At 42.5% G+C, this 101,207-nt stretch overlaps 2 protein-coding genes and 2 long non-coding RNA genes across 6 annotated transcripts; 2 read left to right on the forward strand and 2 right to left on the reverse strand.

Moving 5' to 3' along the window:
- Nucleotides 1-31,717: 31,717 nt before the first annotated feature.
- On the forward strand, nucleotides 31,718-32,340 carry LOC133538335 (uncharacterized). Its single transcript, XR_009802971.1, has 2 exons — nucleotides 31,718-31,961; nucleotides 32,204-32,340. It is a non-coding gene; the product is annotated as an uncharacterized LOC133538335 (long non-coding RNA).
- A 14,263-nt stretch (nucleotides 32,341-46,603) lies between these two features.
- LOC133537789 (uncharacterized) lies at nucleotides 46,604-49,108 on the reverse strand. Its single transcript, XM_061878863.1, has 2 exons — nucleotides 48,178-49,108; nucleotides 46,604-46,926 (listed from the first exon to the last, which is right to left on the reverse strand). The coding sequence occupies exons 1-2, from the start codon at nucleotides 48,958-48,960 to the stop codon at nucleotides 46,897-46,899; spliced, it is 813 nt and encodes a 270-aa protein (XP_061734847.1). The 5' UTR covers nucleotides 48,961-49,108; the 3' UTR covers nucleotides 46,604-46,896.
- A 1,605-nt stretch (nucleotides 49,109-50,713) lies between these two features.
- LOC133538337 (uncharacterized) lies at nucleotides 50,714-75,451 on the forward strand. Of its 3 annotated transcripts, XM_061879890.1 has the most exons (12): nucleotides 50,714-50,874; nucleotides 53,935-54,225; nucleotides 58,741-58,989; nucleotides 59,094-59,192; nucleotides 59,422-59,454; nucleotides 60,357-60,386; nucleotides 60,846-60,875; nucleotides 61,792-61,824; nucleotides 62,500-62,532; nucleotides 65,698-65,727; nucleotides 68,406-68,902; nucleotides 74,400-75,451. In XM_061879890.1, exons 1-12 carry the CDS (start codon nucleotides 50,832-50,834, stop codon nucleotides 74,748-74,750), a joined length of 1,719 nt encoding a protein of 572 aa, XP_061735874.1. In that variant the 5' UTR covers nucleotides 50,714-50,831; the 3' UTR covers nucleotides 74,751-75,451. The 3 variants fall into 3 exon arrangements, with proteins under 3 accessions (XP_061735874.1, XP_061735875.1, XP_061735876.1); XM_061879891.1 differs by lacking the exon at nucleotides 65,698-65,727; XM_061879892.1 differs by lacking the exon at nucleotides 62,500-62,532.
- A 20,481-nt stretch (nucleotides 75,452-95,932) lies between these two features.
- Nucleotides 95,933-96,865, reverse strand: LOC133537790 (uncharacterized). The gene is made up of 2 exons (XR_009802843.1): nucleotides 96,833-96,865; nucleotides 95,933-96,387 (listed from the first exon to the last, which is right to left on the reverse strand). It is a non-coding gene; the product is annotated as an uncharacterized LOC133537790 (long non-coding RNA).
- Nucleotides 96,866-101,207: the final 4,342 nt, after the last annotated feature.

Raw genomic sequence — 101,207 nt, forward strand, 5'->3', positions numbered from 1 at the left:
TCCACCAACGGGTTCTGGGATTACCGCCACGACAGGCACCAACAACCTTGCGGCCACAGCTCCGATCAGCCGCCTCGACAATAGAGGTTCGGAACATGGTCCACTCGGACTCAATGTCCCGCACCTCCCTCGTGACATGTTCAAAGTTCTCCCGGAGGTGTGAATTGAAACTCTCTCTGACAGGAGACTCTGCCAGACGTTCCCAGCAGACCCTCACAATGCGCTTGGGCCTGCCAGGTCTGTCCGGCATCCTCCCCCACCATCGCAGCCAACTCACCACCAGATGGTGATCGGTAGAAAGCTCCGCCCCTCTCTTCACCCGAGTGTCCAAAACATAAGGCCGCAAATCCGATGACACAACTACAAAGTCGATCATGGAACTGCGGCCTAGGGTGTCCTGGTGCCAAGTGCACATATGGACACCCTTATGTTTGAACATGGTGTTTGTTATGGACAACCCGTGACGAGCACAAAAGTCCAATAACAAAACACCACTCGGGTTTAGATCCGGGCGACCATTCTTCCCAATCACGCCTCTCCAGGTTTCACTGTCGTTGCCAACATGAGCGTTGAAGTCCCCCAGTAGGACAAGGGAATCACCCGGGGGAGCACTTTCCAGTACTCCCTCGAGTGTACCCAAAAAGGGTGGGTATTCTGAACTGCTGTTTGGTGCGTAAGCACAAACAACAGTCAGGACCCGTCCCCCCACCCGAAGGCGAAGGGAAGCTACCCTCTCGTCCACTGGGTTGAACTCAAACGTGCAGGCTTTGAACCGGGGGGCAACGAGAATTGCCACCCCAGCCCGTCGCCTCTCACTGCCGGCAACGCCAGAGTGGAAGAGGGTCCAGTCCCTCTCGAGAGAAGTGGTTCCAGAGCCCTTGCTGTGCGTCGAAGTGAGTCCGACTATATCCAGCCGGAACTTCTCTACCTCGCGGATTAGCTCAGGCTCCTCCCCCCCCCAGTGAGGTGACGTTCCACGTCCCAAGAGCTAGCTTCTGTAGCCGAGGATCGAACCGCCAAGTGCCCTGCCTTCGGCTGACGCCCAGCTCACATTGCACCCGACCTCTATGACACAGTATTATAATGATAGTAATAATATGTATTGTTACAATAAAAAAATAATATTATTCTTTATTATTATTCTTTATTGTTATTATACAATATTACTAGAAATAGTAATAATAATTATAATAATATTATTATTAGTGATAATAATAATATGTATTATTATACAATCAAATACTAACAAGATTTATAATGATGATAATGAAAACATTAATAATAACATAAAAATAAGATGCATTATCATAATAAAAATAAATATTATTATTTTTATTATTATTGTATATCATAATTATTATATAATATTAGTTGTATTGTAATAAGTATTATAATGATAATAATTATTATTATTAAAAATACCAATAATGATTATTATGTTGATAATAATAATAATTATTCAGATTATTATAAAACACTAATTATCATAAACATAATTAAAATAACATTAATAATAACATTATTAATAATACATAGTATAATAATAATAATAATAATAATAATTATATGTATTATTAAAATAATAATAATAATATTAATGATTACTATTATTATTTGTAATTATTATTATGAAATATTTGTAGGGATTGTAATAATAATAATTACAATATTATAATAAGTGATAATGCTAATTATTATTATTATAAAATACTAAGATGAATACATTGATAATAATAATATTAATATTAACATAAAAATGAGACATATTAATATAATGATAATTATTATTCTAATTATTATTTATTAATAGTGTGTATTATCATTATTATATAATATTAGTAGTCGTGGTAATAATAATTATAATAATAATACTTTATATTTCAGTGATAATAATAATAATGATCATAAATTACTAACAGTAATTATTAAATTGATAATAATAACATTACTAATAACATAATTATATGTATTATTATAATAATACAAATCATTATTATTAGTAGTATTTATTATGATTGTGTATTATTATTATACAATATTCGTATTAGTAATAATAATAATACTGATATAATAATAATATTATTGATAATAATTATTATTATAAAATACTAATAATTATTATTATTAAGATAGTAATAATAACAATAATACTATTAATAATAACCATGATAATATACTTTTTAAAATGTTCTTGTAATCCGACCAAATTTTCAGTATATTAGATAGAATCTTTAAGTGACATGTTGAATAATAATTCTTATTATTGTTGTAATAATAATAATAATTACTATTATTATTGTAATAATAATTATTATTATTTTTATTATAATAATTATAAAGATTATTATTATATTTAAAAATATAAATAATAAGACATGTAGGTGTTTTGTTGTAGTTCCAAATGCATTTGTCAATAAAGATTGTAAAGGGTTTAATTTTTTTCAATAAGTATTTAAAGACAAAACAGATCAATATCGTTGGCACGTTACCTAAAACAAAATGACTACCACACAGACAAAATAACTTCGGACATTTAGATGTATTTTAGTACATTCAGTATATTTTAGATCAGTGCTTCTCAAATGGGGGTGCGCGTACCCCTGGAGGTACATGAAGGTATGCCAAGGGGTATGTGAGATTTTTTGAACATATTCTAAAAATAGCAACAATTCAAAAATCATTTATAGATATATTTAATGAATAATACTTCAACAAAATATGAATATGAGTTCATAAACTGTGAAAAGAAATGCAACAATGCAATATTCAGTGTTGACAGTTAGATTTTTTGTGGACATGTTCCATAAATATTGATGTTAAAGATATCTTTTTTGTGAAGAAATGTTTAGAATTAAGTTGATGAATCCGGATGGATCTCTATTACAATCCCCCAAAAGAGCACTTTAAGTTGATGATTACTTCTATGTGTAGAAATCTTTATTTATAATTTAATCACTTGTTTATTTTTCAACAAGTTTTTAGTTATTTTTCTATCTTTTTTTCCAAATAGTTCAAGAAAGACCACTACAAATGAGAAATATTTTGCACTGTTATACAATTTAATAAATCAGAAACTGATGACATAGTGCTGTATTTTACTTCTTTATCTCTTTTTTTTCAACCAAAAATGCTTTGCTCTGATTAGGGGGTACTTGAATTAAAAAAATTTTCACAGGGGGTACATCACTGAAAAAAGTTTGAGAACCACTGTTTTAGATAATTTTAACCCACTGATCCCCTTCAATTACTGACCTTAATACCTTTTTAGAAATTATTTCTGTATATATTCTCCTCTACTTGTGTAAATATCATCGTAACATCCTCTCAGTTGTTTCATTTACTTGCATTATCCATGTCCAAAATGATAGGGGTAGCTTTTTTTTGTTTGCTTTATTGATAGAAACAACATCTAAAGCAGGGGTGTCGAACTCAAATACAGAGCGGGCCAAAATTTAAAACTGAACAAAGCCGTGGGCCAAAGTTGAACAAATGAACCTTTTAATAGAGACCCAAACAAGTTTTGCATTGAATATTGAACAAGCAAGGCTTATATAACTTTATAGTGACATGCAAAATCGAGTTTCAAATAATATTAATAATAATTAATAAATAACGGCATATCAAATACAATTTAAATAAACATTGAATGCCTCTTTTGTATTTTCAGCCCTCTGAGGCAAATATCAAAACAAACATTTTCCACAGGCTAATAATACATTTGGAAATAAAAAAACAATAATGAATGAATCAAACATTTAAGTCTTGAAGGAGCAATTATCGCTCAGTTTGCAACACTGATTTACTGTAACACTGAATATGGAACAAGCAACGCTTATATAACTTAATAGTGCAAAATCAACTTTCGAAAAACACACAAAAAAACATCAATGGTATGTTAAATAAAATGTAAATAAAAAATGTAAAGCCTCTTTTCTATTTGTAGCCTTCTGAGGTTAATATCAACATTAACTTTTTCCACAGGCTAAAAAAATTGAAAATGAAATAACAATGAAGTGGGCGGAGGGTAGCCGGGGCCGTATATTGTAGCATCCCAGAAGGGTTAGTGCTGCAAGCGGGGTCTGGGTATTTTTTCTGTTCTGTTTATTTTGTGTTACGGTGCGGATGTGCTCCTGAAATGTGTTTGTCATTCTTGTTTGGTGTGGGTTCGCAGTGTGGCGCATATTTGCAACATTGTTAAAGTTGTTTATACGGCCACCCTCAGTGTGACCTGTATGGCTGTTGACCAAGTATGACTTGCATTCACTTGTGTGTGTGTGTGTGTGTGTGTGTGTGTATGTGTGTGTGTGTGTGTGTGTGTGTGTGTGTGTGTGTGTGCAAGCCACTTATATTATGTGACTTGGCCGGCACGCTGTTTGTATAGAGGAAAAGCGGATGTGACGACAGGTTGTAGAGAACGCTAAAGCCAGTGTTGTTGTCCGGGTGGAAATCGGGAGAAGTTCGGAAGAATGGTTGCCCCGGGAGATTTTCGGGAGAGGCACTGCACTTCGGGAGTCTCCCGGGAAAATCGTGAGGGTTGGCAAGTATGAGTATTAGCGGTGCATGCGGTGTTACAGCAGCACCGCCGCTGTATAATACCGGCGGGCCAGCTCTAATGTTAATTTAGTATTGCCTCAAGGGCCAAATGAAATTACACAGCGGGCTAAATTTGGCCCGCGGGCCAGAGTTTGGCACCTATGATCTAAAGAAATAAGACCAAAACAATTGAAAAATAGAGTAAAAAGAAGGAGGATAACATTTATTTTTTGATACAAATAACGATAACAAATAATGGCACAAAATATATGTATATTAATCCCGATTCTAAAGAAATATTTTAAATTCCAATAACCAATTTAAAAAAAAATTAAATAAAAAAATAGTAATAAATTAAATACATTTTTAGTTAGATGGAGAATGAACTTTTCTAACCTGTAACCTGTTTCATAACATTTTTACACCATACATTTTGAGAATCGGTGTGAATTGAAACTGGATTCAGAATCCAATCATCAACCCAGGAATCGGATCGAATCATTAGAGATTCACAGCCTTACTAATATTTCATACTAACACAAAATATCCATCCATTTTCTACCGCTTATTCCCTTTCGGGGTCGCGGGGGGCGCTGGCGCCTATCTCAGCTACAATCGGGCGGAAGGCAGGGTACACCCTGGACCCAAAATATATTATATAAATATACAATGATTGTTTAGTCATACAAAAATTTCAATTTTACCTGCTTTGTGGAAATGCTTAAAAAATGATGAGACATCATTTATTTTATGTTTATAACAAATACCAATAATTCAAAATGAACAAGACATTTGAGACAGGAAATCAATGATTTATGTCTTAACGAAGACAAATATAAAACATAGAAGTCTGGATTGTTCATACTTAACATCATATGTTTGATTGTTGCAGCAAGACTACATTTAGTTAGACCCCCCCTTGGCTCAAGTGCAGCTGGGATAGGCTCCAGCACCCCCGAAAGGACAAGCGATAAAAAAATGGATGGATGGATAGACATTTAACGAGTCAGGATAGTTGCTGTTTGAAATTAAAATCCATAAATAATTGGCTCACTCAATAGTTTAGCTCTTGAGACTTGGACTGCGGGTCAAGAAGACTCAATCTGGACCTGAAAGAGTGTGAGCCACTTCATTTTACCAGGACAGATGATCAGGTCCTGTCTGCCATCTGCCATGTTGTTTTCTCCAGCTGCTGTCAAGGTCATCAGAAAGTGATGCGCAATAAATGTTAAACATCCCCGTCACTAATTCCACCCAACATTCAAGATTCAAGATTGTTTTACTGTCATATGCACAGTTAAACAGACAGTTTGCCGTACAATGAAAATCTTACTTTACCAGTCTACCCTTCAACAAGTCACATGGCACTTAGCTAAAAATAAAAAGTACAAATAAATATATATACAAGGCACAGTAAGTAACATAACATTATTGCACATTTGACAGTCAACAGTATAAATATGGAGGGGACCTTGCACCTCAGTAGAAGCATTTAAGTCTCACCTTAAGACTCATTTGTTTACTCTAGTCTTTAAATAGACTCCTTTTTAGACCAGTTGATCTGCCGTTTCTTTTTTTTTTCTCCTATGTCCCACTCTCCCTTGTGGAGGGGGTCCGGTCCGATCCGGTGGCCATGTACTGCTCGCCTGTGGACATCTCTGCGCTGCTGATCCGCCTCTGCTTGGGATGGTTTCCTGCTGGCTCCGCTGTGAACGGGACTCTCGCTGCTGTGTTGGATCCGCTTTGGACTGGACTCTTGCGACTGTGTTGGATCCATTATGGATTGAACTTTCACAGTATCATGTTAGACCCGCTCGACATCCATTGCTTTCCTCCTCTCAAAGGTTCTCATAGTCATCATTGTCACCGACGTCCCACTGGGTGTGAGTTTTCCTTGCCCTTATGTGGGCCTACCGAGGATGTCGTAGTGGTTTGTGCAGCCCTTTGAGACACTAGTGATTTAGGGCTATATAAGTAAACATTGATTGATGGATTGATTTAATGATCAAAGGTGAAAGGTGTCTACAGTGATGGTTCACAGTTCGGGGGTGGTCATGGTAGCTGTCTTTTGTTCAAAAGATAAAACTAAAACAGGGGGGCAGGGGGGGGGTAGCTAGCATTCACAAGTTAACATTCACAAGCCTGATAACCTGTGGGTAGAAACTGTTTTTCAGTCTCGTAGTCCTGGATTTCAGGCTCTGTACTGTCCTTTATGATGTTGTGTGCTCTCCTGGTGGCCCTGGTAGAGTACATGTCCTGTAGTGAGGGGAAAGCTGCTCCTGATATGTGCTGAGCAGTTTTAATCACTTGCTGGAGTGCCTTCCTGTCCTTAGCTGTGCAGTTTCCATACCAGACCGTGATTGAGCTGGTAAGGACACTCTCAACCGTACTTTTATAGACTTTGCCGAGAGTTTTTGGTGGCATGCCAAAGTTTCTCAGCCTTCTTAGGAAGAACAGTCGCTGCTGGGCTTTCTTTATGGTTTGTTGGGTGTTGTGATCCCAGGTGAGGTCCTCGCTGATGAGGGTCCCGAGGAATTTAAAAGTTTTCACCCTTTCCACCTCTGTCCCCTCTATGTACAGAGGTGTGTGTACTGTGCACTCCTTCTCCGTGGGTCAATAATCATCTCCTTGGTCTTGTCTGTGTTCAAGGAGAGATTATTATCCTGACACCAGGCCACCAGTTCCGCTACCTCCCTTCTGTACGCTGCCTCAGCTCCCCCAGTGGCAAGTCCGACAACCGTAGTATCATCCGGAAACTTGATGATACTGGTGTTGTTCTGGGAGGGGTCCCTGTGCTTAGAACATTTGTGCCTGATGTCTGGTTGCCAATTCTGACTGATTGGGGCCGGTTTGTGAGAAAGTTCAGGACCCAGTCACAGAGAGACCAACCGTGAGGAGTTTAGCAGTGAGTTTTTGTGGTATGACTGTATTAAAAGCAGAGCTGTGGTCAATGAATAATAGCCTGGCATAGGTGTCCTTGCCCTCCAAGTGGGTGAGGGTGGTGTGGATGGCGGCGTTGACTGCATCCTCAGTGGACCGGTTGTGCCAGTAGGCAAACTGTAGAGGGTCCAGTGTGTCTGGGATGGTCTTCTTGATATGTGACATGACTATCGTCTCGAAGCACTTCATCACTATTGGGGTGAGTGCAACAGGGCGATAGTCATGCAGACAGGTCACAGTGTTTTTCTTTGGCAGGGGCACGATGGTGGTGGTCTTGAAGCAGGTGGGCACAACAGCTTGTGCTAGTGACAAGATGTATACTGTATATCAGCAAGTACGTCAGCCAGATCTGATAAACAGACCCTGAGGGCCTGGCCAGGGAAGTTGTCTGGGCCGTCTGACTTCCGTGTGTTTGTTCTCCTCAGAACTGTACGTACCTCTGCTGTTGTCATAGTGAGTGGTGGGTCCTGCGTGCGCTCAGTGGTCAGAACCCCTCTCTGTTGGTTGGTGTTGAGGACCTCGAAGCGGGCGTAGAACTCATTCAGCTCATCTGGCAGTGAGCGTTGGCTTTTTGTGACCCCCCTGCTTCCCTGCTTGTAGTCTGTGATGTGTTGCAGGCCTTGAAACATGCGCCAGGAATCTGTGGTGGAGTAGAATTCCTCCAGCTTGTGTCTGTATTGTCCCTTGGCTTTGTTGATGGATTTACGCAGGTCATATCTGGCCTTCTTGTAGTCCTCAGCATTGCCTGAGACAAATGCAGTGGAGCGGGCATGTAGCTTGGACCGAACATCTTAGTTAATCCAGGGTCTTTGGTTTGGGTATATCTTGTATTGTTTTATGGGAACAATGTTTTCCACACATGTGCTGATGTAGCCAGTGACACTGGAAGCATATTCCTCTATGTCCACAGTACCATCGTCTCTCTGAGCAGCAGTGTTGAACATGTACCAGTCTGTACTCCCAAAGCAGTCCTGAAGCACTAGTTCAGTGTCTTAATTCCACTCTTTAACAGTTTTACTCACTGGGAGGGGCTTGCTTGAGACGCTGTCTGTACGCTGGATATAGAAAAGCTGAGATGTGGTCAGATAGTCCAAAGTGTGGTCTGGGTACAGACCATGAGGCTCCCCTTATGTTGCAGTACACCTAGTCCAGGGTGTTTTTCACCCTCGTAGGAAAGTTCACATCCTGATGGTATTTCGGGATGACACTCTTTAGGTTGCGGTGGTTAAAATCCCCAGCTACCGTGAACACAGCATCGGGGTGTGCGGTCTCTTGTTTACTGATGACATCATGCAGCAGCATTCAGCGCTGTAGTGGAGTCCGCCCGCGGAGGGATGTAAACAGACAGTATGAACAATGCACTGAACTCTCTTGGCAGGTCTGCATTTCACCATCAAAAACTCAATGTTGTCCGAGCATTGGTCATTGGTCCTCCCACAATTCAATCAATCAATCAATGTTTACTTATATAGCCCTAAATCACTAGTGTCTCAAAGGGCTGCACAAACCACCACGACATCCTCGGTAGGCCCACATAAGGGCAAGGAAAACTCACACCCAGTGGGACGTCGGTGACAATAATGACCCAGTGGGACGTCGGGGACAATAATGACTATGAGAACCTTAGAGAGGAGGAAAGCAATGGATGTCGAGCGGGTCTAACATGATACTGTGAAAGTTCAATCCACAATGGATCCAACACAGTCGCGAGAGTCCAGTCCAAAGCGGATCCAACACAGCAGCGAGAGTCCCGTTCACAGCGGAGCCAGCAGGAAACCATCCCAAGCGGAGGCGGATCAGCAGCGCAGAGATGTCCCCAGCCGATACACAGGCAAGCAATACATGGCCACCGGATCGGACCGGACCCCCTCCACAAGGGAGAGTGGGACATAGAAGAAAAAGAAAAGAAACGGCAGATCAACTGGTCTAAAAAGGGAATCTATTTAAAGGCTAGAGTATACAAATGAGTTTTAAGGTGAGACTTAAATGCTTCTACTGAGGTGGCATCTCGAACTGTTACCGGGAGGGCATTCCAGAGTACTGGAGCCCGAACGGAAAACGCTCTATAGCCCGCAGACTTTTTTTGGGCTTTGGGAATCACTAACAAGCCGGAGTCCTTTGAACGCAGATTTCTTGCCGTGACATATGGTGCAATACAATCGGCAAGATAGGATGGAGCTAGACCGTGTAGTATTTTATACGTAAGTAGTAAAACCTTAAAGTCACATCTTAAGTGCACAGGAAGCCAGTGCAGGTGAGCCAGTACAGGCGTAATATGATCAAACTTTCTTGTTCTTGTCAAAAGTCTAGCAGCCGCATTTTGTACCAACTGTAATCTTTTAATGCTAGACATGGGGAGACCCGAAAATAATACGTTACAGTAGTCGAGGCGAGACGTAACAAACGCATGGATAATGATCTCAGCGTCTTTAGTGGACAGAATGGAGCGAATTTTAGCGATATTACGGAGATGAAAGAAGGCCGTTTTAGTAACGCTTTTAATGTGTGCCTCAAAGGAGAGAGTTGGGTCGAAGATAACACCCAGATTCTTTACCGTGTCGCCTTGTTTAATTGTTTGGTTGTCAAATGTTAGAGTTGTATTATTAAATAGAGTTCGGTGTCTAGCAGGACCGATAATCAGCATTTCCGTTTTTTTGGCATTGAGTTGCAAAAAGTTAGCGGACATCCATTGTTTAATTTCATTAAGACACGCCTCCAGCTGACTACAATCCGGCGTGTTGGTCAGCTTTAGGGGCATGTAGAGTTGGGTGTCATCAGCATAACAGTGAAAGCTAATACCGTATTTGCGTATGATGTCACCTAGCGTCAGCATGTAGATGCTGAAGAGTGCAGGGCCAAAGACCGAACCCTGGGGAACTCCACACGTTACCTTAACGTAGTCCGAGGTCACATTGTTATGGGAGACACACTGCATCCTATCAGTAAGATAAGAGTTAAACCAAGACAGGGCTGAGTCTGACATACCAATTCGTGTTTTGATACGTTCTAATAAAATATTATGATCGACGGTATCGAAAGCAGCGCTAAGATCGAGGAGCAGCAACATAGATGACGCATCAGAATCCATCGTTAGCAATAGATCATTAGTCATTTTTGCGAGGGCTGTCTCCGTGGAGTGATTTGCCCTGAAACCGGATTGAAAGGTTTCACATAGATTGTTAGACGCTAAGTGTTCATTTAACTGCTCCGCAACAATTTTTTCAAGGATTTTTGAAATAAAGGGAAGGTGAGACACCGGTCGGTAGTTTACCATGAGGTCAGGATAGAGGTTAGGTCTTTTAAGAAGAGGATGAATAACCGCTTTTTTGAATGCTAGGGGAACAGTGCCCGAGGAGAGTGATAAGTTTATAATATTTAGCACTGATGGACCTAATAATACAAAGAGCTCCTTGATCAGTTTCCCAGGGAGAGAGTCAAGTAAACATGTTGTCTGTTTTATTCCATTTACACGTTGTAACAATTCCTTTAATGTTATTTCCTCAAAACGAGAGAAACTATTTTGGAGGGCAGTATCCGCCGTATATACCATCGTATCAGTGTTAATAGAACCCCGTTGTAGCTGGGACGCATTGTCTTTAATCTCCTTTCTAATGAGTTCAATTTTCTTACTAAAGAATTGCATAAAATCATCAGCTGAGTGGGTTGAGCTACTGGAAGGGGTCCCTTGTTGGGTTAGCGATGCTACCGTACTAAACACAAATTTAGGATCGTTTTTATTACGGTGGATGAGATTTGAGTAATATTTAGCATTAGCTAAGGTAAGCATGCGTTTATAAGTTATTAAACCATCACTCCATGCTTGATGGTGCACCTCAAGTTTAGCGTAGGTCACTAAGTACTTAGTGGTCCATCCATCCATATTCTTCCACTGATCCAAAGTTAGGTTGCAGGGGCAGCAGCCTAAGCAGAGAAGCCTGGACTTCCCTCTCCCCAGCTACTTAGTCTAGCTCCTCCCGGGGATTTTGAGGCGAAACAGACTTTCCAACTTGTCCTAGGTCGACTGGTCGGACATGCCCTGAACACCTCTCCAGAGAGGCGTTTGGAGGACATCCTGACCAGATGACCAAACCACCTCATGTAGCTCCTCTCTTTACTCTGAGCTCCTCCCAACTTCTCACCCTAACTCTAAGGGAGAGCCCCACCCCCGACGGAGGAAACTCAATTCAGCCCCTTGAACCCGTGATCTTGTCCTTTCAGTCATAACCCAAGAGGGGAGGATAGGAACGTGGATTGATCGGTAGATTGAGAGCTTTGTCTTTCGGTTCAGCTCCTCTATCACCACGGCGGACCGATACAGGGTCGGCATCACTGAAGACGCCGCACCTGTCGATCTCACAATCCACTCTTTCCTCAGTCGAGAAGAAGACTCTGAAGTACTTGAACTCCTCCACTTGGGGCAAGATCTCCTCTCCATCCCAGAGTCGGCACACCAATCTTTTCCAGTAAGCCAAATGGGTTCATTTGGTCTTTCAAAAATTATGCGATTGTTATTCTTATTGCCAGACCTGTGTTTATTTCCGTACCCGACTGTTTCAGACACAACTGTTGCCTTCCTCAGAGGTTGTTTGGTCAGCTGATATAAACAGTTTTTGGCGCTGTCTTCTTGCTTGTAGTAGCCTGCTGACAGCGCCACCTGCAGAGTCCGACCGCTTCAGGACTGTGTTCCAGGCGCGGGGAAGTTGGTGCGCCCCCTCATCCCGGTTCACAGTCTGGGCGGCACGCTTCCGGATCTAGATGGCTTCTCTGATCCAACGATGGTCTTTGTTGCTCTAAGTCCCAATCCATGAGCTGGTTCTCCCTCTTGCAGTGGTCTGATATGGCAGACTTCAGTTCTGGTGGCTCGTGTGCTTGGTTCTCATGTTTCCTTTTCACATTCTTTTCTATGCTCTTTCTTCCTGATGTTAGAGGCTCTGCCACTTTCTCCAACGTGTGATTTATGGCACCGTCAGCTTGTTGCTACGAGCAAGAAGACAGCGCCAAAAACTGTATAAATCAGCCGACCAGATACGTCACAACTTCGGAGGAAGGCAACTGTCAGTTAGGAAAATAAACACAGGTCTGGCTATGAGAAATACAAAATCGCACCACCCTTTTCCAGGCGAGAACCACAGACTCAGACTTAGAGGTGCTGATTCTCGTCCCAGTTGCTTCACACTCGGCTGAGAACCGATCCAGGCCAGATGAAGCCATTAGTGTGATGATCCGTTGCCCAGATCATGTTTTGTTTTGTTTACCAAATCTCTGCGGGGTTCCTATTTGGCTCGAGGATTGTTTGCTGTCCCCGGTTATCCTGGTATCCTATCTCCTGTTTCCTGTTATCCTGTCTGCAGGTATTCTATTATAGTCACGTTTTCCTGCAACACGCCAGCCATCTCTGCATCTTGGGGTTCACCACCAACAAATCATGACAATCAGGACCACATCATCTGCAGAGAGCAGAGACCGAGTCCTACAGCCGGATTCCCTCAACGCCCTGACTGCGCCTAAAAATTCTGTCCATAAAAGTTGTAAACAGAACCGGTGACAAATTGCAGCCCTGGCGGAGTCAGCTGGAAAATCTGATTTAAAAAAAAATCTGATTTGGGCCAACAGTCTGAGAGTCAACAACCTTAAAGTCCCCTGCAGTGATCATGAATCTTCAAAACAGTTTCATAGGGGTGTAACGGTACGTGTATTTGTTTGGAACCGTTTCGGTATGGGGGTTTCGGTTTGGTTCGGAGGTGACCAAACAAGTACACTTGCTAGTAGCGACCGGGCTAGGACAACATGTAAAAGCCACAGCTGGAAGACCCTCCTGTCTCTTTAAGATCTCCCGTTTGGGAACACTTTGGCTGCGCGATACAACAACGGAGGACGGAGGTTTGCCGAGATTGTTCAGCAGCTGCTTCTGACAACACGTCAAACATGTGTTGCACCTTTCCTGCTTCCGGCTCCCAGAGACACTCCTCCAGGGCTGATGTATTCTCGGAGGCAAGACCCTTCACTCTACCTGGCAGTGAGTCTCCACAGCTCCGGACTCCAGGGTAAATGAAGAGTCCGGCGATTAGTTGCAAAACATGGCTTTATTGAGGTCTTGCACACAGCCAATCCAACAAAACACAAGCCACTCCCACACTCACCTACCGCTCCCACAACTCCCTTCCTCACACACTCACCTCAATGCTGTCACATATTAAAGGGCCACACACACAAATACGCTATTCTCATAACACATGATAACCCATTTGAGGCATCACCACCACATTCAAGCAGCCTCTCCTCGGCGTGTCAGGCAGGGCTAAAGCAATTTACAAATGTTTTTATAGCAGCAGAATTAAGTCCAAATTGCATTAAAAACTAGATTTTGACCCACTTCTATGGTGGAAGAACAATGAGCCCACATATCCTCTTACTGCCAAGTTAGCCCGGCTAACTTGGCAGTAAGGCTAACTCAGCCTCAGATGAAAAGTTCATCTGAGGCTGAGTTGACTTGAAACTGTTTAATGTTGCACTTTCTATATGTAGAATAAAAGTTTTGTCATTTTATGTAATCTCAGCAACAACTTAAGGCAGTTTAATGTTGATTGACGTGGACCCCGACTTAAACAAGTTGAAAGACTTATTGGGGTGTTACCATTTAGTGGTCAATTGTACGGAATATGTACTGTACTGTGCAATCTACTAATAAAAGTCTCAATCAATCAATAAAAAAAAACACTTTAGACGTAGAAAGGCTTTGTTAAGAAACCAATTCTGAGCCTTATCTTATTTAGTTTTTATCTTATATATGTTGACCACATTAACCCTGGCAATGGACCCTGTGTTATGCCATTGTTTAGAAATTTGGTAAATAAATAACCCAAAAATGTATCCATCCATCCATCCATCTTCTACCGCTTATTCCCTTTTGGGGTCGCAGGGGGCGCTGGCGCCTATCTCAGCTACAATCTATATTTTGTACTTTTCTTATTGTACAGAACATGAACCGAACCGTGGCCTCTAAACCGAGGTACGCACCGAACAGAAATTTTTGTGTACCGTTACACCCCTACAGTTTCATGATCTTTTCACAAGTTGAAGAATCCTGGCTTGGGTTCTGCTTAACTGGTCCGTTGCCAGCTTCATACAGTTTAGAACTGTGCAGAGGATGTGAATCCATCCATTTTTGACAGCTTGTCCCTTTCAGGGGAGACGGGGGGTGCTGGAGCCTATCTCAGCTGCATTCTTGTGGAAGGCGGTGTACACCCTGGACAAGTCTCCACCTCATCGCAGGATCCAGAGGATCTAAAAGTACAAACCCCGTTTCCATATGAGTTGGGAAATTGTGTTAGATGTAAATATAAACAGAATACAATGATTTGCAAATCCTTTTCAACTCATATTCAGTTGAATGCACTACAAAGACAAGATATTTGATGTTTAAACTCATGAACCTAATTTTTTTCTTTGCAAATAATAATTAACTTAGAATTTCATGGCTGCAACACGTGCCAAAGTAGTTGGGAAAGGGCATGTTCACCACTGTGTTACATCACCTTTTCCTTTAACAACACTCAATAAACGTTTGGGAACTGATAAAACTAATTGTTGAAGCTTTGAAAATGGAATTCTTTCCCATTCTGGTTTTATGTAGAGCTTCAGTTGTTCAACAGTTCGTGGTATTTTACGCTTCATAATGCGCCACACATTTTTTGATGGGAGACAGGTCTGGACTGCAGGTGGCCCAGGAAGGTACCCGTACTCTTTTTTTACGAAACCACGGGGCGTCCATGAAAAAGACGGTGCTTAGATGGCAGCATATGTTGTTCCAAAACCTGTTAGTGCCTTTCAGCATTAATGGTGCCTTCACAGATGTGTAAGTTACCCATGCCTTGGGCACTATTGCACCCCCATACCATCACAGATGCTGGCTTTTGAACTTTGCGTCGATAACATTCTGGATGGTTTGCTCCCCCTTTGGTCCGGATGACACGATGTCGAATATTTCCAAAAACAATTTGAAATGTGGACTCGTCAGACCACAGAACACTTTTCCACTTTGCATCAGTCCATCTTAGATGATCTCGGGCCCAGGAAAGCCGACGGCGTTTCTGGATGTTGTTGATAAATGGCGTTCGCTTTGCATAGTAGAGCTTTAACTTGCACTTACAGATGTAACGACGAACTGTATTTAGTGACAGTGGTTTTCTGAAGTGTTCCTGAGCCCATGTGGTGATATCCTTTAGAGATTGATGTCGGTTTTTGATACAGTGCCGTCTGAAGGATCGAAGGTCACGGCCATTCAATGTTGGTTTCCGGCCATGCCGCATACGTGGAGTGATTTCTCCAGATTCTCTGAACCTTTTGATGATATTATGGAACGTAGATGTTGAAATCCCTAAATGTCTTGCAATTGCACTTTGAGAAACGTTGTTCTTAAACTGTTTGACTATTTGCTCACGCAGTTGTGGACAAAGGGGTGTACCTCGCCCCATCCTTTCTTGTGAAAAACTGAGTATTTTTTGGGAAGATGTTTTTATACCCAATCATGGCACCCACCTGTTCCCAATTAGCCTGCACACCTGTGGGATGTTCCACATAAGTGTTTGATGAGCATTCCTCAACTTTATCAGTATTTATTACCACCTTTTCCAACTTCTTTGTCCCGTGTTGCTAGCATGAAATTCTAAAGCTAATGATTTTTTGCAACAAAACAAAAAAAATGCTCATGTTTGTACATCAAATATGTTGTCTTTGTAGCATATTCAACTGAATATGGGTTGAAAATGATTTGCAAATCATTGTATTCTGTTTATATTTACATCTAACACAATTTCTCTACTCATATTAAACAGGGTTCGTATAATCGAAACAATTTTCTAACAGTCGTGAACGATGATGACATTTATTCAACCGACACAACATTCAACTAGCGTGAAACCACACCGCATTGTGAACAAGACTCCGAGGTACTTGAACTCCTCCACTTGGGGCAGGGTCACCTTCCAGACCCGGAGATGGCACTCCACCCTTTTCCGGGCGAGAACCACGGCCTCGGACTTGGAGGTGCTGATTCTCATCCCAGTCGCTTCACACTCGGCTGCGAACCGATCCAGTAAGAGCTGAAGATCCTGGCCAGATGAAGCCATCAGGACCACATCATCTGAAAAAACCAGAGACCTAATCCTGCGGCCACCAAACCGGATCCCCTCAACGCCCTGACTGCGCCTTGAAAGTCTGTCCATAAAAGTTATGAACAGAATCGGTGACAAAGAGCAGCCTTGGTTGGACTCCCACCGGAAGTGCGGCACCCAAAACAATCTAGTATAACATCCCTGATTTAGAATCACAAAAACAAACAGTTTTAAATGATATAAATATACAATGGAGATAAATAGACATCAAATAATTAACACATGCGTCCACGCTCAGGCACAGCGGGGAGTTGTAATGTCGGTATTTGGCCACTAGAGGGAACCAGATCTCCATGTTGTCGTCAAGCAGGGCTGAACCTTATTGACCTCCAATCCCAACTCTGAATTAGTCTTCTTACCCTTGATTTGAATCCTAGTAAGAATATCCAACCTACTTACAGTTTCTACCCTTGTCACGTGACATGAAAGCATGTGTGACCACAAATATTAATATTTTTTGGAACACATAAACCTTTGTCTGAGGTCAGAAAAATACGTACTAATCAGATAGGACTTATAAATAACTGACAAATTGTAGATTTGTATAGAAATAAAATAGAATATTGAAATACATCAATTAATAAGATTAATAATGAATATTTTTTTAACTAAACTCTCAATAAATATAATGTTTACATGTATTATTACATCTAGTATTAAATGCAATAAGACATGTATACATGTAATTATCCATGTATACATGCATTATTACATGTATCCAGTATTATTACATGTAGTAACATATTACATGGAACTATACATTTATGCGGGTGGAGACTTGTTCAGGGTGTACACCGCCTTCCGCCCGAATGCAGCTGAAATAGGCGCCAGATAGGCTCCAAAATATGTAAATATTACATGTTATTATGAATGTTAATGGATACTACATATACACTTCAAGCATAATGAAAAATGTAAATATTACATGTTATTATGAATGTTGATAGATACTACATATATACTTCAAGCATAATGAAAATATGTAAATATTACATGTTATGGGACGGCGTGGCGCAGTGGGAGAGTGGCCGTGCGCAACCCGAGGGGCCCTGGTTCAAATCCCACCTAGTACCAACCTCGTCACGTCCGTTGTGTCCTGAGCAAGACACTTCACCCTTGCTCCTGATGGTTGCTGGTTGGCGCCTTGCATGGCAGCTCCCTCCATCAGTGTGTGAATGTGTGTGTGAATGGGTAAATGTGGAAGTAGTGTCAAAGCGCTTTGAGTACCTTGAAGGTAGAAAAGCGCTATACAAGCACAACCCATTTATTTATTTATTTATTATGAATGTTAATAGATACTACATATATACTTCAAGCATAATGAAAATATGTAAATATTACATGTTATTATGAATGTTAATGGATACTTCAAGCATAATGAAAATATGTAAATATTACATGTTATTATGAATGTTAATAGATACTACATATATACTTCAAGCATAATGAAAATATGTAAATATCACATGTTATTATGAATGTTAATAGATACTACATATATACTTCAAGCATAATGAAAATATGTAAATATTACATGTAATTATGAATGTTAATAGATACTACATATATATGCACAGCATAATGAAAATATGTAAATATTACATGTTATGAATGTTAATAGATACTACATATATACATACAGCATAATGAAAATATGTAAATATTACATGTTATTATGAATGTCACCACATTACATGTATACTCACAACACGTACAGTTAAAATATCAAAATATATAAATATTACATTTTATTATGAATGTCACTACATAACATATATACTTAAAGCGTGTACAGATAGAATATCAAAATATGTAAATATTACATGTTATTATGAATGTCACTACATTCCATATGAGTTGGGAAATTGTGTTAGATTTCAATATAAACGGAATACAATGATTTGCAAATCATTTTCAACCCATATTCAGTTGAATGCACTACAAAGACAACATATTTGATGTTCAAACTCATAAACTTTTTTCCATCCATCCATCCATTTTCTACCGCTTATTCCCTTTCGGGGTCACGGGGGGCGCTGGCGCCTATCCCAGCTACAATCGGGCGGAAGGCAGGGTACACCCTGGACAAGTCGCCACCTCATCGCAGGGCCAACACAGATAGACCGACAACATTCACACTTACATTCACACATTATTTTTTTTTGCAAATAATAATTAACTTAGAATTTCATGGCTGCAACACGTACCAAAGTAGTTGGGAAAGGGCATGTTCACCACTGTGTTACATCACCTTTTCTTTTAACAACACTCAATAAACATTTGGGAACTGAGGAAACTAATTGTTGAAGCTTTGAAAGTGGAATTCTTTCCCATTCTTGTTTTATGTCGGGCTTCAGTCGTTCAACAGTCCGGGGTCTCCGCTGTCCTAGTTTACGCTTCATAATGCACCACACATTTTCGATGGGAGAGAGGTCTGCAGGTGGGCCAGGAAAGTACCCGCACTCTTTTACTACAAAACCACGCTGTTCTAACACGTGGCTTGGCATTGTCTTGCTGAAATAAGCAGGGGCGTCCATGATAACGTTGCTTGGATGACAACATATGTTGCTCCAAAACCTGTATGGACCTTTCAGCATTAATGGTGCCTTCACAGATGTGTAAGTTACCCATGCCTTGGGCACTAATACACCCCCATACCATCACAGATGCTGGCTTTTGAACTTTGCGCCTATAACAATCCGTTCGGTTATTTTCCTCTTTGTTCCGGAGGACACCACGTCGTCTGTTTCCAAATATAATTTGAATTTCGGACTCGTCAGACCACAGAACACTTTTCCACTTTGCATCAGTCCATCTTGGATGAACTCGGGTCCAGCGAGGTTGCAACATATATATATATATATATATATATATATATATATATATATATATATATATATATATATATATATATATATATATATATATATATATATATATATATATATATATAATGTATATATATATATATATATATATATATATATATACATATATACGTATATATATATATATATATATATATGTATATATATATATATATATATATATATATATATATATATATATATATATATATATATATATATATATATATATATATATATGTATATATATACATATATATATATATATATAGATGAGTGGGTGGCACCAGTGTCAATCACGAACTGATAACATTGTCTGTTGACACTTATGTCCAGCATGGGTCTGTTTGTATCCCCTTCTGGGCGTCCAGCTGTGGGCGTCCTTTGCCATGCCTTAGTGTTTGTCCGGCAGCATGACGGGACCTTTCCAGTTCGGAAATGTTGAGATAGTCCTGAACCCAGCGACCAAGTTGTTCACAGGCGAAACAGTTTCAGCTGACCTTGAGGCACCGCGCTGTCCACCACCCGAGTCCATCCGTCTGGTCTCTCATCTGTTGCGGATTCTCTTCTCCACCTGCTGGAGCTCAAAAGGAAGGTCACCCACTGCTGAATATACTTTAGTCGATTTTTGACCTTTTGGTTCTTTTCACATTTTGGCTTCAGAATTTGTAAATGAAGGAGTTGCTTCCTTGTTACTCTATCCCAGCCTTTGTCCTTGTCTTACTTGCTTAGTCCAATTCTGCTTATCACGTTTAAAATCAGAGCATTAATTGTCCCATTCTATGTTAAAGAAATGTTAAATCAACTAAAGATGAGATAGGCGCCAGCGCCCCCCGCGACCCCGAAAGGGAATAAGCGGTAGAAAATGGATGGATGGATGGAAGATGATCTATAAATTAATGAGACTGTCATTTGTGTCTATCAGTTGGTTAGTTGTGCACTCTGACTTCCTGACGTGCGTGATATTCTACAAAACAAAAGCATGCATTTATTCTCGTCCCTCCAGATTCCATTCCACCATTATTTTGATAGCGCGGTCCACACACACACCCAAGGTCGTGTGCTAAGTGATAAGATGACCAACACTTCTGTCCTTTGTGACACTTTACATATCGACTCTTATTATAGTTATTAATCTAGGCTTTTATTTGTAATTATCATTCAACACTATTCAAAGCAAACGGTTGTAAAGGTTAGAGTCAGGCACGTGCACACATGATTATAGAGGGGCAGGGGCTCAAAATCAGGAAAGGGCAGGAATTTTTTTTTGGGTCCTTTACACAATATGGAAATGATAAGCTAGCTCACTTTTCTCACCATGTTAGCTCAAGAAAACTCTGGATTTTTACATTTTACTGCTATATTAGTTAAATAATCAATCCAGACAAACATTTATCAAGCTGTTCTTATTCAATAATAGTTGATCTCCCCTCTGTCAAAATGATGCCTCATTCTGAACAGAATCAACTGCCCCTGAATCAGCCCCAGTGCCCCCACATGAGGAAGGAGGTGAGCACCTGTGTGTTGAAATAATAATAATAATAATATAATACAAAATATAATACATTTTACTACAGTCTCAAAACAATACAAAGATGAAGGTAATTAATTAATTTAAATTAATTAAATAAAAGTAATTTTGAACAATTTTAATGGTTTATTAAGCATAAACCCTTTAGTATGTAAAATAGCATCAAAAAATGTGGCCGCTGTGTTGGGAGCCCTGTAAAGATTCTTTTCATGGGGCCCAAAATCCCTAGTGGCGCCCCTGATTATTCCATTATTCAATGTGTCCGCTTCTGTTTTTGCCGGACGTCGGAGCACAGCGCATCAATTGAGCACAGAGCAGAGCGGATCGTGCGGGACAGGAAGTAGTGTACAAAATACAAAATAAAACACCGGGTTAATTTTCAAAATAAAATGCACTGTGTTTACGGCGGATGACATTTCTCTCACAGTATAGGTTTAGATATAAAGTTGTATTGCGTTTCAGTTGTTTAGTCTGAGCATTAAGTGAGAAACACCAGAAGTTACAACTTGATAGTGTTTTCATCAAGTAAAGGGAAGAAGGACAGATTTTTACATTGAAGTTATTTCCATTTGGGTATTTATTTTTGTATTTTTTTTTCGAAGTTCATGTTGCACTGTTCAATGTTCAATATTAAAGTGCTTATCTTTAACCATAAATAGCCTAATAATAAACCAGTTTTTTGTTGCTTTTCATGTCTTCCAAGCCTATGATAATGTGAATTAACTAATCATGACAATAATTTGTTGACACAAAAGAAATGGCAATCACTTTTACCTACAAAGGACACACAGCTAAGTAGTTAGCTTCCTATTAGCAAATTTAATCCATCCATCCATCCATCTTCTTCCGCTTATCCGAGGTCGGGTCGCGGGGGCAACAGCCTAAGCAGGGAAACCCAGACTTCCCTCTCCCCAGCCACTTCGTCCAGCTCTTCCCGGGGGATCCCGAGGCGTTCCCAGGCCAGCCGGGAGACATAGTCTTCCCAACGTGTCCTGGGTCTTCCCCGTGGCCTCCTACCGGTTGGACGTGCCCTAAACACCTCCTTAGGGAGGCGTTCGGGTGGCATCCTGACCAGATGCCCGAACCACCTCATCTGGCTCCTCTCGATGTGAAGGAGCAGCGGCTTTACTTTGAGTTCCTCCCGGATGGCAGAGCTTCTCACCCTATCTCTAAGGGAGAGCCCCGCCACACGGCGGAGGAAACTCATTTCAGCCGCTTGTACCCGTGATCTTATCCTTTTGGTCATGACCCAAAGCTCATGACCATGGGTGAGGATGGGAACGTAGATCGACCGGTAAATTGAGAGCTTTGCCTTCCGGCTCAGCTCCTTCTTCACCACAACGGATCGGTACAACGTCCGCATTACTGAAGACGCCGCACCGATCCGCCTGTCATCTCACGATCCACTCTTCCCCCACTCGTGAACAAGACTCCTAGGTACTTGAAGTCCTCCACTTGGGGCAGGGTCTCCTCCCCAACCCGGAGATGGCATTCCACCCTTTTCCGGGCGAGAACCATGGACTCAGACTTGGAGGTGCTGATTCTCATTCCGGTCGCTTCACACTCGGCTGCAAACCGCTCCAGCGAGAGCTGAAGATCCCGGTCAGATGAAGCCATCAGGACCACATCATCTGCAAAAAGCAGAGACCTAATCCTGCGGTCACCAAACCGGAACCCCTCAACGCCTTGACTGCGCCTAGAAATTCTGTCCATAAAAGTTATGAACAGAATCGGTGACAAAGGACAGCCTTGGCGGAGTCCAACCCTCACTGGAAACGTGTTCGACTTACTGCCGGCGATGCGGACCAAACTCTGGCACTGATCGTACAGGGAGCGGACCGCCACAATAAGACAGTCCGATACCCCATACTCTCTGAGCACTCCCCACAGGACTTCCCGAGGGACACGGTCGAATGCCTTCTCCAAGTCCACGAAGCACATGGACTTGGAGAAGTCCATGCACCCTCAAGAACCCTGCGGAGAGTATAGAGCTGGTCCACAGTTCCACGACCAGGACGAAAACCACACTGTTCCTCCTGAATCCGAGGTTCGACTATCCGGCGTAGCAAATTTAATTTTACCTTAATTTCCATATTGTGTAAAAGACCCCCCCAAAAGAATTCCTGCCCTTTTCTGACTTTGAGCCCCTGCCCCTCTTTAATCATGTGCACGTCCCTGGTTATAGTTATTCACATTATACTATCAAAAGTCTATAGCTAACTGAAAGCTGTTGAGATTTTAGTGTGCCACCTTATTTATCCTATCTTAGCTCTCCACCCAGGTGTATGGTGTAATGCAATGTCTACATAAAAATAAAATACTCCAACCTAAAAATGTTAGTCCACACTTTAAAGTTAAACGACTTAAAACATACTTTTATTATATTCATTTTCAAACTCACCTCCACCCCAGCAGACATTTTCCTCACAATCCTATCCCAATACCCCAAAAATTGCAAAAATATGGCATAAGAGGTGTTTCACAACAGTGGTTAAATAGTTATTTAATTTAGTTCTCAATATGTGGAAATTAATAAGACTAGATCACAGCCAAAAAGAGTAACTTATTAGTGTTGTGTCGTTCGTGAACCATTCATTCGAACGAACACATTTTTTGAGTGAACGTACTGAACCGAATCACTTCATGAACTGATCCGTTCCTTTCTCAGTTCAGTTGAGCCCCGCCGCGACCACGCCGGTATGAGTGGAACTGGCGCATTCTGTGACTCACTGCCCCTTTTGCACCTCCTGGTACCCCAGCACCTCCAAAACCCTCAAATCTAGACTCCAAACATCCCAGAATAAGCTAATCCGGTTACTTTTAGACCTCCACCCCAGATCACACCTCAATCCAACCCACTTCTCCAAAGTGGGCTGGCTCAGGGTGGAGGACAGAGTAAAACAACTTGCACTGAGCCTGGTCTATAAAATCCGCTACCCCTCCTTGATACCGAAGTACATGTCAAATTACTTCCTTAACGTAAATGACCGCCATAACCACAACACCAGGGGGAGCTCCACAAACCACGTTAAACCCAGATTTCGATCTAACAAAGGTCTTAACTCATTCTCTTTCTATGCCACATCAATGTGGAATGCACTCCCAACAGGTATAAAAGTAAGTGCATCTCTATATTGCTTCAAAACCGCTCTAAAACAACACCTCCAGGCAACTTCAACACTTTACTAATACCCTCCTCCATTCACATCCCATCTCCCCGGATTATAAACAACTCAAATGTACTTCTAATGTATATACTTGTTCTTATGCTATGTGAACTCACTATGTTCTCTGCTGGCTGTACATATCCTACTAAATAAGACCTACACCGTTTCAATGTCCACATTTCTCTGTTGATGCAATTGTTGATGACTGAAGTTCTGATATCAACCAAAGCTCCTCATCCCACCCCCCGGATTGTAAATAATGTAAATAATTCAATGTACATACTATGATGATTAACTTGTGTGATGACTGTATTATGTTGATAGTATATATTTGTACCATGAATTGATTAACGTGGACCCCGACTTAAACAAGTTGAAAAACTTATTGGGGTGTTACCATTTAGTGGTCAATTGTACGGAATATGTACTGTACTGTGCAATCTACTAATAAAAGTAGCAATCAATCAATCAATCGACGTCGGTGTCATCATGGGGGCGGAGGGAGGGACCGAGCGAACGATTCGTTCACCGCGGATTAACGACATGAATCACTCAGTGAACGACAACGCTCTAGTGATATTTTGATATTTTCTTTGTTATATTTCTAAACGTAGGCAACAGAACATTTAGCTTTTATGTTGGCATTTCTGGCTCTTAATTTATTTGTTTTATTTTGAAGGTATTTATTTTAAGTTTACATTTTCTTTGCTACAAAACATTTAGTTTTTACGTTGGCATTTGTTAAGGGTTTCTTAATTTAATATTTGTTTTTGCACTAAAAACAAACGAGGCCTATTTATTTTCTTTTTGTTTGCACATTTAAGTTAATATTTTCTTTGTTATCTTTTTAAACGCAGGCTACAGAACATTTAGTTTTTATGTTGGCATTTCTGGCCCTTAATTTATTTGTTTTATTTTGAAAGTATTTGTTTTCTTTTTGTTTGCATATTTAAGTTTACATTTTCTTTGCTACAAAACATTTAGTTTTATGTTGGCATTTGTTAAGGGTTTCTTAATTTAATATTTGTTTTTGCACTAAAAACAAACGAGGCCTATTTATTTAACCGTTGATTGCAAGCATTTTAGTGGGCTATTACTATTTGTTTTTTTTCCCAATTTTATTTATCCCGTCGCGGGGATATACATATATGTTTCATGCCATTGGCATCCGTTCTCCATTCATTCTCTAAGCTAACGGCTAATGTTGACTCAAGCCACATGAAAACAAACACACACACAGTTATCTCAACACATAACATTTTTTATTGCATATTTAAGTTGATATTTCCAGTCAGCCATTTAGCGTGCTATACGCTCACCATCATCATTTTAAATGTAAGCTACAGAAATTTTTGTTTTTATGTTGGCATTTCTGGCACTTGGTTTAATATTTATTTTGTTTTATTTAAGGTAGCCTATTTATTTTATTTTTGTTTGCACATTTAAGTTGATATTTTCTTTGTTATCTTTTTAAACGTAGGCTACAGAACATTTACTTTTTATGTTGGCATTTCTGGCTCTTAACTTATTTGTTTTATTTTGAAGGTATTTGTTTTCTTTTTGTTTGCATATTTAAGTTTACATTTTCTTTGCTACAAAACATTTAGTTTTTATGTTGGCATTTGTTAAGGGTTTCTTAATTTAATATTTGTTTTTGCACTAAAAACAAACGAGGCCTATTTATTTAACCGTTGATTGCAAGCATTTTAGTGGGCTATTACTATTTGTTTTTTTTCCCAATTTTATTTATCCCGTCGCGGGGATATACATATATGTTTCATGCCATTGGCATCCGTTCTCCATTCATTCTCCAAGCTAACGGCTAATGTTGACTCAAGCTACATGAAAACAAACACACACACACTTATCTCAACACATAACATTTCTATTGCGTATATAAGTTGATATTTCCAGTCAGCCATTTAGCCTGCTATACGCTCACCATCATCATTTTAAATGTAAGCTACAGAAATTTTTGTTTTTATGTTGGCATTTCTGGCACTTGGTTTAATATTTCTTTTGTTTTATTTAAGGTAGCCTATTTATTTTCTTTTTGTTTGCACATTTAAGTTGATATTTTCTTTGTTATCTTTTTAAACGTAGGCTACAGAACATTTACTTTTTATGTTGGCATTTCTGGCTCTTAACTTATTTGTTTTATTTTGAAGGTATTTGTTTTCTTTTTGTTTGCATATTTAAGTTTACATTTTCTTTGCTACAAAACTTTTAGTTTTTATGTTGGCATTTGTTATGGGTTTCTTAATTTAATATTTGTTTTTCCACTAAAAACAAACGAGGCCTATTTATTTAACTGTTGCTTGCAAGCATTTTAGTGGGCTATTACTATTTGTTTTATTTCCCACTTTTATTTATCCTGTCGCGGGGATATACATATATGTTTCATGCCATTGGCATCCGTTCTCCATTCATTCTCCAAGCTAACGGCTAATGTTGACTCAAGCCACATGAAAACAAACACACACACACTTATCTCAACACATAACATTTCTATTGCATCTTTAAGTTGATATTTCCAGTCAGCCATTTAGCGTGCTATACGCTCACCATCATCATTTTAAATGTAAGCTACAGAAATTTTAGTTTTTATGTTGGCATTTCTGGCACTTGGTTTAATATTTGTTTAGTTTTATTTAAGGTAGCCTATTTATCTTCTTTTTGTTTGCACATTCAGGTTGATATTTTCTTTCTTATCTTTTTAAACGTAGGCTACAGAACATTTAGTTTTTATGTTGGCATTTCTGGCTCTTAATTTATTTGTTTTATTTTGAAGGTATGTATTTTCTTTTTGTTTACATTTTCTTTGCTACAGAAGATTTAGTTTTTACGTTGACATTTGTTAAGGGTTTCTTAATTTAATATTTGTTTTTGCAGAGAGCGATTCACGTCTGTCGCCCTCTGGCCCACAGAACTGTAGCTGAGTGATTCACGGACCTACAAGAACTGACTGACTGTCGCTGAGGACGTGAATCACGTTTGCGCTGCACTCACTCACTCATTCAGAATCAGGATTCGCGATTCGCGATTCGCGAACCTACTGAAACAGAGAAGTGACTGTGTCGCGGAGAATGACGTCACATTGAGGATCTCGTTCAGTCACTGTGCGCGTCGTTCATTGGGTGCTGAGGGCTTGTGTCGTTCGCCAACTGACAACAACCGAGATCTGCCGCTGTGGAAGCTGTTACTGACTGCAGAATTGTGAGTCGCCGACCTGCACACAGAACTGCTGCTGCAGAAGTGATTCGGTGAACGAATCTTTTGAACGAATCAATTTAAGGAACTGATTCTAGTGATTCAGTACAGTCAAAAGAACTGCCGATCCCATCATTATTATTTATCCATCCATCCATCATCTTCCGCTTATCCGAGGTCGGGTCGTGGGGGCAACAGCCTAAACAGGGAAACCCAGACTTCCCTCTCCCCAGCCACTTCGTCTAGCTCTTCCCGGGGGATCCCGAGGCGTTCCCAGGCCAGCCGGGAGACATAGTCTTCCCAACGTGTCCTGGGTCTTACCCGTGGCCTCCTACCGGTTGGACGTGCCCTAAACACCTCCCTAGGGAGGCGTTCGGGTGGCATCCTGACCTGATGCCCGAACCACCTCATCTGGCTCCTCTCGATGTGAAGGAGCAGCGGCTTTACTTTGAGTTCCTCCCGGATGGCAGAGCTTCTCACCCTATCTCTAAGGGAGAGCCCCGCCACACGGCGGAGGAAACTCATTTCGGCCGCTTGTACCCGTGATCTTATCCTTTCGGTCATGACCCAAAGCTCATGACCATAGGTGAGGATGGGAACGAAGATCGACCGGTAAATTGAGAGCTTTGCCTTCCGGCTCAGCTCCTTCTTCACCACAACAGATCGGTACAACGTCCGCATTACTGAAGACGCCGCACCGATCCGCCTGTGGATCTCACGATCCACTCTTCCCTCACTCGTGAACAAGACTGCTAGGTATTTGAACTCCTCCACTTGGGGCAGGGTCTCCTCCCCAACCCGGAGATGGCATTCCACCCTTTTCCGGGCGAGAACCATGGACTCGGACTTGGAGGTGCTGATTCTCATTCCGGTCGCTTCACACTCGGCTGCAAACCGATCCAGCGAGAGCTGAAGAACCCGGTCAGATGAAGCCATCAGGACCACATCATCTGCAAAAAGCAGAGACCTAATCCTGCGGTTACCAAACCGGAACCCCTCAACGCCTTGACTGCGCCTAGAAATTCTGTCCATAAAAGTTATGAACAGAATCGGTGACAAAGGACAGCCTTGGCGGAGTCCAACCCTCACTGGAAATGTGTTCGACTTACTGCCGACAATGCGGACCAAGCTCTGGCACTGATCGTACAGGGAACGGACCGCCACAATAAGACAGTCCGATTATTATTTATACTTAATTTAAATGATATTTGTTCAGTATCCAATAAATTAAAATGTATCACGTTTGCAGAAGATACAAATGTATATTGTTCCGGAGAGGACTTGAAACCGCATATTGAATATATAAAGGGAAAAATATCCAAATCCGTTTGCTATTTTTTGTCTAAAGTGAGACACATGCTGAATAAGAAATGTCTGCACATGTTATATTATTCTTTTATTTTTCCATATTTAACATATTGTTTTTGGGGAAATGTTTATGGAACAAATATAGACCCAATACTTAAACTTAAAAAAACAATAATTAGAATAATTCACAAAGCGTGCTACTATGAACATACCAATCCATTATTTATTAGTTGTAATATGCTAAAATGGTCAGATTTTATTTTATTATTTTATTTGTTTTAAACAATGTTTCGAGTAAAGAACAACAACCCTTCCAGCTTGTATTCTTAGCTTATTTACATCAAGAGGAGATATTGATTTCTGAAATAGGTAAAATAATCAATCAATCAATCAATCAATGTTTACTTATATACCCCTAAATCACTAGTGTCTCAAAGGGCTGCACAAACCACTACGACATCCTCGGTAGGCCCACATAAGGGCAAGGAAATCTCACACCCAGTGGGATGTCGGTGACAATGATGACTATGAGAACCTTGGAGAGGAGGAAAGCAATGGATGTCGAGCGGGTCTAACATGATACTGTGAAAGTTCAATCCATGATGGATCCAACACAGCAGCGAGAGTCCCGTTCACAGCGGAGCCAGCAGGAAACCATCCCAAGCGGAGGCGGATCAGCAGCGCAGAGATGTCCCCAGCCGATACACAGGCGAGCAGTACATGGCCACCGGATCGGACCGGACCCCCTCCACAAGGGAGAGTGGGACATAGAAGAAAAAGAAAAGAAACAGCAGATCAACTGGTCTAAAAAGGGAGTCTATTTAAAGGCTAGAGTATACAAATGAGTTTTAAGGTGAGACTTAAATGCTTCTACTGAGGTGGCATCTCGAACTGTTACCGGGAGGGCATTCCAGAGTACTGGAGCCCGAACGGAAAACGCTCTATAGCCCGCAGACTTTTTTTGGGCTTTGGGAATCACTAACAAGCCGGAGTCCTTTGAACGCAGATTTCTTGCCGGGACATATGGTACAATACAATCGGCGAGATAGGATGGAGCTAGACCGTGTAGTATTTTATACGTAAGTAGTAAAACCTTAAAGTCACATCTTAAGTGCACAGGAAGCCAGTGCAGGTGAGCCAGTACAGGCGTAATGTGATCAAACTTTCTTGTTCTTGTCAAAAGTCTAGCAGCCGCATTTTGTACCAACTGTAATCTTTTAATACTAGACATGGGGAGACCCGAAAATAATACGTTACAGTAGTCGAGGCGAGACGTAACAAACGCATGGATAATGATCTCAGCGTCTTTAGTGGACAGAATGGAGTGAATTTTAGCGATATTACGGAGATGAAAGAAGGCCGTTTTAGTAACGCTTTTAATGTGTGACTCAAAGGAGAGAGTTGGGTCGAAGATAATGCCCAGATTCTTTACAGTGTCGCCTTGTTTAATTGTTTGGTTGTCAAATGTTAGAGTTGTATTATTAAATAGAGTTCGGTGTCTAGCAGGACCGATAATCAGCATTTCCGTTTTTTTGGCGTTGAGTTGCAAAAAGTTAGCGGACATCCATTGTTTAATTTCATTAAGACACGCCTCCAGCTGACTACAACCCGGCGTGTTGGTCAGCTTTAGGGGCATGTAGAGTTGGGTGTCATCAGCATAACAGTGAAAGCTAACACCGTATTTGCGTATGATGTCACCTAGCGGCAGCATGTAGATGCTGAAGAGTGCAGGGCCAAGGACCGAACCCTGGGGAACTCCACACGTTACCTTAACGTAGTGCGAGGTCACAGTAAGAACAACTATAAAATACAAATGTATTTCAGCTTCCACAATTCTCCAAAATCATGGAAAACTATTCAATAACCGATTAGACAATTTTATCAACAAAAGTGGGACGCTCGTGGAGAGAACACAGAAGGTAATACAAACAGTAACGGAAGAAATGAACAAACCAAAAATGGTTTGACAAAACAGACTATCGTTGAATCTCAGCAAAACTAAAACAACGCTATTTGGTAACAGTAGAAAAGAGAATCAGACACGAACACAAATAGACAGAGTAGATACCGAAAGGGCAAAAGAAACCAACCCATATTCAAAACATCAACACAAGGTGCACAAAAAAACATTTCAATAATGAATGAAGCAGAAAATGTCCTGGGCCAAAAGTCAATTTATATTCTCTACTGCTCGCTAGTGTTACATATCTGAGTTATTGTGCAGAAATATGGAAACAACTACAATGTGCGCCACATTTGTTGACTGTGTCACATAAAAGATAAATTAGAATAATACATAATGTTTGGTATAGAGAGAATACAAACCCTTTATTTATTGAGTCAAAAATATTAAAGTTAGCTGATTTGGTAAAATTGCAAACAGCTAAAATTATGTACAAAGCAAATTATAACCTGCTACCAAAGAACGTACAACAATTCTTCTCAACTAAAGAGGAGAAACATAACCTTAGAGGAAAATCTAGTTTAAAACATTTGTATGCACGTACAACACTTAAAACCTTTAGCATATCAGTGTGTGGAATTAAATGATGGAATGGATTAAGTAAATAAGTTAAACATTGTACTGATATGATCCACCTTTGGAGGCCGTTCAAATTAAAAGTGCTTCCAAAGTACAAAGAAGAAACATTATTAGAAACACTTTCAACCCTATTGAAAATAAGATATTCTTCATCTCAGTGTAACCGATAGAAAAAGGAAACAGCATATTTTGGTATTTTTTATTTATTTCATATTGTTGTTATTAGTTTCACCAAAATCCATCACATGATGTGTTTTAGTTTCTTTTTACTTTGGATATGGATTATCAGTAATATAATCCAAGTTTTTGTGGATTTATTTTTGTATTTCCTTTATTTTTACAAATCTGAGCTTTTATTTTGAAAGTTTGAGGATATGACGTTGCGTAGCTGCCGTTCCCGCCAGTCTGCGCCGTTGTTGTGCCGAATTCTGCAAACACGTGTTGTGCCGAATTCTGCACCCCCGCCGTAAAATGCACCCCCTGTCGGGAGCGCGCTTACGTCACTCGGTTGCATCACCCGTCTCGAAAAGTAGCTAAACTCGGCTAAAATCGCCTCTTTCGGCATAAAAATGTACATAACAAGGTGAATAATCCAAGTTGTCTTTACTTTGGATATATTAATGGATGGATTAATTGTGATTCTTCAATGATTTCGCCGTCATTGCCTTTAATGATTTCGTCGTCATTCAGGTGGGTACATCGCCTCTTTCGGCATAAAAAAGTACATAACAAGGTGAAATAATCCAAGTTGTGTTTACTTTGGATTTATTAATGGATGGATTAATTGTGAGCCTTTAATGATTTCGCCACCATTCAGATAAGGCGAAACAATAACCATTTAATATAGGAATATTTGCTGTCCCGAAAATGTATTGAAGTATTGTATTAAAGAATATATACACCAAAGTAAGCCTCTATATGTACTTTTTTAGAGACATCAAGGAGAACGAATGTTTGCTGCTTCACTCGACGGGATCCAATACATGTATTTTAAAAATATGACATTTTCTTTAACTGTAAGAAGCTCATGGGTGGATGGATGAATACATTAATAAATGAATGCATCTGATACCTATCGTTGTTTTGATTTTAAGAATTTTCAAACTGAACATTCACAAATAACTTTACCAAAAGTACCCGAAATACCAGAGATGGAGTTATGGTGGGGGTGCATTTTCAGTGAAGAGTTGATTCCAGCTGCCTGAACATCTATCTATCTCTGGCTAGGATGGTCGTAGAGACATGAAACTCACCCTAGTAACTCATCCTTACCCCATCTGTATACTGTGAAAACCATGTGATGATTGGACCCCCACAGGCGGAGTTAGGGGGGGGTGCATTTTCAGGCAGCACCAATATCTCTGGCTAGGATGGTCGTAGAGACATGAAACTCACCCTAGTAACTCATCCTTACCCCATCTGTATACTGTGAAAACCATGTGATGATTGGACCTCCACAGGCGGAGTTAGGGGGGGGTGCATTTTCCGGCAGCACCAACAGCCCACCTGCCGGAAAATGCACCCCCTATCTATCTCTGGCTAGGATGGTCGTAGAGACATGAAACTCACCCTGGTGACTCATCCTTACCCCATCTGTATACTGTGAAAACCATGTGATGATTGGACCCCCACAGGCGGAGTTAGGGGGGGTGCATTTTCAGGCAGCACCAATATCTCTGGCTAGGATGGTCGTAGAGACATGAAACTCACCCTAGTAACTCATCCTTACCCCATCTGTATACTGTGAAAACCATGTGATGATTGGACCCCCACAGGCGGAGTTACGGGGGGGTGCATTTTCAGGCAGCACCAATATCTCTGGCTAGGATGGTCGTAGAGACATGAAACTCACCCTAGTAACTCATCCTTACCCCATCTGTATACTGTGAAAACCATGTGATGATTGGACCTCCACAGGCGGAGTTAGGGGGGGGTGCATTTTCCGGCAGCACCAACAGCCCACCTGCCGGAAAATGCACCCCCTATCTATCTCTGGCTAGGATGGTCGTAGAGACATGAAACTCACCCTGGTGACTCATCCTTACCCCATCTGTATACTGTGAAAACCATGTGATGATTGGACCCCCACAGGCGGAGTTAGGGGGGGTGCATTTTCAGGCAGCACCAATATCTCTGGCTAGGATGGTCGTAGAGACATGAAACTCACCCTAGTAACTCATCCTTACCCCATCTGTATACTGTGAAAACCATGTGATGATTGGACCTCCACAGGCGGAGTTAGGGGGGGGTGCATTTTCCGGCAGCACCAACAGCCCACCTGCCGGAAAATGCACCCCCTATCTATCTCTGGCTAGGATGGTCGTAGAGACATGAAACTCACCCTTGTGACTCATCCTTACCCCATCTGTATACTGTGAAAACCATGTGATGATTGGACCTCCACAGGCGGAGTTAGGGGGGGGTGCATTTTCAGGCAGCACCAACAGCCCACCTGCCGGAAAATGCACCCCCTATCTATCTCTGGCTAGGATGGTCGTAGAGACATGAAACTCACCCTGGTGACTCATCCTTACCCCATCTGTATACTGTGAAAACCATGTGATGATTGGACCCCCACAGGCGGAGTTAGGGGGGGGTGCATTTTCAGGCAGCACCAACAGCCCACCTGCTGGAAAATGCATGTTTTTCCCCTCTAAACTCTCTCCCTTTGTTTATAATGCCAATTTTTTGCTGGATTTAGTCTCTATAAACTCCAAGGAAAACAATACCCGGCTGGGGACAATTTTTGAAATCGGTCTCCAAATAAGGCATGCGGGCCGAAAGCGGCCCGCCGGCGTCCAAAATCCGTCACTCGCTTGCATCACTCGTCTCGAAAAGTGTCCAAACTCAGCTCGGAATTCGCCTCTTTCAGCATAAAAAAGTACATAAAAAGTTGGAATAATCCAAGTTTTCCTTACTTGTGAATGTTTAAAAATTGTGAGCCTTTAATGTCTGATGCCTTTACATCACTTCACATACAGTATGCGCATTTCTGGACTATACACATTCTAATTAAGATTTTTATCTATTAATAAAGTTAATAATACATAAATTGCAATTTGGTGACCGGCAAAATTAGTTGATAACTGATCTTCCATACTGAATATATGTAGCATTTACACACAGAGTCAGTCAACATATGGAACTGCATGTATCATGCACAATGAATTTATTTTTTCATCTTTCATAGGTAATCAATGCCTACCTCACCTTTCTTGTGAGGAAATATAATAAAATAAGTCCAGAAAAGGCTGGTGTCATCGACAGTTTTTGCATGACGGCAATTTGGCAAGGGAAACAACAAAGAATCCGAAAAGTATGTATGTAGGGGACTGTTATGCACATGGAATTTGTTTCTTTGATTATGCAATACATTTTCTTTTGGTCCTCTTCTTTACAGCTCGATCCAATGGCATTCTCCATCCTTTTGGGAATAATTAATGAACAAAACCACTGGATGTTGACGGTGAGATGAGAAGTACTGAGCAAATCTTGCTTCTATAAGATCATTATTAGTGGTTTTGAAGGCCCTATATACTTTCAAGGGTTGAACTCACTTTCAAATGCCAATTCTGAAGTTGAAAATTTTTCATGTACCCTTTCAATCTTACACATCAATCTGTCCAATAGTAGGTTTGTGCCTCACTTATCTTGCTTCCATGTTAAAAATACAAAGGTCATCTACCCACACGAGAAGAGATGCCTTTTTTTGGATCCATTGGGGGAATCACAAAGGAACATCAAGAGATGCCTGGGGTCAACAAGGTATTTTTTTCCATTAAAGGATGATGTCTGATACATAGTACTTGCACTATAACGTCAGACAAAAGGCAGCTCTAAGAGCTGCTAAATGATTGATTGATACTCTTATTGGTCAATTGTACGGGGTATGTAACATATTTCGTACAATTGACCACTAAATGGTAACACCCGAATAAGTTTTTCAACTTGTTTAATGTTAATCAATTCATGACAATGGTGCAATAGTTCAATAGTTGTTTACAAATAATATTTCTATCACTAAGGGCCTTTATGCGAAAGAAAGGCTGCAACGTGACAAGGTGGGCATGCAGCACCCTGGCCCATGCACGCCAGCAAGATGGCACATCATGTGGTGTCCTGGCCTTAAAAGTAAGTGTACTGTACACTACTGAAACAATGTGGACAACCTCAATGTCATTACTTTTTTTCATAAGAGAAATCCATGACTTGGTTTCTTACATGTTTGTGATATGTACCATTAAGTACCCCAAAAATTATATATATAAACTTGAGGTGCACCACCAAAAATGGAGTGATGGTTTAATAACTTATAAACGCATGCTTAACTTAGCTAAAGCTGAATATTGCTCAAATCTCATCCACCATAATAAAAACGATCCTAAATTTTTGTTTAGTACGGTAGCATTGCTAACCCAACAAGGGACTCCTTCCAGTAGCTCCACCCTGATGACTAGCTGATGACTTTATGCAATTATTTCATAAGAAAATTGAAGTAATTAGAAAGGAGATTAAAGACAATGCATCCCAGCTACAACTGGGTTCTATAGAAGCATTTAAGTCTCACCTTAAAACTCATTTGTATACTCTAGCCTTTAAATAGACTCCCTTTTTAGACCAGTTGATCTGCCGTTTCTTTTCTTTTTCTCCTATGTCCCACTCTCGACTGTGGAGGGGGTCCGGTCCGATCCGGTGGCCATGTACTGCTTGCCTGTGTATCGGCTGGGGACATCTCTGCGCTGCTGATCCGCCTCCGCTTGGGATGGTTTCCTGCTGGCTCCGCTGTGAACGGGACTCTCGCTGCTGTGTTGGATCCGCTTTGGACTGGACTCTCGCGACTGTGTTGGATCCATTATGGATTGAACTTTCACAGTATCATGTTAGACCCGCTCGACATCCATTGCTTTCCTCCTCTCCAAGGTTCTCATAGTCATCATTGTCACCGACGTCCCACTGGGTGTGAGTTTTCCTTGCCCTTATGTGGGCCTACCGAGGATGTCGTAGTGGTTTGTGCAAATGTCTCAAAGGACTGTACAAACCACTACGACTACGACATCCTCGGAAGAACCCACATAAGGGCAAGGAAAACTCACACCCAGTGGGACGTCGGTGACAATGATGACTATGAGAACCTTGGAGATGACCACATAGAGGACCGAAAGCAATGGATGTCGAGCAGGTCTAACATGATACTGTGAAAGTTCAATCCATACTGGATCCAACACAGCCGCGAAAGTTCAGTTCAAAGCGATGCTTATACCCTAACCTATGTTGTTTTTAGTTTGCAGAGGAAATATTGAAAGGGCAGCAAATAAACATCAAGATGAATCCTACGGCCGTGAACAAGATGAGGCTTGATATTGCCACTGTCCTCCTCCGAGAAACAGGTGCATTTTATTTTTAACAGATCAATATTAATTACTTCATGTTTGAGCTGTTTTAAACCTATGCAATTCAGTTGAAATTACAGGGAAGGCGGTAAATCATTAAAATGAGGTTTTGCCACTAACATTGATGGCACAGATTAAATCAAATAATCAGGACAGCGTAATACAATTACATATTACTGGAGTTTATTTTAATATCAGCAAGATATTTGAAGAAATTCAAGAGTGAATATTGATGCATACTCTTTTTTGGAACAGATGATCTCAGCAAGTTCTGTCACAGCTGTGGGATGGAGGAGAGCGATGACCCTAATTGGGTACGTTTTTACTGTGCAATACAGTCAGGCTGTGAAATAGCAGGGCGTAGATAACATAAGTTTTGTACTAAAAAAGTAACAGTGATAATGATGAATTATTAAAATCCGGAATTTATATACATTTAATTTAATGGCCCAACTTTTCTGCCTCTTCTCCTCCGTCCTCCTCCTCACCTTAGATCCGCTGTGACATCTGTGACAGGTGGTTTCACCACGAGTGTGTCCTGAGGCCAGATCTTGATGGGGATTACCTGTGCCCTGCATGTGTATGATGATTGCCTTTGTGTTCACTTCATTTGACGTTTGACTTTGTGTTCACTTCATTTGTGTGACTTTGTGTTCACTTCATTTGACGTTTGACTTTGAATATTTTATATATAAATTATTTAACTATGTGTGGATTTTGTTAGACTTAAACTTAGACAAACTTTAATGATCCACAAGGGAAATTGTTATGTGTTTGTATCAAAAAAAAATTGCATTATATCTTGTTTGATAAGAAATTATATTTCTTCTCCTCTGATCTGACAAAAAAATATTTAATTACAAGACTGGTTTCAGATTATATTAAAGTAATACCGATGTATTTATTATGTTTATAATATATAGCGCTCACAGAGAAGTGGGACCCAACATTCATTCACACCTGGTGGTGGTAAGCTACATATGTAGCCACAGCTGCCCTGGGGTAGACTGACGGAAGCGTGGCTGCCAGTTTGTGCCTACGCCCCCTCCGACCACCACCAATCATACATTCATCATTCATTCACCAGTGTGAGCGGCACCGGGGGCAAGGGGGAAGTGTCCTGCCCAAGGCAGTGATTTTTTTTGGATGTCAATAGGTGGGAAGCGAACCTGAAACTCTCAGGTTTCTGGCCGGCCGCTCTACCCACTACGCCATGCCGCACCTATATATATATGTATATATTACACACACACACACACACACATTGTTGTATATATACATATAAATATGTATATATATATATATGTATACATATATATATATCACGATGTGTGTGTAGTATGTATAGATATAGATATATATGTATATCTATATAAATATAAATATATATATATATATATATATACATACTGTATATATATATATATATATATACTGTATATTACCAAATAAACGCCTCTTCCTAATAATAGCCCATGTATAGCGATACACCACAACTGACTGGAAGTGGGGGAAAAGCTGGGAAAGTAGGCAAAAGTCCTCAAAGTTTTAAAAAATCAATCACACAAGTCCCGCAGCTGGCCACCCGAGTCAAGGGATGCCCAGCATGTCCATAGCGCACACCGCAAAGTCACACTGGAAGTGGGGGGGAAAGTTGGGAAAGTAGGCAAAAGTACTCAAAATGTTCAAAAATCTTACCTGGGATGGATTCCCACAAGTCCCCCATGTCCCAAAAATTCAAAAAATGAATATAAATCCAGGGGCCGGATTTTAGACGCCGGAGGGCCGCTTTCGGCCCGCATGCCTTATTTGGAGACCGATTTCAAAAATTGTCCCCAGCCGGGTATTGTTTTCCTTGGAGTTTATAGAGACTAAATCCAGCAAAAAATTGGCATTATAAACAAAGGGAGAGAGTTTAGAGGGGAAAAACATGCATTTTCCAGCAGGTGGGCTGTTGGTGCTGCCTGAAAATGCACCCCCCCTAACTCCGCCTGTGGGGGTCCAATCATCACATGGTTTTCACAGTATACAGATGGGGTAAGGATGAGTCACCAGGGTGAGTTTCATGTCTCTACGACCATCCTAGCCAGAGATAGATAGGGGGTGCATTTTCCGGCAGGTGGGCTGTTGGTGCTGCCTGAAAATGCACCCCCCCCCCCCCCCCCTAACTCCGCCTGTGGAGGTCCAATCATCACATGGTTTTCACAGTATACAGATGGGGTAAGGATGAGTCACCAGGGTGAGTTTCATGTCTCTACGACCATCCTAGCCAGAGATAGATAGGGGGTGCATTTTCCGGCAGGTGGGCTGTTGGTGCTGCCGGAAAATGCACCCCCCCCTAACTCCGCCTGTGGAGGTCCAATCATCACATGGTTTTCACAGTATACAGATGGGGTAAGGATGAGTCACCAGGGTGAGTTTCATGTCTCTACGACCATCCTAGCCAGAGATATTGGTGCTGCCTGAAAATGCACCCCCCCCTAACTCCGCCTGTGGGGGTCCAATCATCACATGGTTTTCACAGTATACAGATGGGGTAAGGATGAGTTACTAGGGTGAGTTTCATGTCTCTACGACCATCCTAGCCAGAGATAGATAGATGTTCAGGCAGCTGGAATCAACTCTTCACTGAAAATGCACCCCCCCCTAACTCCGCCTGTGGAGGTCCAATCATCACATGGTTTTCACAGTATACAGATGGGGTAAGGATGAGTTACTAGGGTGAGTTTCATGTCTCTACGACCATCCTAGCCAGAGATATTGGTGCTGCCTGAAAATGCACCCCCCCCTAACTCCGCCTGTGGGGGTCCAATCATCACATGGTTTTCACAGTATACAGATGGGGTAAGGATGAGTCACCAGGGTGAGTTTCATGTCTCTACGACCATCCTAGCCAGAGATAGATAGATGTTCAGGCAGCTGGAATCAACTCTTCACTGAAAATGCACCCCCACCATAACTCCATCTCTGGTATTTCGGGTACTTTTGGTAAAGTTATTTGTGAATGTTCAGTTTGAAAATTCTTAAAATCAAAACAACGATAGGTATCAGATGCATTCATTTATTAATGTATTCATCCATCCACCCATGAGCTTCTTACAGTTAAAGAAAATGTCATATTTTTAAAATACATGTATTGGATCCCGTCGAGTGAAGCAACAAACATTCGTTCTCCTTGATGTCTCTAAAAAAGTACATATAGAGGCTTACTTTGGTGTATATATTCTTTAATACAATACTTCAATACATTTTCGGGACAGCAAATATTCCTATATTAAATGGTTATTGTTTCGCCTTATCTGAATGGTGGCGAAATCATTAAAGGCTCACAATTAATCCATCCATTAATAAATCCAAAGTAAACACAACTTGGATTATTTCACCTTGTTATGTACTTTTTTATGCCGAAAGAGGCGATGTACCCACCTGAATGACGACGAAATCATTAAAGGCAATGACGGCGAAATCATTGAAGAATCACAATTAATCCATCCATTAATATATCCAAAGTAAAGACAACTTGGATTATTCACCTTGTTATGTACATTTTTATGCCGAAAGAGGCGATTTTAGCCGAGTTTAGCTACTTTTCGAGACGGGTGATGCAACCGAGTGACGTAAGCGCGCTCCCGACAGGGGGTGCATTTTACGGCGGGGGTGCAGAATTCGGCACAACACCGTTCCTCACTGCGAGAGGTATGTTGTTTTGCCATGGGATTAACAAATCATATTTCTTGAGTTTAAATGCAATATTAACGGAATAATGTTGGTGTGCAAATGCTCGAGATGTGTTTTAAGGAGGTCTTTGTTTAGTGGCGTGTTTTAAAGAGCCATTTTGAGCGAGAGAAGGAAAGTTTGTTTTGCCGAGACTTTTACCTGTATGTGTGTGAATGAATGAGCTCGTGCGTGTGGGTCCTCCATTTTGTAGCCTACATCCTCAATGTGTTTTATATTTTTTTGTGTGTGTTAGGAGTTGTGTGGAGAGGAGATGACCATTGCACTCATATTGTATCTCATGTCACTGTCATACAGGTATGTGTGTTTTTGGCCGCCATGTTAAAAATGTTTGTTTACTTTGCTGCAGGGGTCGCGAACCTTTTTGGCTGAGAGAGCCAAGAATCCAAATATTTTAAAATGTATTTCCGTAAGAGCCATATCATTTTTTTTTTTAACACTGAACACAACTACGCGCGTGCATTTTTAAGTAAGACCAACATTACTAGAGTATAATAGGTCTCGTATTATTTGTAATAACGTTGATATTCTGAAGCCAACTGTGGAGGGGTATGGCCTGCGGGCCTGCAGCGAAGCTGGGTGTGCCAGGACCGGCCTCGAAATCAGCGACAGGTGCGTAGATGGCCCGCTTGGGCCCTGTCGCTCTGTTATAAGCAGCAGCCGAGAGGAGGGACAGGGTTGGAGCTGGAGCCAGAGCGCGAGCGAGAACGAAAGAGAAAAACACAATTGCTGGAAAGCAACTGAGAGACTTATTGGAAAAAAAAAAACATATCGTAACCCTGAAAAAGGCTTTCGTGTCGGTGCTTGGTGGTCTGAAGAACCCCCAGGAGGGCAAGCCCTAAAAAAACCAATAATAAATAAATAATGCAATTTCTTGAACAAGTGCGGTAGAAAAAGGATGGATGGATTCAAATGCATGAGCATGTTTAATATTTTGAACGTTATTTTTAACATTTTGATTACAAGTGGAATTAGTCGTTACTTATCGTGTTAAGCAGTGTCAGCTCAGATTTATCCGAGAGCCAGATGCAGTCATCAAAAGAGCCACATCTGGCCCTAGAGCCATAGGTTCCCTACCCCTGCTTTACTGTATGATAAATGTAGTAGTGAGCCGGCAGTCTGCGCTGTTCCTCACTGCGAGAGGAGTTATGTGGAGAGGAGATGACCATTGCACTCATATTGTGTCTCATGTCACTGTCATACAGGAATAAAGTGAATGTGAGAAGTTGAACCAGCCCAGTGTCCCATGTCATCGAATGAACGCAGAGTACTACACACGAACAGCGTAGTCGGGACGCAGCAGACCTGCCCCGGCTAAATTAGTATGTTAATAATGACTGAATTTGTTACGCTTGTGTGGCATTGTAATGCCGGATTCGGTCCTCCGTGGATGCGTCAGCAAGAACACAGCAAAAAGGTAAGAACTAAGGGATTTATTAAACAAAAGGAGCTATGAACAAAAATACTGATACAAATAGAAAAGGCAAATAAAAGCGCTAGCATGGAAAGCTAGGTCAAACTAACCGAAACACAAACATTTGGCACAAAGGCACACAAAAGGAAACACAAAACAACTAGCGTGAAAGCTAGGAATAAAATAAAGCTTAGCGTGAGAGCTAACGAAAACGAGAGTGAGAGAGAAGTCATAAACAGATGTATGTGAACAAACTAAGATCCGACAATGAGTGAACAGAAAACGCTGGCTTATAAAAAGGTGGTGATTAGTAAAGACAGGTGTGCTGGAAAAGAGAGGAGCAGCTGAAACTAATGAGTGACCATGGAAATGAACAAAACAGGAACTAAGCATGTCAAACCGCAGAGTGATATAAAAATGGAACAAAAATAACAATATGGTGATGATCCGACCATCGGATCACAACAGAATTAATTAATTACATATTACAAAACTGCTGTATTACTCATTCATGCATGTCATTCTACTATAATACTATAAAAAGGTCAGTAAATGAATGTATATATTTCTAAACGCTCTGACCTGGGAAAGCAGGTAGGATTAAATAATCTTTGCTTCTTCCTACTCCTTTTCGGACATAATGTAATATGAAATGATATGACATTATTTAATGTATTATGTTGTATGTTCATGACCAAACCTGTAACTCAGACTCCATGATTCACAGGTGTGACTATAAACGTCGACATTATTTTGATTAAACCCGGTTACACAGATAAAACTTAAAAATATTTTAGAATTTAAATTTTCTTCTATTGTGATTATTCTTAAAAAAATTAAAATGTCAATATATCTAAATTAATCAATTTACCTTTGTCAAATTTAAATTCAAGTTTATTGAATTAACTTGTTCAACTTTATTTAATGTATTTCCTATATAAACATTTATTCAAAACTACCCAAATGTATTTATTGATATTCAAATTTTTATTTATTCATATATCTTTTATTTTACTGGAATTAGCAGGCACAAACTACCAGTACACTCTAAAGACTACGCTCGGACTATAACTTGAACAAGGACTTGGACAGGGACTTGGACAAGGACTAAGACAAGAACTAGGACTATCACTACGAACAGAACTGGGACTACGACTGGGAACGTGACTAGGAGTCAGCCTAGGACTTGGGCAAGGACTTGGGCAATGACTAGTACTAGCAATCAAACTAGGGCAAGGACTAGGGCAATGACTAGGACTTGGACTATGCATCAGTCTACGAGTCGGACTAGAACTTGGACTGTGACTACGACGAGGACTACGACTTAGACTAGGACTTGAGCTACGACTAGGACTATGACTTGAACAAGGACTTGGACAAGGACTAAGACTTGGACTCGGACCAGGACTCGGACTACGCGTCAGTCTACGAGTCAGTCTACAAGTTGGACCAGGAGTCGGTCTACAAGTCGGACCAGAAGTTGACTTGGATTACGACTTGGGCAAGAACTGAGACATGGACATGGACTACCACTAAAAACAGGACTGGGACTAGAACTAAGGCTGAACACCAGTGGAGGTGGTCCAACAGGTCGTTGCGGCTTAGTGGGTCACAAGACCAGAGGTGGAGGTCTAGTGGGTCGTTCAGGCTTAACAGGGCGGAACACCGGTGGAGGAGGTCTAGCAGGACGCTGCGGCTTGGTGGGTCGCAGCTGTTCTACCTTCCGCAGCACAGCAACTAGCACTAGCCCCCCCCCCCCCCCCCCCCCCCCCCCCCAAGACGCGGATCCCAGACGCGCTTCCCGTGGTCATCAGAGACTGACCCCAAGGGAGGAAGGTGGGAGGTCAGGAGGGGGGTAGACTGGGTGGGAGACAAAGTTACTGGGGGGGGACTTGGGAAACATAACGCTGAAGATATTTCAATCAATCAATCAATGTTTATTTATATAGCCCTAAATCACAAATGTCTCAAAGGACTGCACAAACCATTACGACTACGACATCCTCGGAAGAACCCACAAAAGGGAGAGGAAAACTCACACCCAGTGGGCAGGGAGAATTCACATCCAGTGGGACGCCAGTGACAATGCTGACTATGAGAAACCTTGGAGAGGACCTCAGAAGTGGGCAACCCCCCCCCCCCTCTAGGGGACCGAAAGCAATGGATTTTGAGCGGGTCTAACATGTTACTGTGGAAGTTCAATCCATAGTGGATCATTTAAATTTAGAAAACAAATTATCAAATGGATTAGTGTCTGGATCAAAAGATAGTGTGGGTGGCTTGGAAGGGGAATTAACCGCGTCTTAAACAAATTTCTGGGGTGTGACGTTATCCCGAGTGGGCGGGGCGTTGTTAACACGGGGAGGTGACTGGTACATACTAGGCTTGTAATTAATAATATTGTCCTTTTATAGTCTTTTCAAAGAAAGCAAGTCCTTAGGAGATAAATGAGGCAATTCGGTGTCAAAAAATTCCTCATCACTGCTATCGTCAAAGATAGGCTGTTAGGTTTTTTCTTTCTTCACTCATCTTCAATGAATACTCCACTTGTATATAAAAGAAAGATGATGGTTTATTTTAAGGATGGTTCAGTACAATGCCTCACAGCACCGGGAAACAAAATATCGGTAACTGTGGAAAATAGAACACAACTTCATCGCGCTTCTTTCTGTGAGTCTCTCGTATTTTCTCGCGCGTAGTGAACCGGAAGAGATCACGTGATGATAACACAGGCGAGCCTGCACTACCGTATATAACCTGTTGGAGGCGCAAAACAACAACAGCAAGCCTCTCTCTTGATACACAGAAACAGCATTAATAACAATGAGATCACATTTATTCAACACCCCCCCTTGATCTCATGACCATGAAACAGTGAAACACATTAGTTTCCCAAAAAAAATTGAATCCGTCAATTTTGACTCTTGTAGTAGGTTTGGTTAAGATGTCTGCAACCATGTCTTCTGTAGGACAGTAGACCAATGAAATTTTCCCTTAAGTGAGTGCCTCACGAATGAAATGATATTTGACATCAATATGTTGGACCTCTGTCTATTAACTGGATTTTTGTTCAGTTCTACTTTCTGTTCAGGAGTGGTTCTAGGTTTGCATTCTGACATGCCAAACCTTTCAAGCTTCTTTTGTACGTACATCTTTTGATCCATCTTGATTTCATTCTGTTTCTGTTCAACTCAACGCCAAAAAAACAGAAATGCTGATTATCGGTCCTGCTAGACACCGACCTCTATTTAATGATACAACTCTAACATTTGACAACCAAACAATTAAACAAGGCGACACGGTAAAGAATCTGGGTGTTATCTTTGACCCAACTCTCTCCTTTGAGTCACACATTAAAAGCGTTACTAAAACGGCCTTCTTTCATCTCCGTAATATCGCTAAAATTCGCTCCATTCTGTCCACTAAAGACGCTGAGATCATTATCCATGCGTTTGTTACGTCTCGTCTCGATTACTGTAACGTATTATTTTCGGGTCTCCCCATGTCTAGCATTAAAAGATTACAGTTGGTACAAAATGCGGCTGCTAGACTTTTGACAAGAACAAGAAAGTTTGATCACATTACGCCTGTACTGGCTCACCTGCACTGGCTTCCTGTGCACTTAAGATGTGACTTTAAGGTTTTACTACTTACGTATAAAATACTACACGGTCTAGCTCCATCCTATCTTGCCAATTGTATTGTACCATATGTCCCGGCAAGAAATCTGCGTTCAAAGGACTCCGGCTTATTAGTGATTCCCAAAGCCCAAAAAAAGTCTGTGGGCTATAGAGCGTTTTCATTTCGGGCTCCAGTGCTCTGGAATGCCTTCCCGGTAAAAGTTCGAGATGCCACCTCAGTAGAAGCATTTAAGTCCCACCTTAAAACTCATTTGTATACTCTAGCCTTTAAATAGACTCCCTTTTTAGACCAGTTGATCTGCCGTTTCTTTTCTTTTTCTCCAATGTTCCACTCTCCCTTGTGGAGGGAGTCCGGTCCGATCCGGTGGCCATGTACTGCTCGCCTGTGTATCGGCTGGGGACATCTCTGCGCTGCTGATCCGCCTCCGCTTGGGATGTTTTCCTGCTGGCTCCGCTGTGAACGGGACTCGCTGCTGTGTTGGATCCGCTTTGGACTGGACTCTTGCGACTGTGTTGGATCCATTATGGATTGAACTTTCACAGTATCATGTTAGACCCGCTCGACATCCATTGCTTTCCTCCTCTCCAAGGTTCTCATAGTCATCGTTGTCACCGACGTCCCACTGGGTGTGAGTTTTCCTTGCCCTTATGTGGGCCTACCAAGGATGTCGTAGTGGTTTGTGCAGCCCTTTGAGACACTAGTGATGTAGGGCTATATAAGTAAACATTGATTGATTGATTGAAAATGAATACCCTGGAAATAAGATATCTTACCGAGGTCTTTCATGTTGAATTTGGCTTTCATTATGTTTTTGAATTGCTCAAGTGCTTCTTTGCTACTTGCAGCAATGATCAGGTCGTCCACCTAGATGATGACAATGACTGTTTCATTTTCTGTTTGTTTTCGGTAGACACAATGATCAGATAGGTTTCTTTTGAAATTGTTTTGCTCTAAATGGTCATTTAGAAGTTTGTACCAATTTCTTCCTGATTGTTTCAGTCCATAGATTGATTTCTTCAACCTAAATACTAGTTTTTCACCTGTGTCCGATGTTTTCTGAAAACCTTCTGGTTGTTCTAGGTATATCTCTTCATCAATGGAGGCATGTAAATATGCCGTTTTCACATCCATCTGGTGGACGGTGAGGTAATTTTGGGCAGCTATTTGCATCAATGCACGCACAGAAGTAATGACTGCGGTTGGTGCAAATGTTTCTTGATAATCTATACCTTCAGTTTGACTGTATCCTTTGGCAACATATCTAGCTTTGAAAAGCTGTGCTTTCTCTGTGTTTTCTTTGAGGGCATAAACCCACTTTCCGCCTACTGCATTTTTCCCTTTTGGTAATGTTGTTAGTTCAAATGTGTCATTTTCTTTGCGAGATGCTAACTCGTCTTTCATGGCTTTTTCCCAGCTGGCTGCCTCTGATGACATCAGGGTGTCTTTATACGTCTGTGGGACTCCACACACTGCCCTGCAACAGTGATCAATAACGTCATGGCTTTCGTTGATATCATCAATATTTGTTACATATTCCTCTAAGTATTTTGGAGGAACAATTCTCTCTCTCTTTGGGTAACAACCTCTTTGTTCTATCCTAGTCTCTATGTTAGTTGTGGCATCATCTAACCCCACCTCTTCCTCTACTTCGAGAGTTTGTGTTTGGTTGTCAACATCATTTTGAGGTACAGTTTGACTTTCGAAGCTCCCTGATTTTTCTGACACAGTGTCAGGTAGTTTGGTTTCATTGCTTTCGCAATCTGGGATGTCCAAGTCATACGCATTTGTTTGTGTGTCTTTTTCTGCATCGTTCTTTTTGGTGAATTTTACCAGTCTGTGTTTTGACACTTTTCTTGACTGTGGATCATAGACCAAGTATGCTGGACTAATTTTACTATAGCCCACAAATACTCCTTTCTCACACCTTGGTTCAGGTTTCTTGTGAGTGTGAGTGTATGCGTAACACTCCGAGCCAAACACCCACATTTTTGAAATGTTGGGCTTCTTTCCAGTTAGAATGAAGTATGGTGTGTTCTTTGTTCTGTCATTGTAACATCTGTTCCGAATATGGGCGGCACTTTGAACAGCATAAGGCCATAATGTTTTTGGTAACTCTTTTTCTAGTAGCATACACCTTGCCATTTCAAACAGTGTTCGCCACTGTGTTTCAGCTGTACCGTTTTGATGAGGAGAATAAGGTGACAAAGTTTCATGTCTGATACCTTTCTCTCTCAAAAGTGTTCGAAAATCGTTTTCAGTGAACTCAGTTCCATTATCTGAGCGCATACATTTGACGTTGCCATATGGGGAAACGTCTGCAATGAATTTCTCTGTCGCAAGGGTAGTTTCACTCTTATTCTTCAAGAAGTAAACAAATACTGCCCTTGAATAATCATCAGTAAATGAGACTGAATATTTATGCCCATCTAATCCAATGGGGTCAATGGAGCCGGCCAAGTCAGTGTGCACCAGCTCTAGGGGTGCACTACTTTGACATCAGGTAATTTGTTCCTAGTGTTAGTGAATTTTCCTTGTGTACAAAATGTCACATTCTATCTTTGCATGTCCTGTAACTGTCATGCCTGTCACAACATTTTGAAGCTTCAAAACATCATTCACATTGCCCCAAGATCTCGTGCCATGTTTTCATATCACAACATAGATTCACTTTGTCTTTTGACATCATGTCATGCACAGAGTCATCATATGGTTTTTGATGGTTTACCGTTTTGAGGTAGTACAGTCTCTCGTGTACTTCTAACTTGAAGGTGTTTCCTTCTTTCGTGATGAGCCGGTTTTGTCCTTCTTCGAAGATCACTTGAGCTCCATCAGTCGTGGCTGCTTTCACCGACATGAAGTCTTGTGGGTAGATTGGGATGAACAAGGCGTTCTTCAGTGTGACGGGGACACTTTTCCCCTCCGTGTTGCGTAGAAGAACCACTGCATCGCCTCTCTTCAGCGCCACGTTGTTCTTCCTTGTCCCATCAGCCAATTCCATGTAGTGTTTGTTTGGGTTAAAAGTCTCATCAAATCGTGTAAATTTGCTCTTCTCAGTGATTATGTGTGACGTCGCCCCACAGTCCACCATCAGTCCATTTTGTTTGATGCCGTCTGGAAGCACCAAATGACTGGCTTGGAACACAAAGGAGGTGCCACTTTCCTTTGAATCTTCTTCATTCTCCATAGTTTGTTTAGCAGAGTCAGGCTTGGTTTTCCTTCTGCACGTCTCGTCTGTATGTGTTGTGCTTCTGTGGTAGTTGCACCACTTTGGTGTTGTTTTGTGGGGACAATTTCTCGCAAAATGTCCACGATTCCCACATCCATAACAGTTCGCTGACACTATGTCCACTTTCATTACGTTATCTGATTTTGGTTTGTGTTCAAATTTCTCTGTCTCTTCGTAGCTTCGTAGTTTGCTCTTGAACTCCACAAAAGTCACTTCATCGTTGCTCTGTGTCATGTGAATGACGAATGGTTTGTATGGTTCCGGTAAGCCCCGCAGAACCATAGCAATGCTCAACTCATCGCTTATTACTTGCTTTGTATTTCTTAAAGCAGTCACTATCTTTTCGGCTCTAATGATGTAGTCTGTAATAGTTTCTTCTGAAACTTTCTTCAGGGAACACAATTCATTGTACAGGGAAATAATTCTTGGCTTACCACCACTGGCATAATGGCGCCGTAAAATTTGTAGTGCTTTGCGACCATCGTCGGCAGCGTCTCTCATCACCAACGACAGACTTTTGTCGTCTAGAAACTGGATTAGCTCTGCAAAGCATTCTGCATTCTTCTCTGGGTCCACTTCACCAGAGGAAAGTATTATGTCCTTTAAACGTTCAAGTCTCATGTGACCAAGAAATTTTACTTCCCAAAGTTCGTAGTTGTCCTCGTCTCCATCGAAGACCAGGCGCTGCCATCTTCCTCCCGTTGCATGTCTGGGCCCATAACCTGTTAGGTTTCTTCTTTCTTCACTCATCTTCAATGAATACTCCAATTGTATATAAAAGAAAGTTGATGGTTTATTTTAAGGATGGTTCAGTACAATGCCTCACAGCACCGGGAAACAAAACATCGGTAACTGTGGAAAATAGAACACAACTTCATAACGCTTCTTTCTGTGAGTCTCTCGTATTTACTCGCGCGAAGTGAACCGGAAGAGATCACGTGATGATAACACAGGCGAGCCTGCACTACCGTATATAACCTGTTGGAGGCGCAAAACAACAACCGCAAGCCTCTCTCTTGATACACAGAAACAGCATTAATAACAATGAGATCACATTTACTCAACATAGGCGGAGAAGAAGTATAAACAAAAAATCTTCGGTGGCGTCATAGGGGGGCGATAGCGAAATGACGTCACCGTGATTGACAGAAGGACCGTAGAAATGCTCTGGCCCCGCAGCGTCCTCAGAAGAGTGAATAGTAACGGGAGAAATGAACAGACTACCAACCCTCAGGGAAGAGTTCTGGGCTGTAGCTGGAGAGTCTTTGTCCGGACTAGGTGAGGCGGAGGCTCCAGGAAGTCCCAAGCAAAGTGATGAGCTGCTGGATGTTTTCTGTCATGTCTGGAACGCATTTTGAATGCAAGATTTGTCACCCCCGGATGCTGCAGGACTCGGACAAGGCATGATAAGAGGTAAAAACTAGTTTAATATAAAAATTACAAAAGAACACTTGACAAAAAGCAAAGAAACTTTGTGCCTACGCAAGGGAAGCTAAATGCTAATACTTAGCAAGCAGAGAGTTCAGAGTCCAAGTGTTGCGTGCCGAATGCACGTAAGTTAAGACGTAACTTAGCAAGTAGTCCACAGAGTTCAAAATAGTGTGCCGAACGCAGGGAAGCAAAGACGAAACTTAGCAGAGTGGAAAAACCGAACGTGACTGTTGCGAGTAGCAAACTAAATATCCAGGACAAACGCAGGTTGCAGGCAGGCTTAAATACTAAAACAATAATCAAAAACAGGTGTGCAGGTGGAGCAAATGAAGTCGCCATGGTGACAAATACAAACTAGGAAGTGCACACAACTCAGGGAACGGAAAGGTTCTAAAATAATAAGAAAACACACAAAAAGGACTCAAGAACAAAACTAGATCCGATCCGGGAGGCGCAACGGTATACCGTACAACTGTAGTCCCTACATAACTAGATTACCCTTTTTTTATACTGTATATACTTTATATTTTTCGTTGAAGTGGGAATGCTAAGCTTGCACTCTTAATGTGAAAATCTCCTGCTCTATTATAATTATCATATCCTTGCTTTCACTTTCATTGTCTTGCTTGAAGAGAGCAGGGCATTACATTTGTGCTCAGTGGTGTCTATTATCATCAAAGAGTGTATTAATATTGCTGAAAGTGAATATTTAAAGGACTACAATGGACTACCAAAACATCTGTTTCATTTTTACTTGCAGTTTAGGTAAGTTTTGTTCTTACTTAAAAATATATATTGTTGTTAAAGTGGTGTTGAAAAGTGCAGGTTAGAACTAAATAGGACGCCACGTTAACATGTTTTGTTGCATGTGTACATAATTGTTGGGTACACTATTGCATAATTTACAGTTTAGTATACATTTATAAATCCTGTGAAGTATTTATTCACTCATTTCACTAAAGTATATTTGATATTTATGACGAGACATGAAGTCAGGTGGAACCATAGCTAGTTTTTACCCTCGACTAAGAGGAAAGGTGACATTCCTCTCTTCCCTGAACTTGCTAAGCTGGTCAGACCTGTACCTTCTGCCTCTTGTACACACACTCTTTCTGATATATTTCTCAGATTTAACTACATTTTCTCAAGTGTAGCTCATTTTCATTACATTAGAGTTTAAATTAAATTTTGACTTTAAATAGTATATTTAAATGTTAAATCTAATTCTTAGTTTTAAATATAAATCTATATGTTGAATCTTAACTGACATCTTAATTACAAATCCATATGTTAAATATAAATCGATATGTTAAAACTAAACCTAAATCTTAATTATAAATGTATATCTTAAATCTAAACTTAAATCTTAATTATAAATCTTTGTTAAATATATAAATCTAAATCTAAACCTAAATCGTGTTTGCGACCATCTAAACCTAAGACTAGATGTGACCAATCTAAGTCTAAGAATAGATGTGACCAATCTAAGTCTAAGAATAGATGTGACCAATATAAGTCTAAGACTAGGTGTGACAAATCTAAGTCAAAGACTAGATTTGATCAATTTAAGTCTAAGACTAGGTGTGACTAATTTACTAAGTCTAGGTTTGACCAATTTAAGTCTAAGGCTAGTTGTGACCAATCTAAGTCTCAGACTTGATGTGACCAATCTTAGTCTAAGACTAGGTGTGACGAATCTAAATCCAAGCCTAGATGTGATCAATTCAAGTCTAAGACTAGGTGTGACCAATTTGAGCCTAAGGCTAGGTGTGACCAATCTTTGTTTAAGACTAGGTGTGACCAATCTGAGTCTAAGGCTAGGTGTGACCAATCTAAGTCTAAGACAAGATGTGACCAATCTAAGTCTAAGACAAGATGTGACCAATCTAAGTCTAAGACTAGATGTGACCCATCTAAGTCTAAGACTAGATGTGACCAATCTGAGTCTTAGAATAAATATGACCAATCTGTCTAATACTAGATGTGACCAATATGAGTCTAAGACTTGATGTGACCAATCTAAGTCTAATACTAGATGTGACCAATCAGAGTCTTAGACTATATCGGACCAATTTAAGTCTAAGGCTAGATGTGACCAATCTGAGTCTAATACTAGATGTGACCAATATGAGTCTAAGACTTGATGTGACCAATCTAAGTCTAATACTAGATGTGACCATTCAGAGTCGTAGACTAGATCTGACCAATTTAAGTCCAAGACTAGACTTGACCAATGTAAGTCAAAGACTAGGTGTGACAAATCTAAGTCAAAGACTAGATTTGATCAATTTAAGTCTAAGACTCGGTGTGACTAATTTACTAAGTCTAAGACTAGGTTCGACCAATTTAAGTCTAAGGCTAGTTGTGACCAATCTAAGTCTCAGACTTGATGTGACCAATCTAAGTCTAAGACTATGTGTGACGAATCTAAGTCCAAGACTAGATGTGATCAATTTAAGTCCAATACTAGGTGTGACCAATCTGAGTCTAAGGCTAGGTGTGACCAATCTAAGTCTAAGACTAGATGTGACCCATCTAAGTCTAAGACTAGATGTGACCCATCTAAGTCTAAGACTAGATGTGACCCATCTAAGTCTAAGACTAGATGTGACCCATCTAAGTCTAAGACTAGATGTGACCCATCTAAGTCTAAGACTAGATGTGACCCATCTAAGTCTAAGACTAGATGTGACCCATCTGAGTCTAAGACTAGATGTGACCCATCTGAGTCTAAGACTAGATGTGACCCATCTGAGTCTAAGACTAGATGTGACCCATCTGAGTGTAAGACTAGATGTGACCCATCTGAGTCTAAGACTAGATGTGACCCATCTGAGTCTAAGACTAGATGTGACCCATCTGAGTCTAAGACTAGATGTGACCCATCTGAGTCTAAGACTAGATGTGACCCATCTGAGTCTAAGACTAGATGTGACCCATCTGAGTCTAAGACTAGATGTGACCCATCTGAGTCTAAGACTAGATGTGACCCATCTGAGTCTAAGACTAGATGTGACCCATCTGAGTCAAAGACTAGATGTGACCCATCTGAGTCAAAGACTAGATGTGACCCATCTGAGTCTAAGACTAGATGTGACCCATCTGAGTCCAAGACTAGATGTGACCCATCTGAGTCTAAGACTAGATGTGACCCATCTGAGTCTAAGACTAGATGTGACCCATCTGAGTCTAAGACTAGGTGTGACCCATCTGAGTCTAAGACTAGATGTGACCAATCTGAGTCTAATACTAGATGTGACCAATATGAGTCTAAGACTTGATGTGACCAATCTGAGTCTAATACTAGATGTGACCAATCAGAGTCTTAGACTAGATCTGACCAATTTAAGTCCAAGACTAGACTTGACCAATGTAAGTCAAAGACGAGATCTGATTTGACCAATCTAAGTCTACAAACCAAACAGTCCTGTTGCGATCGATGAAATGTCCTGAGAATATTCAACAGTCATAATAAAATCCTACAGTAGTAATGATGTTCCACAGTAATGATAATATTCTACAGTAGTGATAATGTGCCCTGCGATGAGGTGGCGACTTGTCCAGGGTGTACCCTGCCTTCCGCCCGATTGTAGCTGAGATAGGCGCCAGCGCCCCCCGCGACCCCAAAAGGGAATAAGCGGTAGAAAATGGATGGATGGAGTAGTGATAATGTCCTTTTATCCCCTGACTGGACACATTTTACAAATTACTTTCCAAAATGTTTTATTATACCTTGATTCAAAAATCTTGTTAAAATGGAGATCAAATGTCCATGTTTTAATGTGTGAAAAAATGTTCATCCATTTATTTATGCATCTTTCCCAGTTTCTGCACTGGATGTGAAATATGTACTGAAGGGTCAGGAGATAACCTTGGGACCTTCAAGATATCGACAGCCAACTGAAATATTCTGGACACGTCATGTCTACAAGATTGTATATTTTAATGGCAGCATGGAGTCTGTGGCCCCTTCATACGAGAACAGAATCCTTCTGGACAGGAACTCTGCAGTACTCACCATCAAACAGGCCACTTATGAAGACAGTGGAAACTATGACCAGGAAGTCAGAGTCAACAAGAAGCTCTTTCACAATGCGTATAAAATTGAGGTTATAGGTAAGTTTACCTTTTCATCCATGAAACAGAAATATTGTACTTACACAAATCAATATGTAATACTGAATAATAAAAACAAGATAATGCTGGATCGGTTCAGCGGCTGGAATGAGGTTCAGCGTCTCCAAATCGGAGGCAATGGTTTTCAGCAGGAATCCGATGGTTTGTACAGTCCAGGTAGAGAACGAGACTCTGTCCCAGCTGGAGGAGTTTAAATATCTCAGGGTTTTTTTCACGAGTGACGGAAAGATGGAGAAGGAAATCAGCCGGAGAATCGGAGCAGCTGGGGCAGTATTGCAGTCTCTCTGCCGCACTGTTGTGACAAAACGAGAGCTGAGCCAGGAGGCAAAGCTTTCGGTCTACCAAGCTATCTACACTCCTACTCTCACCTATGGTCATGAAGTGTGGGTCATGCCCGAAAGGAATAAGATCGCGGATACAAGCTACCAAAATGACTTTCCTCAGACGGGTGGCTGGCATGTCCCTTAGAGATAGGATGAGGAGTTCAGTTTCCCAAGAGAGAATTGGAGTAGAGCCGCTGTTCCTTGGCTTGGAAAGGAGCCAGCTTAGGTTGTTCGGGCATCTCGTGCGGATGCCTCACGAGCGTCTCCCTAGGGAAGTCCTTGTTGCACGTCCCACTGGGAGGAGACCCTGGGGCAGGGCAAGGACCAGATGCGTGGATTACATCTCCTCTCTGGCCTGGGAACGCTTCGGGATTCCCCAGGAGGAAGTTGCTAATCTTGCTCTGGAGAGGGAAGTCTGGGGGTCTCTGCTGGAGCTGTTTTCCCCGCAACCCGATTCCGAATAAGCGGTTGAAAGATGGATGGATGGATGGATAATGCCGTGTCTTCCTGATTATGAAGTTATTCTGACAATGTTTGATGCGCTTGAAAGAGTGGCAGCACATCACAGTACCTTCTTTGACGTCTTTCATTTTACTTTATTTTTGGTTATTATTCACAACTTTCTTTGCTTTTTTTTATTACTTATATTTTCCATAAACCCCTAATGGTTCTTGGGTGCTTTTGTGTGTTTTCGTTGCTTTTCTTTTTGAGGGGGGGGGGGGGGCCTTATTATGTTTGACTTTGATCAGTTGAGCAGCCGGCCCTTTGTTTACACATGCAAAGAGTTGTTAGCGCTTTCCTTGCCAGCGCTATGGGGATGGCAGCCGGACTTTCCCGTGGAACTACGGAAAAAGCGCCGGGGATGCCGTGCCGGCACAAAGATGAAGGAGCGGAGATGCGATCTTTGGCGAATAAAATTAGACTTGGCCAGACGCGTCTCTACCCAGCTTCAAAACCTCATGGGCGGATAGAGACACTACTGAACAGTAAGAAGAAAGGTGGTGGGATTTTCATCTTGGTCAACGAGAGGTGGTGTAATCCTGGACATATGACTGTAAAGGAGTGTTTTTGAATGCCGGACATTGAACTTCTGACGGTTAGAATTCAACCATATTTACTTCTGTAATCTTCATCGGAGTGTACATGCAAATGTGACACCATTCAGGCAACAGACCAAACACCCCCGATGCCTTCGCTCTCGTTTTGGGTGACTTAAACCATGCTTCTTTGGACTCAATTTTAACCACTTTTTACCAATATGTACACTGTGCAACACGGGACAATACAATTCTGGACCAGCAGGTTAAGAGCCAACAAGCTGAATTTGTTTTTCAATAGATTTAGCAATGCACCCCTTACTGGCCCTCCCCCCACTCCTCTGGTTGTCACACCTCCTCTGACCATCATCCACAAACTCCTTCACTGTTGACTGCCGCTGCTGTTTCTCATTCCCACTTCTACCCCCTCTGAGAAAGCCAGCACGGTGTGTCTGACATCTGGCCATGAGAGACGACCAAGCCAAGTCAGCAGAACCTTACTGAGTCAAATCCTAGATCCTGAAGACTTGTGCTGCTCAGCTGACTGAGATTCTGCATTTCATCTTCAACCTGAGTCTGAAGTTACAAAGTATACCAGTGCTATGGAAATCAATCTCTATAGTGCCGGTGCCTATGAAGCCCATTCCATTGGGCTTGAATTACTTCAGAGCGGTTGCCCTGACGTCTCATATCATGAAGGTCCTCGGGGGACTTGTGCTGGCTCAGCTGAGACCCCTGGTGGCTCCTTCTCTGGACCCTCTACATTATGCGTATCAGCCCCATGTAGGAGTGGATGATGCTGTCAACCTGCTGCATCGTGCTCACTCTCACCTGGATGGTGGGAGGGGCACTGTGAGGATCATGTTCTTTGATTTCTCCAGTGCCTTTAACACCATTTCCGATGAGTGACAAGTTGCTCAGGATGGGTGTCCATCCATCCATCCATTTTCTACCGCTTATTCCCTTTTTTTCGGGTTGCGGGGGGCGCTGGCGCCAACTCAGCTACAATCGGGCGGAAGGCGGGGTGCACCCTGGACAAGTCGCCACCTCATCGCAGGGCCAACAAAGATAGACAGACAACATTCACACTCACATTCAAACACTAGGGCTAATTTAGTGTTGCCAATCGACCTATCCCCAGGTGCATGTCTTTGGAAGTGGGAGGAAGCCGGAGTACCCGGAGAGAACCCACGCATTCACGGGGAGAACATGCAAACTCCACACAGAAAGATCCCGAGCCTGGATTTGAACCCAGGATTGCAGGAACTTCGTATTGTGAGGCAGATGGACTAACCCCTCTGCCACCGTGAAGCCCAGGATGGGTGTCAGTTCATCCATTGTCTCCTGGATCACTGATTACTTGTCTGATAGGCCCCAATGTGTGCGACTAAGGAGCTCCCTTTCGGATATCGTGGTCAGTGGTGTAGGTGCTTCACAGGGGACTGTCTTGCCTCCTTTCCTGTTCACCCTGTACACCTCGGACTTCCAGTATAGTTTCAAGTCCTGCCACGTGCAGAAATACTCTGATGACTGCTGTCGTCGGGTATATCGGAGAGGGACAGAATTTGGAGTACAAGACATGGATCGCTGACTTTGTGAAGTGGTCTCAGGCGAACCATATGCTCCTGAATGTGGACAAGACCAAGGAGCTGGTCATCGACTTCAAGAATAAAATTACCGCAGTGGAGCCCATCAACATCCAGGGCCAAGAGGTGGCAGCAGTGGGGGAGTACAAGTACCTGGGAGTCCACTTGAACAGCAGACTGGACTTCAAGGACAACAGCAAAGCTGTACACATGAAGAGCATGAGCAGGCACTGTTTCCTAAAAAGAAGCGTAGGTCCTTTAATGTGTGCAGCAAGCTGTTGGAGATCTTTTTACAGTCTCTTATGGCCAGAGCCCTGTACTTTGCAGTGGTTTGTTGGGGGAGCAGCACCAGCAAAAGGACTGAAACCGGATGGACAAACTGATCCAGAAAGTCGTCCAAAGTATTGGCATGCAGTTGGAAGCGTTTGTGTGAATGAGGGAGAGGAGGAGGCTGGACAAACTGCTCGCCATCATGGACAATCCTGCCCACCCACTCCATCAGACAATTGAGGGACAGCGGAGTTCATACTTCAACAGGCTCCTTCATCTATATTCCCACAGTGTTTGAGTCAAGAACTCCTTCGTTCTGCACTCCATCCAGATGTATAATTACTTGCCATACAGCAATAGATGATATCGTCTATTACCTGACACCTTCTATGTTAGCCACCTCTCTTTGTTTATAATGTCTATTTTCTGCTGAAATACTCTCTATTTTATGTTGCCCTTTTTTTGCTGAAGCTTTTACATGTACTATAATAATGTACATGATAATTATTATATATTGGATATATTATATAAAAATATAATATAATATATCGGTATACCTCAAGTACCTTGGAGTCTTGTTCACAAGTGAGGGAAGAGTGGATCGTGAGATCGACAAGCGGATCGGTGCGGCGTCTTCAGTAATGCGGATGCTGTATCGGTCCGTTGTGGTGAAGAAGGAGGTGAGCCGGAAGGCAAAGCTCTCAATTTACCGGACGATCTGCATTCCCATTCTCACCTATGATCATGAGATTTGGGCTATGACCGAAAGGACAAGACCACGGGTACAAGCAGCCAAAATGAGTTTTCCTCCCTCGGGAAGTGTTTAAGGCCATGGGGAGGACCCAGGACACGTTGGGAAGACTATGTCTCCCGGCTAGCCTGGAAATGCCTCCAGGGGAGAAGCTGGACGAAGTGGCTGGGGAGAGGCAAGTCTGGGTCTCTCTGCTTAGCCTGCTGCCCCCGCGACCTGACCTCGGATGCAAAAAAAGATGGATGGATAGATGGTATACATCACATACAGTATATATAATATGTAAATATTACATATATGTTATATTTTAATTGCTACTATGGTACATATTTAGTCTACCTTATACCCGTATTATCCTTTCCATCCTCACCCTTTGCAACCGAGCTACCGTGTTAAAAAAATTCCCTGGTGGAGCAATAAAGTTTGTCTAAGTCTAAGCCTATTACACTCCAAATCAATAGAGGGCAGCATATTTCATAGAACTCTGTTTTTTGTACTTTGATCCATTTTCTTCTTTGTGTTTTCAGACAAAGTATCCAAACCCAACATAAGTTGTGAGATGATTGACACATACCAGGCGACGCTCGTGTGCTCAGCAGAGTCCAAACATTCTCCTTTATTAAAGTTTAAGTGGAGATCAGATGGAAATGAGCAAACCAGACCAAATTTAACAATAACTCTCCGGACGTTTCTTAATCATCAAGTTTATATTTGTGAGGTCAGCAACCCTCTGACCATTGAAATGGCTGCATTCACTGCTAAGGACTGCTTATCTGGTAAACATCATCAATAATAATGAAAGTGAGATATTGAAATGTGAAGGTTATTTTGATATGAATGCACACATAAATGTTTCTATGACTTTTGTGTTCCTTTGCAGGCAAATTATCTGTTGCTGAAAAAGTTGTCATCCCTTCCATGGTTGCACTCGTGTTTATTGGGCTCTGCATCTTTTTGGTATTGTACAAAAAATATCGTGGTAAGTGAAAAGAAAAGTCACACTAAAAACACAAATTCACAAAAATGATTAGTGAAATGTAACACTCTTGTCCCTATGAGGAAGATTAAAGTGATGATGATCTCCTGATCTATTGGTGCAATCAAAGCTCATTCATCAACTGCAACGTCAAACTTTTCTCTCCTCGTTTGTGTGTTAAATTTTCATGAAAATTGTGCAAAAAAACAAAATTCTGTCTTTGCTCTTGCAGAACGCCGTAAAAGAGACCAACGTAGAAGAGAAGGTAAGATCTGGTTGTAGATCTGCATGCAGTGTCTTGGTGATTGTTAACAATTAATCCTATGAATTATTTTGGTTGAAATCTTGTATTTGTTTGCTGCAAGGTTAGTAGTTTCCATACTGAGTTAACTTGTTAGTAATACAACATGTTAGCTATCATGTATGATCATCTGAAATTCAAAATACGGTAAGAAAACTTGTATTTAAGGCTAGACGTGACCAATCCAAGTCCAGGACTGGATGTGACCAATCCAAGTCCAAGACTGGATGTGACCAATCCAAGTCTAAGACTGGATGTGACCAATCTAAGTCTAAGACTAGAGTTGACCAATCTAAGTCTAACACTAAATGTGACCAATCTCAGTCTAAGACTACACCTGGTCAATCTAAGTCAAAGACTACATGTGACCAATGTAAGTCTAAGACTAGACGTGACTAATCTCAGTCTAAGATGATACCTGACCAACCTGAGTCTAATACTTAATGTGACCAACAATATCCAAAGACTAAATGTGACGAACCTGAGTCGAGGACCGCATGAATCCAATCTAAGTCCAAGACTGGATGTGATCAATCTTAGTCTAAGACTACATGTGACCAATCTAAGTCTTATACTAGATCTGACCAATCTTAGTCTAAAACTAGATGTGACCAATCTAAATCTAAGACTGGATATGACCAATCTAAATCTAAGACTGGATATGACCAATCTAAGTCTAAGACTAGATGTGACCAATACGAGTCTCAACCAGATGTGACCAATACAAGTCTGAACCAGATGTGACCAATCTAAGTCCGAGACTAGTTTTGACCAATCTTAGCCAAAGATTAGTTTTGACCAATCTTAGTTGAATACTAGATGTGACCAGTATAAGTCTAAACCATATGTGACCTTTGCTATTGCAGAATTTGAAAGAGAACAACGTATGAAAGAAGGTAAGATCTGGTTGTAGATCTGCATGCAGTGTCTTGGTGATTGTTAACAATTAATTCTATGAATAATTTTGGTTGAAATCTACCTTATTTCTTCTTGTATTTGTTTGATGCAATGTTAATAGTTTCCATACTGAGTTAACTTGTTAGTAATACAACATGTTAGCTATCATGTATGATCATTTGAAATCCATAATACGGTAAGATAATAAATATTTAAGACGAGATGTGACCAATTTAAGTCCAAGACTAGATGTGACCATTTAAAGTCTAAGACTGGATATGACCAATCTAAGACTAAGACTGGATATGACCAATCTAAGTCTAAGACTAGATGTGACCAATCTAAGTCTAAAACTAGATGTGACCAATCTAAGTCTAACACTAAATGTGACCAATCTCAGTCTAAGACTACACCTGACCAATCTAAGTCTAAACCAGATGTGACCTTTGCTCTTGCAGAACGTGAAAGAGACCAACGTATAATACAAGGTAAGATCTGGTTGTAGATCTGCATGCAGTGTCTTGGTGATTAACAATTAATCCTATGAATTTTTTTGGTTGAAATCTACCTTAGTTCTTCTTCTTTTATTTGTTTGCTGCAACGTTAGTAGTTTCCATACTGAGTTAACTTGTTAGTAATAGAACATGCTAGCCATCATGTATGATCATCTGAAATCCATAAAACGGCAAGAAAATAAATACTTAAGACTAGATGTGTACAATCTAAGTCAAAGACTATACCTGACCAATCTAAGTCAAAGACTATACCTGACCAATCTAAGTCAAAGACTACACCTGGCCAATCTAAGTCAAGGACTACACCTGGCCAATCTAAGTCAAAGACTACACGTGGCCAATGTAAGTCTAAGACTAGACGTGACTAATCTCAGTCTAAGATTAGACCTGACCAACCTAAGTCTAAGAATAGATGTGACCAACCATATCCAAAGACTATATGTGACCAGCCTGAGTCTAGGACTGCAAGTGACCAATCTATGTCTAAGACTAGATGTGAACAATCTAAGTCCAAGACTAGACATGACCAATTTTAGTCTAATACTAGATGTGACCAACCATATCCAAAGACTATATGTGACCAGCCTGAGTCTAGGACTGCAAGTGACCAATCTATGTCTAAGACTAGATGTGAACAATCTAAGTCCAAGACTAGACATGACCAATTTTAGTCTAATACTAGATGTGACCAATCTAAGTCTTATACTAGATCTGACTAATCTTAGTCTAAAACCAGATGTGACCAATACAAGTCTGAACCAGATGTGACCAATCTAAGTCCGAGACTAGTTTGACCAATCTAAGTCTAAGATTAGTTTTGACCAATCTTTGTTCAAGACTAGATGTGACCAATATAAATCTAAACCAGATGTGACCTTTGCTCTTGCAGAACACCGTGAAACAGAACAACATATGAGAGAAGGTAAGATCTGGTTGTCAATCTCCATGCAGTTTCTTGGTGATTGTTAACAATTAAATCCATGAATTATTTTGGTTGAAATCTACTTTATTTCTTCTTCTTGTATTTGTTTGCTGCAATGTTAGTAGTTTCCATACTGAGTTAACTTGTTAGTAATACTGCATGTTAGCTATTATGTATGATCATCTGAAATCCTTAATACGGTAAGATAATAAATATTTAAGACAAGATGTGACCAATTTAAGTCCAAGACTAGATGTGATCATTTAAAGTCTAAGACTAGATGTGACCAATCTAAGTCTAAGACGGTATGTGACCAATCTAAGACTAAGACTGGATATGACCAATCTAAGTCTAAGACTAGATGTGACCAATCTAAGTCTAACACTAAATGTGACCAATCTCAGTCTAAGACTACACCTGGCCAATCTAAGTCAAAGACTACACGTGACCAATGTAAGTCTAAGACTAGACGTGATCAATTTTAGTCTACGACTAGATATCACCAATCTTAGTCTAAGACTATATGTGACCAATACAAGTCCGAACCAGATGTGACCAATCTAAGTCCGAGACTAGTTTGACCAATCTAAGTCAAAGATAGTTTTGACCAATCTTAGTTGAAGACTAGATGTGACCAATATAAGTCCAAACCAGATGTGACCTTTGCTCTTGCAGAACTCTGTGAAACAGAACAACGTATGAGAGAAGGTAAGATCTGGTTGTAGATCTGCATGCAGTGTCTTGGTGATTGTTAACAATTAATCCTATGAATTATTTTGGTTGAAATCTACCTTATTTCTTCTTCTTTTATTTGTTTGCTGCAATGTTAATAGTTTCCATACTGAGTTAACTTGTTAGTAATACAACATGTTAGCTATCATGTATGATCATCTGAAATCCATAATACGGTAAGAAAATAAGTATTTAAGGCTAGACGTGACCAATCTAAGACTAAAACTGGATGTGACCAATCTGAATCAAAGACTACACGTGACCAATCTAAGTCTAACACTAAATTTGCCAAATCTCAGTCTAAGACTACACCTGGCCAATCCAAGTCAAAGACTTGATATGACCAATCTAAGTCTAAGACTAGATTTGAACAAACTAAGTCTAACACTAAATGTGACCAATCTCAGTCTAAGACTACACCTGGCCAATCTAAGTCAAAAACTACACGTGACCAATGTAAATCAAAGGCTAGACGTGACTAATCTCAGTCTAAGATTAGACCTGACCAACCTGAGTCTAATACTAGATGTGACCAACCGTATCCAAAGACTAAATGTGACCAAACTGAGTGTAGGACTGCATGTGACCAATCTAAGTCCAAGACTAGACGTGATCAATCTTAGTCTAAGACTACATGTGACAAATCTAAGTCTTATACTAGATCTGACCAATCTTAGTCTAATACTAGATGTGACCAATCTAAGTCTAAGACTGGATATGACCAATCTAAGTCTAAGACCAGATGTGACCAATACGAGTCTCAACCAGATGTGACCAATACAAGTCTGAACCAGATGTGACCAATCTAAGTCCGAGACTAGTTTTGACCAATCTTAGTCAAAGATTAGTTTTGACCAATCTTAGTTGAAGACTAGATGTGACCAATATAAGTCTAAACCAGATGTGACCTTTGCTCTTGCAGAACTCCGTGAAAGAGACCAACGTATAAGAGACTATAAGATCTGGTTGTAGATCTGCATGCAGTGTCTTGGTGATTGTTAACAATTAATCCTATGAATTATTTTGGTTGAAATCTACCTTATTTCTCTTTCTTTTATTTGTTTGCTGCAATGTTAGTAGTTTCCATACTGAGTTAACTTGTTAGTAATACAACATGTTAGCTATCATGTATGATCATCTGAAAACCCATAATACGGTAAGAAAATAAATACTTAAGACTAGATGTGACCAATTTAAGCCTAAAACTAGATGTGACCAATCTGAATCAAAGACTACAAGTGACCAGTCTAAGTCTAACACTAAATTTGCCCAATCTCAGTCTAAGACTACACCTGGCCAATCTAAGTCAAAGACTACACGTGGCCAATGTAAGTCTAAGACTAGACGTGACTAATCTCAGTCTAAGATTAGACCTGACCAACCTAAGTCTAAGACTAGATGTGACCAACCTTACCCATAGACTATATGTGACCAGTCTGAGTCTAGGACTGCAAGTGACCAATCTGTCTAAGACTAGATGTGAACAATCTAAGTCCAAGACTAGACGTGACCAATCTTAGTCTAAGACTCGATGTGACATGTGCACAATCTTAGTCTAAGAGTAGATGTGACCAATATAAGTCTAAGACTGGATGTGACCAATCTAAATCTAAGACTTGATGTGACCAATCTAAGTCAAAGACTAGATGCGACCAATCTAAGTCTAGGACTGGATGTGACCAATTTAAATCCAATACTAAATGTGACCAATTTCAGTCTAAGACTAGATGTGACCAACTTATGTCTATGAAAAATGTGACCAACCTAAGTCTAGGACTGCAAGTGACCAATCTAAGTCAAAGACTGGATGTGACCAATCTAAGTCTTATACTAAATCTGACCAATCTTAGTCTAAGACTAGTGGGTGACCAATCTAAGTCTAAGACTGGATCTGACCAATCTAAGTCTTATACTAAATCTGACCAATCGTAGTTTAAGCTAGATGTGACCAATCTAGGTCTAAGACTAGATGTGACCAATCTAAATCCAAGACTAAATCTGACCAATTTTATTCCGAGACTAGATGTGACCAATCTTAGTTTAAGACTAGATGTGACCAATCTTAGTCTAAGACTAGATGTGACCAATCTAAGTCCAAGACTTAATCTGACCAATATTAGTCCAAGACTAGATGTGACCAATCTTAATGTAAGACTATTTGCGACCAATTTAAGTCTAAGTCTTGATGTGACCAATATAAGTCTAAGACTGGATGTGACCAATCTAACCCTAAGACTAGAAGTTACCAATCAAGGTCTAAGACTACATGTGACCAATCTAAGTCCAAGACTAAATCTGATCAATCTTAGTCTATGACTAGATGTGACCAATCTTAATGTAAGTCTAGTTGTGACCAATGTTAGTCTAAGACTAGATGTGACCAATATACGTCTAAACCAGATGTGACCACTCTAAGTCCAAGACTAGATGTGACCAAACCAAGTCCTAGACTAGATAACACCAATCTCAGTCAAAGACAAGACCTGACCTATGTATGTTTAAGAATAGATGTGACCAAACTAAATCTAGGACTGCATGAGACCAATCTAAGTCTAAGACTAGACCTGACCAATTTATGTCCAAGAATAGACGTGACCAATCTAAGACTAGAGGTGACCTATCTAAGTCTAATACTAGATCTGACCTATCTAAGTCTAAGACAAGATGTGACCAATATAAGTTTAAACCAGATGTGACCACTCTAAGTCATACACTAGATCTGACCGATCTAAGTCCAAGACTAGATGTGACCAACCTAAGTCTAAGACTAGATAAGACTAATCTTAGTAAAAGACAAGACCTGGCCAATGTATGTCTAAGACTAGATGTGACCAAACTAAATCTAGGACTGCATGTGACCAATCTAAGTCTCAGAGTAGACCTGACCAATATAAATCTAACTCTAGATGTCACTAATCTAAGTCTAAGACAAGATCTGACAAATCTTAGTCTAAGACAAAATGTGACCAATACGAGTCTCAACCAGATGTGACCAATCTAAGTCTAAGACCAAATGTGACCAATCTTAGTCTAAGACCAGGTGTGACCAATTTAAGTGTTGTACTAGATCTGACCAATCTTAGTGTAGGACTAGATGTGACCAGTATAAATCTAAACCATATGTGACCTTTGCTATTGCAGAATTTGAAAGAGAACAACGTATGAAAGAAGGTAAGATCTGGTTGTAGATCTGCATGCAGTGTCTTGGTGATTGTTAACAATTAATCCTATGAATTATTTTGGTTGAAATCTACCTTATTTCTTTTTCTTGTATTTGTTTGCTGCAATGTTAGTAGTTTCCATACTGAGTTAACTTGTTAGTAATACAACATGTTAGCTATCATGTATGATCATCTGAAATCCATAATACGGTAAGAAAATAAATATTTAAGACTAGATGTACCCAATATAAATCTAAACCAGATGTGACCAATCAAAGTCTAAGACTAGATGTGACCAATCTAAGTCTAAGACTACATCTGACCAATGTAGGTCTAAACCAGATGTGACCAAACTATGTCTAAGACTAGATGTGACCGATCTATGTCCAAGACTAGATGTGACCAATGTATGTCTAAGACTAGATGTGACTAATCTAAGTCTAAGACTAGATGTGACTAATCTAAGTCTAAGACTACATCTGACCAATGTAAGTCTAAACCACATGTGACCAATCTATTTTTAAGACTGGATGTGGCCAATCTAAATCTAGAACTGCATGTGAACAATTTAAGCCTAAAACTAGATGTGACCTATCTTAGTCCAAGACTAGATCGATATAAGTCTAAACCAGATGTGACTAATCTAAGTCTAAGACTTGATCCTGTCCTGATTTTGTACATTATTTAATTACAAACATATGCATAATACAATATTAATGGCAATAAATCTTACTGTACTTTTATTTTTCTTCCTTTAGATGTTTTGTTGACATCTAATCTCTGTGATGAAGTATTATAGACAACAATCTGGAGTGTTTACATCTTTGTTAGGGGATAAACTTTTATAATCAGCCGGGGATCAGATAAATATTTCTCTCACTATATTAGAAGACAAAAAATGTAATTATTAAAATCATAAAGTAAGAAGTTCAGTCGAGCACCTTTTTATTACCAAAATCAAATGTGTTTTTTGTTGTCAGCCTATAATCCATCTCCTATCTAACTTTCACCTAAACAGATTACATCATCCCAATCAATTCAATATAATGTAATAAAGTATTGTTAATATTAACAAACAAGTCAATGGCATTAAAATGTGTTCAAATAATTGTAATTTAATGTCATAATTACTTTGTTGTCTTTTTTTAAAGGCATCTGTACACAAAACCCAAAAGCAGTGAAGTTGTCACGTTGTGTAAATGGTAAATAAAAAGAGAATACAATGATTTGCAAATCCTTTTCAATTTATATTCAACTGAACAGACTGCAAAGACAAGATATTTATTTTTTAACTGGAAAACTTTATTTTTTCAAATATTAGTTCATTTGGAATTTGATGCCTGCAACGTGTTTAAAAAAAGCTGGCAAAGTGGCAAAAAAGACTGAGAAAGTTGAGGAATGCTCATCAAAGACTTATTTGGAACATCCCACAGGTGAGCAGGCTAACGGGGAACAGGTGGGTGCCATGATTGGGTATAAAAGCAGCATCCATGAAACGCTCAGTCGTTCACAAACAAGGATGAGGCGAGGGTCACCGATTAGTCAACAAATGACTGAGCAAATTGTTTCAGAACAACATTTCTCAACCAGCTATTGCAAGGAATTCAGGGATTTCACCATCTACGCTCCGTAATATCATCAAAAGTTTCAGAGAATCTGGAAAAATCACTGCACGTAAGCGGCAAAACTGAAAACCAAAATTGAATGCCTGTGATGCCTCAGGCTGTACTGCATTAAAATAACAACATCAGTGTGTAAAGGATATCACCACATGGTCTCAGGAAGTCTTTAGAAAACCACTGTCAGTAACTACAGTTGGTCGCTACATCTTTAAGTGCAAGTTAAAAGTCTACCGTGCAAAGCCAAAGACATTTATCAACAACACCCAGAAACACAGCCGGCTTCGCTGGTTCTGAGCTCATCTAAGATGTACTGATGCAAAGTGGTAAAGTGTTCCGTGGTCTGACAAGAGGAAAAGAACCATCCGGAGTCTTCTAGGGTCAAAGTGTAAAAAACCAGTACCTCTGATGGTATGGGGGTGTATTAGTGCCCAAACCATGGGTAACTTACACATCTGTGAAGGCACCATTAATGCTGAAAGGTACATACAGGTTTTGGAGCGACATATGTTGCCATCCAAGCAACGTTATCATGGACGCCCCTGCTTATTTCAGCTAGACAATGCCAAGCCATGTCTTACAACAGCGTGGCTTCGTAATAAAAAAGTGTAGGTACTATACCGGCCTGCCTGTAGTCCAGACCTGTCTCCCCTTGAAAATGTGTGGCGCAATATGAAGCCTAAAATATCAGAAAGCAGACTGTTGAACAACCTAAGCTGTACATCAAGCAAGAATGGGAAAGAATTCCACTTCAAAAATGTGTCTCCTCAGTTCCCAAAGCTTTCCTGAGTGTTGTTAAAAGGTAAAAATGCCCCTGTGACAACTTTTTTGCAATGTGTTGCTGCCATTAAATTCTAAGTTCATGATTATTTGCAACAAAAAATAAAGTTTTTCCGTGTGAACATGAAATATCTTGTCTTTGCAGTCTATTCAGTTGAATATAAGTTGAAAAGGATTTGCAAATTATTGTATTCTCTTTTTATTTACCATTTACACAACGTGACAACTTCACTGCTTTTGGGTTTTGTAGATCAGTGATTACACTAACTGATGCATTTTGTTTCCACAGCATATCATGAATCCTTCCAAAAACTAAATCTAATGATGGAGTTATACAACATCAAGAATCCCAACGAGTTATGGTTTTTGGACTCATATGACGAACTGACGCCGTATGGTATTACAATTAGTGCCTGCACTGACATATTTAGTGACACCATATTCTGGATGGAAGCAGACCATAACCACGGTGATCCTGCAGTATTTCTCAACCACTTCCTGGACACAGTGACTCGTATTGGAGGTTGTCCACAGCGACTGCTGGTCACACCAAGGAGAGAAAATGAACACATCACAGAAGCGCAAAAATTCCTGCGTAGGAATCGTACAGACTGTTATGCTGGGGAGGACATTGTGATGGAAGGATTGAGCTTGAGACGTCACAGGTGGATACACAGATGGGAGCCATGGAACTTAGCTTTTGCAAATCTCCAGGAATTAGGACATTTCACAGGAAATGACTTGGACAAGAACCTCATACAGTTCTGCTTCCTCCACATCATCCAGGTAAATATAAAATAAATGTCTTATAACACAGCTGTCAAACTCAAAGTCCGGGGGCCCGCCACATCATTTAACACATCAATAAACCCTAAAATAATACCAGTCAAAGCATTTTATCATTTACTAAATGCCATCTTTTCATTGTGACGGACAGAAAAACATGTATTGCATGCTATTGAGTATATTTTTTAACTTTATTCACTAATAATGCAACAAATATAATACTATCATTCATTTCAAACTTTTTAGTAGAAAAAATCAATATCCGCTTTAGTTATATCAAAGCAAGTTATTCATCAAATTGTAAACTGTAGAAATGACAATAGATTGTACAGTAAAAAAGCTGACAGCTCAGTTGCCAGGATTTTACAGTTTATAAAAAACTATATTACTGTTTTTCAATTTACAGTAATATCATAATATATATCATCTTTTAGCAGCACAATTTTGACATCTGTAGTTTTATTTTGATAAACAATCCTAAATAAATATTTCAGCTTTTACACAATGTTGACATCTATAGTTATATTTTGAAAAACATGCTAATTGCGAACGGCACGTGCAACAATAACAAAAACACTAACAACAACAACAACAACAAAAACACGCAAATGAGCATTGATATTCAAATATTGGTATGTGTACCATTAGTGGTATGCGGGCTCCATTTAGCAGAACAACAAAGAATCACTTGATTTAAAAAATAAAAAAACTATAGTACTGTTTTTCCATTTACAGTAACATCATAATATATATCATCTTTCAGCAACACAATGTTGACAACTGTAGTTTTAATTTGATAAACAATCATAAAACATTTTTGTAGCACATACACAATGTTGACATCTATAGTTATATTTTGATAAACAATCATCAAAAAAACCTTTGGCATATACGCAATTTTGACATCTATAGTTATACTTTGATAAACAATAATAAATGAGGTTTCAAGCACATACACAATGTTTATATCTTTCAGCATGTACACAATGTTTATTTCTATAGTTATATTTTGAAAAAACATGGTACTTGTGACTGGCACTTGTGACAACAATAACAACAAGAACAACAACAACAAACATGCAAATGATCATTGATATTCAAATTGTGGTATGTGTACCACTAGTGGTATGCGGGCACCATTTAGCGGTACACCAAAGAATCACTTGATTAAAGTACAGCATTTTATTTTCCTGTAGGGAAACACAATGTTACTGTTCAAACTACTTTCAAAGTTGGATACAACAGGGTCAAATATAACGCCACATTCTACATAACGTGATTTTTCCACCAGAGTGTATTGTGTTGTTTTTCACCAAATTATCGCGTATTCACACATTTCCACAGTAAATCTTTAGGAAAGTCTCCAAAAAGAAGGACCCTGTGATGCTTCCACCTAGTGGTGGATAGTGGCAGCACAATCCACCCTTCACTTCACGTCACTTCACATGGGGAACTATTCACCGAGCAGGTTTAGGCAGCAGAGTTACGCGCCTAACTTTTTGGGGAAGAAAAGGATTTTTGTTTAATGTGATCTCAGGAAAAACACTATCGGTATTTCATGGACTCCAACAACCGTGTTATATCGAACTTTGTGTGTAAGTGTAATGTTACAATGGCCAACAATAAGCAGGCCCCCATAGTACCCCCAAAAATATATACATACACATATACACAGTACATACAGTATATATATATATATATATATATATATATATATATATATATATATGTGTGTATATGTATATATATATAAATACATATATGTATATATATGTGTATATACTGTATATATATATATAAATACGTATATGTATATATATATATTTATATTTATATATATGTGTATATATATATTTATATATATATGTATGTATATATATATTTATATATATATGTATATATGTATATATATACATATAATAAATGATAAATGGGTTGTACTTGTATAGCGCTTTTCTACCTTCAAGGTACTCAAAGCGCTTTGACACTACTTCCACATTTACCCATTCACACACACATTCACACACTGATGGAGGGAGCTGCCATGCAAGGCGCCAACCAGCACCATCAGGAGCAAGGGTGAAGTGTCTTGCTCAGGACACAACGGACGTGACGAGGTTGGTTCTAGGTGGGATTTGAACCAGTGACCCTCGGGTTGCGCACGGCCACTCTTCCACTGCGCCACGCCGTCCTATATATATATATATATATATATATATATATATATATATATATATATATATATATATATATATATATATATATATATATATATATATATATATATATATATATATATATATATATATATATATATATATATATATATATATATATATATATATATATATATTATGGATTGAACTTTCACAGTATCATGTTAGACCCGCTCGACATCCATTGCTTTCCTCCTCTCCAAGGTTCTCATAGTCATCATTGTCACCGACGTCCCACTGGGTGTGAGTTTTCCTTGCCCTTATGTGGGCCTACCGAGGATGTTGTGGTGGTTTGTGTTGTGGTTTGTGCAGCCCTTTGAGACACTAGTGATTTAGGGCTATATAAGTAAACATTGATTGATTGATTGATAGATAGATATATATATATATATATATATATATATATATATATATATATATATATATATATATATATATATATATATATCCATCATCATCCGTTTATCCGAGGTCGGGTCGCGGGGGCGGCAGCCTAAGCAGGGAAGCCCAGACTTCCCTCTCCCCAGCCACTTCGTCTAGCTCTTCCCGGGGGATCCCGAGGCGTTCCCAGGCCAGCCGGGAGACATAGTCTTCCCAACGTGTCCTGGGTCTTCCCCGTGGCCTCCTAACGGTTGGACGGGCCCTAAACACCTCCCTGGGGAGGCGTTCAGGTGGCATCCTGACCAGATGCCCGAGCCACCTCATCTGGCTCCTCTTGATGCTGTGGAGCAGCGGCTTTACTTTGAGTTCCTCCCGGATGGCAGAGCTTCCGACCCTATCTCTAAGGGAGAGCCCCGCCACCCGACGGAGGAAACTCATTTCGGCCGCTTGTAGCCGTGATCTTATCCTTTCGGTCATGACCCAAAGCTCATGACCATAGGTGAGGATGGAAACGTAGATCGACCGGTAAATTGAGAGCTTTGCCTTCTGGCTCAGCTCCTTCTTCACCACAACGGATCGATACAAAGTCCGCATTACTGAAGACGCCTGTCGATCTCGCGATCCACTCTTCCCCCACTGGTGAACAAGACTCCTAGGTACTTGAAGTCCTCCACTTGGGGCAGGGTCTCCTCCCCAACCCGGAGATGGCACTCCACCCTTTTCCGGGCGAGAACCATGGACTCGGACTTGGAGGTGCTGATTCTCATTCCGGTCGCTTCACATTCGGCTTCGAACCGATCCATTGAGAGCTGAAGATCCCGGCCAGATGAAGCCATCAGGACCACATCATCTGCAAAAAGCAAACTGGAACCCCTCAACGCCTTGACTGCGCCTAGAAATTCTGTCCGTAAAAGTTATGAACAGAATCGGTGACAAAGGACAGCCTTGGCGGAGTCTAACCCTCACTGGAAACGTGTCCGACTTACTGCCAGCAATGCGTACCAAGCTCTGATCCTGATCATACAGGGAGCGGACCGCCACAATAAGACAGTCCGGTACCCCATACTCTCTGAGCACTCCCCACAGGACTTCCCGAGGGACACGGTCAAATGCCTTCTCCAAGTCCACAAAGCACATGTAGACCGGTTGGACAAACTCCCATGCACCCTCAAGAACCCTGCCGAGAGTATAGAGCTGGTCCACAGTTCCACGACCAGGACGAAAACCATAGTGTTCCTCCTGAATCTGAGGTTCGACTATCCGGCGTACGCTCCTCTCCAGTACACCTGAATAAACCTTACCGGGAAGGCTAAGGAGTGTGATCGGGAAGACACCCTTCGGTCCCCCTTCTTAAAGAGAGGGACCACCACCCCTGTCTGCCAATCCAGAAGTACCGCCTCCGATGTCCACGCGATGCTGCAGAGTCTTGTCAACCAAGACAGCCCCACAGCATCCAGAGCTTTAAGGAAATCCAGGCGGATCTCATCCACCAGCGGGGCCTTGCCGCCGAGGAGCTTTTTAACTACCTCAGCCCCAGAAATAGGAGAGCCCACCACAGATTCCCCAGGCACCGCTTCCTCAAAAGAAGACGTGTTGGTGGGATTGAGGAGGTCTTCGAAGTATTCCCTCCACTGATCCACAACATCCGCAGTCGAAGTCAGCAGAACACTATCCGCACCATACACGGTGTTGATAGTGCACTGCTTTCCCTTCCTGAGGCAGCATATGGTGGTCCTGAATCGCTTCGAAGCTGTCCGGAAGTCGTTTTCCATGGCTTCCCCGAACTCTTCCCATGTCCGGATTTTTTCCTCCGCGACCGCTAAAGCTGCACATCGCTTGGCCCGCCGGTACCCGTCCACTGCCTCCGGATTCCTATGAGCCAAAAGAACCCGATAGGACTCCTTCTTCAGCTTTATATATACATACATGTATGCTTACTTGCTTACTTGCTTATGGTTGTCCTTCGAGTCCGATGACGACATAAGGTACCTGCGCAAGGAGATATTTCAGTGCCAAAGGAGGTGCGCTTTCTCCAGTAGCACTATCTTCGCCACAATGAGGTAAACCCAGTGGCATGGGTGAGCCCATGACGACCAGTCCCTCGCCATGACTGCAGGAGGTTGCCGGGTCCTTATTCCTTCAGGGCCCGCCTATTGCGCACCACCAGCACATTGCTTTTCTGTTAGGGTGTGCTCCCTTACCTTTTGCCTAAATAAGCTGACCCACAAGGCAATGGGGCTATTTACCCATAGTTGGGGAAGGTTGACGGGCGTCAGGGTGTGTTCCACACAATGGTGGGCCTATATGCCACGTCTCTGGGGCCCACTGCTGCTACGAGATCCCCTCCAGTTTAGTTCGGGGTCTGCAAATACCCTTATCCGTGTGTGGCCACGAGGAGGCACTGAAGGAGTCTTGGTGGTGGAGAGGCTTTGTACCAGCAGGAGGAGACTTACGCACTCGGCTCCTCTTTTCACCCCCTGAGGGGGGCTAGCTGGCGGCGGTAGCTGTAAGCAGAGAGGAGCAAGCAGAAAGCAACATGCACTATCTACAGACATCTCTCTACTTCTACTGCACTAGACGCGTCACACACAGCCTGTGTATACACACACACATACATGTATATATACACACGCACGAACGCACGCACATACACAAACATATACACATTCTGTACAACACCCATACACGCATATATATATATATATATATATATATATATATATATATATGTGTGTATGTATAAATATATACATGCATGTATCCATACACACACACCAATATATGAACAAACAAACAAATCCATACATAAGCCAGCGGAGCAGCGATCCAGTCCCAAGAACCATCCGATCCATTTCCCCTCTCCCAAAAGTCTGCTAATATTCTCATGTTTTGCCTTGTAGGATTGGCTGAAGGAGACTGTTGGAGACTTCAACAGGATCCTAAGTGACCAGAACAGAGCCAGGTCACAAGATGATGGACCAGCAGAGGACAAACTCCAACCTGTTCTCCCAGAGGATATTGATGAGTGCAGGAGGAGGTGGAGTACCCCAAGAGGGCGGTACCCCTGTGATGAAACACTCTTCAATCGCTGGGAACTCATTAGGACTGAAAATGGTTGGGAAGCTCCAGTGGACAATATAAAAGCTCGAAAACTGTATTTACATTTAAGAGAGAAGATTTATGAAGATGTTATAGAACCAAGTCATGATGAGGAAGTACAGGTGCAATTGTTGGCAGGTTTGTTAGAATAAGGATGTTAACCAACATGAATGATTTTATCAAATGATCCATCCATTTTCTACAGCTTGTCCTTCTCATGGTTGGCGGGGGGATGGGAGGGGGGGACATGTAACCAAATATTAACATTGCTATATGTATATAGATTGCAAAAAATTTTAAAGTTTTCAACTCGAAGTGAACACTTGAGTAAAATGTCCAGGTCCCATTTGCTTTTATTTTGAAGTAACATCCTGTTTTCCTGCAGAACCGGCAGCTGCTTTGTTACTTTGTTGTTTTAATATGTGGCACTGTGTTTTGGCACATAGTCCGTGCTTTTATTTTGAAATAACATCCTGTTTACTGGCGCAACTACAAGCTATTACGTTCTGTTTTTGATTTGTAGCACTGTGTTTTGGCGCACACACCGTGTTTTTATTTTGAAGTAACATCCTGTTTCCGGCTCAGCTAAATAGCTGTTTTGCTCTGGTTTCCATCTATGTGGCAAAAAACGTGCTTTTATTTTGAAGTAACATCCTGTTTTCTGGCACAACTATAAACTGTTTTGCTGATTTGTTGTTTTGTTCCGGTTTTGATATGTGGCACTGATTTGGCATACAATTTGTGCTTTTATTTTTGAAGTAACATCCTGTTTTCCGACTCAACTAAAAACCACGTTGTTTTAATTTGTAGCACTGTGTTTTGGCAAATAAACTGTGATTTTATTTTGAAATAACATCTGTTTTCCGGCGTAACCGGAAGCTTCTTTGCTGCTTTGTTAAAGTTGGCATGTATCAACTACCAAGTTACATGACTATGAGGTGTACGGCTGTAATATTAGCTGAAAGGGTTAGCATGCTAACATTATTACGTTAGCATGCTTAAAGTTAGCCTATGTCAAGTACCAAGTTGATTCACTCTCAAGTTCAAAATTTGATAGAAAAAAAAAAGTTTGCATACTAACATTAGCATGATGGGGCGTTAAGGTTAGACATTTAGGTTAGTTATTAAAATCTGTACCATATAATGTAGTAAAAAGTGATAAATCATATTAGATATTTATACATTTGGCAGGTTGTCATAAATAGTAGTATATGAAGACTAGTTGGCAATTGGTCCAGGGTGTAGACCGCTGGGATAGACTACCTAGAGAGGGGGACAAGGTAGAAAGTTGTTGAAATTTGTGTTGCATGATTGATCATATTTCATATCATATTTGCTCAAATCTATAAACTGTGTACAACAGTTTGACAACAAGACCACGTTTACAAGGAAATAACATCCGGTGCCCCTTACAAAAAAGGTGAAAAACAGGTAAACGCAGAGGGGGGGTTACATAAAAGGATATTAAAGACATTAAAAGAGCAGAGTTGATATAACCAGCCACTTCTACACACAGCCACAAAAGTAAAACAAAAAACCCCACAAAAAAAACATATACACTGTGGTGGCCTCTGCGGTGTTCCACACCATCGTCTGCTGGGGTGGGGGGGCATGGTCAGAGACAGGAGCAGACCCAACAAAGCAACCAATAGAGTCAACTCCACCCTCGGCCGCCCACCAAATCTCGGCCAGTGTCCAGTCCGCATGGATGAGCGAGGATACGTCCAAGGAGACCGAGGTGTCCGATACCTGCTCATTCAGCCAAGACACTGTGAAGGTTGTCCGTCCCGGCGCTCAGCACCAGCTCCGCAGCCATGTCTCTTCATCCACATCTTTTCCAGTTTCTCCAAATGGACTCTGGTGTGGCGGAGACCCAGCAGCTGGTCTCCATGGCCAAAAGGCTCTCAGGACGGAGATCCAGAAGTTCACAAAAAAGCACCACAGAAGTCACGAAAGTGCAACCCCTTGTCACACAGTCCCAAAGGGTCCCCAACCAAAAGGTAAAAAAAAAAACACATGAAAACAATAGGGAAACAACAGGAACACCAAAGGACGACACAGGAGCACAGAGCTCAGAATAAACAACTTTTTAAAGATATATAACAAGCTACTTTGACTCATGGTGCTGTTAGAATACCCAGAAAGCAGTGGGAGTACAAAGGTAATAACTGAGAATGGGAGACTGAATGCTCTTTGGTATGCAGTTCATGGCGGCATGTTATGTACGAGCAACCCAATTACATGTATGTTAATGAATTAAAAAAAGTCAAATTATATCGCCCGGAAAAGGATGGCGTGCCATTTCCTGGTTGGAAAGGGATCTTGCCCCAAGTGGAGGAGTTCAAGTACCTCGGAGTAGGGAAGGGTGGATCGTGAGATCGACAGGCGGATCGGTGCGGCGTTTTTAGTAATGCAGACGCTGTATCGATTTGTTGTGGTGAAGAAGGAGCTCAGCTGGAAGGCAAACCTCTCAATATACCAGTCGAACTATGTTCCCATCCTCACCTATGGTCAAGAGCTTTGGGTTATGACCGAAAGGACAAGATCACGGGTACAAGCGGCAAAAATGAGATTCCTCCGCTGGAGGGCAGGGCTCTCCCTTAGAGATAGGGGGAGAGGATCTGTCATCCGGGAGGAGCTCAAAGTAAAGCCACTGCTCCTCCACATGGACAGGATCCAGATGAAGTGGTTCGGGCCTCCGGTCAGGATAACACCCAAACGCCTCCCTAGGGAGGTGTTTAGGGCCCGACCGACCGGTAAGAGACCATGGAGAAGACCCAGAGCACATTGGGAAGACTTTGTCTCCCGGCTGGCCTGGGAACGCCTCGGGATCGCCCGGGAGGAGCTGGAAGAAGTGGCTAAGTAGAGGGAAGTCTGCGCTTCTCTCTGCTTAGGCTGCTGCCCACGCGCCCCGACCTTGGATAAGCGGAAGAAGATGGATGGATGGACATATCAGAAGGTTCTATAAATGGTGCTCCTGCACATGTTTATTATATATAATATTATATTTAGTATTGGTAATACCAGTGTTGCATAATATATTATACTTCAGTGTTGGTAAAAATAAGAATAAAATATATATATTTTTAAAAGACATTCTGAAGAAAAAAAAATGAAGTTGCTCATTCCTAACAAATCCTATATTATCTCATCTTAGGCACTTTAAAGTAAAATTATATCCACCACATTTACAGAGTGTAAACAATAAAACAAATCTCTGGCTTTACAACCAGTTTTACTGTCACATGTGGGGTTGCAGCTTACTGCAGGGTCGTTCTCCCAGGAATGCAGACGGAAACTCTGGACGAAAGCATGAAGGTAGGACTGATTTATTGTCCACATATCATGCAAAAAAGGATGCGTGCCGATCTGTACGCAGCAGCTAAGCCGAAAAGTAGCACAGTAATAGTAAGTCAAGAAACAGGAATATACCACGTAACGTGTTGCCGACAGCAAATATTGATGCCAGACCGAGTGTGGCGAGCAACGTGAATGAATAGCTCACTGATTAGTGCTCGGCAGCAGGTGAACGCGCCGAACACTAATCAGAGGCAGGTGGAAATAATAAGTAACCCTGGTAACTAACAAGGGTGCACAAAAACAGGAACTAAGAGAGTCTGAAACTAACAGAACAGAAGAAAAACATGATCCGGACCACAGATAATGACATTACCCCCTCCTTTAAGGACATATTCCAAAAGTCCAACAAAAAGCAAGATTAAGAGTCATGGGAGGGCGGAGGGAGGACTTGGCGGTTGGTCGCCAGGCCAGGTGTCCCCGAATCCACTGAGGACAAGTCAGGTAGCGGCGACCCGTTTAACCGCGCTGCACAAGGCGAGGCGGGCGACCAGGGAACGGACACATTGGTGGCCGACGGGGAGGTGGACGTGATTGACACCAGAACCTCAGCAGTCTTTGAGTCCTGCCCCCAATTCCTGGGTGTCGCTGCTGTTGGCGCTAAAGGCTTCCATGAACCATTCAAAGACGAGGAGGCAGGCACGTCGTGGGCGAAGCATGTGTGGAAGCAGCAGACGTTGGCGGGCAGGTGAGGAAGCAGCAGACGTCGGCGGGCCAGGCGTCGAAGCAGCAGACGTCGTCGAGGCAGGAGTGGAAGCCGGTACAGGAACTGGAGCTCGCCTCGGTGCAGGAACAGGACCTGGTGCTCGCCTCGGTGCAAGAAAAGGACCTGGTGCTCGACTCCTCCCCTTTAAATTGTCCAAAATATCTGTTTCCATCCTCCACCTGAGGTTGTGTTGGAGGAATAGAGGAAAAAGTCTGTGTCGTGGGCAGGGGCGACAAAAAGGGAGGGGGGGGGGGGGTAAAGGAGACGGATTCTAGGGGCCCATGATGGAGGGGGGCCTCTCTAGGCCCCCCTCTTGTATGTAAAATAGCATCAAAAAAATGTTGCCGCTGTGTTGGGGGCCCTGTAAAGATTATTTTCATGGGGCCCAAAATCCCTAGCAGCGCCCCTGGTCGTGGGTGGGCCTAGAGTCTTGGGTAACTGGGACTGACTAAACCTAAATTAAAAAAAAATATCCTCATAATGTTTGATTGTGGAATTAAGGTCGCTTGGAGACGGCTGACGGACAGAATTAACATAATTTAAAAAAAGGTATTGGTTTCTGACGTCATCACCATTGGGCAGGGTGTCGTCATCGCCGTATGCCGGTATAGTGACGTCATCGGAGCTTCAGTGAATTTGTTCAACTGCTCATGCGGTGAAATTTTTGGCAAAGTGATTAATTGGATTACCAAACTTCGGCGGCAAGGAAGACTGGGCTGCTTGTGGCATCCTGCTGTCTGGAGAAGGAGTTTGAGGGAACAACGCATCCTGACGACGAGGTGAAGCCTTTCTGGGTGGCTTCCGTATTCGCCGGCGAGTCTCCATCTCCTCGATGTCGATGTGTGACTATGTGTAGTGATTATTTGATGAGTGTTGCCAGGAGTGTTGAGTGAGAGGCGGAAGTCCAAGGGGGCATGGCAAGCTCGGAGATCCAGAGACAGGCAGGATTTATGGGGCAAGAGCGAGGCGTCAAAGTCTGTTACCGGTCGGGAAGTCGAGATCCAAAGAGGCAGCCAAGCGAACCAGAGGGAATACGAGGAGACGAGACACACAGCCTCGTCGTCAGGGCAACTTAGGAATGCTGCTGGAATGACATGGGGACACGAGAAAAATGAAACACGAAGGAGGAGAAAACACAGAACGAGAGAGAGAGCTTAGAGCTTGACACGAGTTGGCTTACTGTACGAAACAGGAAACTAAGCTCTGACCCGGAATGCAGGTCTGCTCTGGCTTTAGAAGCCCAGGGAGCTCATCAGCGACAGGTATGTAGAGTGATGATTGATTGCAGCTATGCACCGGCGCCGCTGCTGCAGGAGGTGAAGCCCCAAGATGAATGCACATTGGACATCAAAACAAAAGCCATTACTTGCCTCCAACATTGAAAAAAGTTGAAAATCATAATATTTTTCTTCCACGTCCATGTCGCCTTTCAGTAGAAAGAAAATAACATGAACATTTTTAAATTAATGTAGCTTATTTTGAATTATTTATTTTATTTTAACAGAATCAGTCAAATCTCATATTTGGCCCATTTTGCCAGAGGAAAATAGTAAATGTGCACTCTTTAATACAGGGTGCTATGTTTCTTTGGCCGCACCCCCCTTGTTTTACAAATAAATATAGCAGTGGTGTGCCGTGCGTTAACCACCTAGGCCATCCATCAGCAGCCTAAGCAGAGAAGCCCAAACTTCCCTCCCCCCAGCCACTTGGTCCAGCTCCTCTCGGGGGATCCCGAGGCGTTCCCAGGCCAGCCGGGAGACATAGCCTTCCCAATGTGTCCTGGGTCTTCCCCGTGGCCTCCTATCGGTCGGACATGCCCTAAACACCTCCATAGGGAGACGTTCGGGTGGCATCCAGACCAGATGCCCGAACCACCTCATCTGGCCCCTCTCGATGCGGAGGAGCAACGGCTTTACTTTGAGATCCTTCTGGATGACAGATCTTCTCACTCTATCCCTAAGGGAGAGCCCCACCATCCGGCCAAGGAAACTCATTTCAGCCGCTTGTACCCGTGATCTTGTCCTTTCGGTCATAACCCAAAGCTCATGACCATAGTTGAGGAAGGGAACATTGATCGACCGGTAAATTGAGAGCTTTTCCTTCCAGTTCAGCTATTTCTTCACCACAACAGATCGATACAGCATTTGCATGACTGAAGACGCTTCACTGATCCGCCTGTGGATCCCACGATCCACTCATCCCTTACTCGTGAACAAGTCTCCGAGGTACTTGAACTCATCCACTTGAGGCAAGATCTCTTCCCCAAACCCAAGAGGGCACCACACCCTTTTCCAGGCGAGAACCATGGACCCGGACTTGGAGGAGCTGATTCTCATGATTAACCTCTCAAAATACCATCATTTATGACCATGGCTGGAGAAATACTATACAAAAACACACTTGCGCACAACCTCAAATTGAAACACATCAACAGTGTATGAAACGGGTTATTTAAAAAAATTAAAAGATCAAACCGGCATCAGCAATTAAAACTTATCTTATGTTGTACTGTCAAAATTACAATAATTGTAAAAAAAAAAACATATTAAAATTGACAAAATAGAGAAATACAATATTTGAACTCACAATTTGTATCACCCACCCGACACCGTACAAGCCAGTGGTACCTCTCGAAGTCGGTTGATTCGAGTGGAAGTGGCAGACATTTCCCCATTTCATCCCTGGGACAGATCAGGTAGCTTCATGGGCTGGCGGAGCTCGCCTCACAAGATGTAGTTTCTCTTGAAATATCCTTCTTGAAAATGGCCTTGCAAATATATATCTCTTTTATGTAGTGCTGCTAACTGCTGGTCTCTTATATGTAGTGCTGCCACCTTTTGGTTTCGAGTATGTAGTGCTGCCACCTGCTGGTCTCTTATACGGATTGCTTTTACTTTTTGGTCTCTTGTATGTAGTGCTGCCACCTGCTGGTCTTTTATATGTATTGCTTTTACTTTTTGGTCTCTTGTATGTAGTGCTGCCACCTGCTGGTCTCTTGTGTGTAGTGCTGCCACCTGTTGGTCTCTTGTGTGTAGTGCTGCCACCTGCTGGTCTCTTGTGTGTAGTGCTTCCACCTGTTGGTCTCTTGTGTGTAGTGCTGCCACCTGCTGGTCTCTTGTGTGTAGTGCTGCCACCTGCTGGTCTCTTGTGTGTAGTGCTGCCACCTGCTGGTCTCTTGTATGTGTCGCTGCCACCTGCTGGTTTCCTGTGTGTAGTGCTGCCATCTGCTGGTCTTTTCTATGTAGTGCTGCCACCTGCTGGTCTGTTATATGTTGTATTGCCACCTGCTGGTCTTTTGTATGTAGTGCTGCCACTTGCTAGTCTTTTGTATGGAGTGTTGCCACTTGCTGGTCTCCTGTATGTAGTGCTGCCACCTGCTGGTCTCTTGTATGTAGTGCTGCCACCTGATGGTCTCTTTTAAGTAGTGCTGCTAACTGCTGGTCTCTTATACAATATGTAGTGCTGCCAACTGCTGGTCTCTTGTATGTAGTGCTGCCACCTGCTTGTGTCTTTTATGTAGTGCTGCTAACTGCTGGTCTCTTGTATGTAGTGCTGCCACCTGCTGGTCTCGTATGTAGTGCTGCCACCTGCTGGTCTCTTATATGTGGTGCTGCCACCTGCTGGTCTTCTGTTTGTAGTGCTGCCACCTGTTTGTCTTTTGTATGTAGTGATGCCACCTGCTGGTCTCTTGTATGTAGTGCTGCCACCTGCTGGTCTCCTGTGTGTAGTATGCCACCTGCTGGTCTCTTGTATGTAGTGCTGCCACCTGCTGGTCTCTTATAGGTAGTGCTGCCACTTGCTGGTCTCTTATATGTAGTGCTGCCACTTGCTGGTCTCTTGTTTGTAGTGCTGCCACCTGCTGGTCTCTTGTATGTAGTGCTGCCACCTGCTGGTCTCTTATATGTAGTGCTGCCACCTGCTGGTCTCTTATAGGTAGTGCTGCCACTTGCTGGTTTGTTATATGTAGTGCTACCACCTGCTGGTCTCTTATATGTAGTGCTGCCACCTGTTTGACTTTTGTAAGTAGTGCTGCCACCTGCTAGTCTCCCGTGTGTAGTATGCCACCTGCTGGTCTCTTGTATGTAGTGTTAAAACCTGCGTGTCTTTTATAGGTAGTCCTGCCCTTTGCTAGTCTTTTGTATGTAGTGCTGCCACCTGCTGGTCTCCTGGATGTAGTGCTGCCACCTGCTGGTCTCTTGGATGTGGTGCTGCCACCTGCTCTTCTCCTATAGGTAGTGCTGCCACTTGTTGGTCTCTTGTATGTAGTGCTGCCACCTGCTGGTCGCTTATAGGTAGTGCTGCCCTTTGCTAGTCTTTTGTATGTAGTGCTGCCACCTGCTGGTCTCTCTTATGTAGTGCTGCCACCCGCTGGTCTTTTGTAAGTAGTGCTGCCACCTGCTGGTCTATTTTATATAGTGCTGCCACTTGCTCTTCTCCTGTGTGTAGTGCTGCCACCTGCTGGTCTCTTATATGTAGTGTTGACACCTGTTGGTCTATTATATGTAGTGCTGCCACCTGCTAGTCTCTTGTATGTAGTACTGCAACCTGCTGGTCTCCTGTGTTTAGTGCTGCCACCTGCTGGTCTCTTGTATGTAGTGCTGCCACCTGCTGGTCTCTTATATGTAGTGTTGACACCTGTTGGTCTATTATATGTAGTGCTGCTACCTGCTGGTCTCTTGTATGTAGTGCTGCCACCTGCTGGTCTCTTGTAAGTAGTGCTGCAACCTGCTGGTCTTTTGTATGTAGTGTTGACACCTGCTGGTCTTTTTTTGTAGTGCTGCCACCTGCTGGTCTCTTGTATGTAGTGCTACCACCTGCTGGTCTTTTAAATGTAGTGCTGCCACCTGCTGGTCTCTTGTATGTAGTGCTGCCACCTGCTGGTCTTTTTTTTGTAGTGCTGCCACCTGCTGGTATTTTGTATGTAGTGCTGCCACCTGCTGGTCCCTTGTATGTAGTGCTGCCACCTGCTGGTCTCTTTTGTGTAGTGCTGCTGCCTGCTGGTCTCTTGTATGTAGTGCTGCCACCTGCTGGTATTTTGTATGTAGTGCTGTCACCTGCTGATCTCTTGTACGTAGTGCTGCCACCTTCTGGTATCTTGTACGTAGTGCTGCCACCTTCTGGTCTCTTGTATGTAATGCTGCCACCTGCTGGTCTTTTGTATGTAGTGCTTCCACCTGCTGGTCTCTTGTATGTAGTGCTGCCACTTGCTGGTCTCTTGTATGTAGTGCTGCCACCTGCTGGTCTCTTGTTTGTAGTGCTTCCACCTGCTGGCCTCTTGTACGCAGTGCTGCCACCTGCTGGTCTCTTGTACACAATGCTGCCACCTGCTGGTCTGTTGTATGTAGTGCTGCCACTTGCTGGTCTCTTGTATGTAGTGCTGCCACCTGCTGGTCTCTTGTTTGTAGTGCTTCCACCTGCTGGCCTCTTGTACGTAGTGCTGCCACCTGCTGGTCTCTTGTACACAATGCTGCCACCTGCTGGTCTCTTGTATATAGTGCTGCCACCTGCTGGTGTCTTATAGGTAGTGCTGCCACTTGCTGGTCTATTATATTTAGTGCTGCCATCTGTTGGTCTCTTTTATTTAGTGCTGCCACTTGCTGGTCTCTTGATTGTTTTGCTGGCACCTGCTGGTGTCTTATATGTAGTGCTGCCACCTGCTGCTCTTTTAAATGTAGTGCTTCTACCTGCTGGACTCCTGTGTTTAGTGTTGCCACCTGGTGGTCTCTTGTAAGTAGTGCCTCCACCTGCTGGTCTCTTGTATATAGTGCTGCCACCTGTTGGTCTCTTATATGTAGTGCTGCCACTTGCTCTTCTCCTGTGTGTAGTGCTGCCACCTGCTGGTCACTTGTATGTAGTGCTGCCACCTGCTGGTCTCTTATAGGTAGTGCTGCAACTTGCTGGTCTCTTATAGGTAGTGCTGCCACTTGCTGGTCTCTTATATGTAGTGCTGCCACCTGCTGGACTCTTTTATGTAGTGCTGCCACCTGCTGGTCTCTTTTATGTAGTGCTGCTAACTGCTGGTCTCTTATACAGTATGTTGTGCTGCCACCTGCTGGTCTCGTATGTAGTGCTGCCACCTGCTGGTCTCTTTTATGTAGTGCTGCTAACTGCTGGTCTCTTATACAGTATGTTGTGCTGCCACCTGCTGGTCTCATATGTAGTGCTGCCACCTGCTGGTCTCCTGTGTGTACTGCTTCCACCTGCTGGTCTCTTGTATGTAGTGCTGCCACTTGCTGTTCTCCTGTGTGTAGTGCTGCCACCTGTTTGTCTTTTGTATGTAGTGCTGCCACCTGCTGGTCTCTTATAGGTAGTGCTGCCACTTGCTGGTCTGTTATATGTAGTGCTGCCACCTGTTTGACTTTTGTAAGTAGTGCTGCCACCTGCTGGTCTCCTGTGTGTAGTATGCCACCTGCTGGTCTCTTGTATGTAGTGTTGCCACCTGCTTGTCTTTTATAGGTAGTCCTGCCCTTTGCTAGTCTTTTGTATGTAGTGCTGCCACCTGCTGGTCTCCTGGATGTAGTGCTGCCACCTGCTGGTCTCTTGGATGTGGTGCTGCCACCTGCTCTTCTCCTATAGGTAGTGCTGCCACTTGTTGGTCTCTTGTATGTAGTGCTGCCACCTGCTGGTCGCTTATAGGTAGTGCTGCCCTTTGCTAGTCTTTTGTATGTAGTGCTGCCACCTGCTGGTCTCTCTTATGTAGTGCTGCCACCCGCTGGTCTCTTGTGTGTAGTGCTTCCACCTGTTGGTCTCTTGTGTGTAGTGCTGCCACCTGTTGGTCTCTTGTGTGTAGTGCTGCCACCTGCTGGTCTCTTGTGTGTAGTGCTTCCACCTGTTGGTCTCTTGTGTGTAGTGCTGCCACCTGCTGGTCTCTTGTGTGTAGTGCTGCCACCTGCTGGTCTCTTGTGTGTAGTGCTGCCACCTGCTGGTCTCTTGTATGTGTCGCTGCCACCTGCTGGTTTCCTGTGTGTAGTGCTGCCATCTGCTGGTCTTTTCTATGTAGTGCTGCCACCTGCTGGTCTGTTATATGTTGTATTGCCACCTGCTGGTCTTTTGTATGTAGTGCTGCCACTTGCTAGTCTTTTGTATGGAGTGTTGCCACTTGCTGGTCTCCTGTATGTAGTGCTGCCACCTGCTGGTCTCTTGTATGTAGTGCTGCCACCTGATGGTCTCTTTTAAGTAGTGCTGCTAACTGCTGGTCTCTTATACAGTATGTAGTGCTGCCAACTGCTGGTCTCTTGTATGTAGTGCTGCCACCTGCTTGTGTCTTTTATGTAGTGCTGCTAACTGCTGGTCTCTTGTATGTAGTGCTGCCACCTGCTGGTCTCTTATATGTGGTGCTGCCACCTGCTGGTCTTCTGTTTGTAGTGCTGCCACCTGTTTGTCTTTTGTATGTAGTGATGCCACCTGCTGGTCTCTTGTATGTAGTGCTGCCACCTGCTGGTCTCCTGTGTGTAGTATGCCACCTGCTGGTCTCTTGTATGTAGTGCTGCCACCTGCTGGTCTCTTATAGGTAGTGCTGCCACTTGCTGGTCTCTTATATGTAGTGCTGCCACTTGCTGGTCTCTTGTTTGTAGTGCTGCCACCTGCTGGTCTCTTGTATGTAGTGCTGCCACCTGCTGGTCTCTTATATGTAGTGCTGCCACCTGCTGGTCTCTTATAGGTAGTGCTGCCACTTGCTGGTTTGTTATATGTAGTGCTACCACCTGCTGGTCTCTTATATGTAGTGCTGCCACCTGTTTGACTTTTGTAAGTAGTGCTGCCACCTGCTAGTCTCCCGTGTGTAGTATGCCACCTGCTGGTCTCTTGTATGTAGTGTTAAAACCTGCGTGTCTTTTATAGGTAGTCCTGCCCTTTGCTAGTCTTTTGTATGTAGTGCTGCCACCTGCTGGTCTCCTGGATGTAGTGCTGCCACCTGCTGGTCTCTTGGATGTGGTGCTGCCACCTGCTCTTCTCCTATAGGTAGTGCTGCCACTTGTTGGTCTCTTGTATGTAGTGCTGCCACCTGCTGGTCGCTTATAGGTAGTGCTGCCCTTTGCTAGTCTTTTGTATGTAGTGCTGCCACCTGCTGGTCTCTCTTATGTAGTGCTGCCACCCGCTGGTCTTTTGTAAGTAGTGCTGCCGCCTGCTGGTCTATTTTATTTAGTGCTGCCACTTGCTCTTCTCCTGTGTGTAGTGCTGCCACCTGCTGGTCTCTTATATGTAGTGTTGACACCTGTTGGTCTATTATATGTAGTGCTGCAACCTGCTAGTCTCTTGTATGTAGTACTGCAACCTGCTGGTCTCCTGTGTTTAGTGCTGCCACCTGCTGGTCTCTTGTATGTAGTGCTGCCACCTGCTGGTCTCTTATATGTAGTGTTGACACCTGTTGGTCTATTATATGTAGTGCTGCTACCTGCTGGTCTCTTGTATGTAGTGCTGCCACCTGCTGGTCTCTTGTAAGTAGTGCTGCAACCTGCTGGTCTTTTGTATGTAGTGTTGACACCTGCTGGTCTTTTTTTGTAGTGCTGCCACCTGCTGGTCTCTTGTATGTAGTGCTACCACCTGCTGGTCTTTTAAATGTAGTGCTGCCACCTGCTGGTCTCTTGTATGTAGTGCTGCCACCTGCTGGTCTTTTTTTTGTAGTGCTGCCACCTGCTGGTATTTTGTATGTAGTGCTGCCACCTGCTGGTCCCTTGTATGTAGTGCTGCCACCTGCTGGTCTCTTTTGTGTAGTGCTGCTGCCTGCTGGTCTCTTGTATGTAGTGCTGCCACCTGCTGGTATTTTGTATGTAGTGCTGTCACCTGCTGATCTCTTGTACGTAGTGCTGCCACCTTCTGGTATCTTGTACGTAGTGCTGCCACCTTCTGGTCTCTTGTATGTAATGCTGCCACCTGCTGGTCTTTTGTATGTAGTGCTTCCACCTGCTGGTCTCTTGTATGTAGTGCTGCCACTTGCTGGTCTCTTGTATGTAGTGCTGCCACCTGCTGGTCTCTTGTTTGTAGTGCTTCCACCTGCTGGCCTCTTGTACGCAGTGCTGCCACCTGCTGGTCTCTTGTACACAATGCTGCCACCTGCTGGTCTGTTGTATGTAGTGCTGCCACTTGCTGGTCTCTTGTATGTAGTGCTGCCACCTGCTGGTCTCTTGTTTGTAGTGCTTCCACCTGCTGGCCTCTTGTACGTAGTGCTGCCACCTGCTGGTCTCTTGTACACAATGCTGCCACCTGCTGGTCTCTTGTATATAGTGCTGCCACCTGCTGGTGTCTTATAGGTAGTGCTGCCACTTGCTGGTCTATTATATTTAGTGCTGCCATCTGTTGGTCTCTTTTATTTAGTGCTGCCACTTGCTGGTCTCTTGATTGTTTTGCTGGCACCTGCTGGTGTCTTATATGTAGTGCTGCCACCTGCTGCTCTTTTAAATGTAGTGCTTCTACCTGCTGGACTCCTGTGTTTAGTGTTGCCACCTGGTGGTCTCTTGTAAGTAGTGCCTCCACCTGCTGGTCTCTTGTATATAGTGCTGCCACCTGTTGGTCTCTTATATGTAGTGCTGCCACTTGCTCTTCTCCTGTGTGTAGTGCTGCCACCTGCTGGTCACTTGTATGTAGTGCTGCCACCTGCTGGTCTCTTATAGGTAGTGCTGCAACTTGCTGGTCTCTTATAGGTAGTGCTGCCACTTGCTGGTCTCTTATATGTAGTGCTGCCACCTGCTGGACTCTTTTATGTAGTGCTGCCACCTGCTGGTCTCTTTTATGTAGTGCTGCTAACTGCTGGTCTCTTATACAGTATGTTGTGCTGCCACCTGCTGGTCTCGTATGTAGTGCTGCCACCTGCTGGTCTCTTTTATGTAGTGCTGCTAACTGCTGGTCTCTTATACAGTATGTTGTGCTGCCACCTGCTGGTCTCATATGTAGTGCTGCCACCTGCTGGTCTCCTGTGTGTACTGCTTCCACCTGCTGGTCTCTTGTATGTAGTGCTGCCACTTGCTGTTCTCCTGTGTGTAGTGCTGCCACCTGTTTGTCTTTTGTATGTAGTGCTGCCACCTGCTGGTCTCTTATAGGTAGTGCTGCCACTTGCTGGTCTGTTATATGTAGTGCTGCCACCTGTTTGACTTTTGTAAGTAGTGCTGCCACCTGCTGGTCTCCTGTGTGTAGTATGCCACCTGCTGGTCTCTTGTATGTAGTGTTGCCACCTGCTTGTCTTTTATAGGTAGTCCTGCCCTTTGCTAGTCTTTTGTATGTAGTGCTGCCACCTGCTGGTCTCCTGGATGTAGTGCTGCCACCTGCTGGTCTCTTGGATGTGGTGCTGCCACCTGCTCTTCTCCTATAGGTAGTGCTGCCACTTGTTGGTCTCTTGTATGTAGTGCTGCCACCTGCTGGTCGCTTATAGGTAGTGCTGCCCTTTGCTAGTCTTTTGTATGTAGTGCTGCCACCTGCTGGTCTCTCTTATGTAGTGCTGCCACCCGCTGGTCTTTTGTAAGTAGTGCTGCCACCTGCTGGTCTATTTTATTTAGTGCTGCCACTTGCTCTTCTCCTGTGTGTAGTGCTGCCACCTGCTGGTCTCTTATATGTAGTGTTGACACCTGTTGGTCTATTATATGTAGTGCTGCAACCTGCTGGTCTCTTGTATGTAGTACTGCAACCTGCTGGTCTCCTGTGTTTAGTGCTGCCACCTGCTGGTCTCTTGTATGTAGTGCTGCCACCTGCTGGTCTCTTATATGTAGTGTTGACACCTGTTGGTCTATTATATGTAGTGCTGCTACCTGCTGGTCTCTTGTATGTAGTGCTGCCACCTGCTGGTCTCTTGTATGTAGTGCTGCAACCTACTGGTCTTTTGTATGTAGTGTTGACACCTGCTGGTCTTTTTTTTGTAGTGCTGCTACCTGCTGGTCTCTTGTATGTAGTGCTGCCACCTGCTGGTCTTTTATATGTAGTGCTGCCACCTGCTGGTCTCTTGTATGTAGTGCTGCCACCTGCTGGTCCTTTTTTTGTAGTGCTGCCACCTGCTGGTATTTTTTATGTAGTGCTGCCACCTGCTGGTCTCTTGTATGTAGTGCTGCCCCCTGCTGGTCTCTTTTGTGTAGTGCTGCTGCCTGCTGGTCTCTTGTATGTAGTGCTGCCACCTGCTGGTATTTTGTATGTAGTGCTGTCACCTGCTGATCTCTTGTACGTAGTGCTGCCACCTTCTGGTCTCTTGTACGTAGTGCTGCCACCTTCTGGTCTCTTGTATGTAATGCTGCCACCTGCTGGTCTTTTGTATGTAGTGCTTCCATATGCTGGTCTCTTGTTTGTAGTGCTTCCACCTGCTGGCCTCTTGTACGTAGTGCTGCCACCTGCTGGTCTCTTGTATGTAGTGCTGCCACCTGCTGGTCTCTTGTTTGTAGTGCTTCCACCTGCTGGCCTCTTGTACGTAGTGCTGCCACCTGCTGGTCTCTTGTACACAATGCTGCCACCTGCTGGTCTCTTGTATATAGTGCTGCCACCTGCTGGTGTCTTATAGGTAGTGCTGCCACTTGCTGGTCTATTATATTTAGTGCTGCCACCTGTTGGTCTCTTTTATTTAGTGCTGCCACTTGCTGGTCTCTTGTATGTTTTGCTGGCACCTGCTGGTGTCTTATATGTAGTGCTGCCACCTGCTGCTCTTTTAAATGTAGTGCTTCTACCTGCTGGACTCCTGTGTTTAGTGTTGCCACCTGGTGGTCTCTTGTAAGTAGTGCCTCCACCTGCTGGTCTCTTATATATAGTGCTGCCACCTGTTGGTCTCTTATATGTAGTGCTGCCACTTGCTCTTCTCCTGTGTGTAGTGCTGCCACCTGCTGGTCACTTGTATGTAGTGCTGCCACCTGCTGGTCTCTTATAGGTAGTGCTGCAACTTGCTGGTCTCTTATATGTAGTGCTGCCACTTGCTGGTCTCTTATAGGTAGTGCTGCCACTTGCTGGTCTCTTATATGTAGTGCTGCCACCTGCTGGACTCTTTTATGTAGTGCTGCCACCTGCTGGTCTCTTTTATGTAGTGCTGCTAACTGCTGGTCTCTTATACAGTATGTTGTGCTGCCACCTGCTGGTCTCGTATGTAGTGCTGCCACCTGCTGGTCTCTTTTATGTAGTGCTGCTAACTGCTGGTCTCTTATACAGTATGTTGTGCTGCCACCTGCTGGTCTCATATGTTGTGCTGCCACCTGCTGGTCTCCTGTGTGTACTGCTTCCACCTGCTTGTCTCTTGTATGTAGTGCTGCCACTTGCTGTTTACCTGTGTGTAGTGCTGCCACCTGTTGGTCTCTTATAGGTAGTGCTGTCACTTGCTGGTCTGTTATATGTAGTGCTGCCACCTGCTGGTCTCTTTTATGTAGTGCTGCTAACTTCTGGTCTCTTATACAGTATGTTGTGCTGCTACCTGCTGGTCTCGTATGTAGTGCTGCCACCTGCTGGTCTCTTTTATGTAGTGCTGCTAACTGCTGGTCTCTTATACAGTATGTTGTGCTGCCACCTGCTGGTCTCATATGTAGTGCTGCCACCTGCTGGTCTCCTGTGTGTACTGCTTCCACCTGCTGGTCTCTTGTATGTAGTGCTGCCACTTGCTGTTCTCCTCTGTGTAGTGCTGCCACCTGCTGGTCTCTTGTATGTAGTGCTGCCACCTCTTTGACTTTTGTAAGTAGTGCTGCCACCTGCTGGTCTCCTGTGTGTAGTGTTGCCACCTGCTTGTCTTTTATAGGTAGTCCTGCCCTTTGCTGGTCTCTTTTATGTAGTGCTGCTAACTGCTGGTCTCTTATACAGTATGTTGTGCTGCTACCTGCTGGTCTCGTATGTAGTGCTGCCACCTGCTGGTCTCTTTTATGTAGTGCTGCTAACTGCTGGTCTCTTATACAGTATGTTGTGCTGCCACCTGCTGGTCTCATATGTAGTGCTGCCACTTGCTGTTCTCCTCTGTGTAGTGCTGCCACCTGCTGGTCTCTTGTATGTAGTGCTGCCACCTCTTTGACTTTTGTAAGTAGTGCTGCCACCTGCTGGTCTCCTGTGTGTAGTGTTGCCACCTGCTTGTCTTTTATAGGTAGTCCTGCCCTTTGCTAGTCTTTTGTATGTAGTGCTGCCACATGCTGGTCTCTTGTATGTAGTGTTGCCACCTGCTGGTCTCTTGTATGTAGTGTTGCCACCTGCTTGTCTTTTATAGGTAGTCCTGCCCTTTGCTAGTCTTTTGTATGTAGTGCTGCCACATGCTGGTCTCCTGGATGTAGTGCTGCCACCTGCTGGTCTCTTGGATGTGGTGCTGCCACCTGCTCTTCTCCTATAGGTAGTGCTGCCACTTGTTGGTCTCTTGTATGTAGTGCTGCCACCTGCTGGTCTCTTGTATGTAGTGTTGCCACCTGCTTGTCTTTTATAGGTAGTCCTGCCCTTTGCTAGTCTTTTGTATGTAGTGCTGCCACATGCTGGTCTCCTGGATGTAGTGCTGCCACCTGCTGGTCTCTTGGATGTGGTGCTGCCACCTGCTCTTCTCCTATAGGTAGTGCTGCCACTTGTTGGTCTCTTGTATGTAGTGCTGCCACCTGCTGGTCGCTTATAGGTAGTGCTGCCCTTTGCTAGTCTTTTGTATGTAGTGCTGCCACCTGCTGGTCTCTCTTATGTAGTGCTGCCACCCGCTGGTCTTTTGTAAGTAGTGCTGCCACCTGCTGGTCTATTTTATTTAGTGCTGCCACTTGCTCTTCTCCTGTGTGTAGTGCTGCCACCTGCTGGTCTCTTATATGTAGTGTTGACACCTGTTGGTCTATTATATGTAGTGCTGCTACCTGCTGGTCTCTTGTATGTAGTACTGCAACCTGCTGGTCTCCTGTATTTAGTGCTGCCACCTGCTGGTCTCTTGTATGTAGTGCTGCCACCTGCTGGTCTCTTGTATGTAGTGCTGCAACCTGCTGGTCTTTTGTATGTAGTGTTGACACCTGCTGGTCTTTTTTTGTAGTGCTGCCACCTGCTGGTCTTTTTTTTGTAGTGCTGCCACCTGCTGGTATTTTGTATGTAGTGCTGCCACCTGCTGGTCTCTTTTGTGTAGTGCTGCTGCCTGCTGGTCTCTTGTATGCAGTGCTGCCACCTGCTGGTATTTTGTATGTAGTGCTGTCACCTGCTGATCTCTTGTACGTAGTGCTGCCACCTTCTGGTCTCTTGTACGTAGTGCTGCCACCTTCTGGTCTCTTGTATGTAATGCTGCCACCTGCTGGTCTTTTGTATGTAGTGCTGCCACTTGCTGGTCTCTTGTATGTAGTGCTGCCACCTGCTGGTCTCTTGTATCTAGTGCTGCCACTTGCTGGTCTCTTGTATGTAGTGCTGCCACCTGCTGGTCTCTTGTTTGTAGTGCTTCCACCTGCTGGCCTCTTGTACGTAGTGCTGCCACCTGCTGGTCTCTTGTACACAATGCTGCCACCTGCTGGTCTCTTGTATATAGTGCTGCCACCTGCTGGTGTCTTATAGGTAGTGCTGCCACCCTGGTCTATTATATTTAGTGCTGCCACCTGTTGGTCTCTTTTATTTAGTGCTGCCACTTGCTGGTCTCTTGTATGTTTTGCTGGCACCTGCTGGTGTCTTATATGTAGTGCTGCCACCTGCTGCTCTTTTAAATGTAGTGCTTCTACCTGCTGGACTCCTGTGTTTAGTGTTGCCACCTGGTGGTCTCTTGTAAATAGTGCCTCCACCTGCTGGTCTCTTGTATATAGTGCTGCCACCTGTTGGTCTCTTATATGTAGTGCTGCCACTTGCTCTTCTCCTGTATGTAGTGCTGCCACCTGCTGGTCTCTTATAGGTAGTGCTGCAACTTGCTGGTCTCTTATATGTAGTGCTGCCACTTGCTGGTCTCTTATAGGTAGTGCTGCCACTTGCTGGTCTCTTATATGTAGTGCTGCCACCTGCTGGACTCTTTTATGTAGTGCTGCCATCTGCTGGTCTCTTTTATGTAGTGCTGCTAACTGCTGGTCTCTTATACAGTATGTTGTGCTGCCACCTGCTGGTCTCTTTTATGTAGTGCTGCTAACTGCTGGTCTCTTATACAGTATGTTGTGCTGCCACCTGCTGGTCTCCTGTGTGTACTGCTTCCACCTGTTTGTCTTTTGTATGTAGTGTTGCCACCTGCTGGTCTCCTGTATGTAGTGCTGCCACCTGCTGGTGTCCTGTGTGTAGTATGCCACCTGCTGGTCTCTTGTATGTAGTGCTGCCACCTGCTGGTCTCCTATAGGTAGTGCTGCCACTTGCTGGTCTCTTATATGTAGTGCTGCCACTTGCTGGTCTCTTGTTTGTAGTGCTGCCACCTGCTGGTCTCTTATAGGTAGTGCTGCCACTTGCTGGTCTCTTATATGTAGTGCTGCCACTTGCTGGTCTCTTGTTTGTAGTGCTGCCACTTGCTGGTCTTTGACATGTTTCTTCTTTGGATTGGGACATTGTGGGTCCACAACAGTTCCAGTTTGCCCCACAACTGGAACGTACTCTAGTTTAAAGGTGGTCTTGATGAGGAGTTAAAACTTTGCCAGTCTTTTTGCTTTTCTGCGAACCGTTTCTTCTTGGCAGCGACTAATGCAGAGTTCGGGGGATTATCACAGTTTGTTTTTATGTGACCATCTTCACCACACCGATAGCAGTAACCAGGCTTGGGAACAGAAGACGGGTTCTTTGGTTGCTTGCCCGCCCCTTGGCCCTTACCAGACACATTACCAGGCACGGGTTTGAAAGCAACAGACTGACTGGATCTTGACTGGGCAGCAGTGAGTGTTGAGAGTTGCTTCTGGATGTCAGCCAGCTGTTTAGCGAGCTGCTGCGTGACGTTGGTGAGAGCAGCAATCTCTCCCCTTCCTGCATTGTCTGTGTTGGCATACTGCGCATGGTTTGCAGCTCTGGAGCGTGAAGAGCCGAGATGTTGCTGCATGCGGATGGCTTTGGCTGCTTCACGATCTTCTTCAGTTCGCAGCAAGAGCAAAAATTCAGCAAACGTTGGGGGGTTCTTTTCCTTGGTTTCAGTTGAAGTTCTGTTATTAGGGAGTTGTCCCAACAATCACGGCAAAATTGAGTCAGAAGATGTCTTTCAAAGTCTTTGTTCAGTACACAACCTCGCTTCACAGCCTGGTTCAGTGCTACCTGTAGACGTTGCAGATAATTAGACGGTTTTTCCCCAGCATCCTGGAACGTGTCCATAAACTTGGCGTATAGCTCATCACCATCCTGGACCATCCCGTATGCTGAGTCAAGTGTCTGTAGATACACAGCTGGAGGAGTATCCGGTTTCAGGTGCTTCACCATATCTGCAGCAGGTGGTAGTAAGCTATTAAAGATTTTGCGTGAGCGCTGTAGATCGGACACGGCAGGATCCCTTAGTAGAAGGTCTACCCCGGAATGCCATGTGTCGTAATCGGACTCTGTTGGAGATCTGGGTGATCTTCCTGAGAAGGCCCTGAGACGCTGCGCTGACAGGTTCATAGCGCTATCGTCGTTCTTGACAATATGTTCGACCACATAACGAACTTCAGGTGGGTTGAGATTACCGTGCAACATGGCTTGCGAAGGAGGTATTGTGCCGGTTTGGGATGTAGGATCGGGCTGGACTCGTGGCGGCAAATCCACGTGCTGGTTCGATGCGGCAAGATCAGCCGAATGCTTTTTACCATCTTCAGAAAGAGCCTCATCCTCGGTGGTGGTGTGGAGCTTGTTGACCTTCTGACCAAGCAAAGACATCACCCCACTTAGAATGACTGAAAAATCTTGGCCAGTCAGTTTTGCGACTTTTTCGAGCTCAGAGAGGTAATCATTGGTCTTTCGCTTCCCTACTTCGTCCGCGCAAACTGTAGCGAGGTCCAAAATTTCATAAGCCACTTCTTCCGTATCGCACACATACGTATATGGTAGAAGTGGACGTAACGCAACCAATGAGGTGCCTGAGTTATACTCTACGACAATTGAACAATGAAAATCAGATTCAGGTTCGTCTATAAATTCTATTTTTGAAATAGACCCGTACTGCTTTAAAAATTCAACTACTTCGTCGTCAGTTTTAGTTTTTGTCGCGTCTTCAATCAAAACTGCATTTGGAATCTTAATGCCATGTTTCTCGAATATTTCCATTTTTCCAAGACAATAATATAAATACCACAACAAAAATTGTTCAGTTATTTTTCTCCACTCCTGGCTAGCTTGCCACAATATGTAGCCTGTATGTTACTTAAGTAAAGCACTGTACAAGTATTAAGTAAACAATGAATTATATAACTGGGCTAGATCAGAAGAAACTAAATTCAGCTCTAGGAATGGAGAGTAATGAAGACTGAACACAGGTTTTAAGTTTAAATGGTACCAAATTATATAAAAGAATTATAGGAAAAATAAACAACAACAAAAAGACATGTAAATTCGAATGGCCATTCACATTTTCAACATAAATTACAGAACGTTCAATATTTACAATGTGATACAGTACTTGATTCAGTCCTTGTTTTTACCAAGAATGGTATAGGCGCAACACGACAGTTCATTAAACGACCTCGCAAAGTCCACGTTGTGGTGGCAGTGTCCAGAGGGGTTTTAGTGAAGGTAACGGGTAAATGTGAAAGTTCAGGGAGGACAGAAATGAACTTGTTGCGTTATGAAAAACCAAATGGAAAAAAACAGAGCGGCTGCTGAGGAGCCTCCTACCCGCCCGGCTCGGTTGGGTGGATTCAGTTCGATTGGTTCGGTTCCAGGCATAAAGCTTCAGACTCTAGTTCAGGCTCTAGCTCGCCATCCAACATGGCCTGTACAACAAGGGCAGGACCAGTCAATTTTCCAGTGCGCGCACACAAAATACATTCAGATACTAAATACTAAATAATACTACTGTATCCAAATAGCAAGCATATTTCTTAATATTGTACAATAATTCATGAATCCAATTAGAATAAATAATATAATAATTTTTATATCAAAATATTACTTCTCTAATATCAAAATCTACCAATTGCAACCACAAATAAAGTGCATAGCAGACAGTGGTTCACTGGACTGCATCATAAAATGCATTGGATGCATAGCATTGACAACCATCAAACAATTAACACAACCCAGAAACAAATCAGACAATTGTTGAGAGTGCTAACGTTTCATTCAGTTTACTATATTCAAAGAAACAGGCATATAAGTAGATGCTAACAGCTCCATTCAAAATGAATGTAGCGGCTAAGCTACACAGATGCAACTCACCAATTCCGCAGATAAATCACACTTAAACACTCTGAGCTCATATTGGACCAGAAATCCCCGACAAAAGTCAAAGTCCCCCTCAAAAGGTCTGGGGACGGCAATCTTTTGTTCCTGGACATAATAGAGGTTCCAGGGAGTGGCTGCCGCAGAAGCAGGGAAAGACGGAATGCTCGGGGTAATGGTGTCCATTCTCGTAAGCAGTTTAGTGAAGGCAGCGTCGAGTTTGTCCTCCACGGTCAAACACACTTTTGACCTTTCGAAACAGCGGGTGATGAGAAATGTTGGGAGAATAATTCCTCCTCTGGTGTACAGATTTGTTGTGACTCCTGTTTGGCAAGATGGTAAAATACTGTACATAATGACCGGGATTTTAGGATTGGAGTCAATGAAGAGACTGGACTTCCCTTTGACTTTGATCCTGGTCTAATCGATCCCAAATTAGTTTTGTGTCGTTTTTAAATGAATATGTTACTATGAATTCAGCATAATTCAATACATAACTGACAACTTCATGGCGGATTGGTGCGGCGTCCGTATTGCGGACGCTGTGTAGATCCGTTGTGGGAAAGAAAGAGTTGAGCCGCAAGGCAAAGTTCTCAATTTACCCGTCGATTTATGTTCCCAATCTCACGTATGGTCACGAGCTTAGGGATATGACCGAAGGGACAAGATCTAGGGTACAGGCGGCCCAAATCAGTTTCTTCGCCAGGTGGTGGGGCTCTCCCTTAGAGTAAGAAGGTCTTAAGAGGAGCTCAAAGTAAAGCCACTGCTCCTCCACATCAAGAGGAACCAGGTGCGGTGGTTCGGGCATTTGGTCAGGATGGCCACCCAAACGCCTCCCTCGGGAGGTGTAAAGGGTACGTCCGACCGGTAGGAGGCCACGGAGAAGACCCAGGACACACTGTGAAGAGTATGTCTCCCAGCTGGCCTGGCAACGCTTCGAGATCCCCGGGAGGAGCTGGACGAAGTGGCTGGGGAGAGGGATGTCTGGGCTTCTCTGCTTAGGCTGCTGCCGACCTCGGATAAACGAAAGAAGATGCATGGATGGATGGATGGACAACTTCATGGTCAGGTACCACGACGTTCAAACAAAATGGCTCATCTGAGTCTTCTGCAGACCTCTCAAAGAGGACCTTTGAAGCAAAACCAGCTTTTCTTACCTATTGGTACTGTTTTTGGGTTCGGTATAACTCCCCAAAATTGGTATCCAAATCATGGCGGAAATATCAATAAAACAATCTTGCCTTCATTCATATTTGCTCTAAATAAGCCGTTTGGAATTTGAGACTTAAGTACACAGATTTTATTTTAGAAGTCCAGCATTTATATTCAGTTGTAGTTCTTTCTTTTTTCTCTATCTTCTTTTTGTGGGGCAGACCGGCTCGTACATGCACATGCATCCTCTGCTGTTACAAGTTCTAATACAGTACAGTAGTAGTTCTTACATCTGTATAGTATATTCATCATAATAATAATTATTATAGGTAATATTAAATACCAACATGCGGCCACAAACAGAATATGTAAAATGGTAGTAAGGCACATGTACACAACTTAAGTACCTTCTAGTGTTGTCCCGATACCAATATTTTGGTACCGGTCCCAAAATGTATTTCGATACTTTTCGGTACTATCCTAAATAAAGGGGACCACAAAAAATGTCATAATTGGCTTCATTTGAAAAAAAAAAATCTTAAGATACATGAAACATATGTTTATAATTGTAATTTAGTCCTTAAATAAAATAGTAAACATACCAGACAACTTGTCTTTTAGTAGTAAGTAAACAAACAAAGACTCCTAATTAGTCTGCTGACCTATGCAGTAACATATTGTGTCATTTATCATTCTACTAATTTGTCAACATTATAAAGGACAAACTGTAAAAATTGATTATTAATCTACTTTTTCATTTACTGTTAGAATCTGCTTATTTTCTGTTTTAACATGTTCTCTCTACACTTCTGTTAAAATGTAGTAATCACTTATTCTTCTCTTCTTTGATACTTAACATTAGTTTGGGATGATACCACACATTTAGGTATCGATCCGATACCAAGTAGTTACAGGATCATACATTGGTCCTGAGTCCGGGGACGTATTTCCTGACTTTATAAACAAAATATGAATTTAGAAAATAAATTAACAAGATTTTCTGATACTAAAAACTATCGATGTAATCATGGTCGTATCGACTAGATACTCACCTGTACTTGGTATCATTACAATGGATGTCACGTGTAGATCCACCCATAGCATTTGTTTACATTTTGACGCTGGTGAGCTATTGTATCCTCCTACGGTGCGTAGTGAAGCATGTTTAGCTATTCCTCGTCCTCCAGTGATAATGCTACTTGTAAGAAACATACTTTATTTGTCGCCACGGAGGCCAAGATTAGTGATTTAGAAGTAGCTAAAACACTGCAGCAGCTCTTCCTGAGGGTGTTTCAGTGTTATAACTTCACCTTTATCTTTACTTTTTACACCAAAATGCGTCCGTTCTCCCTTTTCTGTCTACACACTGTGTCTGCTTGTAAGTACTCTGTATGTGCGTGCTGCCGAACATGCTCCTCTGCTTGTAAAACAGCAATGTCATGATGAAACGATGACAGGGGGTGCGGGGGGTGGTGGAGCGGTACTTATTAGAGGCGGTATAGTATCGAATATGATTCATTAGTATCGCAGTACTATACTAATACCGGTATACCGAACAACTCTAGTCCCTACATACAGTTGTGATCAAAATGATTCAACCCCCACACAATTTTGGTGTTTTAGAAAGTTGGACATTTATTCCGTATTTTGTTTATAGTCATATCAAATAAAGATGTGTCAAATAGACAAATGCAACTTAAATTGTAACACTGTATTTTACAAAATACCAAAAAAGGACATTTTTCTTAATATCTCATTGACAAAATGATTCAACCCCCTAGTTCCATGCATCTTTAGTACTTAGTAGAACACCCTTTGGCAGTAATGACATCCTTCAAAGGTGATACATAAGCGGACACAAGCTTCTTGCAAGCATCTACAGGTATTTTAGCCCATTCCTCTTGGGCAAAGGCCTCCAGTTCATTCATATTCTTGGGCTTGCGTGCTGCAACTGCCTTCTTCAAGTCCCACCACAGCTTTTCTAAAGGATTTAGGTCTGGCGACTGTGAAGGCCACTCCAGAGTCTTCCAGTCCAACCACTCTGATGTTGATTTGGAGGTATGCTTGGGATCCTTGTCATAAATAAATAAATGATAAACGGGTTGTACTTGTATAGCGCTTTTCTACCTTCAAGGTACTCAAAGCGCTTTGACACTACTTCCACATTTACCCATTCACACACACATTCACACACTGATGGAGGGAGCTGCCATGCAAGGCGTCAACCAGCACCCATCAGGAGCAAGGGTGAAGTGTCTTGCTCAGGACACAACGGACGTGACGAGGTTGGTACTAGGTGGGAATTGAACCAGGGACGCTCGGGTTGCGCACGGCCACTCTCCCCACTGCGCCACGCCGTCCTGTTGGAAGGTCCAACGTCTCCCAAGCCTCAGCTTCGTCACTGACTTCATGACATTTGCAGCTAATATATCCTGCTAGGAAATAGAATTCATGATGCCTTGAACGCGCTGGAGATTCCCGGTACCTGAGGCAGAGAAACAGCCCCAGAGCATGATTGACACCCCACCATGCTTAACAGTAAGCAAGGTGTTCTTCTCTTTGTAAGCTTAATTTTTTTCTCCTCCAGACATATAACGTTGATTCATAGGCCCAAAGAGTTCCAGTTTTGTCTCATCACTCCATAGAACAGTTTCCCAAAGCCTTTGGGGTTTGTCCAGATGATTTTTGGCATACTAGAGTCTATTTTTCTTGTGCCTGGTAGTCAGAAGTGGGGTGCGCCTGGGAGTTCTGGCATGGAGGCCTTCATCTCGTAGTGCGCGCCTTATTGTCTGGGACGAAACCTGCGTTCCCCCCTCTGCAATGTCCTGTTGTAGTTCCTCAGCTGTTACCCGGGGGTTTTTCACCAGTGTACGCACACAGCATCCTCTTTCTACCACGCCCAGGTAGTGTTTCCACTGTGCCTTTAGCTTTAAACTTGCGAATTATGCTCCCAACTGTGTCTCTTGGAATGTGTAATGTCTTTGCTATTTTCTTATATCCATATCTTTTCTTATGAAGATAAATGACCTCCTCTCTTGACTTCTTTGACCACTCCCTGGACTTCACCATGTTGCAAATACACCATTGACCATCTACAAGAAGCTGAGCGTCACAGTCTTTTTCAATCAGTTTAATTGTTGCTCGTTATGGTTCTAATCACATCTACAGGTGTTTTCAACACCTGATTGAAAAGACCTTATTCAAATTCTGTTCTTAAGAG

Source organism: Nerophis ophidion, linkage group LG19 (assembly GCF_033978795.1).
Source record: "Nerophis ophidion isolate RoL-2023_Sa linkage group LG19, RoL_Noph_v1.0, whole genome shotgun sequence".
In the NCBI taxonomy this organism is placed as follows: domain Eukaryota; kingdom Metazoa; phylum Chordata; class Actinopteri; order Syngnathiformes; family Syngnathidae; genus Nerophis; species Nerophis ophidion.

What these genes read in the sequence shown, in the direction of transcription:
- LOC133537789 (XM_061878863.1), bottom strand. Translation starts at nt 48,960, where the DNA reads ATGGTTCTGCGGGGCTTACCGGAACCATACAAACCATTCGTCATTCAC. An exon ending in GACTGTACTACCTCAAAACG is followed by an intron (nt 46,927 to 48,177) that starts GTAAACCATCAA and finishes TCACTGTTGCAG; the next exon opens with GGCAGTGTGTGGAGTCCCAC.
- LOC133538337 (XM_061879890.1), top strand. Translation starts at nt 50,832, where the DNA reads ATGGACTACCAAAACATCTGTTTCATTTTTACTTGCAGTTTAG. An exon ending in GTATAAAATTGAGGTTATAG is followed by an intron (nt 54,226 to 58,740) that starts GTAAGTTTACCT and finishes TTGTGTTTTCAG; the next exon opens with ACAAAGTATCCAAACCCAAC. An exon ending in AGACCAACGTATAATACAAG is followed by an intron (nt 60,876 to 61,791) that starts GTAAGATCTGGT and finishes TTGCTCTTGCAG; the next exon opens with AACACCGTGAAACAGAACAA.